Source organism: Nycticebus coucang, chromosome 10 (genome assembly GCF_027406575.1).
Source record: "Nycticebus coucang isolate mNycCou1 chromosome 10, mNycCou1.pri, whole genome shotgun sequence".
Classification (NCBI taxonomy): domain Eukaryota; kingdom Metazoa; phylum Chordata; class Mammalia; order Primates; family Lorisidae; genus Nycticebus; species Nycticebus coucang.
In genome coordinates, this window is record NC_069789.1 from 116,247,456 (window position 1) to 116,385,550 (window position 138,095).

General features: G+C 50.7%; 8 protein-coding genes across 16 annotated transcripts; 4 read left to right on the forward strand and 4 right to left on the reverse strand.

Moving 5' to 3' along the window:
* Positions 1-865: 865 nt before the first annotated feature.
* LOC128596757 (galactoside 2-alpha-L-fucosyltransferase SEC1-like) lies at positions 866-37,245 on the reverse strand. Of its 3 annotated transcripts, none has more exons than XM_053606449.1 (5): positions 37,106-37,245; positions 25,567-25,673; positions 15,657-15,778; positions 11,166-11,277; positions 866-2,796 (listed from the first exon to the last, which is right to left on the reverse strand). In XM_053606449.1, the coding sequence occupies exons 2-5, from the start codon at positions 25,625-25,627 to the stop codon at positions 1,772-1,774; spliced, it is 1,320 nt and encodes a 439-aa protein (XP_053462424.1). In that variant the 5' UTR covers positions 25,628-25,673; positions 37,106-37,245; the 3' UTR covers positions 866-1,771. The 3 variants fall into 3 exon arrangements, with proteins under 3 accessions (XP_053462424.1, XP_053462425.1, XP_053462423.1); XM_053606450.1 differs by lacking the exon at positions 37,106-37,245 and adding an exon at positions 26,120-26,175; XM_053606448.1 differs by lacking the exons at positions 25,567-25,673; positions 37,106-37,245 and adding an exon at positions 20,898-21,520.
* Positions 30,152-36,754, forward strand: CA11 (carbonic anhydrase 11). Its single transcript, XM_053606480.1, has 9 exons — positions 30,152-31,001; positions 31,091-31,165; positions 31,892-32,034; positions 34,640-34,825; positions 35,014-35,109; positions 35,262-35,334; positions 35,423-35,577; positions 35,797-35,962; positions 36,632-36,754. Exons 1-9 carry the CDS (start codon positions 30,935-30,937, stop codon positions 36,655-36,657), a joined length of 987 nt encoding a protein of 328 aa, XP_053462455.1. The 5' UTR covers positions 30,152-30,934; the 3' UTR covers positions 36,658-36,754.
* On the forward strand, positions 37,133-43,038 carry DBP (D-box binding PAR bZIP transcription factor). The gene is made up of 4 exons (XM_053606481.1): positions 37,133-37,904; positions 38,781-39,191; positions 40,982-41,193; positions 42,690-43,038. Exons 1-4 carry the CDS (start codon positions 37,775-37,777, stop codon positions 42,903-42,905), a joined length of 969 nt encoding a protein of 322 aa, XP_053462456.1. The 5' UTR covers positions 37,133-37,774; the 3' UTR covers positions 42,906-43,038.
* Positions 43,039-43,583: 545 nt separating this feature from the next.
* SPHK2 (sphingosine kinase 2) lies at positions 43,584-54,377 on the reverse strand. Of its 5 annotated transcripts, none has more exons than XM_053606445.1 (7): positions 54,243-54,377; positions 52,525-52,677; positions 48,243-48,714; positions 47,249-47,398; positions 47,041-47,135; positions 46,838-46,953; positions 43,584-45,341 (listed from the first exon to the last, which is right to left on the reverse strand). In XM_053606445.1, exons 2-7 carry the CDS (start codon positions 52,561-52,563, stop codon positions 44,249-44,251), a joined length of 1,965 nt encoding a protein of 654 aa, XP_053462420.1. In that variant the 5' UTR covers positions 52,564-52,677; positions 54,243-54,377; the 3' UTR covers positions 43,584-44,248. The 5 variants fall into 5 exon arrangements, with proteins under 5 accessions (XP_053462420.1, XP_053462419.1, XP_053462418.1 ...); XM_053606444.1 differs by having other exon boundaries at positions 48,243-48,783; XM_053606443.1 differs by lacking the exons at positions 52,525-52,677; positions 54,243-54,377 and adding an exon at positions 50,067-50,377.
* A 132-nt stretch (positions 54,378-54,509) lies between these two features.
* On the forward strand, positions 54,510-58,715 carry RPL18 (ribosomal protein L18). 2 transcript variants are annotated; one of them, XM_053606488.1, is made up of 7 exons: positions 54,510-54,650; positions 55,603-55,689; positions 56,035-56,142; positions 56,553-56,651; positions 57,749-57,872; positions 58,072-58,141; positions 58,602-58,715. In XM_053606488.1, the coding sequence occupies exons 1-7, from the start codon at positions 54,648-54,650 to the stop codon at positions 58,675-58,677; spliced, it is 567 nt and encodes a 188-aa protein (XP_053462463.1). In that variant the 5' UTR covers positions 54,510-54,647; the 3' UTR covers positions 58,678-58,715. The 2 variants fall into 2 exon arrangements, with proteins under 2 accessions (XP_053462463.1, XP_053462462.1); XM_053606487.1 differs by lacking the exon at positions 54,510-54,650 and adding an exon at positions 55,397-55,486.
* Positions 58,716-59,366: 651 nt separating this feature from the next.
* FAM83E (family with sequence similarity 83 member E) lies at positions 59,367-70,152 on the forward strand. 2 transcript variants are annotated; one of them, XM_053606459.1, is made up of 5 exons: positions 59,367-61,035; positions 62,039-62,206; positions 62,612-62,736; positions 66,805-67,246; positions 69,521-70,152. In XM_053606459.1, exons 1-5 carry the CDS (start codon positions 60,562-60,564, stop codon positions 69,650-69,652), a joined length of 1,341 nt encoding a protein of 446 aa, XP_053462434.1. In that variant the 5' UTR covers positions 59,367-60,561; the 3' UTR covers positions 69,653-70,152. The 2 variants fall into 2 exon arrangements, with proteins under 2 accessions (XP_053462434.1, XP_053462433.1); XM_053606458.1 differs by having other exon boundaries at positions 59,369-61,035; positions 69,081-69,663.
* Positions 63,006-65,170, reverse strand: SPACA4 (sperm acrosome associated 4). The gene has a single exon (XM_053606494.1). The coding sequence runs from the start codon at positions 65,060-65,062 to the stop codon at positions 64,679-64,681; it is 384 nt and encodes a 127-aa protein (XP_053462469.1). The 5' UTR covers positions 65,063-65,170; the 3' UTR covers positions 63,006-64,678.
* Positions 70,153-70,314: 162 nt separating the features above from the next.
* Positions 70,315-118,714, reverse strand: SULT2B1 (sulfotransferase family 2B member 1). Its single transcript, XM_053606479.1, has 7 exons — positions 118,531-118,714; positions 95,942-96,084; positions 82,742-82,950; positions 78,839-78,965; positions 77,097-77,191; positions 72,588-72,768; positions 70,315-70,569 (listed from the first exon to the last, which is right to left on the reverse strand). Exons 1-7 carry the CDS (start codon positions 118,599-118,601, stop codon positions 70,346-70,348), a joined length of 1,050 nt encoding a protein of 349 aa, XP_053462454.1. The 5' UTR covers positions 118,602-118,714; the 3' UTR covers positions 70,315-70,345.
* Positions 118,715-138,095: the final 19,381 nt, after the last annotated feature.

Sequence of the window (138,095 nt, forward strand, 5' to 3'; positions counted from 1 at the left end):
ATGTGATTTATACCAATAGATATTTAAGGAGAAGTTTATTGGACCACTTTAGGACAAATTACCAAAGTGACTGCAAAAAATATTGCTGTACAACAAAAATCTCTAAATTCTTAGCTTTAAATGGTTAACAATGCTTATTTTTATTGTTGGCTATTTTAAATTGCACACAAACTTTATGCACACCCTGTATAACAAATTGCTACAAGTCTACAACTAAATCCCAGAATATAGTAGCTCAACACTTATGGATAAATTAATTTTGTAACCTTGCCTTTCATATTTTGGCTTTTAATCTTATGTTGCCTAGGTTTTAAAGGGCTGCTGATTGCCTGTCCACCTTCAGCCCTGACCGGCCTAGGACATTTAATTGGCTCTGAGCCCTTTTTGGGTCCTAAGTTCCTTTGGCCCCAAGGGTCCCATGGGCCTAGGACTGGCAGCCATACCACCCTGGCAATGAGGGACAACATATAATTTGACAATGGATGCTGACTCTGCCAGATCTTGGCCAAAGGAAGGAATTATGAACTAAAATAAAATGTTGAGTCCTCCAGACAACCGAACAGGTATACATGGTGGCAGGCATCTATAGTCTCAGCTACTCGGGAGGTGTAGCTACTTGAGGTGGTCAAGCCTCCCGAGTAGCCGAGCCCAGGAGCTCAAGGCTATAGTGAGCTATGACTGTGCCACTGCACTCCAGCCTAGGCGACAGAGCAAGATGCTGTTTCTAAGAATTAAAAAAATAAGAATAATATAAATATATATATATATTTTTGGTTTGGGGCCGGGGCTAGGTTTGAACCTGCCAAACCTATATGGGACCAGCGCCCTACTCCTTGAGCCACAGGCGCCACCCCAAATATTTTAACATTTTAAAAATAATAAATAAAAATTCTGTTATCTCCATAGTTTAAAATACACTGGACTCAGGAAAACCAGCATTGCAATCACTTAATCCATGTGTTTGGGGTTTCTCAGAGCCATTAGGTCCTAGGGGCTTAGGCAGTGGCAGAGTGTGAGGTGTCTCTGTCAATCCCTATCCACACAGGGTGCTGACTGGTATGGCTGTGATCCAGTCTCCTGGCCCCTGGGGGTTAGGCTGCTGTTTCCATGCTCTGTGCTCTGTGCTCTGGCTGTATTTGTGCCACAGGCTGAGGCCTGCTGTTGCATCCTGCTGTCATATCCTGCTGTCAGGTTAGCATTGTCAATACCCCAGGGTGCTGCCCCTTTCCCTGTCTGTCACAGGAGAATCCCCTCCTCACCAAGAGCATCCTCTTCAGATGCAGCCTCTGAAATCTCTTTTCCCCCCAAAATCCAAAGCCTGAATTCCTAGCTGCCCCCAAAACCTAGTTCCTCTTTACTTCAGGGAAGAAATGGCTTCCTCGCCAAACCCTCCCAAAAGATGAGTGCAAAATGCCTGGACTATAACACCTGGTGCTGTAGGAGGGAGAGGGCTGAAACACACCTCCCTCCTAAAGCAACCCAACGTTAATAGCACACCACACACAGGTGGCTGCCAGTGCCTTCCCTGTGTTTCCTGGGCACCAGCTCTAAGTGAATTCATGAAGTTCTCATGAGTTGCTGCTGAGGTAAGTTCTGTAATATGTTCAGTTTGCAGTCAGCACACTAAGGCAGAGAGGTTAAGTCACTTGTCCCACGTCATGAAGTAGATCAACCTGGATTCAAACTGCACACAGATCCCAAGTCGACATCCTGCCCTGACATGTGCTGCCTCTTCACAAGCTCCAAGGATGAGGAACAGATGTGCACAGGGCTAGTGGCCACTTTGTAGGGCCTGTTTAAGGTTGGCAGCAATGCCCACCCACTGTGGCAGGAAGGCCGCTTGCGGCCTGAAGACCATGTGGAAGGGGGAGTCAGGCAGGGTGAAGTTAGCTAGGTAGACGGTGTTCCCGCCTGCCAGGTAGGCAGCCCAGATCCCAAAGGTGCCCACGGTGATGATGCTATGGTTACACTGCATGAGCAGTGCAAAGTCTTTGACTGGTGAGCCTTGAAGGCCATTGCCTGCAAACACCACATCCCCCAGGGAGCTATTGATGCTCTCCCGGCACCACGCCATGTCATCACTGGTGACCACAAAGACCGGGGTGCGGTAGCGGGCCCGGAACCAGTCCATGGCCTGCCGCAGGTAGCCCTGGTCAGCCAGCACACCCTTCCACACCTGTGGCATGACACGGACATAGTCCCCCCGGCGTACGTGGACCCCCACGAAGGTCGCCTGCCAGGCCCACTTGGTCTGCAGGGCCCGGAGGAATGTCTGGGCCTCCTCACGCACATGGTCATGCAGAGTGAACTCCTGGAGGATCTCATGGCGCAGGTGGTGGTAGAAGGTCCAGGAGCAGGGGTAGCCTGTGAGGCGCACGTAGTCGCCCCCTATGTGGCGGTACCGCTCCTCCATCCAGTCATTCAGGTGGTAGTTCTGCCATGAGATGCTGCGGGCCGTGGCTCCATGCAGCACAGGGAGGGTGATTCTGAAGATGGGGGCCAGCGTGCTGTGCATCCGGGGCAGGATAAAGGCGGGCCTCCCATTCATCTTGGCCAGGGCATACAGTGTGGCGTACTGGCCCATCTGGTTCCCCAGGCGGCCCTTGGAGTTAATGGTGAACAGCCCCTCCTGGGCAGGGTGTGCAGGGACCAGGACCACGCCGGCCGAGTATGCCCAGGGCACAGGCACTAGAGCCAAGCGCTGGTGGCAGTGGAAGATGACAGACACCATGAAGATGACAAAGAGGAAGTAGACAGTGGAGAGAGGAGGGCAGGTGGCCCAGAATCCCTTGATGGCTGCAGGAATGAAAGAGAGGCTACAGTTAGTAGGGGTGGCTGGGGGGATATGAGTGTCTTCACTCACCCCCACAAATCCATTCACTCACTCGCTCAATCCAACCAAATTTGCCTCGTGAATGCCACAGTGGCAACCCAGACCCTGGGATTTTTCCGCCTGGGTCTGAGTCTCAGCTCCCCTTCTTTTTTCTTTTGCAGTTTTTGGCCGGGGCTGGGTTTGAACCCGCCACCTCCGGCATTGGGGCCAGCGCCTTACTCCTTTGAGCCACAGGCACCGCCCTCAGCTCCACTTCTTAATAGTGCTGTGTGACTTTAGTCAAGTTACTAAATCTCTCTGAATATTAGTTTCCTCACTGTTTAAGTGGCAGTGATTAGGTGGAACCATCTTAAAGTGCCAAAATTCAATCATATTTGGCCTATATTTGCACCCATTTCAATGTTTCAGCCTAACATAACTACCTCCTGAGCTTGCATGAATTAAATGTGATAATTCTCTAATGTTCTTTGAATAATGTCTAGCGCACAGGAATCGCTCTTTAAGTGCTGTAAGAGAAATACTTCCAGAATGCCTCCGACATGCCAGGCATACACCAGAGGCAGGAAGCCAGAGGAGAACGAACCAGAGAAGTGGGCACCTTGTGGAGGTGACAGGCACAGACCCAGAGGCCAGGTGCTGGCTGGGCAGCCTTGGGCATGTTACTTAACTCCTTGTTTCCTCTTCTGAAAATGAAGTTAGCACAGTGCCTGCACTGTTAAGTGCTGGGCGTTTCCCGTCACTATTAGTGGGCGAGGCAGATTCAGGCTGACTACAGACTCTGGACTCTCTTTCTCTTGAATCTGGGTGGAACCGTGATGGCCTGAACAATCAAATACAGAGAAAATGACTCTGTGCTTGTTTCCGGCCCCAGGACTTAAGGGACTGGCAGTTCCCACTTCCTGCTTGGGAACATTCTTTCTTCACTAATGCATCAAACTGTATAGTTTTAGCTTTTGCATATAAGTCTGTGATGAGCCCATTTTGGAGGGCCAAACACTTTATTGAGATATAATTCATAAACAACACTATTCGCCCACTAAACATATGCAGTTTAATGGCTTTTCATATATTCACAGAGCTGTGCAATCATCATTCCAGAAAGAAATCTTATACTCTTTACCCATTTTCCCTGCAGTCTTCCCAGCCAATGTATCTTCTATCTCTATGGATTTACCTATTCTGGATTCCCTTTCCCTTTCCTTCCTTTCTTTTTTTTTGAGACAGAGTCTCATTACGTCACCCTTGGTAGAGTGTGGTGGCATCACAGCTCAAGCAACCCCAAACTCTTGGACTTAAGCGATTCCCTTGCCTCAGCCTCCCAAGTAGCTGGGACTACAGGCACCCACCACAACATCTGGCTACTTTTTTTTGTTTTTTTGCAGTTTTTGGCTGTGGCCAGGTTTGAACCCGCCACCTCCGGTATATGGGGCTGGGGCCCTACTCCTTTGAGCCACAGGTGCCGCCCACACCTGGCTATTATTTTGTTGCAGTTGTCATTGTGACGACCAGCTGGCCCAGGTTGGATTCGAACTGCCAGCCTCGGTGCATGTGGCCGGCGCAGTAACCACTGTGCTATGAGCGCTGAGCCTCTTTGTTTTTTTTTTTGAGACAGAGTCTCACTCGGTCGCCCTGGGTAGGGTGCCATGGTGACATCATAGCTCATGGCAACCTCAAACTCTTGGGCTCAAGGGATGCTTCTGCCTCAGCCTCCTGAGTAGCTAGGACTACAGGTGCCTGACACTGTAGGTACTTGGCTACAGTAGGCACCTAGCTGGTATGTCTGGCTAGTTTTTTTTTTTCCTTCTACTTTTAGTAGAGACAGGGTCTTGCTGTTTCTCAGGCTGGTCGAGAACTCTTGAACACAAGCAATCCACCCACCACAGCCTCCCAGAGTGCTAGGATTACAGGCATGAGCCACCATGCCCAGCCCATTCTGAACATTTCTTTCTTTTTTTTTTTTCTTAAGACAAAGTCTCAAGCTATTGCCCTGGATAGAGTGCTGTGGCATCACAGCTCACAGCAACCTCAGACTCTTGGGCTTAAGTGATTCTCTTGTCTCAGCCTCCCGAGGAGCTGGGACTACAGGCATCTGCCACAACGTCTGGCTACTTTTTTTGTTGTTTAGCAGGACCAGGCTGGGTTTTAACCTGCCATCCCTGGTGTATGTGGCCGGCGCTGTGCCGACTGAGCTACGAACACTGCTTGGATATTTTGTATAAATGGAATCAACCAGTATGTGGCCTTCTATGTCTGGTGCCTTTCCCTAAGTATGATGTTTTCAAGGTCCACCTGTATAGCAGCATGTATCAGAGCTTTGTTCCTTTTTACAGCCGAATGATACTCTATTGTCTGGACAGACCACATTTGGTTTATCTCTTCATCAGCTGATGGCACTTGGGCCATTTCCACGTTTTAGTTACAGTAAATAGTGCTGTGATAAACAGGCACATGCAGGGTCCTGCACAGACACATGCTTTCATTCTCTTGGGCATTCCCCCTAGGAGTGGAGTTGCCAGGTCACAGGGTAATTCTGCATTTAATTATTTTAAGAACTTCCAGGCTATTTTCCAAAGCAGCTGCCCCACTTTCTATTCCTGCCAGCAGTGCACCAGGGTCCCTATTCCTTAATATCCCCACCACTGCTCACCATTTCCTGTCTTTTTTTTTGCCTAGGCTGGAGCACTGTGGTGGCCAAGCAGAGGTAACTCACTGTGCAGCTACACCTCCGCTGGGCTGACTGTGACCGTCAAGGGCCACCCCCTGCCCCCCATCCTCATAACAGGATGGATGGTCCTTTCTTTGGGGGTTGCTTCCTTTTGAGTCAGCCTCTCCCCCAGCACTCACATGGGCTCACAGAAAGTCTTTTGCTCACCAGTCTCCACCATACCTGATCTGCTTTCTCTTCTCCTGGGTCCACTCCTCTGACCAACATCCTCTGGTTTCCTTGTACCCCCTCCTGGCTACAACTCAGTCATCATCCCCTGCACCCCTGCCCTTGCTGAAGCACTGGACTACACAGACCCACCCGCCAACTTTCTGGCTTTTGCTTCACACCCTCCCTACTCCCATCCCTCTCTCTTCGTCCTGGGCCTCTGCAGGCCACTTCAGTTCTTGTCCTCCTATATTCCAGAGCTCCTCACTTGATTAATGTGACCTTTTCAGGAAATCTGAACACTTTGGAAACCTCCTTGAATGTCCCACCTAGGTCCCCAGCGAGGTTAGGCGGCTCTTACCACATGGGACTAAGTGTGACATCAAACTCCCCCAACTAAAGCTAAGGAGAAATGCCTTCTTCACTACTTTAATTTCCAAAAAGCAAATGAAATCTACTTGAGCCCTTCTTTTCATTTAGCTGGTGAAAATTCTGTCCCAATCAACAAACAGGTCTGCCTACCCAACCCAAGTCCTGCCAGGTGGAGGAAAAGCCACATTCTTCAGCCCAGACAGATCCCAGGGCAAGTCACACAGCTAGGGTGGGCAAGCAGGAACAGGAACCTGGGTCACTGGGAAGAAGCCATCTCAGGACAAAGGTGCTCGCCACTTGGGTCAGCCTTCATGGGGTAGTCCCATGAGGCCGCAAGCTCAGACAAGTCCCCACACTTGATTTAATGCCCTGTTCTCACCACCTTAAAAAAAATTTTTTTTTTTGGGCGGTGCCTGTGGCTCAGTGAGTAGGGTGCCGGCCCCATATGCCGAGGGTGGTGGGTTCAAACCCAGCCCCGGCCAAACTGCAACCAAAAAATAGCCGGGTGTTGTGGCGGGCGCCTGTAGTCCCAGCTGCTTGGGAGGCTGAGGCAAGAGAATCGCCTAAGCCCAAGAGTTAGAGGTTGCTGTGAGCCGTGTGACGCCACGGCACTCTACCGGAGGGCGGTACAGTGAGACTCTGTCTCTACAAAAAAAAAAAAACTTTTTTTTTCTTTGAGACGAGAGTCTCAAGTTGTTGCCTAGGTAGAGTGCTGTGGCATCATAGCTCACAGCAACCTCCACCTTGGGCTCAAGCAATCCTCTTGCCTCAGTTTTTCTATTTTTTAGTAGAGATGAGTCTCACTTTTGCTCAGGCTGGTCTCGAACTCATGGCTCAAGCAATCTACCGCCTTGGCCTCCCAGAATGCTAGGATTATAAGTGTGAGTCACTGTGCCTGGCCTATCAGTTCTTTTTTTTTTTTTTTTTTTTTTTTGGTACAGACAGAGTCTCACTTTATTGCCCTCGGTAGAGCTGCTGACACAGCTTACAGCAACCTCCAAGTCCTGGGCTTAGGCAATTCTCTTGTGTCACCCTCCCAAGTAGCTGGGATTACAGGTGCCCGCCACAACGCCTCACTATTTTTTTTTTTGCAGTTTTTTTTTTTGGCTGGGGCTGGGTTTGAACCCACCACCTCCGGCATATGGGGCTGGCACCCTACTCCTTTGAGCCACAGGTGCCACCCTGGGGCTAGGTTTGAACCTGCCATCCTTGTTGTATATGGGGCCAGGTGCCCTACATACTGAGCACAGGCGCCACTCAAGTTCTTTTTTTTCTGAGAAAGAGTCTCACTTTGTTGCCCTTGGTAAAGTGCTGTGGCATCACAGCTCACAGCAACCTTAAACTCTTGGGCTGAAGTGATTCTCTTGCCTCAACCTCCCAAGTAGCTGGGACTACAGGTGCCTGCCACAACGCCCTGCTATTTTTAGAGGTGAGGTCTCACTGTGGCTCAGGCTGATTCCGAATCTGTGAGCTCAGGCAATCCACCCACCTTGGCCTCCTAGAGTGTTAGGATTACAGGCGTAAGCCACCTCGTCCAGCCTCACCTTAAAATTCTTTTTTCTTTTCTTTTTTTTTTTTTTTTTGAGAGTGCTGTTAAGTCACAGCTCACAGCAACCTCCAGCTCTTGGGCTTAAGCGATTCTCTTGCCTCAGCCTCCCAAGTTGCTGGGACGGCAGGTGCCCACCACAATGCCCGGCTGTTTTTATTTTTATTTTTTTTTTGTAGGCCACTTTATGGCCCTTGGTAGAGTGCCATGGCATCACACAGCTCACAGCAACCTCCAACTCCTGGGCTTAAGTGATTCCCTTGCCTCAGCCTCCCGAGTAGCTGGGACTACAGGCGCCCCCACAATGCCCAGCTATTTTTTGGTTGCAGTTCAGCCGGGGTCGGGTTTGAACCCGCCACCCTCGGTATATGGGGCCGGCGCCTTACCGACTGAGCCACAGGCGCTGCCCCTGTTTTTTTTTTTTTTTTGTAGAGACAGAGTCTCACTGTACCGCCCTCGGTAGAGTGCCGTGGCGTCACACGGCTCACAGCAACCTCTAACTCTTGGGCTTACGCGATTCTCTTGCCTCAGCCTCCCGAGCAGCTGGGACTACAGGCGCCCGCCACAACGCCCGGCTATTTTTCGGTTGCAGTTTGGCCGGGGCTGGGTTTGAACCCGCCACCCTCAGCATATGGGGCCGGCGCCTTACTCACTGAGCCATAGGCGCCGCCCTTTTTTTTTTTTTTTTAATTGGTTGCAGTTGTCATTGTTATTTTAGCTGGCCCAGGCCAGGTTTGAACACCCCAGCCTCGGTGTACGTGGCCAGCGGCAGTAACCACTGTGGTACAGGCGCTGAGCCTTAAAATTCTTAATAAATTCTGAACAAGGGTCGCTGTGTTTGCATTTTGCTCTGGGCTTTGCGTATCAACTGCAGGCGCTGTCTTCCATTTCCTGGGGTCTAAGGAGCTCCCTCTTGTGGTTGTTCATCAGGCTGGACAACCAAAAAGACAGAAAATGTGGATGGAAGCTGACAGGACTATGCTGCCGCTGCAGGCCAGGCCTGGGTCTCAGGGCTTACTATTCTGGTATTTAAAGAATACCGATTCTTTATTGGCCTTTTTCCTGTAGGTGGGTGGCAAACACCAACCTGAATTCAATTCGTTTGGGGACAACACCTGGCCTGAAGGGTCATGTGACTATTTGTAGGTGTCTCTTCTCTTAGTGTGAACCCCATGTACTTTGCTGAGACACAATATCATGTTTGAGGATGTGGCACAGTCCCCACGGTACCAGATAGTGTAGGTCTACATATCTGGCAAATGTGCAAAAATGCAGAAGGTTCAAAAAAAAAAAAAAAAAACATAGCTGGCCCAGACTGCCAGATAAGGGACTACTCGCAGGTCGAGGCTCATTTCCTCCTCATGACCCTTCCCCCAAGGAGGAAGGTACATTTTTTAATCCCATTTAACAGATGAGGAAACTAAGGCACAGAGAGGTTAAGAAGATTGTTTTAGGGCGGCGCCTGTGGCTCAAGGAGTAGGGCGCCGGTCCCATATGCCGGAGGTGGCGGGTTCAAACCCAGCCCTGGCCAAAAAACCACAAAAAAAAAAAAAAAAAAAAAAAAAAAGAAGATTGTTTTAGCCTGTAATCCTAGCACTTTGGGAGGCCAAGGCAGGAGGATCACTTGAGCTCAGGAGTTTGAGACAAGCCTGAGCAAGAGCAAGACCCCATCTCTAAAAAAATAAACAACAAAAAATAAAATAAAAACTTGCTTTAGGTCACACAGCTAGGAAGGAGAAGGAGCCTAGACTCGAACCCAGGCAATGTGGCTGGGGAGTCTGCGCTGTCAGTTACTATCCTGGCTCTTTAAAGCATGTCTCAGGGAAGAGCAGTCCCCTGCCAGCCCTCACTCTCTGCCCAGTTACCCAATGGATCTGACCTGCCCTGCCTCATGGGGTCGCTGTTCTTTCTGGGTCACTGAGGCAGGAATAAAAGGTCTATGGAAGCCCAGAGCTGTGGGTTGAAATGTACTATGCTGAGCCCCCCTCTGAGCTGTGCCTCTGCCCTCCCTGTACTTCCAGCTCTTGAGCAACTTCCCCTCACATAAAAAAATAAGAATAATAAAGTCTCCTTCCCAGCTTGGAGAACTGCTGTTGCTGTTCTATCCCCCTCTCCCTTCCCATCCCCTAAGGCACCCTCAGGGATGCTAATCCTCAATCCAGGCTCAGGTTATTAAGAACTGTGTGAGGGGGGCAGCGCCTGTAGCTCAGTGGGTAGGGTGCTGACCCCATATACTGAGGGTGGTGGGTTCAAACCCAGCCCTGGCCAAACTGCAACAAAAGCTCAGGTGAGTTAGGACCAGCAGGTGAGTTAGGGCCTGAATCTTCCAGTTCTCTACCCTGTGACTTATACACCCCTAGCCTTGCATCCAACATGCCTCCTTTGATATTGGGGTCCCTGGGCTCCCAATTCCTTTCTCGTGCAGCTAACTCCTTACAGCTTTTGGAATCTCTCCCTTCTTTCATTCTGACATTCCTGTCCCTGCAGGTTGGGCCCCTCTAACGTGGCACCTAAGAGTCGCCTGGAACCAGAATAGCACATGGCTTTGGCTACTCCCTCCCCTCCTCCCAGGGTAGGCAGGCACAAACCGCTATGGGGATCAGCCCTACACTCTGCCACATTAAATGTCGGGGGCACTCACAGCCACACAGCAGTAAAGGCTATGCCCCCACCTCCCAAGACCCTTGATGTCCTCAGCAGAAAGTGACAGAAAACATTTTTTCTAGTCAAACCCATTCCGATATGGAAGAGTTGGCAACAACAGCAACATCTGCATGAAAATTTCCCGATGAAAGCACTGAGGCCTTAGGGTGGTGCCCATGGCTCAGTGGGTAGGGCGCAGGCCCCATATACCGAGGGTGGTGGGTTCGAACCTGGACCCCAGCCAAACTGCAACAAAAAAATAGCCAGGTGTTGTGGTGGGTGCCTGTAGTCCCAGCTACTTGGGAGGCTGAGGCAAGAGAATCGCTTAAACCCAGGAGTTGGAGGTTGCTGTGAGCTGTGACACCACAGCACTCTACTGAGGGTGATAAAGTGAGACTGTCTCAAAGAAAAAGAAAGAAAAAAAGAAAGCACTAGGCCAGACACCAGTGCTGGGGAAGCTACCTTTGAGCCCTGCCCCCCTCACCCCCTGAGGCGCCAACTTTTTCTGTCCACTAGATTTGTTGAGGCCCAAGGTGATCTCAGCTCCTTCTGTGCCCTCCCCACCATCTTAGAAAGTGGCTGAGATTTTTGGGTTTCTCAAGGCAGATCTGATCAAAGGTGTGGATTTTTAGGGATGAAAACAACTGACCTTAACGCCCAGTTAACCCACAGATGATGGTAGGTTTGAGAGGGGAGGAGGAGGGGCTGGCTTGGTGTCACGCAGCTAGAAGCAGGAGACCCACCTCAGCACAAGCGGACCTGACCCACCACCTGCAGTGTCAGCTCCTCCCTGGATCTCCACCACCACACGGCAGAGCTGAGCCAGTGGGGTAGGGTCAGGTAGGAGTGGAGCAGGACCCCAGACCCAGGACCCACATGTTGCAGCCGTTTCCTCCTACCTGCTTTGAGCCTCCTAGGCCAGTCTGTTCCAGTCTGTTGGGCTGCAGGACTGCTGGGGGCGACAGCTCTGCCATCCAACACAGTCTCGGGTGGCCTGGCTGGCAGGGGTCCCTGTGGGGAGAGCAGGGATTGGGGCCGGGGGTGGGGGCGGGGGTGGTGTTGGATTCTGCGGGCTCTGAGCTCCCGCCCAGAACCCCCACTAGCCTGAGGCCTGAGAGCAGCCACTCGCCACTCCCTCCTGAGAGCCCACCACGGGCTGCCCTCCCAGCTCCTGTGGGAAGAGGAGCCTGCAGGGAATCGACTGCTGGACCAGGACGCTGTCTTCTTGGGTGCAGGTTTGGCCAACATCAGGGACCTAAGGGCTCAGGATCGGGGTTGGGGGGTGCTGCCAAGATGCGGGAAAAGGAAGCCTGGGTCTCAGATGGACCCTAGGCAAACAGCCTATCCATGGGTCTACTGGGAGACAGCTAGACTGTGCTCAAGAGGGTGGGGGTGGGTTCTCTGAGGGATAGGGGCTGGGGATCGGATGTCTGGGTCTTATAGGCAGGGGCCGCCTTCTGGATCCCCCAGGACCATGAGGGAACTCACAGCCTGATTCCCCAAGGTGCTAAGGGCCAGAAGGTGGTACCCCCAAACTATCCTGCTAGAGATCAGTGGGACATGGGGAGCCAGGTCCTTAGGGAGGTTGGAGAAGAGGCGCTAGGCAAACACCCAGCATACGAGTAAGCGCAAAATGGCGCCAGGCTCCTTGGGAGGGACAGAGGGGCATGCCCCTCATCTGGAGCAGGGGAGGCAGAGTCTGCATGTGGCAACAGCAGTGGGCACACAGGGGGCTGTGAAATCAGGCTGGGGGTGGGTGTGACCCATCCCCTAACCCCCAGGGAGCTCTACAGACTCCCAGCCCAGTGCAGGCCTGGGTGCAGATTTGGAGCAGGGGCCTGGGCAGGGATGCCCAGAAGGCTCCAAGGTTCCCAGTCCAGAGTGAGCTCCTCACAAGAGGCTGCCAGCTCTGAAAGAGGTGTGTGGGGGGGGCGGGGGGGGAGCATTTCAGAGCTGAGTCCTTCCTAGCTCTTGCTATCCCTGGTATCTGGAGTTTGGCCCCCTTGGGCACCTTGGCATCTGGCACCAGCCCTGTCCCTTCCTCCTGCTCTCTCCTCCTTCATTACCCACCACCCCCAGCATCTGTTCCCCCATCTGCTCTGGGGACCTTTGAATGGGTGGAGAATGTGGGGACTCTGATCCTCAGGCCCTGAGGCCTAGAATGGCAGGAGGGGGCTGAAATGACCCAAAAGTCCCTGATATCTGACTTGAGGTCCCCATATCCAAGTCCTAAAGGGAACCCCAGCATCTGCTTTCCCAACACCACAGGGATTCTGCTATCCTGCTCCCCAGCCACCCCTGCCTTTCCTAAGCTCAACCCTCCCGGCTTTGCACTCAGGGTGGGAAAGGGTTAAGAGTAGAGTGTTGAGGGTAGATGGGTGGCAGGGAGGCTGAGGTTGGAGGTTGTTTGGTGATAATCCCCCTCCGTGCCCAGGGTGTGGAAAACAAGGTTAGGGCTCCATGTGGGAAAGGGCCTCCTCCGCCTCTCTGATCCTGGTGGGCTAGGGTCTCAGCCTCTGCTTCTGATCCACCGCCGGCTCTCCCGTCCTCCCCCACCCTCCTCAGGGCCTGTGGGGGGGCTGCTGTTCTCAGGCCCTCCTGGGTGTCTCTGGGCTCACTTGCCTGCCTGTCCTAACCCCCAGACCCTGTGAGCTTTGGTCCCCTACTACCTGGGTCCCTGACCCCTTTCTGTTTCAGCTCCTGGCCTCTGCTGTGTTTGCCCCACTGTCTGTCAGGTTCCCTCTCTGGACTTGAACTTACCCTAGGCCTGAGCTCATCTCCCTCCTGGCTTTGCTGTCTCTGCCTCTTGTCTCTTCCTCCATTGCTTCACCACTGAGTCTTCATCCATCCCTCAGTCCCCCTAGGCCTGGCTAAGGCCTATTCTCTGTTTCGTCCCTCTCTAGATGTGCGCATCTGTTGGGCTTCTGCAAGACTTCTTGCCCACCCCCTCGCCTCTCCCCCAGGGACCCCGGCCCCTTCCACTTCCACACTGACGGATAACTCTGGGGTGTTAAGCTATGGATTAGTTCAGGCAAAATTCTCAATTTTGCTTGCGTTCTTTCCCCTTTGGGTTATGTAAACAGTAATTCTCCCCAGATGGAACTATTTTCCTCGCTTCCAAGCAGCCCGGAGGGGGCTTGGGCAGGGCTGGGTGGAATGCTAGCTCCACAGGGAGCGTGATGGAGGCTGACGGCTGCTGAGGTCCCCAGCCCCTGCTGAGGACACCTCCTCTCCTCTCCTCTCCAGGTGCTTGCCCTGCTGTGACCATGTCTGTGACTTTTGCTCTCTTGCTCCTCCTGAGCCAGGCCACGGCTGACCCATGCTATGATTCAGGGGGCCACCCTCGCTTCTGCCTCCCACCAGTGACCCAGCTGGCCAGCGTGGTAGCCTCCTGCCCTCAGGCCTGCGCCTTATCCCCAGGGAACAGCCCCAGCCCTGGAGGCACCTGCAATGGCAGCCTGACCCTGGCCCTGGGTGGCCCCTTCCTCCTGACATCTGTCAGCCTGCGCTTCTGTACTCCAGGACCCCCAGCCCTAGTCCTGTCTGCCGCCTGGGCTGCTGGGGGTCCCTGGAGGCTACTGTGGCGAAGATCTGCCTGGCCTGGAGTCTTGGGGGGCCCTGAAAGGGTGACCTTCCACTCCATGCCAGGCCCTAAGGCCAGTATGGCAGCCAGCCACCTTCGAGTGGAGTTTGGAGGCCCAGCAGAGCTAGCAGCAGCTGGGCTGAGAGGCCGCTGCCAGTGCCACGGACACGCAGCCCACTGCGCCGCCCGTGCCCGGCCCCCACGCTGCCGCTGCCGCCATCACACCACTGGCCCAGGCTGCGAGAGCTGCCGCCCATCCCATCGTGACTGGCCATGGCGGCCTGCCACACCTAGGCACCCCCATCCTTGCCTGCGTGAGTCCTTGGCCTCTCCCTAGCCTGCTCTCTCCACCCTCCCACACCACTGCAACTCTCTCATCCCTACAAGGGCAGGATGCTCCCTTCCCTCCCCAGAACTACATGGTCCTTGCCTCTCCCCACTCTGTTGCAGGTGAGGTCCTCTCGGTACACCCTCCGCATAGCCTCCCACCTGTACTCCCTGCCTGCCCACATCTCAGCCGTATATGGGCCTGCCTGCCCATCGGGGGCTCCAATCTCCCCTCAATATTCCCTGGCCTGTGTCAGTAGTAATGATGATGTAACTGACATTTCCTAAGCACCCAGCCCAGGGTCTTGCTGGTTATAGGTGCTCAGGTAATTTATTGAACAGTTGCAAGGGAACAGAGCAGCTGGACATTTCCTGACCCCTCACACCAACCACCCACGGAAAGTATTTAGTCATTAAACACATATTTATCAATCAGCTACTATGGTCATCAGGCCCATTCTACGGATAAGAATGAGGCTAAAGTTGGGAAGCCCGCTGCACAATAACTCATGGCAGGGCCAGAATCTGAGCTTGGGAAGCTGAGTTCTGGGTTCTTAGCTTGTCCCTGCCAACCTCTTGTTGGGTGCTGTCACATCGGGTGCTTCAGAGCAGACAGGAGAGCAGCAGACAAGAAGGAGAAGAGACTCAGTAGGCAGCTAGACTACCTGAACTCAGATACCACCTCCTCTGCTTCAGCTGTGTGACTTTGGGCAAGTTACTGAAACTCTCTGTGCCTTGGTTTCCTCCCCCTATCCTGTATAGGCTGTAGTGAAAATTCATTGAGTTTATATACATCAAGTTCTTAAAATAAAGCCTGATGCAGCACCTCACATGAAGGAAGGGCTCCCTGCCAATGTCATGATATTCTTGGGAGGTAAGACCTAAGAGGAAGTGTCATTTGCTCTAAGTCTCCCTGCCATCATGGGACTGGACTTGGGGAGCCAGGCCTTTGTAGATGCTATCCAGCTTAACAAGTACCTCCAGGCAGGTCCTGCTCAATAGTCTCACCCCTCTACTGCACTTCCAGACTAGCACTTCCTGGGGCCTCCCCACTTCCCTCCAGCAGCCCCTACTCAGGGGCAATGTCAGCTCCTCCCACCCTCCCACCTCTAGCCTGTGACCCTTGGTAAAGGGACTGAGTGTGTCAAAAAGTAACTCTACTCTATCAGTGGGCACAAAGATAGACACAGACACACACACCTTCATGCATGCACACTAGTTCCCTGGCCTTCCCTCTCCACGTCCTGCATTCCTCTTTCTTCGCACGTAAAGAACATCCTGGACTAACTTATAGACTGTATTACTGCCCTTACCTCCTTACTTTGGGCTCATCCCCATTTAGGACTTCCCCAGAGGCTACCACTGTCTAGGCTTTTTTTGTCCCCCCTACTAACTCAGGGTCATCACTCAGTCAGCCTGTTTCCACCAGCCAAATCTGAAGATCCTTCTCCTGTAGGGAAGACAGGGAGGGGAGACTCACCTGGCCCCAGGGTGGGGTGGGTTTCATCCGGGGCCTGGCCAGGCTATCCTTCTGGGGATCACCACACATCCCCAGGCTGCACTGGGCACTGCTCTCCAAACCTGGGTAGGAGACTGACGGTGCTGTGGTGGAAAAAGGTGGGGAGTGATGAATTTTTGTGGCTGGGCTTTCTAGACATGGTGGTCTGCATCATCCCTCCCCTATCTGAGCTTTTCAGAGGGAAAGCAAGGTGAAGTGGGTGACCCTTGGGTACGAAGATTCCAAAGACTAACTCTACCCACTGATAATCTCAATAGCACTACCAGTTCCTTTTTTTCTTTTTCTTTTTTTGAGACAGAGTCTCAAGTTGTTGCCCTGGCTAGAGTGCTGTAGTGTTGTAGCTCACAGCAACCTCCAACTGTTAGACTCAAGCGAGCCTCTTGCCTCAGTTTTTCTATTTTTTTTTTTTGGTAGAGACAGGGGTGTCACTCTTGCTTAGGCTGGTCTCCAACTCATGAGCTCAAGCAATCCACCCACATCGGCCTCCCAGAGTGCTAGGATTACAGGCGTGAGCCACCGCACCCAGCAGCACTGTCAGATCTAATGCCCACAAAAATCCTGGGAGAGAAGAGTCAAGATCCCCGCTAGACAGGGAGAAAAAGGCTCAGAAAGAAAGTCACGTTCCCAAGAACACACAGCTGTCTCAGATTCCTGATCACCCCATGACTCCTTTGGGGTCTCTGGAACCTGCCAATCCAGGCCTCTAAAACCTCTTAGAGTCAAAAATCCCTTAAATCCAGGTCTCTTCTAAGAGTGGCTCACAATCCCTCCAAGCCCCCTCCACCTGATAAGAGTACCTCACGCTGAGATGCTTGCAAGAAATACATATCCTGGCTCCAGCAGAAGCCCTGGGGGCTCAAGCCCTGGAATCTGTGTTGTTTTGCTAAAAAAAAAAAAAAAAAAAAAAAATTTCCTGGTAATTCTGATGAGTAGTAAGGTACAGCTTCTGAGAGGTGGGGAGAGAAGATTTCTTGAACTCAGGAGTCTGAGAACAGCCTGAACAAGAGACCCTGTCTCTAAAAATAGCTGGGTGGTGGTGTGGGTGCCTGTCATCCCAAATACTTGGGAGGCTGAGGCAAGAAGATCACTTGAGCCCAAGAGTTAGAGGTTGCTGTGAGCTATGACACCATGGTACTCTACCCAGGGCAACAAAGTGAGATCCTGTCTCAAAGAAAAAAGAAAAGGAGGGAGACAGAGAGAGAGAGAAGGAGAGGAAGGAAGGAGAAACCTGATAAATGCTCCCAGGAAAATGCTAAATAATCCTCATATAAGTTACTTGAGAATTACTAGAACAGTGGTTCTCAACCTTCCTAATGCTGCGGCCCTAATGTCGCGACCCACAGGTTGAGAACCTCTGTACTAGAGTGTGTTTGTGAAGAGCACAGACCCTGGGACCAGAAGTCCTGGGTTAAAATCTGACCTCTGGTGGGTCGGCGCCTATAGCTCAAGCGGCTAAGGTGCTGGCCACATACACCAGAGCTGGTGGGTTCGAATCCAGCCTGGGCCTGCCACACAACAATGACAACGACAACCAAAAAATAGCCAGGCGTTGTGGTGGGCACCTGTAGTCCTAGCTACTTGGGAGGCTGAGGCAAGAGAATCGCTTAAGCCCAGGAGTTGGAGGTTGCTGTGAGCTGTGACGCCATGGCACTCTACCCAGGGTGACAGCTTGAGGCTCTGTCTCAAAAAAAAAAAAGTCTGACCCCTAGTTGCACTACCTTGAGCAGGTGACTTCACCTCTCTGTGCCTTAGTTTACCCCATCTGTAAAGTAGGGATGATGAGAGTCCCAAACTCACAGAGCCACTGTGAAGGTGAAATGTCTCAAGCACCTGGCATGTGGAAGCACAAAACAGCTCTGGGCCAGACTCTGGGTTGAGCACTTTATATCTACTCTATTTCATTTAAGCCTCCTGAAGTAAACACTACACATACATGCCATTTTACAGTCAAATGAACTGAGCTACAGAAAGGAGAAATCACCTGCTGAAGGAACATAGAATGGTAGATGTGGGGGTCTGGCTCCACAGCCCATGCCCTACTCTTATTTAGGCACCCACAGTTTCAGAGAGACCTTTAGGAACTCACAAGTCCTATTGGGCTTATCCAGCTCCAGTATCCATTGACTTGGGAGCTAGATAAGCTTCATTCCAGATGAAAACAAAGATGTTCTGGGACCCAAGCTTACCCAAGAAGTCCCAGGCAGTTTCTTTCACGTTAAATTCTCCCTTTATTTCCTTTCATGAGGGCAGGGCAGTGGGGAGAAATTTGGGGACTGGGGAATAGAAAGCCTGGTCCTGACGTGCCCCGCCCATCTTGCTCCTAGCCTGCTCTTGCAACCAGCACTCTCGACGCTGCCGGTTCAACTCTGAGTTGTTCCGGCTGTCAGGTGGCCGGAGCGGGGGTGTTTGTGAGCGGTGCCGCCACCACACAGCTGGGCGGCACTGTCACTACTGCCAGCCAGGGTTCTGGAGGGATCCCACCCAGTCTATCACCAGCCGCAAGGCCTGCAGGGGTGAGTGTGGCCTAACACTTGGCCTAGGGATGAAGGAGGGACTCTAGACAAGTCCCTTGGCCTAGAGTCTGAGGGAGGTGGGGCTGGGGACCTGGATGCCTGGGTTTCAGGGAGGATTGGGCTGGGGAAGTGGATTCCTGGGTCTGAGGGAGGATGGGATGGGGACTTGGACTCTTAGCTTTGAGGGAAGAGGGTCTGGGGTTTATACACCCTGGATCTGAGAAAGAGGGGGTGGGGGCCTGGACCCCAGGGTCTGAGTGAGGAGGGGCTGTGGGCCCAGTCTCCTGGGCCTGAGAGGGGAGTTGGCTGCAGAATTGGGAGGGAGCATCTGGGACCCAGGCACCCTGTGCCCTAGCTCCTCTCCTCATGCAGCCTGCCAGTGCCACCCTATTGGGGCAACAGGAGGCAACTGCAACCAGACCAGTGGGCAGTGCTCCTGCAAGTTAGGGGTCACAGGTCTGACATGCAACCGCTGTGGTCCTGGCTACCAGCAGAGCCGCTCCCCCCGTATGCCCTGCCAGCGTGAGTCCTCAGGGGCAGGGTCTTAAGTCCTGAGGGCGGTGGGAAGGAGACATCCCAGGGAACAAGGGCTGTGAGGACTGGGGCCCAGGGAGATGGGACCCAGAGGCTGAAGACAGCAACTGAAATTCCAGACTTCTCAGTCTTGGGTAGAAGGGCTGGGGGCCTGTAATCCTAGAAGGAGGCAAAGTATTCTTGCACTTTTGGGTTTTAAGGGTCTTAACACTTAGGGTCTGGATGCCTGGATTCCTGGTGGTGGGGGTGACTAAGAGTTAAAATTTCTTCTTTGGTCTCACAGGAATTCCAGAGGTAACAACCACTCTTGCTACTACCCCTGGTGCTTACAGTTCAGGTAAGACAGGCTGGCAGCAAGAGGGATCAGGGGTGGGTTTGCTGTGTCATCAATCACATTGAATGGGATGCAAGGGTCACCCAGGGAGCCCAGTCTCAAGGGTTTGGGCACCCCAGATGGCCATCAACATGGATGCAGACATAGGTGGGGCAGTATGCTGTGGTCCAGGCCTCAGGAGCCCACTGCAGACAGCCTGACCCTCCCCAGATCCTCAGTGTCAAAACTACTGCAATATCTCGGACACCAGGGTACATATGAGCCTTCGGACTTACTGCCAGCAGGACTATGGTGAGTGCTTGGGGAGAAAAACAGCCAGAGGCTGCACAAATGATCTGGTGACTGCCTCCAGGTCTCTGGCCTCCAATTTTCTCATGTTAAATGGGAAAGAGTGTTGAATTCTAAATGCACTTCCTGATTGGAAGACAAATAGGGGAAGGACAGTGCAGAGGAGGCATTCACTACCTTCCATTATCTGCTCTTCCCCCATATTCTTGGACCTGTAGAGTTTCATTGCCTCCTTCAGCATGACATCTCTGAGGGATGGGAGGAGAGAGAGGGACTGGTTGAATGAAAGGGGCCCTTGCCCTGTCTTGCCCTTCCTGGACCCTTTCTGCCACCCTTCTTGGTCCCAGATTATTTGAGTCTTGGCCCCATGCCCCCACAAAGACTTGCCCCACAATTTCTAACTTGTCGGTCCACACCTGCCCAATGACTCTGGGGCCTATGACCTCATGTAACTTGACTCTCTGAGACATTCAGATGTCAGCTGAGCCCACAAATCTAGACAAGCCCCAGATACTTCTTTCAATATGTAAGTCCCCAGACTCTTTCTCAGGATGGTCATCTGGCCACTAGTGTACTAGGCCTTTGAAGGTAGAGTTTCCCTCCCATCTTCCACAGTGATCTGCCCTGCAGACTCAGTGTGCTGGCCAGAGTCCAGCCCCTAAATCTACCTGACCTCACCTCCTCAGAAAGTACATTTTTCTGGCTCAGCAACTGTAGCTCAGCAGGTAGGGCACCAGCCACATACACTGGAGCTGGCGGGTTTGAACCCAGCCCAGGCCTGCCAAACAGTAATGACAACTACAACTAAAAAATAGCTGGGCATTGTGGCAGGCGCCTGTAGTTCCAGCTACTTGGGAGGTTGAGGCAAGAGAATTGCTTAAGCCCAAGAGTTTGAGGTTGCTGTGAGCTGTGCACCACAGCACTCTACCCAGGGTGATATAGTGAGACTCCCTCTCAAAAAAAAAAAAAAAAGTACATTTTTCTGAATCAATACTAGTACGACCTCAACCCTCAGGTTCCAGGGACCAATTTCTACCTTCTGCTCTCTCCCCCAATTCATCCCTGAGCACCTCCCTTGAAAATAACTCTTAAGGGTTCCACTACTGACACGTTCTGACCCAGATGTATTAGAGACCCTGGACCTGCTTCTTTTGCCTTACTCCCACCCCTTTACCATAATTCCTCTATCTGTTGGTCCTAATACCACCAACAAATCCCAGGCTCCTTGGCTCCTCTCCCTATGTAGACCTTGCACCTCCGGAGGACAACGCATAGCCTTGCCTTTCCCAATCACAATCCTGGAACTCCACCTCACAAACTAAACCCGCCCTCCTAATCGTCCACCTCACCTAAACAGTGTCTGCCCCAGCAGGCCCCACCCCTCACGACTTAGATGCAAATCCTCAAAGATTCAAGATATCTCTCCTCCTTGACGCGATCCCCAATCCCAGGAGGCCACCTACAGGTTCTGGGCCCTTCCTCACCAAGAATGACCCCAGATTCCCGGTAGGCTCCCGACAGCCTAGGCCTTACATCTCCCCTCCCCGCAGTTCTCCGGGCGCATGTGCTGGCGTCCAAGGCGGGAGGCCAGGCGTGGCGGCAGCTGGCTGTGCGTGTGCTGGCCGTGTACAAGCAGCCGGCACGGCCTGTGCGCCGCGGCGACCAGGACGCCTGGGTGCCCCACGTCGACCTGGCCTGTGGCTGCCTGCGCCTGCAGCCGGGTACCGACTACCTGCTGCTGGGGAGCGCTATCCGCAGCCCAGACCCGGCGCGCCTCATTCTCAACCGCCACGGCCTTGCGCTGCCCTGGAGGCCGCGCTGGGACCGGCCGTTGCGGCAGCTGCAACAGAAGGAGCGTGCTGGAGGCTGCTACGACCTGAGGCCTCAGACACCAAGGCCAAGACCGGAGCTGGGGTCTGCCTTGAACGCCCACAAAGGAACTTGAAAGTGGCGGTGAGAGTAGCCTTCCACCTCCACAGAGCGTTGGTGGAGAGCCAATCAGACATCGCCGAGCCCCTGGCGTCACTGTACATGCGCCAACATCGCACAGGCGTGAGGGCCTTTTTACAAAAGGTGGCAAACTGAGAGTGGGACTTTTCATCTGCAGTCCTTCATTTGCCCTGTGGCCTATTCCCCGCCTCTGATCTACTCCCACAATAAAGTCTCAACTCTTGAGGAATTTCAGCTACAGACCCCTGATCGATGCTGGAACCCTCTCTAGGGACAAACGGAGGCGGCATTGAGTAAATATGCGGCGCCTGAAGTCATGACTACAACCCCGTGACAAAGTGGCCGAGCCAATGAGAGGCCCTATGACATCACTGGGTGCTGGTCAGATTTGTGTTGTCTGAGAATAAGACAAATGCCAGTGCAAGGGACATGCCTGGAAAAGGCAGGAAATCCAATGAAGGAAGGAATAGCAGTAACATATTTCCAGAAATTTCCAGACTTAGGAACTATTGGTTCCTGATGAGCCTCAGGATGGTCTCTGAGAAAGTAATAAAGGGACTTTGAGTGATTATCTGAAAAGCGCTCTGTAGGTTTACCTGGTCTTGAAGCACAGTGTAAACTCATTCCTGAGAAAATAGCCAATTGGGAGCCACAGAGTTGAATGACATCACTTAGTGCTAAGCAGACTTGTACCTCTGTTCAACAGCAGGGTACCTATAGGCCAGAGGAGTGGGGCTGAAAAGGCAGGAAGCTTTACATACTACGTATGGTACAGAAAGTTGTCACAACTCAGGACCGTCCTTGTCATCCTGACCTCTGCCCTTATATTCACAGCCAACACAATTTCAAATTGGGGTGATATTTTCAAGAGAGTCACGGAAGGGTTACATTAAAGAAGTCTTAGAAAAGGGATGTGATTTAAGGTCCTTTTGGACCTGAAGACCAACCCTGTTCTTACCCTGAGAGAAAACTGATGCTCTCAGCCAATGAGGAATCAGGGTGGGGCATTATGTCACAGGATGCTGAGCAGAGAGAAAGGTACCATCCAGCAAACATTCTGGGTTTGCTCTTGGTAAGACTGAATAAGAAACGGCATTACATCCAGAGGGTGAGCATTTGATCCTCTAGCCAACAATAAAATCTTGTATCTGGAGGAATTTGCCTTTAGCCTCCAACTGAGCCCAGGCCTGGGCTGGATTCGAACTTGCCAGCTTTGGTGTATGTGGCTGGCACCTTAGCCACTTAAGCTACAGGCGCTGAGCCCTTTTTATTTTTTTTTTTTTCAGTTTTTGCCTGGTTCTGAGTTTGAACCTGCCACCTCTGGCATATGGGGCTGGCGCCCTACTCCTTTGAGCCACAGACACTATCTGGTGCTGAGCCTTTTAAGTCTTTTTTTTTTTTTGAGGCAGAGTCTCAAGCTGTCGCTCTGGATAGAGTATTGTAGCATCACAGCTCACAGCAACCTCAAGCTCTTGGGATGAAGCGATTCTCCTGCCTCAGGCTCCCAAGTAGCTGGGACTACAGGCACCTGCCACAACACCTGGCTATTTTCTGGTTGTAGTCATCATTGTTGCTTGGCAGGCCCAGGCTGGATTTGAACCCGCTAGTTGCTATGTATGTGGCTTGTGCCCTAGCCGCTGAGCTACAGGTGCCGAGCCATTGAAAGCAATTCAATTTGGCCTTCATTCTCCCCTTGTTCCACTTTCATTTCCAAGCCATCAGTAAATCCCATCTACTCATACAAAATGTGTCCATAATAGAACCATTTCCCTCATCTCCATTGTTACCAACTTAGTCCAAGTCACCATCGCTGCTTGCCTAGATTATTGCAATTGTCTTCACACTGGTCTCTCCACCGTTTAGAGTCTTCTTGACACAGAAGCCAAGATAGTCACTTTAAAACCTATGTCAGATCATGTTACTACTATGCTCAAAACTCTGGAATGGCTTCCATCTCTCTCAGAATAAATTCCTAAAAGGTCCTTCATGATCTACCCACACAAAGTCACTGACTACATCTCCTATAGCTCTTTCTCATGAACGCCACTGCAGCTACCCTAACCACCCCTTCCTTTAAAAGCCCAAGCACACTCTGCCCCAGGGTCTTTGCACTTGCTGATCTCTCTTCATGAAACACACTTCCTTACATAAGAGCAAGCTAGTTTCCATATTTCCTTGAGGCCTTACACTAATTAGGCAGGTTAGGTTGGTTCTGTTGGCTTGACAAAACAAAAGTTTATTTCTTGCTTGTGTATGTGTCCCATGCACGTTCTTCCTAGAAAAGAGAACCCAGAAACCAGGGGGAGTTTGCTTGGCTCCAGGAGGTAGTGGGAGTTGAGAGCAGGGGGAGAAAGATGAGGAGGCCTAGAGGGACTGTGGGAACCACCAAGGCCTGAAAAGTCCTGGCCCGGCTGCCTCCCACTCTGGGGCTGGGGAGGTAGGAGATGAAAGTGTGGTGCCAAGTGAGCCCCATATGTTCCTTATGACCCAAACTTTGTTCCCAGCGCCCGAGACGAATAGGCGTGAAATCCACATCTGGGACGTACCTCCGGCCTGGCCATTCCCTCCCCCTCTGGGAACTGGGCCCAGTCTGTCTGTGCACTATAATGAAGGCAGCACAGGTGGTTTCCAGAGCTTAAAGGAGGCCCCTGCCCACCTCATTGCCGATGGCTTCCTCGAGGAGAGGACTACTGAAGTGTATAGAAGTTTGAGTAGGAATTTGCCCCACAGAGACAGGGGAAAAGGAGCCCCGTTAGTGGGAACAATTTAGGCAAAGGTCAGAGATCAAAGGGCCTGGTGTGGGGATTAACATTCACCAGGGCTTGTGGGGTCTTTAAGGCCAGACTGAAGACCTGGGACATTTTCCCAGGGGCATGGGACATGGTTTCATTCAGTCATGCTCAGTTTCTCTCCCAGGATCCCCATATGCCAGGCCCTGTGTGCAGTGAGGCTGGGGAGTCATGGAGGGTCTGTGAGCAGAGGAGTGGCAGGGTCAGCTTTATGCAAGAGGCACACAGTGTTAAAACAGGATGATATGAGGCCAGGTGCTGTGGCTCACACCTATAATCCTAGCTCTCTGGGAGGCCGAGGTGGGTGGATTGCTTGAGTTCACAAGTTCAAGACCAGCCTGAGCAAAAGTGAGACCCTGTCTCTACTAAAAACAGAAAAACTGAGGCAAGGGCGGTGCCTGTGGCTCAGTGGGTAGGGCGCTGGCCCCATATACCAAGGGTGGCGGGTTCAAACCCGGCCCCGGCCAAACTGCAACAAAAAAAATAGCCAGGCATTCTGGCAGGCACCTGTAGTCCCAACTCCTCGGGAGGCTGAGGCAAGAGAATCGCCTAAGCCCAGGAGTTGGAGGTTGCTGTGAGCTGTGTGATGCCACGGCACTCTACTGAGTGCTATAAAGTGAGACTCTATCTTTAAATTAAAAAAAAAAAAAAAAAGTAAAACTGAGGCAAAAGGATCACTTGAGCCTGAGTTGGAGGTTGGAAGTTGCTGTGAGCTATGATGCCACAGCTCTCTACCCAGGGTGATAGCTTGAGACTCTGTCTCAAAAACAACAACAACAAAAAAGAAAAACAGGATGATATGGGCAATGACCACCATCAAGTTTGCCCGGTTCACTGGGGGAGCCCAGAGGAGGCCCCAAACCCAGCCTTGAGGTCAGGAATCTTCTCTCAGAGGTACATCTTGCAGTTCAGAGAAAGAATTGGATAGTGACAAGAAAGGCTAAGGAGCGTGTAATTTATCCAGGCATCTCAGGGAGCCATGGACAAGGTAGGGTCAACTCTGGATATAAAAAGAACCCTCTGGGATCTGTAGGGGTAGACTATAGAGGGATGAAGACTAGAGGGGGAGAGGCTGGGAAGGAGGCTGAAGGGAGGATCCAGGTGGGAGAAGATGAGTTCTGAGCTGAGGTTGGGATTATGGGGACAAAAAGAGTCAGGAGATTAGATGTCACCTATACCAGGAACCCTTCCTCTTAAACCTCATGTAAAAAAATTCTTTTATCACCCATCCCTGAATGCCATAGTCTGTATATTTTTGCTTATTCACTTTTTCATTCATTCAACATATTCTCCTGAGATCTCCTAGAAAAATGCTGGTACTGAGGTTCAAGTCAGATATGGGACTTTCTCAATCTGAGTGACAGGATAGGCCAGAGACCTGGGTACAATCATGTTCAGTTATGTTCAGTGTGGTATGTGACAATGGAAGCAGTGCAGGGCACTATAGGATTCTAGAGAGGCACCTGTCCAAGCCTGGGCATTCAAGGAAGACTTCCTGGAGGAGGTGAGGCCCTCCATAGCCATTGCAGAAAATCCAAGTATCTTCTAGGCACACAGGACCAGGTGGACTCTAGGGAGAGACATCAGGGACATGGTTTCATTCAATCATGCCTGGTTTCTTTCCCAGGATCCCCATATGCCAGACCCTGTGTGCAGTGCGGCTGGGGACTCATAGGTGGGTTAGATTTAGGCCCTAAAGGGAGGACACTCAGGGACACAGTCCCACTGTAATGAGATCTATACTTTAATGGAGGTAGCATAGGACATTGTGAACATCCACAGCAGGCGCTGACCCAGCCCGGATGGTGAGGGAAGGCTTCTTGGAGGAGGAGAGCCTACTCTTTCTGCAGTACCAGTGGGCCCGTCTCTCTTTCCGCGTATCACTAGTTCCTTCGTTGTCAGTGCCTCTCACCATTTCCCTGTCTTTCTCCTTATTTCTCTCCACCCCTGAGTTGTAGGCCATAAGGAATTACCACAAATATGGTGGCTTATAACAACTGAAATTTATTGTCTTACAGTTATAGGAGCCAGAAGTCCAAATTCAAGATGTTGGCAGGACCATGCTCTCTCCAAAGACTCTAGGGGAGAACTTGTTTCATGCCTCTTCCAGCTTTTGTGGCTTCTGGCATTCCTTGGCTAGTGGCTGCATCATTCCAGTCCCTAACCCTATCTTCATGGCCTTCTCCTTGTTCTTAAATCTCCCTATGGCTTTGTTGTCTTTCTTTCTTTCTTTCTTTCTTTTTTTTTGAGACCGAGTTTCACTATGTTGCCCTCGGCAGAGGGCTGTAGGGTCACAGCTCACAGCAAACTCCAGCTCTTGGGCTTAGGCAATTCTCTTGCCTTAGCCTCCCGAGTAGCTGGGACTACAGGCACCCGCTACAGTGCCCAGCTATTTTTTGTTGCAGTTTGGCCAGGACCGGGCTCAAACTCGACACCCTTGGAATATGGGGCCAGCGCCCTACTCACTGAGCCACAGATGCTGCCCTCTTTTTCTTTTTTTTTTAATTTTGGGTTACTATGTGGGTATGTATAATTATGTTACATTGCTTGCGTTTGTTAGGTAGAGTCCAACATGTAGTTGTGCCCTTCACCTACAAGGTATGCCATAAACCCTTACATTGTGCCTTTTAGGTGACAGCACATCACTTTTATAAGGACATGTGTCATTGGACTTAGGGTCACCTAGATGGTGCACAATAATCTCATCTCAAGATCAATAACTTAATTACAGCCATGAAGAGCCTTTTACCAGATAAGGTCTTTCTTTCCTTTTTTTTTTTTTTTTTAAAGAGAGAATGCATTTTATTTTATTATTATTATTTTTTATTTTTGGAGGCGAAGTCTCACTACGTCATCCTGGATAGAGTGCTGTGGTGTCACAGCTCACAGCAACTTAAAACTCTCGGGCTTAAGTGATTCTGTTGCCTCAGCCTCCCAAGTAGCTGGGACTACAGGCACCTACCACAACGCCCTGACATTTATTTTGGGGGGGGGGGAACTCATGGATGGCCATGGAACTGGCTATTTTTTTGTTGCAGTTGTCATTGTTGATTTTAGCTGACCTGGGCTGGGTTCAAACCTGCGAGCCTCAGTGTATGTGGCCAGTGCCTACCCTGAGCTATGTTCGCCACCCGCCATATAAGGTCTTAATCACAGGTTCTAGGACTATGTATCTTTGTAGGTGGGTGGGGGGCTCATCATTCAATCCACTGCATCTTGGGGGAGTCACTTTCCTCTCTGAGCCTCAATCTTCTATTTGTAGAATGGGGCTGATACTAACCGCCACTCCATCAGCAGCTTTGAGGCCTGAAATTAAGCTACAGAGTGTGAGGCCAGCTCCAGTGCCAAGAAATTCTCAGTCTGGGGCACATGCCATTTTGCTGATTTATTTCTCCATCAGAGTTGGGTTTTTCTTTTTTTGTTTTTGTTTTGAGACAGTCTCACTATGTCGCCCTTGGTATAGTGCTGTAGCGTCACAGCTCACAGCAACCTCAAACTCTTGGGCTTAAGAGATTCTCTTGCCTCAGCCTCCCAAGTAGCTGGGACTACAGGTGTCCACCACAGTGCCCAGCTATTTTTCTGTTGTTGTAGCTGTCATTGTTGTTTGGCAGGCTGGGGCTGGGTTCGAACCTGCCAGCCCTAGTGTATGTGGCTGGCACCCTAACTGCTGAGCTATAGGCACCAAGCCAGAGCTGGGTTTTTCTGCTGGGTTTTTCTTGCCAGTTTCCCCACTTCTCAGCACATATGTCTCTGTCTTGTTTTCTCTATTTCTCTCTGCTGTGCCCTCCCTCCATTCCACCATTTCTTAACTGTATAACTCTGTTCTTCTCTTTCGAAGTCTCTTTCTTTGCACGAGTATCTCTGAGATTTGGTTTTCTCATCTGTCAAATGGGGTAATAACAGCCCTACATCACAGGACAGCTGTAAGGATGACATGAATGAGTACATAGGAAGTACTTGGAAATTTGACTGGTGTGTAGGAAGTGGTTTATTACTATAGCTATTATTAATACTGCTGTAGTTGTCCGAATTTTGTCTCTTCCCTGTCTCCATGGCTCCCTCTGTCTCTTCACATGTCTTCCTTTCTGTGTTTCTTTTTTTTTTTTTGTAGAGGCAGAGTCTCACTTTATGGCCCTCAGTAAAGTGCAGTGGCATCACAGCTCACAGCAACCTCTAACTCCTGGGCTTAAGCGATTCTCTTGCCTCAGCTTCCCAAGTAGCTGGGACTATAGGCGCCTGCCACAATGCCCGGCTATTTTTTAGTTGCAGTTCAGCCGGGGTCGGATTTGAACCCGCCACCCTCGGTATTTGGGGCTGGCACCTTACCGATTGAGCCACAGGCGCCGCCCCCTTTCTGTGTTTCTGAAGGAGTGCCTCAGTGACTGCTAAGCCTCCCAGGGCTTTAAGGGTCTGTGTCTCTCTCTCTTCTTTTTCCTACCTATAGTGGTGGGCTTTTTGTTTGTTTATTTTCTTGCTTTTTTTTTTTTTTTTTTTTTGAGACACTCTGTCAGCCTGGGTAGAGTGTTGTGTCATCATAGCTCACAGCAACCTCAAACTCTTGGCCTTGAGCAATCCTCTTGCCTCAGCCTCCTGAGTAGCTGGGACTACAGGCACCTGTAGTGATTTTAAAATAAGTCCCCAAATTCTCTGATACTCCTCCCTTCAAGGGAGGGAGCCTAATGTCCTTCATTCTGAGGATGAGTTAGACTTGGGGTTCATTTCTAATGAATGGCATTAAAAAAAAAAAGTGTGACTTCTGGAGATAAGGTCTTAGAAGGCTTCAGATGACTACAGCTTTGGTCCAACGGTTTCACTGTACTCTCCTGAGAGATCAGAGCCACCCATTTAGGCCACTCCTAAATTCCTAACCCTTGGACACTTGGAACAATACACTTTTTTTTTTTTTTAATTTGGCCGGGGCTGGGTTTGAACCCGCCACCTCCGGCATATGGGACCGGCGCCCTACCCGCTGAGCCATAGGCGCCACCCTTTTTTTTTGTTTTAAGCCACTAAGTTTTAGAGTAATTTGTTATGAAAAAGATAACTAATACATACCTTTCTGTGTGCTGTCTGTCTCTCTCCATTTCTGACTCTCTCTGGAAGTCTGTCTTTTTCCCTCTCTAGCCTTTGAATGTCCATTCTAACTCCTATCTCTGAATGCCTCTCTTTCTGATTCCTTTCTGGTCTCTCCCGTTATCTCAGTTGGTCTGTTTCTGGGCCTCTTTCCCTCTCTCCCAATCTCTATCTCTGTCCATCTGTTCCTTTCTGTTGAACTCTCTTTCTCTGCATGAGTGTCTCTATTTATAGATGGGTCCTTGTTTCTAACTCTGTGTGTGTTTATATCTATTTCTCTCTGCCTATATTGCTGTATGCGTGTCTCTTTCTACGTCTCTCTCTGTCTTTGGATGTCTTTCTCACCACCACCTCCCCTTTCGACTGGTAGGTCTCTCTCTGCTCGCGCTCTCTGATTCTCTCTTCCTCTAAGTACGTGTCTCTGTATCTGTCCGGCTGTGTGTTTCTGTATCTCTTCCTCTATCTTTACCTGTATCATTCATTCATTCTCTCTCTCTTCCCCACCCTTCTGCCTGGCATCTTGCTCTCCCATCTCTAACCTGCTGTGTCCCTCCGCCATGTCTCTCTCATCTATCTCAGGCCTTCTCTTCCCTTCCCCAGCCTCCGCAGATGGCGATTCTCACCTCTGGCTCTCGCCTCGGTTCTCCTGGGTCCCCCTCCCCGCCTCTCTCTCTCCCTCGCCAGGTCTCTGCCTCCCCCTCCCGGTCATCTGCCCGCACTGCACCCCAGCCTCCCCGGGGATTCCCCACCTCCCTGCCGAGTTAAGGCAGCTCCTGGCGGAGGACAGAGTGGGGATCTGGGCTGGGGCTGTAGGCGCTCTGGTAGCTCCAACCTGGGTCCCTGCGACCGGGGGAGCCCAGATGCTCCGAAGCCGGCCGCCCTAAACACAGAGACTGCCGAAGACTCTCCTGGCTCCACCTTAAGTGCCCCCCCTTCCTTTCTGCCGAGGACGGGAACACCCATTTCCCGGCCCCAGGTGTCCGGGCCACCCCCGCCCAGCCGCGGCCCCAGCGTGGCTGGAAGCTGCGGACCAGCCATCCTCCTTTCTCGCCATCCTGCCCCTAGCGCACCCCCACCACCAGGCCGAGGAGTTTGCGCTGCTGCGAGATCCCTTCCCCCTCCCCCTCAACAACACAACAAAATTAAAAAACACCAAGAGAGAGAAGAGGGAGGAGGAAGAGGGAGGAAGGGACCAGAGAGAAGGGAGAGACAGAGAAACTGAGAGAGGAGGCAGGAAAGGAGGAGGTGGAGAGAGCGCGAAGCTGGAGACCGACGGAGTGGGAGGGCGGGAGGAGGTGAAGAAGGAGAGAGAGGAGAACCAAGAGGCAGGAGCTGGGAAGGGCGAGAGGGAGGAGGAGGAGGAGGTGAGAGATGCAGGATGGAGACCTGGAGTTAGGTGGCTTGGGAGAGCTTAGTGAAAAGAGAACGAAGAGGGGAGTGTGGGTTAGAAACCAAGAGGTAGCCTTAGGGGAAGCAGAAGGCAGGGAGTAGGAAGATCAGGAGGTAGAGGGAGGCTGGAGGGTTCCGGGAAAGGAGGCGAGGAAAAGGGAAAAGCACGGAGAGAAGGGAGAGGAGAGAGGAGTGGGCTTGGAGGGGGTCTCAGTCCCCGCTGCCTTGGCATTGGAGAACTGGGACTCCCTGCGGGGAGGAGAGGAAGGCTAGAAGTCCTGGAGGGACAAGGTCCCAGGAAGAGGGGACAGAAGAGCTGAGGAAGGGGCACAGGGCTTTGGGAAGGGGTCCCTCGGAGGCCTCTTAGGGATGGGGGCTGCAGCTGGTCTGACCGCCCCTTCAGCGCTGGTACTCTGGGCCGCACTGGGGGCGGCAGGTAAGACCTGGGTTTCCGGGAAGGAGCACCTGAGGGAGGGGGTGAGGGTGGGGTGCCAAGGAGAAGGATTCAGGCTGCTGTCTTCCCAGCTCACATCGGACCAGCACCTGACCCGGAGGACTGGTGGAGCTACAAGGATAATCTCCAGGGAAACTTCGTGCCAGGTGCAGCCACGGCGGAGACCCAGCAGTCCGGCCCCCAGAAGCCCCCTTCAGACTTAGGAGTCTGGGTCCCCAGCCGCCTCCTCCTCTCAGGACCAAAAGTCCCAACCCCCTCCTCCCTCCCTCAGAAGTCGGGACAGCCTCTCAACCCCAGGGGCTCTCCATGGAACATTATACATGCGCATTTCAAGTAGTGAGTGGGAGTGAGTGGAAGGAAAGAAAGTATGGAGGTGGAGATTATGTGTGTGTGTGTGTATGTGCAGGGAGAGGCAGGTCCTGGCTCCTGCTGGGAACCAGAGCCTTGGTGGCCCAGTCCCCCACCTTGTCCAGCCCTCCCTTGCAACTCCTCCCCCCAATACATTCATTATCCAGCTGTGGGACAAGGAAGACTGAAAGAACTACAAATCCCATGGGGTGCTGGGGCTGGCAGGCAGTAGATAGGTAGTGCGGTAGCCCTGAAGCCTGCTGGGAGTTGTAGTTCTTTGCACAATGACTTAAGATGGGTGGTTGGATCAAAGAGGCTTGGAGATGTAGGAAGACTTAGGAAAATTATTCTAATATTATTATAGGACTCAGGATTCTAGATCCCAGCCCCCTCACCTCTTAGACCTTGGAATCCAGGTCTCCAGACCCTCCTCCCCTGGGATCTGGGAGTCCAGACCACAGCCCAACTCAACAGATCCCAGCATTGGGATCCAGTCCCTATTTCTGACTCACCCCTGCCCCCAGGGCCTCCCTTCTGGGGCCTGGTGAATGCAGCCTGGAGTCTGTGTGCCGTGGGGAAGCGCCAGAGCCCTGTGGATGTGGAGCTGAAACGGGTCCTTTATGACCCCTTTCTGCCCCCATTAAGACTCAGCACTGGAGGAGAGAAGGTAAGGGGCCTGAAGGGAGGAGTTGCTAAATCCACTAGGGGTGGATACTAGTGGGGTCAGGGCATGGGGTGCTGGGGTGGGAGGTCAGCCACGAGAAAGGAGGGGGATACCTATTGGGAGAGAAGTCTCCTTACATTCTAAAATGGATCACCTGTTCTTTCCTTCCCAAACATGGGTCTCTAGTATTCCCATTTCCCAGGCAGTTTTAAAAACCTGATAAGCCCTCTAATCCTCCTAACAACTCCACGGAATAGATACTATTATTATGCTTATTTTATGGCTGCAGAAACCAAGGCACAAAGAAATTAAGTCACTTGCCCGGATCACGTAGCTACAGTGCCAGTGCTGGGATTTAAACCCGGCAGGGTGGTCCCAGCAACATTCATGCTGGGACTCACTTTGCAATATTATTTCTTAAAGAGCTGGCAGCACCCTTCAGCCAAAAGCCTCTAAGCCATTCCCAGTCCCATCCCCTCCCTCACCGCCATTTCCTTACTGCTAAATTTTTTTTTTTTTGTAGAGACAGAGTCTCACTTTATGGCCCTCGGTAGAGTGCCATGGCATCACACAGCTCACAGCAACCTCCAACTCCTAGGCTTAAGCGATTTTCTTGCCTCAGCCTCCCGAGTAGCTGGGACCACAGGCGCCCGCCACAACGCCCAGCTATTTTTTGGTTGCAGTTCAGCCGGGGCCGGGTTTGAACCCGCCACCCTCGGTATATGGGGCTGGCGCCCTATCGACTGAGCCACAGGCGCCGCCCTCCTTACTGCTAAATGTTATTCAGAGCCTTTCACTTCTTACCCTTTCCACTGTCCCCACTCTCATCCATGCCACCATCATCTCCCACCTGGACTGGTGACATAGCCTCCTTGCTAATCTGCTTCTCTGCTTCCTGCAATCAGTTCTCCACCCCACAGCTATAGAGATGTTTAAAATACACACCAGAGCATATCACTCTCTTGCTCCAAATACTTCTGTTAGATTAAGTAATAATAGCTCTTAACTATGTGTTTGACACTCTGTCAAATGTGTTTTTTTTTTTTTTTTGGCCGGGGCTGGGTTTGAACCCACCACCTCCGGCATATGGGACCGGCGCCCTACTCCTTGAGCCACAGGCGCCGCCCGTGTTTTTATTTTTTTAGAGACAGTCTCACTTTGTCGCCCTCGGTAGAGTGCTGTAGCATCACAGCTCACAGCAACCTCCAGCTTTTGGGCTTAGGCAATTCTCTTGCCTCAGCCTCCTGAGTAGCTGAGACTACAGGCGACCGCCACAACACCTGGCTATTTTTTTGTTGCAGTTTGGCTGGGGGCAAGGTTTGAACCTGCCACCCTCAGTATATGGGGCCAGCACCCTACTCACTGAGTCACAGGTGCTGCCCTCAAATGTGGTGTTTATTTATTGCTTATTTAAATTTATTATTATTATTTTTTTTTGTAGAGACAGAGTCTCACTGTACCGCTCTCGGGTAGAGTGCCGTGGCGTCACACGGCTCACAGCAACCTCTAACTCTTGGGCTTACCCGATTCTCTTGCCTCAGCCTCCCGAGCAGCTGGGACTACAGACGCCCGCCACAACGCCCGGCTATTTTTTTGTTGCAGTTTGTCTGGGGCTGGGTTTGAACCCGCCACCCTCGGCATATGGGGCCGGCGCCCTACTCACTGAGCCACAGGAGCCGCCCATTTATTGCTTATTTAAATAAAAATTCAAAACAAGACCCTGTACTATCTGGCCCCCATTACCATTCTCTCCTTTCTTCACTGGACTCTGTTTTTTGCCACTTGCTTTTGCATTTGCTTTTCCTTCTTCCTGGAATACCCTTCTCCCAGTTCTTTTGCAACTAACCCCTGCTTATCCTTCAAGTCTCCATTCAAATGTCATCTCCTTAGAGAAGCTTTTCCTGACCCCCATCTAAACTGAGTTCCTTATTACACTTTCTCAGAGCTCCCAGTTCATCCCAGCATGAATGTAGGATGTAATTAATTAAGCAGGGTTTTTTGTTTGTTTGTTTGTTTTTGTAGAGACAGGGTCTCACTTTATCACCCTCAGTGCCATGGCAGTGGAGTGCCTTGGCATCACACAGCTTACAGCATCCTCCAACTCCTGGGCTTAGGCGATTCTCTTGCCTCAGCCTCCCGAGTGGCTGGGACCACAGGCGCCCACCACAAAGCCCCGCTATTTTTTGTTGCAGTTTGCCTGGGGCCGAGTTTGAACCCACCACACCCAGTATATGGGGCTAGTGCCCTATCCACTGAGCCACAGGCACCACCCAATTAAGCAGTTTCTTATGTGATTCCCTATTTATTGTCTATCTCTCCCCCATAATAACATAAGCTTCATGAGTTCCAGGATTTTTGTCTACATGTTTATTGCTTTATTTTTGCCATCTATGGGACATAGTAGCAGTTCAGTCGGTATTTGTTAATTAAATGGATTCCCCAATCTTGGGCACCTGTAATGAACCAGACTAGAGCCTGGAAAATGGTTGGTGCTGAAACTGTTCTAAATGAGTAAATGGCTGTTGGGACTCAGAAAATGTAATAGCAGGAAATGGAAGGGAAAGATCTTCACTGTGTGTCCCCTTGACAGCTCATGCCTCTTCCACAGCTGCGGGGAACCCTGTACAACACCGGCCGCCACGTCTCCTTCCTGCCTGCGCCCCGGCCTGTGGTCAATGTATCTGGCGGTCCCCTCCTTTATAGCCACCGACTCAGTGAACTGCGGCTGCTGTTTGGAGCTCGAGATGGAGCTGGCTCTGAACACCAGATCAACCACCATGGCTTCTCTGCTGAGGTGGTGGCGTCTACCCTGAGTCACCCCAATTCCTCCTACCTCATTCTCTTGATGCCTCACCCCATTCTCCCCCACAGAACTCGCCTCTCACCCTAAGAACTAATCCTCAACCTGCCTCGGCCCCTAAAACTAGTCATTCTCTCCTCCCCTTCTGCTGGAAGACTCCCATGCTCTGTGCTTCCCCCCAGGTGCAGCTCATTCACTTCAACCAGGAACTCTACGGGAATCTCAGTGCCGCCTCCAGGGGCCCCAATGGGCTGGCCATTCTCAGCCTCTTTGTTAATGTGAGCAGAGGCAAGATTCTGAGGGAGAGAGGAGCCCGGGGCCTGAGATTCAGGATCTGAAGGAAGAGAGGGGCTGGGAGGCCCAGACTCCTGGGTCCTGGGGGAGGAGGGGATTGAAGGCTCTTGCCTCCTCACCTCGCACCTTCACACAGGTGGCCGGTAGTTCAAACCCATTCCTCAGTCGACTCCTTAACCGTGACACTATCACTCGGATCTCCTACAAGAGTAAGTTCCTAGTGTGCTGGGGGAGGGGAACACATGAGGGGACTTAAAGAGGGACACCTCTCTTCACTCTGGCCTGATAATCCCACAGATGATGCCTACTTTCTTCAAGACCTGAGCCTGGAGCTCCTATTCCCCGAATCCTTTGGCTTCATCACCTATCAGGGTTCTCTCAGCACCCCGCCCTGCTCGGAGACTGTCACTTGGATCCTCATTGACCGGCCCCTTAATATCACCTCCCTCCAGGTGACCACCTGTCCACACTCCCCTCCTTCCAGGCCTGAGTACTTCATTCACCCTCTTCTCATTGACTAGGAACAGGGAGGCAAGAGAAACCGGCAACCCTTGGAGTGGGTGTGGCTGAAAACGGGCCCCGCCCACTTGCTCCCAAAGGCGGGATTATCTGCTTGACGTCACCAGGACCATTCACTATTCACTCCGAGTTTCCCACCCTTTCCCCCACAGATGCACTCCCTAAGACTCCTGAGCCAGAATCCTCCGTCCCAGATCTTCCAGAGCCTCAGCGGCAACGGTCGGCCTCTGCAGCCCTTGGCCCACAGGGCACTGAGGGGCAACAGGGACCCGCGGCACCCCGAAAGGCGCTGCCGAGGCCCTAACTACCGCCTGCATGGTATGGTCCAGTCTCCACACCCTCCACGTCTTGGTCTAACCTACTTCTGTGTGTCCCCATGGTGTCTCAATATAATACAGACCCACCCCGCTTTCTGTATTGTCTACAGAGCTCTCACTCCCTTCTTCTCCCTCTTCCTTACGTCTTAACATGGTACAGTTCACATCCGTGCCATAGACCTTTGCGGGTCCATGATTTGTCTTTCTTCCTAACTGCTTTGTAACTTGGTATATCACCACAACAACCTAGCTTCCTAGTGGTACAATTACCTACTAGTCTGTCCTTCAGAATGGTACAGTCTGGATACCCTCCCTGTTTCCCTGTGGTACGACCCTATGCTGTTCCACAGACTTTACCACAGCCGACCCCCCCTTACTAAGAATCTATAATCCGTTTCCCTCCCCTATTGCCTCCTGTGGTTCAGCCCAATGAGCCAACTGGCTTCTCAAGATGGTATAGTCCAGCAACCCCATTCCCATTCCACCCTCCGTTGCCTCTGGATGGTTCAGTCCATGCTGGTCCAGGATATGACTATTTCCTCCAGCTTCCCAATCTGGTACATTTGGGAATCCCCTTAACAAACACCCTGTCGCAGCTCAGCCCACACCCCTGCACGCTTTTTGCATGGTCCATTCTGTACTAACTCCCCTTACTCGTGTCCTCTTACAGTGGATGGTGCCCCCCATGGCCGCTGAGAGACCCCAACGAGGATTGTGCCCTTCCCTCCCAAGCCTCCCTGCAAAGGGCGGGCAGTCACCCCCAAAACAAAGCTATTAAAGGGACATGATACTTCTGTTTCTCAGTGGTCTGATTCTAGGCGCGGTGGGAACACACTTGGGTATTAAAGAACATCGGTCTTCTTCCAGCAACTAATTTCCCTCTTCCCTGTTTCCATCACCTATGATTTTTTTTTGCTTCCTGCTTCCCAAAACAATCATTTGGACAGCGGCTCCTTTAAGCCGCACTGCTCATTCCTACTCCCTACCCCCTCTGCAATAGGCAGCACGCGCAGGGCCATGTGCTTTCCCCTCCCGCCTGCCTCATTGGGCCGATCTGGGTCACGGTCCCGCCCCCAGCACCTCCTCCCATTGGGCCTATGTAGGTCAGTGTCCCGCCTCCCTCCAAAAGGCAAAGCAACTTCACCTGCTGAGCGACTCTAGAGCCCTCCCGGGTCTTGGCGGATCCAGGGTCTCCATTGGCTGAGCTTCTCAAGGGGTCAAGACACGATTGGCCCGTGCTTGCAGCCGGAGGGAGGCACGCGGCTGGGGTGCATGCCCCACCAGACGGGCGGGGCAGTGCGGGCACGGGCGGGGGTTGGGAGGAGGGGCGCGCGCTGTGGCGTCCGGTGTTTTGGTTTGGATTTTTTTTTTCCGCGAAATAAGTTTGCTTTGGCCACGCCTCAAGGCTCCTCCTGCCCCCTCCTCCCCTCCACACACACCTCTTGGTGCAGATTGCACAGCGCCTTTCCAGAGCTGCAGATTTTGCAAGAGCCAGGCTCGCCCACCTTGTAGAGGAAGCGCCTTGTGTCCCCTTGCATCTTCGGTTGCAAAGAGCCGGCCGCTTGATTTGGTCACCCCCTCGCCCAGACTGCATGATCTCCCGGGACCCTTGTGAGTTGTACGTTTCTGCACCGGAGACCGCAAATCCCCGTCGCTCTTAGGATTTGCAGCGTTCTGGATACTGGAGGCTTACAAGCTACGCTCGCCCGTCCCTGGGCAGACACTCGCTCAAATCACTGGAGTGCGCCGGTGACTGGCAGGCCAGACCTTCGCTTCTCCATGAGCCCGTGAGTCTGGGGGCAAGTGCCCGGCGATGGCGCGGCCTGTGAGCGACAGGACCTCGGCCCCCCTGCTGCTGGGCGGCCCGACTCCAGGCGGGGGAGCGCTGCTTGGGCTGCGAAGCCTTCTGCAGGGGACCAGCAAGCCCAAAGAGCCAGCCAGCTGTGAGTTCTAGCCCTCACTTCACCCAATACAGACATCCACTCCCTTAGAGATTCAAGTGCTTGGAGAGGGAGTCCACCTTCTCAACCTTTAGCTACTCAATTACTGAGGTGTTTAGGCCCTTAGATTCCTGAGCATCCAGAAAGCGTTGGGCCGCCTCTCAAGCCACAGTGCCAGCTCGCAAGCCCGTCTATCCCGAGGACCCAGGAACTCAAGGAACTCAAGTCCCCAGAGTCCTCCACCCTGAGGCTACGGGAACTAGGCCCTAGCCCCCTCTTCCTTTTGGCCTGAGAGTGTGGACCCCTGGGGTCCAGAGAGAAGGGAGGGGGTGTGTCAGATGCTCACACGGTGGTGACATGGGCTTGGGCGGGACCTCATGGGTCACGTGGAGTCTAAGGTTGAGGAATGTGCCCCAGGAAGAGCCCCTTACAGTTAGATGGTGGGGAGAAAGGGATGCAGTTGCGCAGGGGGCGGGGTGTGTGGTAATTACAGAGGAGTTACAGAGCTGTCATTTTTTTCTCTCACCTACCCAACCCTCCACCTACCCTGTCTCATGTTTCTGAACTTATGTTCCTGTTTCTCTGGGTCGCTATCTGTGTTTTTATACCTTCCCGGGCCTCTGTCCCCATCTCTGTGAATCTGTCCTCTTCTCTGAGTTTCTGTCCACTTGTCTCTGGCGCCCCCGTTTCCGTTCTTTCCCTCTGGGTCCCTTTCTCTCTCTCTCTGGGGTCTCTTCCCTCCAACCCCTGGCCCCTGTTTCCTCTTTCTCTGGATCTCCACCATATGGGTCTCTATGCCCCTTTCTCCCGTGACTCCGACTCGGGGTCTCTTCTCCGTCTCTATCTCCTCTACCCGACCCCGTCTTTCCCGGGCCGCAGGTCTCCTGAAGGAAAAGGAGCGCAAGGCGGCTCTGCCGGCAGCCACAGTCCCGGGGCCGGTCCTGGAGACCGTAGGCCCGACGGATGCCCCAGCTGGGGCAGTGGTGGGCGGCGGGTCCCCGCGGGGGCGCCCGGGGACTGTGCCTGGCTCGGGCCTGTTGGCGCCGCTGCTGTGGGAGCGCACGCTGCCGTTCGGCGACGTGGAGTACATGGACCTGGACGCCTTCCTCCTGGAACATGGGCTCCCGCCCAGCCCGCCGCCTCCCGGTGGCCAGTCGCCGGCGCCCTCGCCCGCGCGTACGCCCGCACCTTCCCCAGGGCCAGGCTCCTGCGACTCAGCTTCCCCCCGCTCTTCGCCTGGGCACGCCCCCGCCCGGGCTGCCCTCGGGGCCGCCAGCGGTCACCGCGCAGGTGCGGCGAAGAGGGCGGGGCGGGACCTCTGAGGGGCGGGGCTGTGCGATGCTAGGGGCCCGGGATGGTGGGATGCGGGCTGCTGGCCCTTGGCCCCAATTCCGAATCCCCTTGACCGATGTCTTGGGAGGGAGCTGGAGTCTTTGTCCTCTAATGGATCAGGGACTTGGTGCCCTGGATCCATAGAGGAGAGACTTGGAACCCCAAATTCTAGGAAGTCTGCCCAGTGAATATAAATTGTGTGGATTTTTCTGTGGGACGCGAGCACAAAGAAAGGGTCAGGATAACTAGTGGAGCCGGGACTGCAAACTAGAAAAAAGGGAGTTATTTACTGAGTGGATCGGGCTCTAGACTCTGAGGTGGAACTGGGATAGCCCCCAAATTCCTAGGCCCTTTACAGGGGCTAAGTCGAGGATTGGTCACAGACTTCTTGTTTACCCAGGACGAAGGGGACTGGCTGCACAAGTTAGGGTCCTCAAGTGTTAGGTGCTATAGCCCCAAGTCCCAGGATCTTGATGCTAGGTCCTGCAGTTGGGGCGAGGGCCACGATTCTTACATTCCTGGGAGAGGAGGGGCTTGAGATCCCAGAATCATGGCACCCTCGTGGCGAGGCGTTTGGGAGCCGAAACGAAGCTCACCGGAGAGCCCCAGGGGTCCTTTGGAGGTTGAGAGGTTGGAGCTAAGACACTGGAAGAAACAAGAGTAAGGGTCTTCCCCTTGGAGCACATTAGGATTTCCAGGGATGGACTAACAGGTCCGGGGTGCCTGGCCCACCTGCCCTTCTTGCGGCTTCAGGGCAGAATCAGGGCCCACCCCTTCCCATCTGCACATTCCCGCGCCACGTGAGTCATCCCTTCTCTCCTGCGCTTCGCGCACGCGCCGTCACGCGCGAGGGGGCGGGGCCTGGGGAACGTGAGGGCGCCCGTGGGGAGGAGGGGGAGGGCGGAAGAGGCGAGGAAAGCAGGCGTCGGCACGTGACTCAGCCATGAACCTGTGTCCTCAGCTGGCCCTTGCTAGCTGTCCCTTAAAGGCACAGGCTCCTCCTTTGGAACCAATCCTCTGGAACCTCAGAGCCCTTGCCGCTTCTCTTCCCTAACCCTTCGGATCCAGTACTCCTAAGAGTCTAACTTAAGATTTTTCAACGCGATGGATTATTATTATTATTTTTTTTTTGGTTTGTTTGTTTGTTTGTTTTTTTGGCCGGGGCTGGGTTTGAACTCGCCACCTCCAGCATATGGGACCGGCGCCCTACTCCTTGAGCCACAGAGTCTCACTGTACCGCCCTCGGTAGAGTGCCGTGGCGTCACATGGCTCACAGCAACCTCTAACTCTTGGGCTTACGCGATTCTCCTGCCTCAGCCTCCCGAGTAGCTGGGACTACAGGCGCCCGCCACAACGCCCGGCTATTTTTTTGTTGCAGTTTGGCCGGGGCTGGGTTTGAACCGGCCACCCTCGGCATATGGGGCCGGCGCCCTACTCACTGAGCCACAGGCGCCGCCCAACGCGATGGATTATTTTCTTTGAACAGCCTCGGGTCTGATTTATGTGTTGTGTAGAGAAAGTCAGTTATGACCGGACCTCAGTTTTCCTGTTTGTAAATGCCTCCATGATGTCTAAGCATCTTTATGGCTTAGGGAACCTTCATTTTGGAGGAGGTTAATCCCTCGTAGGCTTTATGTTAGGTTCTACAAGGACCATCCATAGGCAAATATGATACCTGGGCAGAGGATAGTTTCTGGGAGCCCTCTTCCCAAAATAAATACTCAACTTACATATTTTGTTTCCTCAAGGCTTAACCTCTCGGGACACACCCAGTCCTGTGGACCCAGACACGGTGGAGGTGCTGATGACCTTTGAACCCGACCCAGCAGATCTTGCCCTGTCAAGCATTCCTGGCCATGAGACCTTTGACCCTCGGAGACATCGCTTCTCAGAGGAGGAACTTAAGCCCCAGCCAATCATGAAGAAGGCAAGGAAAATCCAGGTGCCAGAGGAGCAGAAGGTGAGCACCACCAGATGTGGGATTCAGGCTTGGCCAGAGACAGGTTCCACAGCCAGGGATGTGCCTTTTTTCACAGTCAGGTCTGGGCTTCTCACTAGGATTAGCTCTTGGCCTCTCCTGACCTGCAGTCAAGGATTAGTCCTCATTGGCCACGGGGGAAGGGTTTTGGGCCTGAGATTTAGGAAACCAGGGTCATTTGGGATGCAGACTTAACCAGCCTGACTATGGTTGTACAGGCTTAGAGGTTCTCTTATCACTTGGACCCAGAACCCCAAATGGGGCACGCCTTAGGCTCCATGTCAGACTGTGGACTGTCTCCTTAGCAGCCAGTCGGGCTGTGCCTGGGCCTTTGATCTTGGACTTGGTTCATCTGTCTAGTGTTTGTATCTGCCTAGGATGCAGACTTTGCCAGCCTTGCTGGGCCTTGTTTCCTGGGCCTGGACTTCTCACTGGCAGAAGGCTTCATTCACCATTAGCAGTCAGTGCCACACTCTGAAATGAGACATTTTGGGCAATCACTGCATCTTTGTAGCATTCTGATTTTGCTGTTGCTGGAGTCTCCCCAAGCAAGAGATCCCTGAGCTTTTTTTGCAAGACTTTGCTGTGCCTTTGTGCAAGACACAAGAACTTGAAGCACCTAGGACTGGCCTGTAAGCAAAATCTAGATCAGTGGTTTTCTCTGCTAAAGGGCCCTGTTGCTAGGGATTGGATTTGCCCTAACAAGCAGGTACTAGGCTTGAATTAAATGTGGGAGAAAGAAGTGTCGCTGTGAGCTGGGTGATCCTTGTTACTAAGGAATAATCAAATTCCAGGATTGGAGGAATCCAGGTATAATCCTTTAGTGAGGTCTTGAGACAGTCCTCTTTGCTAAGAGACAACTCTTTTTTCAACCAGGTTCTGTTAGGGAGGAGGCACTTTTCTGGCCTCAGTTCAAGACCAAGCAGGTCAGAGACTGGCCACAGTCATTAGGACCACTTAGACTTCACTTTTGTTTGCTGAGGAAGGATGAGGTTGCCTTGGCAACCAGGTCAAAAGGGTCCCAGCTCTGGGAAGATTTTATGGGACATCAAACCCCATCACTTAGAGGATATAAGCTTTCCTTAGTAACTAGGATCTGGAAAGGTAATGATGCATAGGGCAGTGCTTTTCACTGGGAGAAGCTCTCAGACTGCGAAGGCCTTGTTACCAGGAAACAAGCATCCTTAGCAACCAGGAGCTAATTGCAGACCCTTTGTCAAATGCAGAAGGCTTGGGTCTGTTTTATACAGTGGAGACTTAAAGCCTAGTTGCTCGGAGAAGGGTTTATCTCATGCCTTTAGCTGTTTCGAGGGCCTGCAAGGGGAGACTTTGGGTACTCATACCAGCAGAGACCCATTATCCTTTAGGCCCCACTGCTGGGCAAGAAGCAGCCCTGAGGGTTTGTTAAAACTACTGTTCCCTTTCTCTCTTACTGGGGCCTGGTGGACCTCAGTGTCCTTCCACTTCTCCACCCCTAGGACGAGAAGTATTGGAGCCGGCGGTACAAGAACAATGAGGCAGCCAAGAGGTCCCGCGATGCCCGAAGGCTTAAGGAGAACCAGATATCGGTGCGGGCGGCCTTCCTGGAGAAGGAGAACGCCTTGCTGCGGCAAGAGGTGGTAGCTGTGCGCCAAGAGCTGTCCCACTACCGTGCTGTGTTGTCCCGATACCAGGCCCAGCACGGGGCCCTCTGAGGCTGACCCCCCCACTCTATCTGGTGGAGGTCTCCTCCACCTCTCTGACTAGTGCCCTGATACCCTGTTCCCTCTCTGCCCTGTGCCCCAGGGACGTGATGCAGATAAAATACATTTATATTTTTAAGAAAAAGCGAGCCTCCCCCCTCCCTCGTGGGGGTGGGGAGGGTATCTGTGTGTGCCCCCGGCATGTGGGGGTCCCCATCCTCCCAGGACTCCGTTAACACGTTAACGACCCTGAATAAATCTTGAGAACCCCGGAGCCAGTTGTTGTGGAGGCGGCGGCAGCTCCCTGGCCCCAGTTCAAGGCCAGCAGGTCTTTTTTTTTTGTAGAGACATAGAGTCTCACTGTACCGCCCTCGGATAGAGTGCCGTGGCGTTACATGGCTCACAGCAACCTCTAACTCTTGGGCTTACGCGATTCTCCTGCCTCAGCCTCCCGAGCAGCTGGGACTACAGGCGCCCGCCACAACGCCCGGCTATTTTTTTTTGTTGCAGTTTGGCCGGGGCTGGGTTTGAACCGGCCACCCTCGGTATATGGGGCCGGCGCCCTACTCACTGAGCCACAGGCGCCGCCCAGGCCAGCAGGTCTTACTGGCTATAGCCCGCGGGCAGATCTGGGCTGCTTCTGTGGAAGGCAGGAGCTGCCGTCGTGTGGAGGAAGGGCAGAAGGTCTGGGAGGAATGAAGCGACTGTCTTTATTGCATAGACCTTTTCAATTGCTTTTTAGATTGGGGAATTGAGGACGCACGTGAGACAGAACAGGGGATATGAATTTCCTAGCCCCCACTCGCAGAGGGAGGAACATTAGTGCAAATCCGAGCGGCGCCGGCCCCAGGGAACCTGCCCCTTCTGGGCTGATTGGCCAGTTAAGTGGAGGCACCGGAGTGAACAGGCCGAGACCCGGGCCCTGATTGGCCAATTAACTAAGGCCTACCCCTAGGCTCGTACATTCCAGGCACCGTCAATGGGCAACGCATAAGATAGGCTCCGCCCTCAGTCGCCCGAGCTTCCATCCAGCTGTTTGCTAGGGTCTGAATTAACTCCATCCACTAAGGGCGGCTAAAGCTTAGACGCCAGGGTCCACCCACTTGGTCAGGCGCTACTCTTGGGATGGACATTTACATCTAATCTTGATGACACCAACCCTTAGAATTCAGACCCCCCTCCAGCATCACGTCCAGTAACTTGAGAGCGGGCGCAATCCTGAGATAGGGCGTGAGCCCTTGCACAAGGGAACCACTATCCCCAATTTGGCAGCCTGGCCTAACCACCCCCCAGCTCAGACTCTGCCCACTTGGAATGTAGGCCCCGCCTCTGGCGGGCTCCAAGTTTGATTAGGTTCAGGGCTCCCTCTCAGGACAACCAGGAGGCCCAGTGAGCAGAGTACCAAGGCCAGGATGCATCTGCGCCTGCAGCGGCCCATATTCCACCTGCTCCCCGTCCACCGTAAGCACGCCGCGAGGAGTGAGCGGTTCGAGTCGGAAGGCACGGGCTGCAGCGTAGCCCAGCTGCGGACAGCCCAGGGTGAAGTGGCTACCACGCTCCATGGCCAGGAAAAGGCGCAGTAATGTGGCCCGTGAGATGCCACTTCGCACCCAACACAGATGCACCAGGCCATCGTCAAAACGCGCATGGGGCGCCGCTACCAGGTCTGCACCCAGGTGGCTGGGTGATATGGCCAGCAGGAGCACAAAGTCTCCTTCCAGAGTCACCCAGTCTGGGGGCAGTGGAGTGCCCAGTGGAGGCAGCAAGTGGTCAGGTGGGCCCCAGGTAGAGACTGTTATTGGAGCGTCAGGGTTGGGAGGCGGGAGGCCAGAAGATGGGGGGATTTCTGGGGGATCTTTGTTAATAGGTGAGAGTAGAGCTGCCTTGGGAGAACCTGGTGGTGAGGACAGCAGTGGATCTGGGGACAGTGGAGCATCCCCAGCCCCACCCCAGTCCCCAGCCAGCTCTGGGCCCCCACCATTGAGGGACAGGATGGGCAGGGGTTCAGGAGAGCCAGGGGAAGCTAGGGCAGGCTGGGGCAGGGGCAGGGGCAGGTCAGACACTGAGCGATGCAGGGGTGAGTGGGCCACAGGTGGGGCTGAATCTGGGGCCAGGGTCAGCTCTGACTTGGCTCGGGGCAGGCCATGGGTGGAGGTGGGTGAGGCAGGCTCCCCAGTGGCAGGGAGATAGGAGAGGCGTCCACGGTAAGTGTGCAGGGTGGCAAGGCCCAGCACTGTGCCAAGTGTGAAACGGGCACTGCCCAGGGCCCTGAAGCGCTCGCTTTGGATATCCACATCTGATATGAAGCCCCAGGCCACAGACAGGAAGGAGAAACAGCGGGAGCCTGAGGCCAGTGTCACGGAGAGCAGGTCCAGTGGGTGGCCACCACCTCGGCAGAGCAGCAGTGAGCAATTGAGCAGCAAGTCGAGACCCAGGGCTGGCTCAAACCTTGACAGCCAGAAAAGGATGGACACCATGGAAAAGAGCAGATGGGATTTGGTGAGAGGGGAACACAGGGCAGGAGAAAGACATAGACAGGCTGGGGAGCAGACTGGCTGAGACCAGGGAGGCCTGGGTCCTAAGCCTACCACAGCTGTATGGCCTCCTTCAGGTAGACTCTTTTTACTGGGTCAGAATCCCTGTCAGTTCTTTTTTTTTTTTTTTTTTTGAGACAGTCTCACTATGTTGCCCTCTGTAGAGTTCCATTGTATCATACCTCACAGCAACCTCAAACTCTTGTACTCAAGCGTTTCTCTTGCCTCAGCCTCCCAAGTAACTGGGACTACAGGCGTCTGCCACAACACCTGGATTTTGTTTTTTTTTTTTTTAGAGATGGAGTCTCACTTTGTCGCCCCCAGTAGAGTACTGTAGTGTCACAGCTCACAGCAACCTCCAACTCCTGGGCTTAGACAACTCTCCTGCCTTAGCCTCCTGAGTAGCTGGGACTACAGGCGCCTGCCGTAACACCCAGCTATTTCTTTGTTGCAGCTTGGCTGGGGCTGGGTTCGAACCTGCCACTCTCGGGTATATGGGGCTGGCGCCCTACTCACTGAGCCACAGGCACCACCCACACCTGGTTATTTTTAGAGACAAGGTCCCACTCTGGCTCAGGCTGGTCTCAAACCTGTGAGCTCAGGCAATCCACCTGCCTCGGCCTCCCAAAGTGCTATGATTATAGGCATGAGCCACTACACCTGGCCTCCCTGTTAGTTCTTTCATTCCATAAGCACTGAGTGCTTTCTGTATACTAGGCCCAGTTCTAGACTCTAGGGCAGTGATTTTTCTTTTTTCTTTTTTTTTTTTTTTTTTTGAGACAGAGCCTCAAGCTGTCACCCTGGGTAGAGTGCTATGGCATCACAGCTCACAGCAACCTCCAACTCCTGGGCTCAAGCGATTCGCCTGCCTCTGCCTCCCAAGTAGCTGGGACTACAGGCACCCTCCACACCGCCCGGCTATTTTTTGGTTGTAGTTGTCATTGTTGTTTGGTGAGCCCAGACTGGATTTGAATCCGCCAGCTCAAGTGTATGTGGCTGGCGCCTTAGCTGCTTGAGCCACAGGCGCAGAGCCTAGGGCAGTGATTTTCAACTGGTGTGCTGTGAAAATTGTTATAAAGATCATTAAGTAAATTATTTTTGAAAGAAGTTCAAAGCACAGTAAGTATATTCCTTTTGCTTTTTTTTGATTAACATAAATTAAGTGTGCCACGAAAGTTTAACTGTAGGTTCAAGTGTGCCATGACATAAAAAAGGTTGAAAAACACTGCTCTAGGGATATAGCGGAATACAAGCCTGCTAAAAATGCCCAGGAGCTGCGGGGGCATCCCACAGCCAAACTGGCTTACTTGACAGTGGCTTTGGCTGAGGGAGAGAGGTAGGAGGTCTCCAGGAGGGTTCACCCCTCCCTTGTAGTATCCTCAGCCTCCCCAGCAGGAACAGCCAACTTACCCCCCATGCTGGTTCACTGCTCCGGCCAGCGCATTGCCTGAGCCACAAGGGAGAATACCGACAGGCATCTTCACAGCCTCTTCCCAGTCGGGGCGATCTAGGAGCCCGTTCAGCACCTGAAGTGGTGAGAGACCAGATACCTGGGTCCTGGTCCCAGGCTGGACAGTCTTCCGGGGCTCACAGTTAGGGTTCTCCTGTTCTACCTCATAGAGCAGCCCATCTCCTGAGACCGTGACGATGCCGTCCCACTCACTCAGGCACAGTCCTTGGACCAGCTCCCGGGCGTGGTTCTGTCGTTCTAATGTGGGAAAGCAGGCAGTTAGGCATGCTGTCCCACCCACCACTTTGCTCTCCTCGGACTCAAGAGTCCTAACGCCAGCCCCTCGCCTCCCATCCTGACACAGCCCTTACCTGTCTGTATGAGGTTGAAAGATAGCCCAGCTTCAGAAATCATGGGCAGCACGTGGTTCTTACACCACTGCCAGGCCAGGCCCCGCCCCCCAGCAGGATTGACCAGCAGGAGCAATCGAGGTGGCCTCGGCAGAAGCTCAGGGGTGATCTCTGCAGAGAGAGAGTACAGTCTACATAGGCCGGAGACCTAGCCCCTCACCTTGGAAACAGTCCCTTCAAACAGCCCCTAATGGAATTGGTGGAGGGCTGGTATCTGGAGCCTACTGGGACTTTCCCTCTCGTAGCCCTCAGCTGGCTGGCCAGATCCAGGTATGCAGCCCCATCCCCCTCTCCCAGGTGCTAAGACAAAGGCAGAGCTTGGGTGTGAAACCAAATGCACTTTGGACCACGTGTGGGAGGAGGGCACAGAAACTGTGACTCCCACTTTCCTTGCCCAAACACCTGTTAGCCATCGTCAGGTTACTTTGGGGTGTGAGGTTCCCTTATTGTTACCATCTGTTAGGGGTCTGAGGAAGCCAGCAGGTCTTTGGAGTACCAAAGGGTTCTCTCTAGAGCCAATTGAGGATCCTGGAGGCAGAAGGCTCTATCTGAAAGCCTTCTCTGACCTTCCATAGGCTGGATTAGAGCCCCTGTAGGGTTCCTGAGATGACCTAGGAGACTCTGTTGTTCCTACCCCTCTGGGTGGGTGCATGATCATGTCTCAGCTTGCTGCTCTCATCAGCGTGGGAGCTGACTCACCTGTAGTCAAGACTCACAGAAAGGTGTAGGGGACAGGGACAGAAATCTAGTGAGAGCAGCAGATACAAATTATTTTCTCTGCCCGTGTTTTTGTTCCTTCTGTAGCCCATCCCTGTCTGTGTATTACTCTTTCATAGACCCAGAGGAACACATCACACAGACAGACACACAGGAAAATAGACAGATGTGCCCACAGAGGGAGTTCTGCAGAGATAGCAAGATGGCTCTAGGACAGAGCAGTTGCCCAGAACCTCACCCCCATCCCCAGGCAGCGGCAGTCCTCGGAGCAGACATGTGAGGGCAATGGCCCAGCGCTGGGCCTCAGCTCGATTCTCTTCATAAGTGGCTGCCCCGTCTGCCTGAAAGGTGCGGGTGGCTCTGCGCCGGCCCCCACGCCGGCCCCGAGGGTAGGTGTAGATGCAGAAGTAGGCTGCTGAGTCTGAGGGGCTGCGGCTTCGCAGGGTGCAGCAGCCTGAGACCTCAGCCAGTGGGACCAGGCCACCACGGGGCCGAGCTTCAGGTTTTGGACGCAGCCGCTGTATGTGCAGGGCCTGGGATGTGAGAGTGAGGGCGAAGCGTGGGCCACGGGCTGGGTAGGAGCCAAACTCGCCATGTAGGAGCGGAGTGCTGGCAGACAATGGTGGTGGTGGCGGGGCCATGGCCTCAGCCTTGTCCAAGGTGCTCCTAGGCCTGTGACCCCAGCTCCCAGTCAGCTCCTGGTCCGGCCTCTGTGGGAAGGGAGGAGGGCAGGGGTCAGAGTTCAGGACCCCCATGATGAGTGGAAGGAAGGGCAGGGCCTGTGGAGAGGAGACAATGAGGGGGTGGTGGCAGGTGAGACAGCAGCACTAGAGACAGACAGGCCCAGACAAGTGTGGGGGAGAACCTGACGATGCAGGGCAGGGATGAGCTGGGCATGAAGGCCAACATCCTGAAGGGCCCAGAGACCCAGGCACCTAAATGTTCATTTATTCTCCAAATAAGTATTTACTTCCCTCTATGTGCAATCATAATGCTAGTAGCCCTGCAAACACAGCAAGGAACAAAACAGACAATAATCCCTGCCTTCGTGGGGTTTATATTCAAATCAGAAAACAGAAAAACAAGATAAAGGAGTAAAATATATAGTGTGGTGAATGATGATAAGGGCTTTGGAGAAAATTAAGGGACAGGAGGAGGACTGGATGATGGAGATCCAAGCAGAAACAGACATGCAATCACTGAGACATCACATATGGAGTCACCTCCAGGTGCAGTAAACAGGTTACACACAAACAAAAGAGGGAAGGTCTGACAGCCAGAGCAACACTGGGAGAAGACAAACAGCTGGGATAAGAAGATACTTAAGAGAGTAAGAGTTTCTCACCCCAGAGAGAAAGGTAATAGAAGAACAAGGAGGAGAGGCAGGAGGTAGGGATGCGGACAGCTAGAGAGAACAGATGTGACACAGAGGGACTAAGGGGTCAGAGAGGAACCACATGCAAGCACCTGCAACGGATAGGATCCAAGAGCTGGTCCCTGAGCACTGACCTGGGTGTCTGGCCGCCTGCTCTCCAGGGAGGGGGTGGGAGCTGGGACTGAGGTCCCTTCCCCAAAGGCCCTCCCCTGCCCTCTGCCCAGCTTCCGCCTCCTCCTTTGGGCTCACCTTTGTCCTCACTGCCCCGCCCAGCCACCTACCACTCCTGCCCCTTACCTTCCCCTGGCCTAAAGCAGCCCAAACACACCCCCATCTGTGGACTGGCCCTCCAGAATTACCTCTGCCCCTGCCCCAGGCAGTTCCTGCAAGCCCAGGTGTCTGCTCCACCCCCTGACTTGCACTGGCTCCCTCAAATCAGGCTCCAGCACAGAGCCCTAGATGCCCTCCAGTTCTGGGTCTGGGTCTGTCCCTGGTACCCAAGGTCTGGGCCTGGGTCTCTATCCATTGGCCCCCAATCCAAAGGCCTGAGTCTTTGTGCCTGGGTCCCTCGGTCCCGAGCCTCCATTGCCACTCTATTTCCAGAACCCAGTCCCAGGCCCGAAATTCCATCCCTGGATCCCTCAATCCTAGTTCTCATTTTCCATTTCCATCTCCCACCCCTGGTACCCCAGCCCCAGGTCTGCGTCTCTGTTCCTCTCGGTTCCTTAGTCTTCCGACTCTGGTCTCTGCACCGACCCCCGCACCCTCCTCACACGCCAGGTCCTCCTCCACGCAGCCCCTCAAGTCCGCACCAACCGCCCCCATTAGACCCAGGGGTGGGGGGAGGGTGTGCATCCACTTAGCCAATGGCCGTGCGACCGGCCTGAGTCACACCAATAAGAGCACAAGGGGGCTGGGCCAGCCAAATCGGGAGCTTGGCGCAGGGGCCCTCGGCTGGAGAGCCGGCAACTGGGCGGGGCATCGCGCTGAGCGAGACTGGGCGCCATCGTAGGTAAGGGCAGACACGCAGCAGAGGCAGCGTCCCGACCGCAAGGGCAGCGTTATTTCCGCCATCTTTTTGGAGGGCACGTGGATCCGTCCCATCCATTGTGTTCAAAAAAGAAAAGAAGCGTGGGGGAGGAGGTCCTTAACTGCAGAGGCAGAGATCAGATCACAAAGGCCCAGAGACATGCAAGGGGACTAAAAGGTACAAATTAAAGCAGAGAGTTGGGGTCGGGGGAGACAGAGAGAAGTGTTTATTTTTCAGGCAGTTACAGAATCAGAAAGACACAGAGAAAAGAAGATATACAAAGAGACCAAAACAGTGGGATTGAGAATGTACAAGGGAAAGATACAGAAAACCCAGAAAATGACAGATATAGAGACAGATGGATACAGACACTTCTGGAATGAAAATAAGGAAGGAGAGACTCATTAATTCACAAGCTCAAACCATAGTGGAGGCAGCATGAGATAAACATCCCTCACATGACAAGTCTGAGACATAAAGAGAGAGAAAGAGAACAGACCTCTAGGTTAAACGTAAGAGAGGGAGAAAATGTTGGAAGCCCAGAGGTTGAGAGGAACTGAGACAAAGAGAAAGTGAAGATGTTGACAGATACACAGAGGCAAAGACACAGTGAAATTTAAAGAAAGTAAGGTAAATGGCTCCCAGCTACTTGGAAGGCTGAGGCAAAAGAATCGCTTAAACCCAAGAGTTTGAGGTTGCTGTGAGCTATGATGCCACGGCATTCTACCAAGGGCAACATAGAAAGTATGTTTTTTTCAAAAAAAGAAAAGTAAGGTAAAGATACATAAGGAAGGGCTCAGCGCCTGTGGCTCAAGCGGCTAAGGCGCCAGCCACATACACCTGAGCTGGCCGGTTCAAATCCAGCCTGGGCCAGCCAAACAACGATGGCTGCAACCAAAAAATAGCCTGGGATTGTGGTGGGGGCCTACTTGGGAGGCAGAGGCAGGAGAATCGCTTGAGCCTAGGAGTTGGAGGTTGCTGTGCACTATGATGCCACAGCATTCTACCCAGGGTGACAGCTTGAGGCTCTGTCTCAAAAAAAAAAAAAAAAAAAAAAAAAAAAATATATATATATATATATATATACACACACACACACATATATGTATATATACATATATATAAGGAAGGCCAGCTGCAGTGGCTCATGCCTGTAATCAGCACTTTGGGAGGCCGAGGCAGGTGGATTGCCTGAGCTCAGAAGTTCAAGACTACCCTAAGCAAGAGCAAGACCCCTGTCTCTAAAAAGTAGCCTGGTGTTGTGGTAGGTGGCTGTAGTCCCAGCTACTTGGGAGACTGAGGCAAGAGGATTGCTGGAGCTCAAGAGTTTGAAGTTGGTGTGGTGCTATAACTCCACGGCACTCTATCAAGAGTAACAAAGTAAGACTCGCCTGTGGCTCAGTGAGTAGGGCGCTGGCCCCATATGCCGAGGGTGGCGGGTTCGGACCCTGCCCTGGCCCAACTGCAACAGAAAAATAGTCGGGCGTTGTGGCGGGCACCTGTAGTCCCAGCTGCTCTGGAGGCTGAGGCAAGAGAATCGCGTAAGCCCAAGAGTTAGAGGTTGCTGTGAGCCGTGTGATGCCGCAGCACTCTACCGAGGGCGGTACGTGAGACTCTGTCTCTACAAAAAAAAAAAAAAAAAGATATATAAGGAAACCTAGAAACAAAATTGCAGAGAGAAAAGGAGATAAGAGATGGAGTCACTAGAGACAAATGCAGGAAGAAGTTCACTTATTACCAAAACAACGTAACTTGCATACAACCCACAGTAGCAACAGCCCCAGATAATAAGTGCCAAGGAATAATGCAGGGAAAAATGGGGACATGCCACCTGAACTTGGGACCCTGGAAGAAAAAAGGTAGAGACACTCACCAAAAAGGCTAAGCCTTAAACACAGAAACCAAATCAGAGATAAAGGAATTGGAGGGAGGAGGGAAAAAAAAGGGGACCTCTAGGCTAGAAAGACTCTCTGTGACCCTTGGGAAGCCCCTGAATTCTTCACCTCAGTTACCCTGTCTGCAAAATGGAGAGAGAAGTTCTGAGATCACAGATAGAAGGCCTCAGATGTGGTATTCCCACAGTATGATGATCTTGGCTTTCAAATGGACCCTTACCTGGTCCTGCTGTTCCTCTGCTTCAAGGTTTCCATTCATTTGTTGGCTCTCTGCTTTGCTACATCAGCAGGACTGTAGCCCCTGGGTCTTATGCCATAGAAGGGTGGTATAGGCAAGGAGTTAGGCCTCACTGTCTAGGCCTGGCCTTTGTCTCTGTGGAGGAGAGGTAAATGCATAAGAGCACTGAAAGCCAACTGCAGGAGACCCTGACAGGCTCAATGTGCCTGAGGATCAAGAGGCATGACCTCCCTGAGAAAGAAAAAGACAAACAAGTGAGCTACTTCACTGCCCCATCCAGTCCATCTGGTTGCACCCAATAAGTGCTTGTTTTTTTTTTTTTCTTCTGAGACAGTCACAGTCTGTTGCCCTGGTTAGAGTACTATGGCATCATAGCTCACAGCAACCTCAAACTCCTAGGCTCAAGCAATCCTCTAGCCTCAGTTTCCTGAGTAGCTGGGACTACAGGTGTATGCCACCACACCTGACTAATTTTTCTATTTTTAGTACAGACAGAGGCTCACTCTTGCTCCTGCTGGTCTGGAATTCCTGAGCTCAAGCAATCTACCTACCTCGGCTGCCCGGAGTGTTAGGATTACAGGTGTGAGCCACTGCAACTGGCCTCCAATAAGCGCTATTAACAAGAGTGAGGGCTAATTTTTATCAAGTACTTATTATGTGCAAAACACTGACCCAGGCATTTTTATTAACTTATATAATCCTGGAAAACACCCTATATGCCAGGCCTATTTTTTTTGGGAGACAGTCTTATTTTATCATTCAGCTAGAGTGCCACGGCCTCAGCCTAGCTCACAGCAACTTCAAACTCTTGGGCTCAAGCAATCCTTCTGCCTCAGCCTCTCAAGTAGCTGGGACTACGTACAGGCTCACACCAGCATGCCAGGATAATTTTTCTAATTTTAGTAGGAACGGGGTCTGCCTTTTCCCAGGCTGGTCTCAAACTCCTGGCTCAAGCAATCCTCCTGCTATAGCCTCCCAAAGTGCTAGGATTATAGGCATGAGCCACCAGCCTGGCTGCCAGACCTATTATTATCACCCTCTTTTTGTGGATAAGGAAAGGCCCAAGGTCACAGCATAGTTAAATAGCAGAGCCAGGATTTGAATATGGTTGCAGCCTTGCAAGACTATATCTTACTATCTTTCTATGTCTCTACTTCTACTCGGGTCTCCATCTCTCGCCTCTTTCTAAAGCTCCTTCCCACCTCCTGGGCCTCCATTTCCCCCATCTACTGGGTCTCCATTCTTCCTCCTCTCAGAAACTGTCTCTCTCCCTCTAGGTCTGCCTTCCCTTCTCTTTCAGGAGCTGTTTATCCATTCTCCCCTCTACTCCATCCCCCAAGGAGGGCTTCAGTGTGCCTTCTCTGAGCTACAGTACATCCCTCACACCAAAATTGCTGGGCTAGTTTAAACTCTCTGGCTGGAAAAGGCAGCCCACCGATGAAGAGGCTGAGGAGGGGCCAAGGAAGAGCCATCTAGGTACAGGAGAAAAAAACTGAACAAAAAAGGTGGAAGGAGCTATAAACTGAGCTGCAGCAAGTTGGTCTCGGGTTAGACCTCAAGAAGGACTTCCGAAGCCTGGGCTGCGCCTAGGAAGTGAAGCGCGAGATAAGGCAGAGATGAACCTGATAAGGAATCCCTCAAAGTGTGGGGTCAAAGGTATTCCCAGGCGTGGACTAGCCAGGCCAGCTCCGCCTCCTCACCTCCAATACTCGGCCAGCCGGGTCCTCCAGCAGCCACCGAGAGACTGTCGCTGTCGGGCAGAGAGTCACCCCGCGACGAGACCTCCTAGCTCCACGCATCTCTCTCGCTCCCAAATCCCTTTCTTCCGGAAAGCTATAGAGAATAGGCACTGGATAGGGCCAGAGAGGCCCCCGACGTACTGGCCCTTCCCTCCTCGCGCTTTTTCCTCTTTGGTGGTTTCTCCGCCTTATTCTGTTTTCGCCTATCTATCCAGTCCTCCAACTCACCACAGAGAAGCCCGGATAGTGGTAGAGCGCCGTGTCGCGCTCATGTGACGTCACGACAGCGTCCAGCTCTGTAGGTTTTCCCCGCCCATTTCAACCCATTTCTCTCTTTCCGGACCTGGCCGAGAGGGTGTCGCCATCATGGTGAGCTAGCTTTGTGGCTTTAGGGTCCTGGCCATCCGTCGCCATCCGCTGTGGTCTCGAGCTAGGGCCATGCCGGAAAGAGGCAGGGGTTTCGCAAATGTCCGAAAGAGGCGGCTCCCGAAGTGGGGGGCTACTGTGAGAGCCCAGAGACAGGATGGGTCCGAGTTAGCCTCTGGTTCCTCCTGTAATGCTACGTTAGTGGTCTGGGAAGCTGAGTGATACGCTTGGGGGTCACAAAGCCAGGAAGTTGCGGAGCCAGGATTCGTACCCAGGTGGCTGGCTTCGCAGCCATTCTTGACCACTTGCCTTTGCTGCCGGCGCTGAGATCTGTCACTTCTTAGTCTGGAAAGTTGGATTCTTGGGGGCATGGTCTACAGTTAAATACTCTGGGTTTTAGAGCCAGGCGGGGCTGTGAGTCTCAGATCTCCACCCACTTGCGGTGTAGCTTTCCAGGCCTGTGCTCCCGTGTTTTATAATTTCACGAAAAACGTAGTAATCTTCTCTTAGAGGTTTGTGAGCTTAGAAAAAAGTAACAGGAAGTACTCAGCTGTTAATACTAACACAATCTAAAAAACTTCAGTTACTCAGAAAATGAGGGTGGGAATCGTGGGCTTCTCAGCTTTAAAGTAGCGATAACAAGCTGTCTCATAGCTGTTAGATTCTAGTTGTATTGTTCAGTTCTAAATATTTGTTGCCATTATTTAATACAGCTACTTCACTGAAGTGTTTCAAGGTACTTTGTGCCATGTGCAGAAAGCTTTGCATGGATCCCACCTTTTATGGATGGATCATTTGTGGTTCAAGGTCTCCCAGTGATGGACCTGGGATTAGAGCTGGTGTGTCAAGAGTTTGGGGCCCAGCTCAGTCTTGGAGATAAGTAATAATTGTGACCATTTGTCGGGTAATTGGCCTAATTCAAAACTGGATCCCTGGTTGCCTTTTCACCTTACAGGGAGTCGATATTCGCCACAACAAGGACCGAAAGGTTCGTCGCAAGGAGCCCAAGAGCCAGGACATTTACCTAAGGCTGTTGGTCAAGGTGAGTTTGGGGCTTGAGGTGTTTAGATGGGCTCACCCCAGATCTATGACACAGATTCTCCATTCAGTGTTGGTAACAGTCTTAGGGGCCTGCAGGGCAGGCTCCCACATCTGGTCTGTCCCAGAGTGCCAGTGTTTTTAGCTTCTAGGCTATCTGCAAATGGGGAGGGGGTTTCTAGTCCTTTGCTAGGAAGGACCTGGCCCACTTCTCTCTCTTGAGTTCCTTGGGATGCAGAGAAAGAGATAAAAAACCTTGTGGTCCCCAAACCGTGTTTGCCCTTCAACTACAAAGTTGTGAGGGGAATGGGCTGTCCCAGGTTCTCCTTACTTTTCCCTTCCTTTCCAGCTGTACAGGTTTCTAGCCAGACGAACCAATTCTACCTTCAACCAGGTTGTGCTAAAGAGGTTGTTTATGAGTCGTACCAATCGGCCACCACTGTCTCTTTCCCGGATGGTAAGTGGCAGGTGCAGGCAGCATAGGAGGATCTGGGAAGCCACTGGGCATTCTCTGTCTGGGAGGGAGGGAATAGACTTAGAGCACTGCAGTAGCAATCTGCGTGTCTGCTGGATTCTGGGCCAGGAGGTGGGGGTGGTCACAGTGGCTTCATGAGACTGCTTTAAGGCTTCAAAGCATGCAACAGGAGTTTTACATGTTAAAAGCTTTTTATAGGAAATATATGTTGAACAGCTTGTGTTTGCATTTTGTAATCTGGAGGTTTTCTCAAGCTAGACCTGAGATGAGGCCTGTTGTAGTTTGAGGGATGTGAGTGGGTTTAGCCTATTTAGGAGGTACAACTGTCTTGGTTTGGGGGCACTTATGTGCATCCTCCTCTCCCTCCCTCCCACCCCCCCACCCCCACCAAGATCCGGAAGATGAAACTTCCTGGCCGGGAAAACAAAACAGCTGTGGTTGTGGGGACCATAACAGATGATGTGCGGGTTCAGGAAGTGCCCAAACTGAAGGTGAGTGGAGTGGGGGCTAGGATACTCTTAGGGGTGAGTCAAGGGCACAGGCCATGGAGTAGAGTCCTACAGATTCGATTTAGACTTTGCTCTGCTGTAGCACCTCCATTCTCATTATCTGTCACTTGCTGGTGAGGTTAACATCATGTATGTCCAGGTGGCATTTAGAATTGGGTGCAGGTCATCATGGGCATAGTTAGTGTGAGGACCCTATTGTAATCTGTTGACAGCATTAGCTCTTGAGCCTGACAGCCTGTGCTCAGATAAAGATTTGTCCACTCTTGAATGTGTCCTTAATCTTTTATTGCCTGAGTTAATGACACATAGGGTTGTGGTCTTAAAGGAGTTTCTAGATCTGTGAAGGGTTAAGAGCAGCTGCCATTGGCTCGGCGCCTGTGGCTCAAGCGGCTCAGGCACCAGCCACATACACCTGAGCTGGCGGGTTCGAATCCAGCCTGGGCCCGCCAAACAACAATGATGGCTGCAACCAAAAAAATAAAATAGCCCGGCGTTGTGGCGGGCACCTGTAGTCCTAGCTACTTGGGAGGCTGAGGCAGGAGAATCACTTGAGCCCAGGAGTTGGAGGTTGCTGTGAGCTGTGATGCTATGGCCCTCTACCCAGGGTGACAGCTTGAGGCTCTGTCTCAAAAAAAAAAAAAAAAAAAAGAACAGCTGCTATTAACCAGGGAGCTTCTGGTAATAAGTAACGGTGGTGTCCTACCCAGTAAGCAGCTGGGACTCTGCTGGGTTTGGCAGTGGGTAGTCCCAGCAGCCTCTCCGTGGCCCTGAAGGGATATATTTTTTTTTTTTTTTGGTAGAGACAGAGTCTCACTTTATGGCCCTCGGTAGAGCGCCGTGGCCTCACACAGCTCACAGCAACCTCCAACTCCTGGGCTTAAGCGATTCTCTTGCCTCAGTCTCCCAAGTAGCTGGGACTACAGGCGCCCGCCACAACGCCCGGCTATTTTTTGGTTGCAGTTTGGCTGGGGCCAGGTTTGAACCCGCCACCCTCCGTATATGGGGCTGGCGCCTTACCGACTGAGCCACAGGTGCCGCCTCTGCAGGGATTCTTAACCCCATCTGCTACATCCCTCTAGGTGTGTGCTTTGCGCGTGAGCAGCCGGGCCCGCACCCGTATCCTCAAGGCTGGGGGCAAGATCCTCACCTTCGACCAGTTGGCCCTGGACTCCCCCAAAGGCCGTGGCACTGTCCTGCTTTCCGGTGAGTGATGCTTAGTGATTCTCAGGTGGGGGTCAGAAGGAGCTGTGTGGCTACTGGCAGACCTTTACCCTCCCATGTCTAGGTCATACACCCATCTCCCACCCCAAATCATTCTCAGCTCTGTAAGGGCCAGTTGGAGAGTGGCTTCATGCAGGAGCTGAAGGCCAGGTCCCGTCTGATCCAATTCTCCCTTCTGCAGGTCCTCGCAAGGGCCGGGAGGTGTACCGGCATTTTGGCAAGGCCCCAGGAACCCCGCACAGTCATACCAAGTGAGTATTGGGACCCCATCCTGCAGGTCCAGCCTCAGCCACCCTTCCACCTGCTTCTCTTCCTCATGCCAGTCAGCCTCAGGCTCTTTATAACTGCTTTCCACATCATCTTGCCCAATTTTTCCTTCAACTCAAGAGTGGTATTGGTCTCTCTGGGCAGGTAGTGTTAAAATGTAGGCTCTCAGGCCTGAGTGGGCATCTCCTTGGGGGAGCCCGGGGCCTCGATTTTACCCAGCCCTTGCAGTGCTCAGGTTGGGGCTTTCCAGGTCTTGGGAGGCACTTTATCTGTCCTTCTGTGCATCTTGGTTCCCTACACTGCCAAGCTTTTGCAGCAGCCTACAGCTTTCTCAAGCTGAGCAAGGTGCCTTTTGGGGGTCTTTGCACTACTTCATTAGCCCAAGCATTGCTGCCTACCACTGTATGATGGGTACCCTCTGACCTAATGGCCTTTTCCCCACAGACCCTATGTCCGTTCCAAGGGCCGGAAGTTCGAGCGTGCCAGAGGCCGACGGGCCAGCCGAGGCTACAAAAACTAACCCTGAAACCTACTGTTCTATTAAAAAGATTTTGGATGCGGATGGCCTTCTGTGTGCTTTTTGGGCAATGGGTTGGGGGATTGGCTTCTGTGGGTGAGAATGCATTTGATTTGGGGACTGCTGGCAGCACCAGAGATGACCGACCTCTGGGAACAGCTGTGCTGCCCTGCCTCCCAGGAGCTGAAATCACCCTCTGGTAAGTTTGTGGGGGAAGCTGGCCCTCACCACCCCTGTTAGACTCTTCTTGACTCCTAGCATCAAAACTTGGGCTCCTCCCTTAGAGCCAGGTGTCAGGTGTTTACTACTTGGTCCTACCTCCTCCCTTAAAAGACTGCACCCTTCCCTGGTGCTAGAGAAGGTGGGCAGGGCATGGACAAGGAAGTATGGGTGGGGCGGGTGGTAGACGCCTGGGTGAGTGCCCAGTAGATATGTGTTCCAGGGAGCCGCGCCCCCTCCCTGCCAGAGTCCTGGGTTGGTCCTCCTGTGTTTACACAAGGGGCTGAGTTCTCCGGATCCCAGGCTGCTTGCAGAAATGATCAGTGAGGCGAGAGGGCCTTCCAGAAGAGCCAGAGAAGTAAAAGGTTTCCAGTGCCTGGTAGTCGTTGTCCTCTGGAAAGGCAAGAGAAGGAAGAACCTTCTGAAAAGGCAAGAGAAGGATGAATGGAGATGGAGACCCAGACAGAGCAGCTGGTGTGTGGATGGGGCCCGCAGCCACCGGCCTGGCCTTAACTCTTTCCTTTTTGCAGGTCCTGCTGTGGTCTGGAAGGAGGCAGCTGCCTGGATTGCTGAGATTAGGAGGAGCTGCTGGTGGTTTGCAGGGACCCAGAGTCCCCGAGGTCGGGTCAGGAGCCTCAAAGGGGCAGCTGGGACTTGGGAGGGAGACAGGACAGGATATAGAATGGCCCACTGTCCAAAAAGTGGACAGGCGGCTGGCAGGAGATAGGATTTGGGCAGAAATCCAGGCTAGGGTCAGCTTGGGCAGGGCTGAGCACAGATTAGCAGACAACCCCAAACAGTTCCAAAGGCTAGGACATAGGTGGTGGGGCAGCCGACCTGGGGACAGTGTCTGGTTAGTGCCTTCAAATCAAATGGGCTGTCAAGATGACAAGTCAGACCTGTAGTAATGAAAACCCCCGTGGAGCTCGTCACTTTCCATTGCAGCAGCCCAAGGGAGGCCAGTGGGTCCTGGGAGCAGGGTTCCTGATTGATGGGAGAGACTTGAGGCTGGAGCTCCTTCCTCCAAGGCAGGCATTGTGGAGGGTCAGCCAGTGAGAGCTAGTGAGCCTTGCGAGACGCTGCCACAAAAACTTGCAGGCAAACAAATTCAGGAGACAGCTGGACACTCCATCAGGCAGGTAGATAGGTAGAAGTAACTGGTGTTGCTATCGGCAAGGGGCAAACAGCCAGCCTCTTGTTAGGGGACATTTGAGTGGTTGAAGACAGCCAGTCTGTTGCCTGGAAATGATCAGTCATCTGGGTCTTCAGCCTGAGCAGGGAGGTAGTCAGCCTGACCAAGTTCAGGACAGTGGAAGGCGTGGGGACACTTCATGATCAGCAAGCTGGAATGATCACAGTTGAAGACTGTCAGGAGGTCAGCCTGACCAGCAGGGCCAGCTGACAGAAAGGTCAAAACTGGCCAGCCAGGCATGGTGTTAGCTGGAGACAGCAGGGAGTTAGCCTGAGCCTGAGCTATCAGGTGGTCAGTCCTGTGGGTAGTCTGATTATCAGGACAGTGAAGTCAGGGACAGCCACAGGGAGCCATTTGGACTTCTACAGGGCTACCCTGGAGGCCTCTGATGGCCACATAAGAATCTTCCTGTCAGGAGACCCCAGATGGTCAGTCACCCAAAGACAGACCCTCAGGGAACCACCTGAGTGGCTCCAATGGCAGCCTCCCAGCTGGCTGTGCTGGAAGGAGTGGAGTCTGGGTCTGGGGTGCTGCCTCTAACTGAGGCCAACCCTAGTTGGCTATATTCTGAGGGCCAGCGGCTGGCACTAGAGGCTCTGCTGAGCGAGGGTGCAGAGGCATTCCAGGCATGTGTGCAGCGCGAGGAACTGCGGCCCTTCCTGAGTGAGGATGAAGTCCAGGGCTTGGCAGTGGCAGCTGAAGACTGGACAGTAGCCAAGCAGGAGCCAATTTGGGCAGCAGAGGGTGCCACCATCACTGAGGAGGATGTGGGCAGCCTGACCTACTGGCCTAGGCAGTCGGAGCAGCCAGCACCCATCCTGCGCCTGGGCTGGCCAGTGGACTCAGCCTGGAAGGGCATCACCCGGGCGCAGCTTTATACCCAACCCCCTGCAGAGGGCCACCCACCCATCAAGGGACTGGTGCGCCAGGAAATCCAGGCTGCCCATAAGGTGGGTGCCCTGGAGTTTGGTGTCCATTCCCTAGACCTGGAACAGGGACCCTGGCGTTTTCTCCTTTACCCTCTTGAGACTTATAAGTACCCTCAGGACCCGAGTTCATGTCTTCCAAGACATAGGCCCCTGTCACCTGGGAGTCCACACTTTCCAGCTCCCCAGGACCAAATGTCCACAGCCCAGACCTCATCCTTCCCTCTCAAGTCTGGGTGCCCCTAGCTGTCCCGGCCCCTTGAACTTAATTATGGCCTCCTCCCTCAGTGTCAATCATCCACTTTATCTTTCACACCAGGCTGGGGTCTCCATATCCCTGCAGTCCTGGTTCTTATGTTCCCAGTCTCAGTGACAATGGATGTGCGTAATGCCCAAAGACCTTGGGAGGGAGGGACTTTTAGGCCACTGAGACGATGGAGAAACTGAGGCAAGGCATGGTTAAATTTATTGCCTGTAAGTGTCCGGAGGGGATTTGAACCCAGGCCATCTGGCTAGTGAGTCAGGGTTTGTCACCACTACTTAATCTGTGTGCAAGATCTGGGTTCTCAGCACCTCTGGGTCCCCAAAGCTTGCCTCAGTGGCCTGGCAGGTCAACCCTCCCACCCCCAGCAACCAGGTCATTCCAGACAACCTAGAAGTGCAGTCGCTTACCCACAGTGCCCTGCAAGGGTATCCAGCCTCTGACCCTAGAGTCAGGCTGCCATGAACATTTGGGGACCACAGTGCCTCAGGTGGACACCATTCCCCAATGTAGATGTGTTGTACAATGACGATTTTCGAGAAGTCAGGGACTGGGGGTTTCGAGGAGGAGTCCCTCTTCCTCATCCAAGCACAGGCACTGTCTCCCCTTCGCCCCTCAAACAACCCAGGGAGTTCAGGCCCTTAAACTCTCAGACCCTCAAAGCATCACAACCCAGTCCCTAATGTCAGCCCTCCCCCAGACCCCTGCTTGTCCCCAAACCCCAGGCTCTGTCTACATGTCCACATCCCCTCTCCCCACTCTCAGCTTGTGGCTGTGGTCATGGATGTCTTCACTGACCCAGACCTGTTTTTGGACTTGGTGGATGCTGCCACACGCCGTTGGGTACCTGTCTACCTGCTCCTGGACCGCCAGCAGCTGGCTGCTTTCCTGGCCTTGGCCCAGCAGCTGGGGCTGAATCCCTGGGCCACAGAGGTAGGGTCAGGCAGGAGGGCCCCGTAAGTCCCCTGGCATAGGGATGAGCCCTCCCCAAGGGGTCCTCAATCATAGAGATGGATATCAGCCTAGACAGTGCCCGAGATCTGAAGTCCATGCCCGTGGGGGTGGTCGGTCATTCCCATGGAGTCTTGAGCCACTGAGTTCGGGGTATCTTTTTTTTGGCCAGGGCTGGGTTTGAACTTGCCACCTCTGGCATATGGGGCCAGCGCCCTACTTCTTTGAGCCACAGGCACTGCCCTGAGTTCAGGGTATCTTTAAGAGATACCTGAGGCTCTGGGGAAGCTGGGACAGATACTTCTTTAGAATCTTTGGTCATGGAGTTAGAACCAGCCTGGAAAGACCCTGAGCAAAGATGTGCCCTCCTCACCCACTCCTCATCAGAACCTGGATATCCGCATCGTTGGGGGCTGTAGTTTCCAGAGCCGCTGGCGACGGCAGGTGAGAGGCAACATGCGGGAGAAGTTTGTGCTGCTTGATGGTGACAGGGTCATCTCAGGATCCTACAGGTATGGCCCCCTCTGCTGCCCAGTGTTCTGTACCCAGCTCCCCCTCGATGTGCTCAGAGAACAGTTGCCACTCTCTTTCCTAGCCTCTCTTTACTCATCTGTAAAATGGGTCCAAAACACCCTTCTCTAGAGAAGAGGCACTATGAGGCAGAGTGGACTTGAGGTGGGAGTCAGGCTTGCTGCTGACCAACTTAAGAAAGTGGTGGCCTTAAGAAAGTCTTTTTCTCTCTGACCTTGTGTTTCCTCATCTGGAAAACTGGGGCCACAGTTTGGCGGTGGGGGAATTCAAAACTAGATGGATATCAGCCTACACGATATCCACCCACCTCGGCCTCCCTGAATTGGAGTCAGAGTTCTGCCTGTGTTAGTAACTTTACCTCTCTGAGAGTCTGTAAAAAAGTAAGAACCAGTGTGCAAATGGCCTGGCCCACAGATGGGCTCACATCACTTCTTTCCTTGAAGTCCAATTGACCCCAAACCCTGGCTCAGCCACTTCTAAGCCCTCTGATGCTGAGCTGGTTCCTCCCTCACTCTCAGTTTCAGTTTCCCCCTCTGGAAAGTGCAATTAATAACATCATCTACCTCATTGGGTCACAGCACTATGGGGAGTTGGGGGCATAGACTCTGGGGCCAGATGGCCTGGATTCAGATCCTTGCTCCGCCAGTTACTGTGTGACTTTGGGCAACGTACTTCACCTCTCTGTGCCCAGAGAATGGGCTGATTTGGTTAGTGCCTCTAGGACAAGATTTCTCAACAGACATTTTGGACTGAATGTTTGTTTGTTATGGGGGCCACTGTATGCACAGTGGGACAGTGAATACAGTGAGGCTGAATACAGCCTCGACCTACCAGGTGGTTGCATCACATCCCCCATCTGCCACCACCCTCTCTGCCAATTATGACAATCCCAAAAGTCTCCAGACATTGCCAGATGTGTCCTGGAGAGCAGAGGTAGCCAGCTGAGAGCATTGCTCGAGCCCAGTGAAGTGCTTGAACACTTCAACCTCAAGTGTGCATCAGAACTGCCAGGGGACTTGTTAGAACACAGCTGTGGGGCCTCACGCCCATTCATTGGGTCCATTTGTCGAGAGTTCCCAAGTGATGCTGATACTGCCAGTCTGAGGACCATACTCTGAGAACTGCTAGTGGTAAGACTGGATTATTTGGGGGAGTTTTTTTGTTTTTTGAGACAGAGTCTCACTCTGTTGCGCTGGGTAGAGTGCTGTGGCATCATAACTCACAGCAACCTCAAACTCTTGGGCTTGAGCAATCCTTCTGCCTCAGTCTCTCAAGTAGCTGGGACTACAGGCACCCTCCATGATGCCTGCTAGTTTTTTTCCCATTTTTAGTAGAGACAAGGTCTCACTCTTGCTCAGGCTGGTCTTGAATTCCTGAGATCAAGCAATCCACCCACCTCGGCCTCCCAGAGTACTAGGATTACAAGCATGAGCTACCGAGCCCCGCCGAGACTGGAATATTTTGAAGAGTAGCTACCTTCCCAGCTTCCCGTGAGGATCGGTGCGATGATAGTGCCTGGCACATAACATAAGAAGTGCTCCATAAATGTCTCAGCTGTCATTTATTATAATTATTATCGTATAGATTTTTTTTTGTTGTTGTTTGTTTTTTACCATATTTCATCAACTCTAAGGTACAACCTGTGGAAAGAAACATCCTGATCAAAATGTGGAAAGCTCTGCATCTAAGAACTAATGAAATACAGTAGTGTGATCAAACCCACAGACTGTGTCCCCCATTGTTAAGTCAGGCCTGAGTATGCTTCACCAAGCACTGGGCTCCTGGTGGACAGCCCCAGAATGGATGAAGCTAGGGCCACAAGAGGTTGTCCAGGGCCTCTGGCCATTTAATGGGGGAAGGAGGTAGGGGCACAGGGAACAGCGGAGCTGAGAGACCAGTCCCAGGCCCTGCCCTCCCTGTTGGTCACAGCAAATGTTGAGGAAGCAGCAAGCCCAGCCCCAGCGCCAGACCGAAGGCAGTCCCTGCTGTCCGACTGCCTGCAGGGCCAGGGGCATTGTTACACAGGTTGCCGGTGCAGCAGGTGGAGGCCAGGGTGTAGGTGACGCCCTTGTAGGTGACGGGTTCCTCCCGGCCACATTTAGTGGCGTGCACACAGCCCTTGCTGATGATTGGGCCAGTGCCTGGGGCAATCCCACGGCCTATGAAACAGTCCTCATCGTCGCCACAGCGCATGCGGGTGCCAGGACAGTGCTGGGAGTCGGTCGGCTCACAGTAGATGCAGTCCTTGATACCCATCGTGCCTGGGGGCAGAGCCATCACCAGAAGTAGTAGCCAGCCAAGGACCATGGTGGCCTGGCGGCAGAGATGGTACCTGAGCCAGGCCGTGGGCTTCCTGGACCTCCCGGAACTGCTGAATGAGTGACTTCCTGGAACTCCCCCAGCCACACAACTTTTGCCCCGTATTCTGGCCTCCCAAGGTCAGCACGTGGAATGTCCTCAGTTCCCAATGCTCTGTGTCCTTTTTGGAGTCCTTGAGGTGGAGTTAAGCCAGCAGCCACTGCCAACAAGTCTTGTAGAGTGGAATGAGGTGACCTCACAGATCCTTCAGGGTTCCCACTGGCCACTCTTGGGATGAGGTCATAGGTGGGAGGAGGGGTGTCATAATCCAGACGACTCTGCCACCCTGCCAAGATAAAGATGCTCTGAACAACACCGACGATGCTGGCTGAGAGCTTGCACACTCTTGCGTGCCTCCCTTCTGAGGGCTTGACTTCAGCCTCACGCTTTCCATGGCAACCCTGTTTTCCAGATGGGCAAACTGAGGCTCACGAAGGGAGAGTGATGTGTCTGAAGTCCTTGAGCCAGGATTAGGGCTTAGGTACATTCAATCCCAAAGAAGCTGGGAGAGAATGGAACATTTATTGAGCACTTGCCAAAGATGTATGAGCTAAAATCTATGCTCTATGCTTTAAATCACAGTGGTAACAGGGACAGGCAAGGCAAAGCTTGCGGCTCTCAGTGCTGGCTACATGCAGGGAGCTTGATCCCATTCGAATCTTCTTGTGTTTTAGCTCCATATCACAGATGAGAAAACTGAGGCACCAAGTGGGAATGGCCAGAATTTGGCACACAGCAAATGCTTAATAAATGGCAGTCATTGTAGGAAACAGCAGAATCTACCCCCACCCCAAAAGTCTGAGGATAGCAGAGTCTTAGTTACTATGGCTGTCAGGAAACTAACCCCTCTCTTTCCAGAGAAGGAAACTAAGGTACTGAGGCAAGCCTTGGTGAGGACTGGGCAGAACCCAGGTCTGAATTGTAGTCTGATTCCAGATGATGACATAAGTATTTTTTTGGGGGGGTGGACAGAGGGGGGGACAGGGTCTTTTTTTTTTTTTGTAGAGACAGAGTCTCACTTTATGGCCCTCGGTAGAGTGCCGTGGCCTCACACAGCTCACAGCAACCTCCAACTCCTGGGCTTAAGCGATTCTCTTGCCTCAGCCTCCCGAGTAGCTGGGACTACAGGCGCCCGCCACAACGCCCGGCTATTTTTTGGTTGCAGTTTGGCCGGGGCTGGGTTTGAACCCGCCACCCTCGGTATATGGGGCCGGCGCCTTACTGACTGAGCCACAGGCGCCGCCCAGGACAGAGTCTTACTCTGTCACCCTGGGTCACAGCAACCTCAAACTGTTGGGCTCCAATGATCCTCCTGCCTCAGCTTCCCAAGTAGGTGGGACTACAGGTGCCTCCCCAAATGCCTGGTTAGTTTTGCTATTCTTTGTAGAGATGAGGGTCTCTTGCTCAGGCTAACTCCTGAGCTCAAGCGATCCAGGTGCCTTGGCCTCCCATAGTTCTACCATTAGAGGCGTGAACCATCACACCCAGCTGATAAAAGTATCTTAAATCATGTTGTCCTTACATCAACTCTCCGGGGAAGGTACTTCTGTTGTTCCCATTTCACTGAGGGAGAAGCTGAGACTGAAGAGGTCAGGACTTGCCTGAGGTCAGGCAGCCTGCCCCAGGGGACTAGGTTGGGCCTTTGGGGCTTCGCAGAGACTCTGACCTCCCCCCCACTCTGTGGCCACCAGCTTCACATGGAGCGATGCACGCCTTCACCGAGGCCTGGTGACTCTGCTGACTGGTGAAATCGTCGATGCCTTCAGCCTTGAGTTCCGGACTCTGTATGCAGCCTCTTGGCCTCTCCCACCTGCATCCACTCCGGGCCCCTTGGGCAGCATTGTGGGGGGCCTGCAGCTGCCCCGCAGCCCACATCATGTGTCCCGCCGCCGCTCTGTGGCCCCCGCATCACCTCCACCACCTGATGGCCCTCTGGCCCATCGCCTGGCTGCCTGCCGCATCTTCAAAGGAGACAGGAAGGAGTCCCCCGCACCTCCAGGCCCAGCACTCAGTGACATCTTAAGGAGCATCCAACGTGCCCGGCCCACCAGTGGCCCTGCAGCCCGGCCCAGCCGCTCCCTATGGGACCTGAGCTGCCTGTCCCAGCTGTCCGGCTCCAGCGATGATGACAAGGTAAGATCTGGTGGCTGATGCCAGAAGAAAATGGAGGCAGCTGAGGCCCAGAAAGGGGAAGGCACTTGCCCATAGTCATACAGTGGGGCTCCCAGAGGGGCTCTGCTCTCCACCACGAGAGAGAGAGAGAGAGTAGGCAGCTGAGGGCCTGCTTTCCAAAAGTCACAGCTGTACCTCCGCTTCCTGTACCTCCGCTGTGTGCTGGGCAGGCAGGCGAGGGGTCGGGTGAGGGATGGCATGGGGCTGAGGTCTGTTCAGTCTCAGTTTGGTTAGGAGAAGGAATTCCATGAGAATAAGTGAAAGAAAATGATCATATAATAAATTCCCCTCGTGGAATTTATTTTTTTTTTTATTTTTTATTTTTGTAGAGACAGAGTCTCACTTTCTGGCCCTCAGTAGAGTGCCGTGGCCTCACACAGCTCACAGCAACCTCCAACTCCTGGGCTTAAGCGATTCTCTTGCCTCAGCCTCCCCAGTAGCTGGGACTACAGGTGCCTGCCACAACGCCCGGCTAAGAATTTATTTTAATTTATTTCATCACATCCTCATACCGGGTTAGGAGGCCACATTCTTATCATGCCCATGTTTATGGGTAGGAAAGTGGAGGGAGGCTTAAAGAGGCCAAGTAACGTTCCCAAGGTGGAGACAGTGATCTCTTGTAGGCACTTTGCAACGGGGCAGGCCCCAACTCAAGCACTTGCACAGAGGGGGTTAAATTTAACCTTTGCCATAGCCCTATGAAGTAGGTGTTATTGCAGTCCTCCACCCACCCATTTCACAGATTGGGAAACTGAAATGTCAGAGAGTGATTGGAACTCCACCCTGGCTGCATTTAAATGCCCTGCTGCCCAGATTTGAGTGCCATGAAGGTGTTGCGGAGATGGAGAGGATTAGGGGGGCACAGTGGTATCTCCCATGCCCACTTCGCCATCTTTTTAGAGGATGGGTTCTGGCAGAGCCTGCTCCAGTTCACTGGGTGGTGGGGGGTGTCCCTGGTAGGTTGACTTTTTCTCTCCTAGCCTCAGTTTCATCAGTTGTAAAGTGGGCTGCTGCAAGGGCAAGAGCAGAGCCATGTGGGGGAAACAGGTGGACTTGCCAGGATGCAGGCCAACTAGGGGACAGTCCTCTGTGAGCTGTGGCCCCCAGCAGCCTCAGTCTCCCCATAGCTAAGTAGCACTCATCCTGAGGGCAAGTGAGAAATTTCAGGGAACTGCCTTCCTGGTCCCAGGCAGGGAAGACACCAGCTCCCAGGGGAGGGGGATGGGCAGGGGCAAGGTCCTTGCTTGCACCTGCTCCTGAGCCACCTTCATCTGGCTTCCCCTCCCTGGGCAAATATTTGCTCCCCCCAGCTAGCTGCCAGCTGCTTCCGGTTCCTCCCAGCTACAGGTGGGAACCTGGATCCTCCCTGCCTCTGTAGGTTTGGGGGTCTTAGGCCACCTCTCTCACTTCCCTCCAGGTTCTGAAGGCTCAGGTTCTCATCTCCTTTCAGAGTTTTCTGGCCCCATTCTCCTCCCCTGCCTCCCTCCTCTGAATCTCTCCTCTCATCTCACCTCTTCCCTACCTTTCCTCCTCCCTCCCCTTTCACCTCCTCTCTTCTCTCATCTCCCTCCTCTCCCCTCTTCCCTCCCACCTCATTTCCTTGCATCTAACCTCCTCCCTCACCTCTGCCATCTCTCACCCCCTTACCTCCCTCTGCTCTCTTGTCTCCCTTCTGTCTTCCATCCTTTCTCTCCAGCTTTCTTGCCCACTCCATCACTCTATGTGCTTTCAACCCACACTCCCAGCCCTGAGCGCCCAGAGGACTCTCCTCTCACCTCCCACTTTCCTTCCACAGCTCCAGAAGTCTTGGGGCTCCAAGGACACCCCAGCCAAGGCCCTGATGAGGCAGCGGGGCACTGGAGGGGGCCCCTGGGCTGAGGCTGACTCCCGTCCACTGCCGCTGGCCTGGTCCCAGCCCTGGGGTGGTCCTCTGCCCTTCATCCCTGCCCGCCACTTCTGCTATCTGTCCCCAGCCCAAAGGAGGTTTGGTGAAGATGCTGCATCCAAACTCCCAGAGGCCAGAGGCATCCAGCAGCCAGACTGGGCTTCCCTCGCAGGACCTGGGGGGCAACCCCGATAGGAGCTCAAGCCAAATCTGGCTGCCTACCAGAGGAGAGCTGGATGAGGATGATGAGTCAGCTCAGTGTCCCCAGCTTTGGCCTTATTGTAGGGCCTTGAGCAAGGACTCTGGCCTCTTTATCTGGGAAATGGAAGGGTTTTTCCCATTTGTTCTAGAACTTGGGCAACCCCAGTGCCCAGCCTGGACCTCAGTGTCACAGTCCAGAAAATGGAAAATGGGCAGGAAGTCTCCTCCAGCTGTGGATCCCAAACAGCCCATGTTCTACTGTGGGAGCAGGACTTCTCTGAGGAGAGGCCTGGTCAAGTGCCCACCCTCCACTGGAATCTTGTGCAGTTATAATGTGGAACCCTGGGACAAAAGGGGAAACTTGTGGTGCCCACCATGCCCAGGAGCTGGGTAAACTGAGTCAAGGGGCTTACTTAACAGAGGGGCTGGAAAAATGTGGGGACATAGCTGGTGGGGGATGAGCCATGGAGTAGGGACTGGGTGGCCAGTGGAACTTTTTGTGGGTGCTAAGAGGGTGAGCCTGCAGGAGTTTCTCTTTCCCTCTTAGAATAAAACTGCTTTATGCCAAAAGTGTGCATTTTGGCATGAAAATGACCAGCCTGACCAACAAACCAAAAGTTTGGGGACCCCAGCCCCTCCCCTGTCCCTGACCTGGGAGTCCTCGGCCCCACTACCCCTGGACCCAGGTGTCCTAGCCCCTCCTCCCTTGGACTGCATGGGTCCCAGCACCACCTCCCTCAGACCTGGGAGTTGGCTTAGCCTCCTCGCTAGGAATCGGATGCCCAGGGCCAGGCTCCCACAGCACCTTTGTCTCTGGATGGGGATCCTGAGTCCCCAGCTGTGGTGCCCCATCAGAAAGAGGTCCCCCGTGAGACTATGGGGTCCCCACCCCAGCTCCTATACCCCCTGGCCCCAATGCCACCTCCACAGAGCATCAAGGAGCCAGGGCAGGAACAAAGTGTTTATTCTCAGGGTCACTGGTGGGAAGACTCGGAGGCCTGGTCAGACTTGGAGCTGGGCTTGGGGCTGGACTCGGGCTCGGGCTCGGGCTCGGGCTCCGGGTCCTGGCTGTTCTCATTGTCGTTGGGGTCCTTGTCCCAGGGGAAGGTTGGCATCCCCTGCATCTTCTCACGGTAGACCCGATTGAAGGCTTCGTTCTGCGCTACCGTGAAGTGGTTCCTCCAGTCGCCAGAGACCCCTGAAGAGGGGAGGGACATGGGGTGAGCATCATCCCCACCCAGCATCCCTCTTCCTTGCCAGAAGCACCTGCATCCTGCCGCCCTCTCCCTCCACCTCCATTTCGCCCTCTTTGCCACCTGTGATGACTCCACCTTGACCTGGCCTGAGTCCTGGCACCATTCTCACCCCTTCCCACCCATGACTCCCTCTTCACCCCCAAGCAAACCTCTTTTTTTTATTTTTGTTTGAGACAGAGTCTCACTTTGTTGCCCTCAGTAGAGTGCTGTGGCATCAGCCTAGCTCACAGCAACATAAAACTCCTGGACTCAAGAGATCCTCTTGCCTCAGCCTCTGGAGTAGCTGGGACTACCCGCCACAATGCCCAGCTAGTTTTTTTTTTTTTAAGATGGGGTCTTGCTCTTGCTCAGGCTGGTCTCAAACCCCTGAGCTCAAGCAATCCACCCACCTCGGCTTCCCCAGAGTGCCAGGATAACTGGCGTGAACTACCGCGCCTGGCTCCAGCAGACCTCTTGCCAGTGTTCCTCTTATCCTCCACTGCTTCATTCCCTCAGCATTTTTCTCAGGTCACCTTCTCTGTGACCAGTCCCCCCTAGCCCTGCTAGGACAGGGCTTCCTCAGTTAGGGCTCCCACACTCCTTGCACTGCCTCCATGACTGGTCTCCCCACAGGTCCTGGGTGCAAGGCTGCATGCTACCCTCATGCCAGTGAGCTAGTTCCCAAATGTGTGCCCTGGGCGAGCATAGGGATCCTCCCAGCCCCAGTCTTATCACTCAGCAGCCATCTGGGGCATCATCACCTGGAAACTTGGGGCCACTGGTACTTAACAAGTGCTCATGCCAGATACTACGTGACACTCTCAGGGAAGTCCTGGGGAGGGGCTCCCGGTGGTGGGCTGAGTATCAAGCCCCTCTGCTTCCACATGCTAATTCCAGAGCCTGTGAATGTGTGACCTGACGTGGCCAAAAGGATTTAGCAGATTAAGATTTAGCATGATTAAGCTAAAGATCTTTTAGAGGAGGAGGTTGGCCTGGATTGTCCAGACCCAGTGACATCACAGGGGGAGGCAGGAGAACCAGTGTCAGGGATTAGAAGATGCTTTGCAGACCGAGGAAGAGGCCTCAGGCCCTGGACTCCAGGTGGGTCAGAAACTGAAAATGCAGGTCCAGAGTGTCTCCTCTAGCTTCTGGAAGGAAAATGTTCCTTTTGACACCTTAATTTTAACCCATTGAGACTGATTTCCAACTTTTGACCTCTAGAAGTGTAAGAAAATAAATGTGGTGTTTTGAGCCACAGTGTTTGTGGCTTTTTGGTGTTTTTTTTGTAGAGTTAGGGTCTCACTATCTTGCTCAGGGTAGTCTCAAATTCCTGGGCTCAAGTGATACTCCCACCTTGGCCTCCCAAAGCCTGGGGATTACAGACATGAGCCACTGCACCCAGAACTGTGGCACTTTTTTTTTTGCAGTTTTTGGCCGGTACCGGGTTTGAATCTGCCACCTCCGGTATATGGGGCTGTTGCCCTACTCCTTTGAGCCACGAGCACCACCACTTTTTTTTTTTTTTTTGAGATGGAGACTCACTCTACCCAGACCCTGGGTAGAGTGCCAGGGCATCATCATAGCTCACAGCAACCTCAAACTCCTGGGCCCAAGTGATCATCCTTTGAGTAGCTGGGACTACAGGAACAAGCCACCATGCTTGGCTAATTTTTCTATTTTTAGTGGAGACAGGATATCACTCTTGCTTAAGCTGGTCTCAAACTCCTGAGCTCAAGTGATCCTCCAGCCTTGGCCTCCCAAAGTGCTAGGATTACAGGTGCGAGCTCTCTGGATGGACAAGGAAAACATTAAATGGCAGGTATGTGTGCCCGGCTGCTGCTAAGCCCTGTATGTGGAGTGAACCCTGAGTCCACAGGGCCCTTGTTCGCCCCCACGTTATAGTTGGAGACACTGAGGCCCACCAAGGTTAAGTAACCGGCCCTAGTCACACAGCCAGGTAGTGACCTAGTGGGCTCCACACCTTTCCGAAGGAAGGCCCCATGGCGGTGGTCCAGCAGGCTGGGGGGCAGCAGCGTATAGTTGGACATGGTGTTGGCCTTCATGACGCGGAAGGTTGAGTGTGCCACAACGGAGTCCAGTGCCTCCTCACTCAGTGGCCGGCCCAGGAATTCACAGATGCGCTGCACGGAGCTTCGAAAGTCCTGGGTGGGGGGGTAGGGTAGAGGCATCAGCAAGGGGAGGGCACCTGACCCAGGAAGGAGCACAGGACCCACAGTCTGAATGTCCTTGTCCCAATCCAGGGTTGGCTGGGGGACTCTGCCTCTTCCTTTATTTTCCCATCTCCAAGCTGAGAGGCTACATTACAGCTCAAGGATTTTCAGAGGGTTCCGTGGGTGGGAGGGCAAGGGTAGGGTGGGGACAGAGGCCAGTTTGGCACCTTGTTCAAGTTAGAAACAGACATTGGCTGGTCAGTGCCTCAAACCTCCTGCTCCCTGGGGCTCTGTCTCAAGGTGTCCCACTGATTCATCCATTCACAGGGCCAGACTCCTGGGCTTGGCTTCCCTGGTCGTTGTTCCCCTCACCCAAGCCTCCGCCCCTGTCATCAGTCCTGGCCCTTCTGTCCTTAACTCCCTCCCTGCCACAACTCCTCCTCTGTGTCCCCACAGCCCTAGCACTGGCTCAGGCTGCGTCCTCTCCTTCTTGGAACCTCAGCCTATTCTCCTCCCCAACCTCTCTGCCTCCAATCTCCTTCCTCATTGAACTCATCCTGCATACCCACACCAACCCTGCTCTCCCAGCTCTCAATTCTTCCATGGCTCCCCAGTGCCCCGGGATAGAGTCCCAGCTCTCAGGCCTGACTGTCAGGGACAGGGATGATCTGGTCTTTCATGGGTTTGTCAGAAAGGCCCTTTGGCATTGCTACAGCTCAAATATTAACTTCCACATGATAGTGATGGTTCAAGTCACTATAGACTGAGTGCCCACTGTATACCAAGCTCTGCTCCAGGCCCTGCATAGAGATTTGTGCCTATCCTGCCATTAGCTTTTCAAGGGAAGTATCATTATCCCAACAGGTAAGTGGAGGCCCAGAGAGGGAAAGACACTTGTCCAAGGCCACACAGCTAGGGAGTAGGTCAGGTTCAGGTCGTAAAGCCCACAGTCCTCCCCTCCACCTCACTGCCTTATGATGCACAGCACCCCACAGTCAACTCTCCGGTCAGTGTCATCAACCCTGCAGCCCTGATTTTACAGGTCATTCTTGGTTTCATAACCTCCCATCCCTGTATCCTCTTGAACCACTGATGTGTCCCAGAAATTCTAACGTGGGCGGCGCCTCACACCCAGGGGCTGCCCAGAAGCTCTGTTAGGCTATGTGGCCCAGTTTTTGGTTTAGAGAAGAAAGCTTGCTGGGAAATGGGGGTGGGGGGGTTGGCAGGGAGTGGTGCGGAAATCTTTTCCGGAACTTTTCATCAAAAGACATTTACCAGGGTAGAAAAAAATAACCATGGAGTTGGCATTGAAGAGCTGTGTGCCTTGGGCAAATTAACAACCTTAAGTTACAAACCCTGTTTCCTCTTCTATAACATAGGGGTAATAATGTTAAGGAGAACCATATAAAATTGCCATTTTGCAAATCATAATTGGTCGAATATTGGCATTTCATGTGGTTTAATTTTGTATGTGCTTCACCTGTGTAGACTTTGTGAGGGTGAAATAAGGTAATTCATGCTCAGCGTTTGCTGTCATTGCTAATCAGATAGGCCCCGACTCAGAATCGAATCAGTCTCACTTTACACAGCATGCTAACACAGTGATGTCTCTTATCAGTTGGTTACAACATGCCAGTGCCAGGTACTGTGCTCCTCACAATTCTGTGTTGCTTTTTTCCCTTCCACCTACTTTAAGGATGAGACCTCTGGGGGTCCCCAGAGGTTTTCTTTGTTGTTGTTAGAGACAGAGTCTCACTTTATTACCCTTAGTAGAGTGCTGTGGCATCACAGCTCACAGCAACCTCCAACTCCTGGGCTTAGGCGATTCTCTTGCCTCAGCCTCCCAAGTAGCTGGGACTACAGGTGGCCTGCCACAACACCCGGCTATTTCTTGTCATTGTTGTTGCAATTTTGGCCAGGGCTGGGTTTGAACCCGCCACCCTCAGTATATGGGGCCGGCGCCCTACCCACTGAGCCACAGGCGCCGCCCTCCCCCAGAGGCTTTAAGAGAATTTTTTTTTTTTTTTTTTTGAGACAGAGTCTCACTATGTTGCCCTGGGTGGAATGCTGTGGCATCACAGCTCACAGCAACCTCCAACTCCTGGGCTTAGGCGATTCTCATGCCTCAGCCTCCCAAGTAGCTGGGACTACAGGCGCCCGGCACAACACCCGGCTTTTTTTTTTTTTTTTCTAAGACAGAGTCTCACTCAGTTGCCCAGGCTAGAGTGCTCTGTCGTCAGCCTAGCTCATAGCAACCTCAAACTCCTGGGTTCAAGAGATCTTCCTGCCTCAGCCTCTCAAGTAGCTGAGACTACAGGTGCCCACCACTGTGCCTGACTAGTTTTTCTATTTTTAGCAGAGATAGGATCTCACTCTTGCTCAGGCTGTTTTTGAACATCTAATCTCAAGTAATCCTCCCTTCTTGGCCTCCCAGAATGCTAGAATTACAGGTATGAGCCACTGTGCCAGATGGGTTATTTAAGAGAATTTTAATAGCTTTGACACCAGAGTCCTGACTCTACTGAAAAAAGTACTGACAAGAAAGAAAAAAGTACTGACAGAAAGAATACAAAAAATATGTGAAACACATAAGAAAGGACTGTGGCCAGGTGCAGTGGTTCATGCCTGTAAACCCAGTACTCTGGGAGGCCTAGTTGGGAGGATTGCCTGAGCTCAGGAGTCAAGACTAACCTAGGCAATGTCGTGAAACCCTGTCTGTAAAAATGGGCATTGGCTCGGTGCCCGTAGCTCAGTGAGTGGGTACCGGCCACATACACCGAGGCTGGCGGGCTCGAGCCTGGCCTGGGCTAGCTAACCAACAAGGACAACTGCAACCAAAAAATAGCCAGGCGTTGTGGCGGGCACCTATAGTCCCAGCTACTTGGGAGGCTGAGGCAAGAGAATCTCTTAAGCCCAAGAGTTTGAGGTTGCTGTGAGCTGTGACACCACAGCATTCTATCAAGGCAACATAGTGAGACCTGCCTCAATAAAAAAAAAGGGCATCGGTGGCACATACCTGTAGTCTTAGCCACTTGGGAGGCTGAGGTGGGAGGATCGCTTGAGCCCAGAAGTTCAAGTTTGTAGTGAAATATGATTGTACCACTGCACTCGAATCTGGGCGACTGGTGAAGGGAACTTATTGGAAGCCTCTCTGGCTCCCAGCCTCTCAGAACAGATCTTGGTTAAGAACCTAGAATGGGGGCAGCGCCTGTGGCTCAGTTGGTAGGGCGCCGGCCCCATATACCGAGGGTGGTGGGTTCAAACCTGGGCCCGGCCAAACTGCAACCAAAAAATAGCCGGGTGTTGTGGCGGGCGCCTGTAGTCCCAGCTACTCGGGAGGCTGAGGCAAGAGAATCGCTTAAGCCCAGGAGTTGGAGGTTGCTGTGAGCTGTGTGAGGCCACGGCACTCTACCGAGGGCCAGAAAGTGAGACTCTGTCTCTACAAAATAAATAAATAAATAAAATAAATAAATAAAAAAAAAAAAGAACCTAGAATGGGTGGGCATGTTGACCATGGATGGTTCCTTCTAGAAGCCCAACATCCTTTTTGTAGCCGAGTAAAGCTGTGGCCATTGCAAGGTTCCTTGTTCCAAAGACCCTTCCCTGATGGTCCCAGGGAGAAAGAGTCTCCCTCATGCCTGCCCGAGGACATTCGGTGGAGTCCAGTGAGGATCCCAGTCTGAACTCCAAGGGCTGTTTTCTTCCACTGTTTCCCTCTGCTTTTCAAGTCATATGACCATCACAGGCTCATTTCCCATGTGCCACCAATAGGACACAGGCTCCCATCTGCTCAGAGCAAAGCCAGAGTCTTCACAGCTCCCCAGTCCTTCTCTGCCCTCCTCTCCCAGCCCTCCCCTCCCCTCACTTGGCTCTGGCCACACCAGTGTCGTCACCGTCCCTGGGATACATAAGGAAAAAAGCCACTGCAGGACCACTGCACTGTCTGTTCCCGCTTCCTGGGACACTTCCCCCAGATATCTCCATGGCTCCCTTTCTCTCTCCTTTGGATCTTTGTCCAAGTGTCACCTTTTCCACGAGGCCTCCCCTGACACCCTATTTGAAATCATTACACATGTTCCTTGGCTTCCCTCCCTGCTTGCCTTTCCCCTCAGTGCTTCTCACCAGCGGCCTGCTGTGCATTTTATGGATCTGTCCACAGTCCGCCTCCCACTCATGGATTCAGGGACTCTGTTCCCTGCTGTATCCCCAGTACCTGGAGCACCAGGAAGCCAGGTGGTCTTAGGCCCATAGGAATGGAAGAGGGTAGAAGTGAGCAGGAGTCTGTGGGATGCTGGGTTGAGGTGGAGGTGGGGACTCACCCGCTGTAGCTCCTCGTAGGTGATGAACAGAAAGTTCTCTTTGCCCTGCATCCGAATCCAGCCCTTAATGTGGTCGAACCAGGAACCAAACTGCACTGCAGGAGGAGGGGCAGGTGCTGTATGAGGTCCTCCAGAGGGCCACCCCCACCCACTGGGCTAGTGGGGTCTAATTAGCCCCCTAACATCCCCATGTTTGGCCCTCAGAACTGACATCCTCTCCCAAGTCTCCCACGTCCCTGCCAAGTTCAAGGTCTCTCCCAACCTGCCCCTTCCCTTGTTGACCATCTTCGGCAGCCTTTGTCTGTCTGTCCATCCATCAGCAGTCTGGTTACACCCCCCCACACACACACACAAACACACTTGAATTACCCCTCAAAGTCAGGGTCTCTGACAGGAGCAGAGGTCCCCAACATGTAGCTTCTTGGTATCTGGTGCCCCCTGTCCCTGCCTTGTCTTTCCCTGTCTTTCTCTCAGTCCATCTCTGATTCTGTCTCCCTGTCTCTGTCCTTTTTTTTTTTTTTTTTTTGAGACAGAGCTTCAAGCTGTCGCCCTGGGTAGAGTGCTGTGGCATCACAGCTCACAGCAACCTCCAACTCCTGGACTCAAGTGATTCTCCTGCCTCTGCCTCCCAAGTAGCTGGGACTACAGGCACCCGCCACAACGCCCAGCTATTTTTTTGTAGCCATCATTTTGTTTGGCGGGCCTGGGCTGGATTCGAACCCACCAGCTCAGGTGTACGTGGCTGGCACCTTTGCCGCTTGAGCCATAGGCGCCGAGCCTTTTTTTTTGAGACATAGTCTTACTATGTCACCCTTGGTAGAGTCCTGTGGCATCACAGCTCACAGCAATCTCAAACTCTTGGGCTCAAGCGATTCTCTTGCCTCAGCTTCCCAAGTAGCTGGGACTACAGGCACCTGCCACAACGCCCAGCTATTTTTTGGTTGTAGCCATCATTTTGTTTGGCGGGCCTGGGCTGGATTCGAACCCACCAGCTCAGGTGTACGTGGCTGGCACCTTTGCCGCTTGAGCCATAGGCGCCGAGCCTTTTTTTTTTTTTTTTTTGAGACATAGTCTTACTATGTCACCCTTGGTAGAGTCCTGTGGCATCACAGCTCACAGCAATCTCAAACTCTTGGGCTCAAGCGATTCTCTTGCCTCAGCTTCCCAAGTAGCTGGGACTACAGGCGCCTGCCACAACGCCTGGCTACTTTAAGAGACGGGGTCTCAACCTTGCTCAGGCTGGTCTCAAACCTGTGAGCTCAGGCAATGCACCTGCCTCGGCCTCCCAGAATGCTGGGATTACAGGCGTGAGCCACCGCACCTAGTTCTCTGTCTCTTGCTTACTTGTGTCTCTCATGCTCTCTGTCCCCATGTCTGTATCTCTCATGTCTTTCATTTTGTCTCTCAGTCTCTTGGTCTCCATTTCTCCCTCCTTCTCTCTTTCTCTTTGTCTTGCTGTCCCCATTACTCTTTTTTTGCTTTGCAGAGACAGAGTCTCATTATGTTGCCCAGACTGGCCTTGAACTCTTGGGCTCAAGCAATCTTCCAGCCTTGGCCTCCCAAGTAGCTGGGACTACAGGAGCAAGCCACTGGGACCAGCTCCATCACTCACTATGGCGCCCTTTCTCTCTGCCTCTCTCCTCCCTCCTCTGTTGTTCTGCATCCAAGTCCTCTGGGGGTTCCTTTTCCTAGGGCTTGGCTTGCACCCTGCCCCTCCCACCTTACTTTGTCCTAGTCCTCACCTTCCCCTTTGAGGAAGTTCTGTAGGAACTGGTCGGGCGTGCCAGGGTCCTTCAAATGCCCAGCAATCTTGGAATAATGATAGAGGGAGACCACAACATCTCGGGGGTCCCGGCCCAGGTAAATCACCTGTGTACGGATGTTGGGGAAAGGGAAAAGATGTTAGGCGCAGTTAGGACCCTGCCCCAGAAGATGCCTGCCCTGCCTCCCCCTCTTCTAACCCTGCGGCAGGAAGGACTTGGGGCAGATTTCCCGGAGAACCTCCCAGCTGATGGTGGCTTAGCTCAGCCCAGCTCATCTCATGCCAGAGGACATGGAGAGCTTAGCCACATTTGAGGAGGGAGGGACTGTTTCTGGGCCAGATGGAGGGACAGTTCAGTTTCAGGGAACTAAGAGTAGAAGAGGAAGACGGGATTCAGGATGGGAGTCAGGGGGAGAGATGTTGACCAAGAAGAGGGAAGCTGGCCTCTCCTTTCCATTCCTACAGCTGAAGCCCCAGCCTCTTCCTCAACCTCCCAACCTCCACATGGCTCCAGATGGTCTTTCTTTCTTTTTTTTTTTTTTGGCCGGGGCTAGGTTTGAACCCACCACCTCCGGCATATGGGACCGGCACCCTACTCCTTGAGCCACAGGCGCCACCCTAGATGGTCTTTCTACAACCTGGCCCTCCTTGCTTACAGCCCTCTGTGGCTCCCCAGTGCCCCTGGACAGAGTCCTATGCCCTGGGCCTGGCATTCAAGGCCCTGATAACCTGATTATTGGCCGCAATCTCGCCTCCCCTTCCACCTGCCCTCAGACAGGTCCTTTCCCAGAACACTGTCTCCTGCTCTAAGGCCCAGCGCTAACAACTGCTCCTGACCACTCCAGGTCTCCCGGAGACTCCTTTGCTGGGACCTCTGAGCCCTCAGCTACCTCTACCTGTGCGCATCATCATTTCATGATCTGTTTACTGCCTGTGTCTCTGCTCAAAGGGTTGGGAGCCTCTTGAGGACAGTGTGGGCTCTTACTCATCTCAGAGCCCTGCACACAGAAGGCTCTGGAAATTATTATTTTTTTTAGAGACAGAGTCTTACTTTGTCGCCCTCGGTAGAGTGCCATGGTGTCACAGCTCACAGCAACCTCCAGCTCTTGGGCGTAGGCGATTCTCTTGTTTTAGCCTCCCTAGTAGCTGGGACTACAGGCACCCGCCACAATGCTTGGCTATTAGCTCTGGAAATTCTTTTAGGGAATGCAAAGGCCTAAAGGGAAGAAGGGTGGGCAGGCACAGAAAGACTCAGACCGAAGTGGCTTCTGACATCAGCCCTTGTAATGTTGGTGTATCCCAGGGCTCCACCCTGGTCCCTATGCAGTGAAGATTTACCTTGCCCAACAAAAAGTGTGGCCCTTGCTCCTATATCCTGGGACGTATAAGCCCATGGGACATCCTGCTTTGTGGGAGGGTCTACTTATTTGGGACCTGGGGCCTTGGGCCATGCCAGAGAGTTTGGACTAACACTGTGATTTGTGTTTGGGGGCCTTGAGCCACGTGGTATTAGCTTGGCCTCTGGAGGGACTGAAAACTAAAGACAGCCACATGGTGGTCAGCCATGTCTATAGGACCAGCCCCAGTAAAGGCTCTGGACACTCTCAAGAGGCTGAGGTAGGAGGAGCACTTGAGCCCAGGAGTTGGAGGCTGCAGTGAGCTGTGATTGCACTACTGCACTCCAGCCTGGACAACAGAGTGAGTCCATCTCTATAACAAAAAATAAATACGAAATAAATAAATAAACAAAATAAAAACTCTAGTCACCAAGGCTTGGGAAGGCGTCCCTGGTTGGCAACCCTCCTAGAATGCTGTTACTCATCATTATAGGGAGAAATAAGTGCTGTCCATGTGGCTGTGCTCACTCCCAGTGTCTTCAGGTCCTGTCCCATGTGCCCCTTCCCTGAGCTAATTTTCATCTGTATTTTTTCACTGTAATACGGCATGCCTGTGAGGATAACAGCTTTGCTGAGCTGTGAGTCCTTTTAGCAAGTCATGAGTCTGAAAGTGGTCCTGGGGACCACCTGATCGCAGGCCCCTCTCTGCTGTGTCTATACACACTTCCTTGGCAGTCCCACCCAGTCTCCTGGCTTTAATTAGCACAGAATGTATACAGAGGAATCACAAATGGATAAGGCAGCCCAGGTTCCTCCCCTCCGACCCAGAGCTGTGCATCTCTGAAACCAGGCAGCTTCTACCCGGAAGTCTCAGGGGCCAATGCAGAGTCTCCATCTTCCTCCCAAGCCCATGCCTCCCCCTCCTCTCAGTCTCAGGTGATGGCAGCCCAATCCTGCCACTGGCTTCTGCCACAGCCTTGCAGGGGTCCTCAAACTTTTTAAACAGGGGGCCAATTCACAGTCCCTCAGACCGTTGGAGGGCCAGACTATAGTTTAAAAAAAAACTATGAACAAATTCCTATGCACACTGCACATATCTTATTTTGAACTAAAAAAAACAAAACGGGAACGAATACAATCACACCACCTCATGTGGCCCGCGGGCCATAGTTTGAGGACCCCTGCAAGTCCCCCTCGACTCATCCCTTTCTCTCACACCCGCATCCAATCTGTCAGAAAATCCTAGTCTACCTGCAAATGTATCCCAGTCCCTGCCCTTTCCCCTCAACCCGGTCCAGCCACTGCCACCTTCTCCCTGGACTGTGGCAGGTGCCTCCTCCCTGCTTCTGCTCTCAACCTGCCAGGCTGTCCCCTGTGTGGCAGCTCTGGGGACCTGAGAAACCTGAGTGGGCTCTGTCCCTCCTCCACTCAGAGCCCTCCTGAGGCTTCCAGCTCAGTCAAGCGAAAGCTAAAGTCCTCACTGTGGCCCAGGTGGCTCTGACATTTGACCCCTACCCCCCCACCTCATCGCCACTCCTCTGTTCCTATTTCACATGTGTCCAGTCACATTGGCCTCCCTGCTGCTGTCAGACACATCACACTAACCCCAGGCCCTTTGCATTGTTCTTTTCCTCTAGCTGGAATGCTCTTCCCCAGACACCTCATGGTCTTTACTCACTGGGGTCTCCTTTGGCCACCCTATGTATAATAGCAACTTCCCTCCCCAACTCTATCCCTAATCTTCTCCTCCCTCCTGATGTAAAAAAAAAATTTTTTTTTTTTTGAGACAGAGCCTCAAGCTGTGGCCCTGAGTAGAGTGCCATGGCATCACAGCTCACAGCAACCTCCAACTCCTGGGCTTAAGCGATTCTCCTGCCTCTGCCTTCCAAGTAGCTGGGACTACAGGTGCCCGCCACAATGCCTGGCTATTTTTTGATTGCAGCCATCATTGTTGTTTGACAGGCCTGGGCTGAATTTGAACCTGCCAGCTCAGGTGTATGTGGCTGGCGCCTTAGCTGCTTGAGCCACAGGCACCGAGCCAATTTTTTTTTTTTTTTTTTTTGTAGAGACAGAGTCTCACTTTATCGCCCATGGGAGAGTGCTGTGGCATCACACAGCTCACAGCAACCTCCAACTCCTGGGCTTAGGCGATTCTCTTGCCTCAGCCTCCCAAGTAGCTGGGACTACAGGTGCCCGCCATACCGCCCGGCTATTTCTTTGTTGCAGTCTGGCCGGGGCTGGGTTTGCCTGCCACCCTCAGTATATGGAGGCAGCACCCTACCCACTGAGCCACAGGTGCCTCCCGCTCCTGATGTAAATTTATCCCATCAGACATACTAAAGAGTTTTCTTATCTATTCCTTCTATACCTACCTGGTCCCCTTTAGAATATGGGCTCACAAGAATGGGTGTTTCTGTGCTAGATCAGGGTCAGACACCTAGTAGGTGTCCAATAGCCAGGTCCCGAATGAATTAGTTATGCTCCCTCTCTCCATAACCCCACCCAAGCAGACAGACAGACACACACACATTCCCCGTCTTCCGCACCTTGGCCTTGGAGCTGAAGAATGCCTTCGTGAAGATCTGGATCGGAAGATGGGAGCTCATGAGGCGGGGGCTGGCCTGGTCTGGAAGGCTGAAGGCACCCATGATGGTCTCACACCAGGGTGCCCGCTCCCAGATGGGCACTGAGCGGATCCAGGACGGATCCCCGTCTTTCAGGATTAAGCAGAGGATCTCGATCATCCAGGTAGTGCCTGTTGGGGGACATCAGGTAGATTAATCAGGAGTGGGAAGGGCCAAATAAGGTCAATATGATCTGATTAATAATGACAGTATTTACTGAGCAATTTGCCACCTATTTTTATCATGCTGATTCTTCACAGCCAGAGTTGATTAACCTCATTTTCAGAGCAGAAAACTGAACCTGAAAGAAACAAAGTCACTCATCCAAGGGGACAAAGCTGGGAAGTGGCACAGGGCAGAGACTAGCTAGCTGTCCATACAATCCCATTCATTTTTCTGCAGGGAATATGGCAGAGCTACTTTTTCTTTTCTCCCCTGAAGCTCCATGCAGGGCCATGAGACTGAGTCTAGCCAAGAAGTATAGACAGTGGTAAAGATGTGCAGTATTTCCAGGCCTGGCCTACAAACTTATCCTACGTGACTCTCCACTCCCTTTTCTGCTGACCTGGCTGTAGCAGAGAGCCCAGGGCTCCCAGGGATGGCAAAACTGTAAGATGGAAGGGGCCAAATGTCTGGAACTGTGTGGATTTTCCCCCACTTCCCTCCACCTTTCCCACACTTGCTGGAGTGTACAGGCACTAGAAATAAACTATTGGGTTCAGTGCTAAAATTCTGATGTTTATTAGATCAGCTATCACTCTTTTTCTTTTCTTTTTTTTTTTTTTAGAGACAGAGTCTCACTTTATGACCCTCGGTAGAGTGCCGTGGCCTCACACAGCTCACAGCAACCTCCAGCTCTTGGGCTTAAGCGATTCTCTTGCCTCAGCCTCCCGAGCAGCTGGGACTACAGGCGCCCGCCACAACGCCCGGCTATTTTTTGGTTGCAGTTTGGCCGGGGCCGGGTTTGAACCCACCACCCTCGGTATATGGGGCCGGCACCTTACCGACTGAGCCACAGTCGCCGCCCCCTTTTTTTTTTTTTTGAGACAGAGTCTCACTTTGTTGCCCTCAGTCAAGTACCCTGGCATTGTAGCTCACAGCAACCTCAAACTCTTGGGCTCAAGCAATTCTCTTACCTCAGCCTCCTGAGTAGCTGAGACAGGTGCCCACCACAATGCCCAGCTATTTTTGGAGATGGGGTCTTGCTCTTGCTCAAGGTGATCTTAAACCTGTGAGCTCAGTCAATCCATTTGCCTCAGCATCCCAGAGTTCTAGGATTACAGGTGTGAACCACTGCATCTGGCCAACACTCCTTTACTACTCGGAGGAAGCTGGAATTGAATCCAGGTGTTTGGACAAAAACTATCAGCTCTTTTCATTGTCCCCCCGCCCCCTTTTTATTTTTTGAGAGTCTCATTTTGTCACCTTTTGGTAGAGTGCGGTGGCTTCACAGCTCACAGCAACCTCAAACTGTTGGGCTTAACGATTCTCTTGCCTCAGCCCCCCGAGTAGCTTCACCGTCCCCTTTTGAGGATCACTGTTTCATTTCTGTAGGGAGCCACAGAATGTCTGTGGCTGTAGGGAGCCAGAGAAAGGGACCTCATCAATTACCCAGTTCACAGGTTTGGATTCCAGGAGAGCACAGCCAGGTCAGACGAGAAATAATAATAATGCTCACACTATTTTATTATTAGTATTCATTGCATTGCATTCTAACAACTACCTTGTGCCAGTTAGCAATTTATAGCTTCTCAGCTCCAAATTCACTTCTTTTCCCTGTTTTGTGAATTTGGAGCTGGACTCTATAAACATTTCTCCTTCACCAGTTGGCGCAACATTAAGCTTGGTCAGTAGAGGGCGCGAGAGGAACACTGAATGGGACCAGGTTTCTCTCTTCCTGGTTCTCATAGGACCTCTCAGCCCGGTGGACATCAGGCCAACCCATTCTTGGACACCCTGAGAAACTTACCTCTCCTCCCAGCAAATTTCAGCAGCCTGTAGCACCTGGGTGACATTCTCAGTCATCCAGGGCACCATGGCTATACCTCTACAGTGAAATCCTAACTTAGCATGGGGTTGGAGGTGCGATAAGGGAGTCCCACTTGCAAATTTATTCCTTCTTTGAGATCTGCTTCAGCCCTAGGCAAAGCGACTACTCCTTATATTAGCTATTTCTATGTTCTTTGGAGTTCTTTGCCTCTTGGTAGTTTAAACTCCTTCTAATAATTAACAAACCCTGTGTGTGTGTTAAAATAAGTGTAACATAGGCTCAGTGCTTGTAGCACAGTGGTTATGGCGCCAGCCACACATACCGAGGCTGGCAGGTTCCAGCCTGACACAGGCTAGCTGAACAACAATGACAACTGCAATAAAAAAATAGCTGGGCATTGTGGCAGGCGCCTGTAGTCCCAGCTACTTGGGAGGCTGAGGCAAGAGGATGGCTTGGGCCCAAGAGTTGGAGGTTGCTGTGAGCTGTGACACTATGGCACTCTATGGAGGGTGACATAGTGAGACTCTGTCTAAAAAAAAAGTGTAGCATAAAACCTACCATTTTAAGCTTTTTTTGTTGATGTTGAGACAGAATCTCACTACGTCACCCTTAGTAGAGGGCCATGGTGTCACAGCTCACAGCAACCTCAAACTCTTGGGCTCAAGCGATTCTTTTGCCTTAGCCCCCCAAGTAGCCACAACACCCAGCTATTTTTTGTTGCAGTTGTCATTGTTGTTTAGTTAGCTTGGGCTGGGTTCAAACCCACCACCCTCAGTGTATGTGGCTGGCATCGTAACCAGTGGGCTATGGGCGCCGAGCCATTTTAAGTATTTTTTTTTTTTTGAGACAGAGCCTCAAGTTATCGCCCTGGGTAGAGTGTTGTGGCGTCACAGCTCACAGCAACCTCCAACCCCTGGAGTCAAGCGATCTCCTGCCTCTGCCTTCCAAGTAACTAGGACTACAGGCGCCCGCCACAACACTGGGCTATTTTTTGGTTGCAGCCGTCATTGTTGTTTGGCGGGCCCGGGCTGGATTCAAACCCACCAGCTCAGGTGTATGTGGCTGGCGCCTTAGCCGCTTGAGCCACAGGCACTGAGTCCATTTTAAGCTTTTTTAAGTGTGCACTTTAGTAGCATTATGTACATACATTCACACTGTTGCACAACACTCACAATCCATCTCCAAAACTTTTTCATCTTCCCAAGCTGAAATTCTACCTGCCAACAATTCCTCCTCATTTCTCACCTCTTCCAGCCCCCAGTAACCACTATCCTACTTTCTCTATGAATCTGGCTATTCTAGCTATTTCATACAGTATTTGTCCTTTTGTGTCTGGCTTATTCAATTAGCATAATGTCTTCAAGGTTCACCATGTTGTAGCCTGTATCAGTATTTCCTTCCTTTTTAAGGCTGAATAATATTCTATCATATGGAGATAGCACAATTTGTTTATCCATTTATTTGTCAGTGAATGTTTAGATTGTCTTCACCTTTTGGCCACTGTGAACAATTTAGCTATGAATTTTGGTGTATAAACATCTGTCTGAATCCCTACTTTCATTTCCTTTGGGTGTGTACCCAGAAGTAGAATTGTTGGGTTATATGGTAATTTTATATAGTAATGCTATGTTTACTTTTTTGAGGAACTGTCAAACTATTTTCCATAGCAACTATCTTTTTACATTCCCATCAACAGTCCGCATGAGTTCCAGTTTCTCCACATCCTTGCCAACACTAGTCATTTTCTAAATGATAGTTACTTAATGGGTGCAAGTAATTCTTTACATTAAACTCTCCTATACAAATTACTGTGTAGTTTCAGTCTCCTGTCTGGTCCTGACTGAGACGGCCCCCATGAGGTGGTTTAGTAGAGATGCCCTTCACAATCTCTCCCCCTCTTCTGCTTGGTATGGGAACCCTTAATGTTTACCTGGGTGCACTGACATCCAGGTGGAGACTACATCTCCCAGACTCCTTAGCAGCTGATGAGATCATATGGCTGAGTTCTGGCCTATGAGAGATGTGAGTGGAAGTGAATGGGGCCTGCTTGCCCTCCAGCAGTTCTTTTCCCTTCACTGCTGGCAGGATTACATAGTTGGTGTTATTAAAGGGAGCAACACTGTTCTAGATGCCAGTAAGCCGCAAGGACATTGCATTAATCCCAGCTGCTTGGAATCGAACCCCCTGCATGACCCACCTATATAGAAACTGTTATGAGAGAGAAAAATAAGCTTATTTCTTAAGGTTTCTTTTCTACAGCAGCTTAACTTATACCTAACAAATATAGGTAGGAACTGTTGTCATCCTAGAGGAAATTAAGGAAATTAGAGAAATTAAGGGCTTGGAGATATTCTAGGGTCTTTTCACATTTCCAAAGGGGGCTGCAAGAATTAAGAGTCCAGCTAGGAATAACCAAGGAGATAAGTGTTTCACAGTGAAATACTGCCTGGATAGCCCTTAAGCATCGCAAAATATTGGGTCAGGCACTGATGTCCCCAGTGATCATAGTCTACCCTACTAAAACTACAATCAGAATGAAGAGTCCAGAGATCTCAAAGAAGTCAACCAGAAAAGACAAATACATTTGATTACATAATTTTAAAAAATATTCATGGAAAAAATTATGAACAAAGTAAAAAAGACAAAGTATAAAAGCATTGGGGAAAATATATTTGTATCACAATGAAAGGTTAAGTTCACTAATATATAATGATCCCCCCCTCTTTTTTTTGCAATTCTAGGCTGGAGTGCCCTGCTGTCAGCCTAGTTCACAGCAACCTCACACTCCTGAGCTTATGTGATCCTCCTGCCTCAGCCTCCCAAGTACCTGGGACTACCCACAATGCCTGGCTACTTTTTCTATTTTTAGTAGAGATGGAGTCTCGCTCTTGTTCAAACTCCTGAGTTCAAGGAGTCCTCCTGCCTCGGCCTCCCAGAGTGCTAGGATTACAGGTGTGAGCCACTGTGACAAACCACAAAAGACTGGAAATTACTAAAAATTAATAAGGAACTAGTTAAACAAGAATTATTGCACATATTGCATATTCAATGTCATGAAATACTATGGAAGTACGGTTTAAAAAAAAAAAACTAGGAAGCCCTTCGCTTACAGTTCTAAGATGGTACGATATCAAGGTATAAGGGAAAAGAAAGCATAAGCAAAACCAGGATGCAGACTGCCATGTTTACATGTTAACTGCTGAGGGAAAAAAATGTTTTTAAAAATTTTATGTGTGTTTTTTCTTGTACATGCAAATTCTGGAAGGATACACAGGCACTATTGGTGTAGAGGAGAGAAATCTTTCATTGTAAATCTTTCATACCTCTTGAATTTTAACTATGAATGCTTTTTAAGCAAGAAATTAATATATTTTACATTTTATTTATTTATTTATTTATTTATTTTTGGCCGGGGCTGGGTTTGAACCCACCACCTCCGGCATATGGGACCGGCGCCCTACTCCTTGAGCCACAGGCCCCGCCCATATTTTACATTTTAAAGAAAAGATGGAATAATTTGAGATCCATATGCAAACAAAAAGAACTAGGATCTATTCTTAATACCATATTTAAAAACTAGCTTAAAATAGATTATAGATTTAAATGTAAAATCTAAAATTATAAAGCTTCCAGAAGAAAATGTGTAGGACATCCAGGGGTTAAGCAAAGATTTCTTTCTTTTTTTTTTTTTTTAGAGACAGAATCTCATTTTATCTATCATCCTCTGAAGAGTGCTGTGGCGTCACAGCAACCTTCAACTCCTGGACTTAGGCGATTCTCTTGGCTCAGCCTCCCGAGTAGCTGGGGCTAAAGGTGCCTGCTACAATGTCTGGCTATTTGTTGCAGTTTGGCCCTGGCCGGACTCGAACCCGCCCACTCTTGGTATATGGGGCCGGCGCCCTACCCACTGAGTCACAGGTGCCGCCCAAGCAAAGATTTCTTAGATACAGCATCAGAGCATGATCCATAAAAGAAGAAATTAAGAAGCCAGCCATGCTGACTCACACTTGTAATCTAGGCACTCTGGGAGGCCAAGGTAGAGGATCACTTGAGCTCAGGAGTTCAAGAGCAGCCTGAGCAAAGAGTGAGACCCTGTCCCGACCAAAAATAGAAAAACTAGCTGGGCCTGGTGGCAGACACCTGTAGTCTAAGCTACTTGGAAGGCTGAGGGAGAGGATTGTTTGAGCCCAAGATTTCGAGGTTACTGTGAGCCTTGACACCACTGTACTCTAGTTCTGGTGACAGAGTGAGACTGTGTCTCGGAAAAAAAAAAAAAAGAATAAATTGACAAATTGGATTTCATCCATGATAAGAGAACTTAAGATCTGAGAAGATACTGATAAGAGAATAAAAAGACAAAAAAAAAAAGAAAGAAAAGAAAAAAGAAAGAATGAAAAGACAAATCACACTGGCCAGGCGCGGTGGTTCATGCCTGTAATTCTAGCACTTGGGAGGCCACGGCAGGTGGATTGCCTGAGCTCAGGGGTTCAAGACCAGCCTGAGCCAGAGCAAGACCTTGTCTCTAAAAAATAGCTGGGCATTGTGGTGGGCGCTTGTAGTCCCAGCTATTTGGGAGGCTGAGACAAAAGAATTGTTTGAGCCCAAGTTTGAGGTTGCTGTGAGCTGTGAAGCCACAGCACTCTACCGAGGGCAAAAAAAAAAAAAAAAAGAAAGAAAGAAATAGAAAAGACAAATCACAGACTGGAAGAAAATATTTGCTAAATAAATATCTGATCAAGGTTTTGTAGTTGGATTATAAAGCACTTTCAAGGGCTCAGCACCTGTAGCTCAGTGGCTGGGGCACTGACCACGTTCACCGGAGCTGGAGGGTTCAAACCCAGCCTGGACCTGCCATATAACAATGACAACTACAACCAAAAATATAGCTGGGTGTTGTGGCAGGTGCCTATAGTCCCAGCCACTTGGGAGGCTGAGGCAAGAGAATCTCTTAAGCCCAAGAGTTGGAGGTTGCCATGAGCTGTGACACCATAGCACTCTGCCTAGGGTGACATAGTGAATCTCAAATAAATAAATAAATGAATAAAGCACTTTAGATCTTCTTGTTTTTTTTTTGGCCAGGGCTGGGTTTGAACCCACCACCTCCAGCATATGGGACCGGCACCCTACTCCTTGAGCCACCAGCGCCACCCAGCACTTTAGATCTTCAATGAGAAGAAAACAAATAAGCCAATTAAAAAGAGGAAGAAAGGCCAAGCATGGTGACACGTGTCTGTAGTCCCAACCTTATAGTCCCTCCAGGAGATGGAGGAAGGAAGATTGCTTGAGGCTAGGAGTTTGAGATCAACCTGGGCAGCATACTGAGACCTCATCTTTATTTAACAAAAGAAAAGGAAAAGTATTTGAACAGTTTACCAAAGTATATATATGATGGCTGATGAACACATGAAAAACTCAACAGCGTTAGCTATTAGAGAAATGCAAATTGAAACCACAGTGAAGTACCAGCATTCACCTATCAAAATAGCTTTTAAAAAAAAACTCTTACAGCTGGGTATGGTGGCTCACATCTGCAATCCCAGCACTCTGGGAGGCCTAGGTGGGGTGGATTGCCTGAGCTCATGGGTTCAAGACCATCCTGACCATCCTCATCTCTAAAACTAGGTGGGCGGGCGCCTATAGTCCCAGTTACTTGGGAGGCTAAGGCAAGAGAATCTTGCTTGAGCCCAGGAGTTTGAGGTTGCTGTGAGCTATGATGCTACAGCACTCTACCAACAGCAGCAAAGTGAGACCCCATGTCAAAAACAAACAAACAAACAAAAAAAAAAACCCCAAACCCCCTGACAAAAACCTCCCCTCCTCGGGAGGATGTGGGACTCACCTATGCTGTTGGTGAGAAAGTAAAATGGTAATATCACTTTGGAAAACAGTTTGGCAGTTTCTTATAAGTTTCAATATACACACTTACCAGAGACTCTACAATTACATTTTTTTGAGTCAGAATCTCAATATGTTACCCTGGTGTCATAGCTCACAGCAACTTCAAACTCTTGGGCACAAATGATCCTCTTGCCTCAGCCTCTTAAGTATCTGGGACCCAGGCACCAGCTACAATGCCCAGCTATTTATTTTATTTTATAGACCAGGTCTCACTCTTTTGTTTGTTTGTTTGTTTTTGAGGCAGAGTCTCACTATGTTGCCCTTGGTAGAGTGCTGTAGCATCACAGCTGACAGCAACCTCAAACTCTTGGGCTTAAGTGATTATCTTGCCTCAGCCTCCCAAGTTGCTAAGACTACAAGTGTCTGCCACAATGCCACTCAGGTCTCACTCTTGCTCAGGCTGGATGCACCAGACTTGGCCTCCCACAGTGCTAGGATTACAGGCATGAGCCACTGCATCTGGCTTACAATTGCACTTTTAAGTATTTACTCAAGGTAAATGTAAAACGTATTTCCATGCATAGACTTGTGCAAAAAGCTTAAGAGCAGCTGAATTCATACTCACTCTGCAACAAGCAACTCAAACTAGAAACAACACAAATGTCTTTCAATAGATAAACAAACTGTGCGTGCATATAATGCAATACCACTTAGTGGTACAAAATACGTGCAGTAACTCAGATAAACCCAAAGCACATTATACTGAGTGAAAGAAATCTGTTCCCAAAGCTATATACAGTGTGAGTTCATTTATGTGACAGTCAGGAAAAACTATAGGGGCAGCGCCCAGATCCCTGATTGCAAGGGGCTGGAGTTGAGAGTGGAGTTAATGTTAACAGGTTATGAGGAAATTCAGGGATGGGTGGGTGGGTGAAGGAGCTGTTCTATATCTTAATTGTGATGGAGGTAACATTTCTATACAGGTGGAAACTCATAGGACTGCAAGGGAATGGAGACATTTGTCAAAGCTGAGCAAGGTGGCAGGTGCTTGTAGTCCCAGCTACTTGGGAGGCGGAGGCAGGAGGATTCCTTGAGCCCAGGAGTTGGAAGCTGCAGTAGCACTATGATGGAACCACAAGACCCTACCTCCAAAAAACAGGAGACAGGCCAGGCATGGTGGTTTATGCCTGTAATCCTAGCACTCTGAGAGGCCGAAGCAGGTGGATTGCTTACTCTTGAGTTCAAGCCTGAGCAAGACCATCTCTAAAATTAGCCAGGTGGGCTTGGCGCCCATAGCACAATGGTTACAGCACCGGCCACATACACCAAGGGTGGCGGGTTTGAACTCAGCCTGGGCCAGCTAAACGACAACTGCAACAGCAACAACAAAAAAAAAGCCAGGTGTTGTGGCGGGCGCCTGTAGTCCCAGCTACTTGGGAGGCTGAGGCAAGAGAATCACTTAAGCCCAAGAGTTTGAGGTTGCTGTGAGCTGTCTCTATCGAGGGTGACACAGTGAGACTGTCTCAAAAAATAAAAGAAAACATCTAGGTGTGTCCACATAACTTGTAGGTGAATGTTCTTAGCAGCTTTATTCATAATAGCTCCAAAGTAGAAACTACCCAATGTCTAACTGATGAGTAAATAAACAAAATACAGCCTATCCATACATACTGTGGATTATTATTGGCCTATAAAAAGGAATGAAACTCTGATGTATCCTACAAAACAGATGAATATTGAAAACACCATGCTAAATGAAAGAAGCCAGACACAAAAGGCCACCTACAGTATGATTCCACCGCACGAAATGTGCAGAATAGTCAAAGTCATAGAGTCAGAAAGTAGAGTAGTGGTTGCCAGAGCTGGGGCAGGGGAGTGAGCATGGGGAGGCGATGGCTTACAGAGGTGCGGGTTTCTTATTGGAATGATGAAAATATTTGAAAATTAGTTGTGGCTGGATGAGGTGGCTCATGCCTATAATCCCAGCACTCTGGGAGGCCAATGCAGGCAGATCACCTGAGATCATGAGTTTGAGACTAGCCCAAGCTAGAGCGAGACCCCATCTATACTAAAAATAGAAAAACTAGCCAGGTGTTGTGGCGCCTGTAGTCCCAACTACTCACGAGGCTGAGGCAAGAGAATCACTTGAGCCCAGGAGTCTGAGGTTGCTTTGAGCTATGACGCCACAGCACTCTACCAGGAGCAACAAAGTGAGACTCTGTCTCCAAAAAAAACAAAAAAAATTAATCATGATGATGGATGCCACTGAATTATATACACTTTAAATAGGTGAGTATGGTACATGAATTACATGTGGTATCTAAAAACTGTTACCCCTTAAAAAAAAATCCCTCATAGTTGGGAGGTACCTGTGGCTCAGCAAGTAGGATGCTGGCCCCATATACTGAGGGTGGCGGGTTCAAACCTGGCCCTGGCCAAACTGCAACAACAACAACAGCAACAAAAAAAATCCCTCATAGAATTCTAAGCTAAAAGGAGTGAATGAATATTTTGAAAATTCTCAAAAATATTTTGAAAAAATATAAAGAAGTCAGCTTGGCGCCCGTAGCACAGTGGTTATGGTGCCAGCTATATACATCAAGGGTAGCAGGTTCGAACCCAGCACAGGCATGCTAAACAACAATGACAGCTGCAACAAAAAATAGCTGGACATTGTGGTGGGTGTCTGGGCCCAGCTACTTGGGAGGCTGAGACAAGAGAATCGCTTAAGCTCAAGTGTTTGAGGTTGCTGTGAGCTGTGACGCCACAGCACTCTACCAAGGGTGACATAGTGAGACTCTGTCTCAAAAAACCCCATATATATATATATGTATAAACCCCATTTATATATATATAAAGAAGTCAGTCAGATTCAGCCAATCATTTTTATTTATTTATTTATTTTCAAGAAGAGCCTCCAGTCGTCGCCCTGGGTAGAGTTCTGTGGCATCACAGTTCACAACAACCTCCAACTCCTGGGCTCAAGTGATTCTACTGCCTCAGCCTCCCGAGTAGCTGGGACTATAGATGCCCGCCACAATGCCCAGCTATTTTTTGGCAGTCGTCATCGTTGTTTGGCGGGCCTGGATTTGAAACCGCCAGATCAGGTGTATGTGGCTGGCACCTCAGCTGCTTGAGTCACAGGTGTCAAGCCATTATTTTTTTATTTTGAGATATAGTCTCACTCTGTCACACTGGGTTGAGTGCCATGGCCATCATAAGTCACAGCAACATCAAATTCTTGGGCTCAAGTGATCCTCTTGCTTCACCTACTGGGGAGATAGACTATAGGCAGCGCCTGCCACCACGCGCAGCTAGCTTTTCCATTTTTAGTAGAGACAGGGTCTTGCTCTTGCTCAGGCAGGTCTCCGACTCCTGAGCTCAAGCAATCCACCCACCTTGGCCTTTCAGAGTGCATTGCAGGCGTGAGCCATCTCACTCGGCCAACCCAATCATTTTAGAAAAGGGAAAGCTTAAGTCCATCTTTTTTTTCACTGAAAATTTCCGGAGGGTTCTCTCTGCTCTTTGAATAAAGTCACTGCAGATCCTCATCTTGGCTTAAAAGTGATGTTTCCCCTCTGGCCTCATCCCCACCCTTCTAATTGCTCCCTCCATCCCAGCTCACTGGCCTTCTTTTGCTTCTGCAAACTCACCATGCCCCTCCCACCTCAGGACCTTTGCACATGCTGCCCCTTTGTCTAGGGCAACTGTCCTCCCCCATCATCACTCAAACCCCTCTGTGTTCTTGGGTCTCAAAAATCTCCTCCCCAGGGAGGCTCCATCTTGTCAGGTACTGTCAACCTGTCCTGTTTGTGTCCTTGTTGGGACTCACCTTGACTCTAGTTGTATAGTAATATTGGTGATTGCATGTTTAACACATTAACTGTTATGGAACTATATTCAACTCAGGCTTGTTTTGAGCCCAGGGCCCCATGAAGCATATATAACTCACCTGCCTCTTTACCGTGGGTACCTTAGGAGCCAAGGAGAACCCCAAGAGGAAAAGAATTTTTTTTTTTTTTTTTTTTTGTGGTTTTCGGCCGGGGCTAGGTTTGAACCCGCCACCTCCGGCATATGGGACCGGCACCCTACTCCTTGAGCCACAGGCGCCGCCCAAGAAAAATTTTTTAAATTGAGACAGAGTCTCACTATGTCGCCCTCGACAGAGTGCTGTGGTGTCACAGCTTACAGCAACCTCCAGCTCTTGGGCTTAAGCGATTCTCTCAGCCTCCCAAATAGCTGGGACTACAGGTGCCCGCCACAATGCCCAGCTATTAAAAATTTTTTTTTAGTGTGCAGTCAATGTGTTAAATAAGGCCTGTTTACTGCAAAGAATTGACAGACTGTTGCTCTTGGTCACAGACCATCAATAAGTAGCATTTAAATGCCTGAATGGGGAAAATGAAGATCCTTCCTTCCTCCCTCCTTCCTTTTTTCCTTTCCTGCCTTCCTTCCTTGCCCCTCCTTCCTTTTCTCCTCTCCAGCTGCATTATTCCCTCCTTCCCTTCCACAAATATATATTAAATATTTATTATGGCCCAGGCATTGTTCTAGGCTCAAAGAATATAGCAGCTCTCCAGACAGACTGAAATATCTGCTCTTGTGGGGCTGATATTCTAGTGGGGAAAACCAGGGAACACATCAACAAATAAAAATATGATACAGTGGCTGAAAGCAATAAATGCTATGATGTAAAGTAGAAGACGGGGCCAAGCATGGGATCTCAGGCCTGTAATCCCAGCACTCCGGGTGGCCAAGGTGGGTGCATCACTTGAGCTCAGGAGTTTAAGACCAGCCTGAGCAAGAGTGAGACCCTGTCTCTAATGAAAATAGAAAAACTAGCTGGGTGTGGTGGCACATGCCTGTAGTCCCAGCTTCTCGGGAGGCTGAGGCAAGAGGATCACCTGAGCCCAAGAGGCTGAGGTTGCTGTGAGCTATGATGATGCCAAGGCACTCTACCCAGGGACACAGAGTAAGACTGTCTCAAACAAAAAAGGAAGAAAAGGAAAGTAGAGGGTGAAGGGGACAGGGAGGAACAGGATGAGGGCAATTCTCAGCCAGGGAGGTCAGAGAAGGTGGAAGTGCTGTGAGACCCCACGGGAGGACGGCATGGAGTGAGCCAGGCAGTATCTGGAGAAGGTGCTCATGGCAGTGGCACTGGCCAGTGCAAAGGCCAAGTTCACCTGGGTTCTGAACACTCCCAGGACCCCCTTCTTTTCCCCTGTTTCCTCAGAGTGTCCTTCTCTTCTCATCATCTGTTCTCCCGTACCCCCCATCCCCAATCCAGCAGGTACCTGACTTGGGGTAGGTGATAATGAAAATGTCGTCATCTCGCACATCCGGGGCGTTCTCCGCGAAGCTGACACTCTCGGGTGAGTACAGGCCGACAGGGAAGAGGATGCCTTTGTACATGAAGTATTCTCCTGGCAACTTCTGGCTGTAAGAGGGTGAGGGAGATGCCATGAGGGACAGCAGGGAGGTGGGCGAGGGGTCCTCACTCAGGCCATGCCGCTCAAGCCCTGGCAAAGGACTTCCTCCCTCTGAGCCTCAGGTCCTCATCTGCAAAGTAGGGATGCTCGCTAGGAAGTGGTGGTTATTATTACCCCAATTTTATGGATGAAGAAAGCGAGGCACAGAGAGTTTGAGTGACTTGCTCCATGCCATGCAGGGGGTGAGCATTGAGCACTTTGTACCTGCAGAATGGGGCTTGCTCTGCACCTTCCCTCCATTTACTCTTCACCCCAGCCCTCAAGGGGGATGCTATGTCACCACCCATTTTACAAAAAGTCTGGTGCCCTGGCCACACCTGCGAAGCTACAGAGCAGCCGAGCCCACGCACAAAACCCAGACTCCCAGATTCCGAGTGACCGTGATTGTGAAGCTGAGCCCCTCACCTGAGCTGTCTTTCCAAAGCCCTGCAATGTGTTCACATAGCCAGGTGAGTAAAAATTTCCAAAGCAATTGGTTACATTTGTGGTCTCTTTCCACCCCAACCTCCCCTGGGATCCTGTCTGTGGCATAGGAAAGGGACAAGGATTTGGGGGACTTGGCTAAGGGGAAGCAAAGTTGGGGATACCTTTTGCTGGGCTTTTGTGGGCTACTTCTGAGGCCTGCAGTCACTTCTGTATACAGTTAAGCTACCAGGAGTCAGCTGTGTTCAGGAAATGCTTCCAGGAACATTTGTGGGACATAGGGACACCAATTTGGGGACATACCCAGCCCAACACCTCATCAAGTACACAGTGGAAAAGGAGACATAGTTTTGAGGTGGGTGCAGCCAAAACTAGTTTGTTATTTTTTCTGAGATGTTTGGAGGTATTTGTCAGCTTTCAAAATGAAACAATTTGCTGTGATTTCTTTCCTGTTTGAAATAAACATTCCTTGTATCTAATGTTGCAGTCCTAGGAAATGAGTCTTTTTGCAAGGAGAGCTCCCTCCAAATGTTATAAGCCTTAGCCTCACAAATTGCAGATCACTGGTCTTTTCCACTATGCTGTGCTACTTTCCTTTTGTGTCCCTTTATGGCACACTTAGGACGATACACTGAACTTAAAAAAATATTGTGGGTAAGTAGGTTATATTGTCTATGAAATTTCATTTCAGGACAGTTGAGAGGATGCTACAAACATTTGTTATATAAAGGAGGTTTGGGTCAGACCATACAGATGAAACTCAGAAACATGATGTTGGTGGGAGATGCAGGACACAGGAGTCTTCACAATAGGATTCCCACTATGAGAAATTCAAAAACAGGACAAAGTTATCTGTGGCATTGGAGGGCAGGAGGGTGGTTATCTTTGTCAGTGGGGATGGCTGAGGGGGCAGATGGGGGACTGTTATACAAAGTTCCCACTGCAAAATTCACTGAACTATTGACTAAGCTCTGTGCATGGCGCTCATGTGAGTTTTACTTGGATAAAGCATTCAATGGGCCAGGCAAGGTGGCTCATGCCTCTAATATTAGCACTTTGGGAGGCTTGGGTGGGAGGATTGTGTGAGCTCAGGAGTTCAAGTCCAGCCTGACCACCAGTCTGGCCAGCCCGTTTTTGTTTTATTTTGTTTTTGAGACAGAGTTTTACTCTGTTGCCCAGGCTAAAGTATTGGGTGTCAGCCTAGCTCACAGCCATCTCCAACGCCTAAGTTTAAGCAATCCTCCTGCCTCAGCCTCCTGATTAGCTGGGACTACAGGTGCCCACTATGATGTCCAGCTGATTTTTCTATTTTAAGTAGAGATAGGGTCTCGCTTTTCCTCAAGCTGGTCTTGAACTCCTGACCTCAAGAGATCCTCCTGCCTTAGCCTCCCAAAGTGCTAGGATTTCAGGTATGAGCAACTATGCCTGGCCTTTTAAAAATTTTTTTTGAGACAGGATCTTGCTCTGTTTCCCTGAGTAGAGTGCAGTAGTATCATCATAGCTTACAGGACTCAAGTTCTCCTCCTGCCTCAGCCTCCCCAAAATGCTGAGATTACAGGTATAAGACAAAGAACAGTGCAGCCAGTACAAAGGCACCACCCCCAAATTGCTTTTAATAAAAAGGATGTACATATGTTGGGTCCAATGAGGTTGAAAACCCCGTTGGGTTACAGAGACCTTTTGTGTTAACTCCTTCCCATCTGCCCCCTTGACAGATGAGGAAACCAAAGCCCAAGGAGGGCTCCCAGTTGCGCAAGGGGTTGTGGTGTCCTTCCTGAAGACCTCCACCAGTGTTGGAGACTCAGGGATGGGGAGTTTCCCCTGACACCTGGGACTAGGTTAAGGCTTGGAGCAAAAGGATATAAGCTGCAGACCTGTGTCCTCCGCCTGGGTCACATGAGGACTCTGGGGACGTGGATGGAGCTCAGCCCAGCCAGCCAGGGTTTCCAAAGGGAGCAGCTCCAGGGGACCAGGAGGGGGCCTGTGGGGGACAATGGCATGTGGCCTGTGCCCTGATGGTGACAGGTCCCTTTGTCCCTGGCTGGGGGCTGCTTCCCAGTGGACAGACGGATTAGTCTCCTCATAGGTGTGCGGTTGGGGATTTTGCCAATCTCAATTCTAAGCATTCAAAGTGGTTCACGTATAAACTCGGGTCTGGAGCTGGACAGCATGGGTTCAGAGACTGGCTTTGCCACTTTCTAGCTAAGCTGAGGCCAGGTGCTAAAAAAAAAAAATCTCTCTGTGCCTCAGTTTCCTCAGTAGTAAACAGGGTTAAGAGAAGTAGCATAGTACTTTGATTAATGGCATAAACTCTGGAGGCAGACTATGGGGGGTTGAATTCTACATCCCACCAGCTGTGTGGCTTTGGGCAAGTCACTCAGCCTCTCTGTTCTGTAGGGGTCTTTTTCACCCATAAAATGGGGACAATAATAATCATCACCTCATAGAGTTACTGTGAGCACATAAAATTCTTAGAACCATGCCTGGCATGGAGTAAGCATTATGTAAGTAAATTTTTTAAAATAGGGCTTGCACCTGTAGTCCCAGCTACTTGGGAGGCTGAGGCAAGAGAATTGCGTAAGCCCAGGAGTTAGAGGTTGCTGTGAGCTGTGTGATGCCGTGGCACTCTACCAAGGGCGATAGAGACTCTGTCTCTACAAAAAAAAAAAAAATAAATAAATAAAATAGGGATTGCAAGAGGATAAGAATAGTTAAAATAGAGCCTAGCCCATAGTCTGCATTCAATTTATCTGAGCTAAAATTATTATCATTATTATACACAGTAATAGAGGCTGAGCCCTCTGTGAGCTCAGAGGAGGTGCTGGTTGCCTAGCCCAGGGTTCGGCACATAGTAGGCCTTCAATAAGTTGCAATTGATTTGTTCAGTGATGTCATCAGTTATCCCATAGATTGAGCATGGGCATGGATTCATGATGTTAGCGGTTACCAGGCAGATTTAGCCCAGTGGGCAGGAACTGTGAGGTCATAAGTTTCCAGGCAGATTAACAGCTGAGTGTCTGCTTCGGGCGTTGGCTCTGCTTCCACAGGTCACATTTGTTCTTCCTATGCCCTCAACAGCTGATCTCACTTCTTTGAGCCTCGGTTCCCTCATCTGTCACATGAGGATAACAGCCATCATTGTCTCAAGGTTTTAATCCCACTTGAGGATTAAAAGGGGTGATGTATTTGAGTAGCCTGGCTCCTGATAAATGCTTAGGAAACTGAAGCTCTATTTAGCATTACTTTAGTCTTTGATTTGAGGGAGAAATCGCCCTTCCAGTTTACAGAAGGGAAAAACTGAGATGCCAAAAGGGAAAAGATCCAGTGCCAGTCGGGCGTCCCTGAAATAGTCTCTGAATACAAATGAATGAGTGGGCGGGCGTCCTGCTCATTCCCCTCAGCATTTACAATCCCCAAATCAGGGGTCCAAGCACCAACCCAGGAGGTCAGGGTGGAACCCACAGTGCTGGGGGTCAACCAGTATTTGATTGAATCAATGAATCAATGAATTTGAATGAATGAAGGAGGTTACCAGGACAAAAGGAGAGAAAAACCCAAGAGCACAGGTTACTGTGTATATTCTTTCACCTGCCTCAGTGGTTCTCAGCCCTAAGTGCTGGGTGGGGACATTATGGGCTCCAAAACTTGGCTCTACCCCAGGACAATAGTGTCCAAACCTTACACTGCACGCTGCTACTGAGCCCAAGGCAACCAGCAGCTCTATCAATAATTGTTGTAGCACCAATCAGGCAGAGTTGGGCTTTCTCTGCAGGTTTTGATGCTACAGATGAGACTAGGGAGGTTCAGGGTGGGGGTAGCGATGTAGCCAAGGCCACACAGCAAGCATAGAACAGAGCTGGATTTGAACCTGCTGCCATGGCCCCTTATCTCTGTACACAGCTTCTTTACCAGTACCTCCTTCCCCATGTACCCCACACTCCAGCCAAGGCCCCCAAATGCACGGAGCATTAGTCACCGCCACCACGGCCTTTGTAGCTGCAGTTCCCTGGTGGGCATGAGCACAGAGGTAGCCAAGGAAGCCCCAACCAGTACCCCTGCCCCCCACTGAATTCTCACTGCATATCCCACAACAGATGCCTTGTGCCTTCTCTCCCCACCTTGTACATCAGATCTAGCCTCAGGGTGACTTTTCCTCTGCCTGGGTCACAGGCCCACTTTGTTCTCACAAAACACACACGCCCAGGGTCTGGCATGCAGCTATCGCTTGATTTGAGCGGTGGAATGAAGGTGACAACTGAGCCAAGGAGAGACGGACAGCAGGAACAGCAGGTAGAGCTCTGGCGGGGCCACCCTGGTGGGCAATCAGGTAGGGATCAACTTGGCCTTCTAAAAGTTGACTGGTTGCTCTGCCTGGTAGACCCCAGGACATGTGACTCTAAAAGGCCCAAACTCCCAACCCTCCTGCCTACCACCTCCACAGTCCACCAGGCCCTGGCCCTTCTTCATCCCCACTTTCCCGGCCAGCTCAGGACTTCTCCTCTCCATGCTACCCCCAATCCTCAACCCAGCCTCCTCTCCATCCCCTGCCTTTAGTATCTCTCTCTGGCCTATACCCCACGGAGCCCCAGAGGGTCTTTCTATATTCAGCACTGCCCCTGTCCCTCTCCTTGTTCCTCAGTGTCCTCAGGACATAGCTTGCACCTGCTCACACCTCTACCCGCCTTCCTGTGGACACCAACTATAGTCATGCCACTCTTCTGTTTTTTCTAAGCATTTTCACACTTCTGAGCGTTTGCATATGCTGTTCCCTTGCCAAGAATGCCTTTCCCACCTCTCCACAAGTCAGATGTCACCTCCTAAACACAGACTTCTTTGATCAAAAGCCCCCTTTCCCCAGGAGACAGGGCCACAGCCTACTTGGATCTCAAAAGACAGTGTCTGACCTTCCTTTGTCTCCCAGGAAAGGGCGTGGCTACATCAGGGGAGGAGGGGCAGGGGAGCCACCCTCATGGAAACTCTATGCCAAGCCTAGTAGCAAGGCTTCTCCTAGAACCCAGGAGGTAGATAGCGAGAGTATCACTTTCTGCCAGAAGTGGAGGCCCAGAGAGGTTAATATAGTTCTCCAAGATCACACAGCAGGCATCATAAGAAGTTTCATTAAATAGCTGTCCATGCGCCTCTCTCCTTCTCTCTGCCACTGGGATAAAATGTGTCTTTCTCATTCTATGTTTTATCTGCAGAGCCAGACACACAACAAGTGAACCCTAAAAAAACATGTCCTTAGTTTAGAGCTCCTCGTGCTGGAGGCTCAGTCACCACCTACTAGCTGCATGACTGTGAAAACAAGGCTTACCTTCTCTATGGCCTCAATTTCCTCAACTGGAGAAGGAGGAAAGGAAGGACATTTGTAAAAATTAAAAGCCACCATAGCCTCTTGCCAGATTACTGCAGCCACCTCCTTGGAAGTCTCCCTGCTGCCACCCTGCAGTCAATTCTCTCCACATGGCAGCCAGAGGGATCGGCTAGAACCTGGGTCAGCTCCTGTCTCTCTGATGCTCAGGTGCTTCTGTGGCTCCTCCTCAGTCAAAGTCCTCATGATGACCCACAAGGCCTCTCACCATCTCTCTCCTGTGTCCTTTCTGCCTTCAGGTCCTGCCCTCTCTTCCTTACTCACCTGGCTACAGCCACACCGGCCTCTGCACATTCCATTTCTGGCACGGTGCTACTCCAGGGCCTTTGTATTGGCTGCACTGTTCTTTGTCTTCCATTCAACCCTCTGACTCATCCTCACCTCTTTGCTCCAATACCATCCCTTGTCATGAGGCACCCCTCAACCGTCCTGTTTGCAATGAGACCCACCCACTCCCTAACTCTGCCCTGCTTTCCCATCTCTCTGCCATCCCCCGATTTGCTCTACAATTAACATATCATACCGCCTGTCCTTTCTGTTTGCACGTACACGCCATGAGCCCAGGGATTTTTTTTAAAAAATGCTTTTAGGTCAGGCATGGTGGCTCACTTCTGTAATCCCAGCACTTTGTTAAACTGAGGCAAGAGGATCACTTAAGGCCAGGTGCAGTGACTCATGCCTGTAATCTTAGCATGCTGGGTGGCCAAAGCAGTTTGGTTGCCTGAGCCGACAAGTTCAAGACCAGCCTGAGCAAGAGCAAGACCGTGTCTCTACTAAAAATAGAAAAACTAGCCAGGCTTTGTGGCAGGCACCTGTAGGCTGAGGCAGGAGGATTGCGTGAACCCAGGAGTTTGAGGTTGCTGTGAGCTATGACACCACTACACTCTTCCCAGGGCAACAGAGTGAGACTGTCTTAGAAAAAAAAAGGATCACTGAGGCCAGGAGTTTGAAGCCAGCCAGTACAACATACCACTGGGAAGGATCTCAAAGGCAACATAGTAACATAGCAGGGCAACACAGCAAGACCCTGTCTTTAAAACAAATAGAGCTGTAATCCCAGCTACTCAGGAGGCTGAGGCAGGAGGAGGAATCTGAGGTTACAGTGGGCTATACTGCTCCACTGCACTCTAGCCTGGACAACAAAGCAAGACCTGTTTCAAAAAAAAAAGAAGCTGTATTTTTTTCAAATCTTTTTGCCAGTGCATCCACAGTACTCCCAGCAGAGCCTGGCACTGGCACCAAGAAGGCCCTTGATTTACAGTTGTTGAAGGAATAAAAGTACAGTTGACTCACTCTCACAGTCCTCCCCAGAAAGTACGTGCCTTAAACTCATTTATTCTCTCAACAACCCTGTGAGGGTGGTGGTATTACTGTCCACATTTTACAGACAGGGAAATGGAGGCACAGAGAAGGAAAGTCACTTGGCTGATGCCACACAGCTGCAGAGGGCAGAGCTGCCATTGGAACCTGGGCAGTGTAGCCCCAAATTTGCACCCTTAACTGCTCAGTGCCATGGCGTGGTATCTACGACAAGCCCCTTCCTTGGATTCTTCCCAGGTGCACTTCTTCTGGGCAGGGGCTGTGGCTGGCTGAGGGTAGGCAGGAAGACCCGGATTTGACCTCGGGCAACTCATATAAACCCCTGTGTCTCCAACACCACCACACCCACCCCTGGTGACATGTGAATAGTTAACTCCCAGGGGCATATTACTGTTTTATTATATATTAATATACTTCAAGGGAATGTCTTAATATAATCAAAGCTTTTAAAACAAAGTCACTCTCCCTCCGGGGTGTTTAGTCAAGATAAAAGAAATCCTATATGTTTATAGCTGCTCTGTTCATAATTGCCAAAGTCTGGGAGCAGGCCAAATGTCCTTTAGCCAGTGAGGAGATAAAGTAATCTGGCCAGGAGGCTGAGGTGGGAGGATCTCTTGAAGCTAGGAGTTCACGTTCAGTCTAGCCATCTCCCCTTAAAAATGGCATTGCCGGCTTGGCGCCTGTAGCTCAGCAGCTAGGGCAACAGCCACATATAGCAGATGGTGGGTTCGAACCCAGCCTGGGCCTGCCAAACAACAATGACAACTACAACCAAAAAAAAAAGACATTGCATCCACACCATGCAATATCCTTGAGCAGCAAAAAAAAGAACAAACTACTGGGAAGGATCTCAAAAGCATCATGCTGAGGGAAAGATGCAGCACTCAAAATGTTGTGGTCTGTGTGATTCCATTCTTAAGGCTGTGGGGGGCTGAATCACGGCCCTGCAATCATGCCCACATCCTAACGCCTGGAACCTGTGACTATGCTCCATTGCATGGCCAAAGGGACTTTGCAATGGAGCAGGGATGTGATTATGTGATTATGTGATTACGTTAAAGATCTTGAGATAGGAAGAGGATTGTGATCATCCGGATTGGCCCTTAGTGTTATCACAAGGGTTCCCCTTTAGAAGAGGGCAGCAGGCGGCGCCCATAGCTCAGTGGGTAGGGCACCAGCCACATACATGGTGGCTGGCGGGTTCGAATCCGGCCCAGGCCAGCTAAAGCAACAATGACAACTGCAACAGAAAAATAGCTGAGCATTGTGGCAGGCGCCTGTAGTCCCAGCTACACAGGAGGCTGAGGCAAGAGAATCGCTTAAGCCCAAGAGTTTGAGGTTGCTGTGAGCTGTGATGCCAGGGTGACAGTTTGAGACTCTGTCTCAAAAAAAAAAAAAAGAGGGCAGCAGAGTTAGGGCTCGAGAAATAACGGAAGCAGAGGTCAGAGAGGGAGAGGTCAGGAGATGCCATGTGCATTGCTGATGGAGGAAGGATCCTGCAGAGGCTGGAAAAGGCAAGGACAGGGCTTCTCCCCAGAAGACTGACGCTACTTTTAGCTCAGACTGGGAAAGAGCACACTGGTGCTGGTTGGTTTGGTGTTGTTTTTTTTTGCAGTTTTTGGCCAGGGCTGGGCTTGAACCTGCCACCTCTGACATATAGGGCCGGTGCCCTACTCCTTTGAGCCACAGGCGCCACCCTGGTTTGGTTTTCTTTTTTTCTTTTTTTGACACAGAGATCTCTGTCACCCAGGCTAGTGTGCAGTGGCATCAACGGGGGGCTACAACAGTGAATGCAACAGGCAGAGATCCCCACTGAGCCTGCGAGTCAGTGAAGGATAAAGTTAGCACCTAATGTTTGAAATGTAGTACCTCAGAAGGTGACAGCATAAAACGGAAACCTGTGAAGGATAGGATTGTGCCAGGGGGGCTGCAATTTTGTTTTGTTTCTTCATAGACAGGGTCTTGCTCTATCACCAGGCTGGAGTGTAGTGGCACAATCACAGCTCATTGTAACCTTAATGCCTGGGCTTAAGTGATCCTCTTGCCTCTCAAGTAGCTGGAACTGCAGGCATGCGACCCCATACCCAGTTAATAAAAAAAAAAAATTGTAGTGAAAGGTCTTGCTGTGTTGCCCAGGCTGGTCTCAAATTAATAGCCTCAAGGGATCCTTCCTCCTTGGCCTCCCCAAATGCTGGGATTATGGGCATGAACCACTGCACCTGGCCCACAATTTTAGATAAATGGAGTCAGGTAGGCCCCCTTGAGGAAGTGACATAGAGCAAAACGATGTGGAGGAAGCGAGGGGAGGAGCAGTGAGTGTGTGTCACAGGGAACAGTGTATGCAAAGGAGGCAGAAGGGGGACCCCAGAATTCAGGGACCTGCGGGGGCTGGAGCTGGGAGCCCTGGGCTCCTGTGAGCACCACCCTTCCAGGAATGCGACAGGGCACATGATGTGTTTCTCTGCAGCCCCGCAGCCCTGCTTTCCTGCTGACTCACCAGCCCACAGGCGCCTGTGGACAGCTCACAGATGCCTGTGCCAACACTTCCCCAGCAGCCTGTATCAGGAGCAGCGACCTCACTCCCAGAACACTCTGTGTGGTAGCCGGCCACCCTGCCTTGGACAGGCAGTGCTCTCAGCCAGGAGTGCCCTTCCTCTTCTCCCTATCAGCCTCCACTTGAAGCCCATCTGGACAAGCGTCCCCAGCTCAACCTCAGCAAGATGAATCACCCTTGGCCCAAGCACAGAGAAACTCAGTTGGTGGCGTGTCAGTGGCAAAGCCTCTTTGGGAGAGCAATTGGCAACACTAAAATTGTGCATGGCTGGCTCCTTTTTCCTCTTCAGAGCTTGGGTCTTCCCAGACCACCTTGGCTGACACAAGTGACCTCCCATTCCCACATGCATGATTGTCCTTCTAACCATCTGCTTTCTTCTTGTGGGTCCTCTTAATACTCAGTAACTATCTTCTTTGTTGCCTTCTTTCTTTCTTTATTTTTTTTGAGACAGGGTCTTGCTGTGTCACCCAGGTTAGAGTGCAGTGGCATCCTCATAGCTCATTGCAACCTCAAACTCCCAGGTTCAGGCAATCCTCCTGTCTCAGCCTCCTGAGTTGCTGGGACCACATGCTCACACAACTGGGCCCGTCTAATTTTAAAAACTATTCTTGTAAGGACAAGGTCTCATTATATTGCCCAGGTTGGTCTTGAACTCCTGGACTCAAGCAATCCTCCTGCCTTGGCCTTACGAAGTGCTGGGGATTACAGGTGTGGGCCACTGCACCTGGCCTATTGTCTTCTTTTAATCTGTCCACCCCAGTAGTAGGGAAGCTGGGAGGGAACAGATGTACCGTGACCCACCTCAGAGAACCAGCCTCTGACACAAAGACAACACTGCATTATAATTGTGAGGGTGGCGCCTATGGCTCAGTGGGTAGGGCACCGGCCCCATATACCAAGAGTGGTAGGTTCAAACCCGGCCCCAGCCAAACTGCAACCAAAAATAGGTTGGGGTTGTGGTGAACGCCTGTAGCACCAGCTACTTGGGAGGCAGAGGCAATAGAATCACAAGCCCACGAGATTGAGGTTGCTGTGAGCTGTGATGCCACAGCACTCTATCCAGGGTAGAGTCTCAAAAAACAAAAAACTGTCAGGTGAAAAGATGCAGATGATGCCCTAGAAATGTGTGGACTAGAATGGATGCCCCTGAGGAAGTGCTTAGTGAAACAGACAACAGGATGTTCAATGCAATATTGTTGGAAGATGGGCCAGGAACAACAGAGCATTGGGTAAATAAAAGGAGGTGTTTATATGCAGGTAGGGATCGGGGTTACATGTACATTTCTCAAAATTGGCACGCTTTAGATTTATGCAGTTGACTGTGTATAAACTTCTATTTTAAAAAAACTATAAACAGGGCGGCGCCTGTGGCTCAGTCGGTAAGGCGCCGGCCCCATATACCGAGGGTGGCGGGTTCAAACCCGGCCCCGGCCAAACTGCAACCAAAAAATAGCCAGGCGTTGTGGCGGGCGCCTGTAGTCCCAGCTACTCGGGAGGCTGAGGCAAGAGAATCGCCTAAGCCCAGGAGTTGGAGGTTGCTGTGAGCTGTGTGAGGCCATGGCACTCTACCGAGGGCCATAAAGTGAGACTCTGTCTCTACAAAAAAAAAAAAAGAAAAAAAAAACAAAACTATAAACAAATATTGAACTCTGGTTAATGATAGGCAGCCTGGAATGTTTAGAGTGAAATATTGTAATGTCTGCATCTTACTTTGCCTAAGAAATGAGGATTGATTGGATAGAGGGGTAATAAAATCTTATAGTGGTATAGGCATGCTTACTGGTCATTCTTCCAACATTCTTTTTTTGTTGTTGAGAGAGTCGCCCCCATGCCATGAGCAGAGTGCAATGGCATCCTAGCTCACTGCAACCTCAAACTCTGGGCTGTGGGCATCCTGCTACCTCAGCCTCTGGAAGCCACTGGGATATCAGGCACTCGGCATAGCGCCCGGCTGGGTTTTTCCATTTTTTTCATGAGTTGTGGTCTCACTCTCACTCAGGCGAGTCTCAAACTCCTGAGCTCAAGCAATTCTCCCTCCTCAACCTCTCACAGTGCTGGGATTACAGTCGTGAACCACTGTGCCCGGCTCCTCCAACGTTCTTTTATGCTTTGAAAACTTCATAGTAAAAGGCTGGTGGGGAGGAAGTGGCATTTATTTGGCCAGATATCTGAGATACAGAGATGTATTACAGAAAGTGAAAAGGCAAGGGACAGAGCCAGGTACAGAGTAGTCTCTTAGCTCCGTAAAAATAAGTAAATAAATAATAAGACAAGATATACACAGAAATTTTCTGGCAGGTAGTAATAAAAGCAGTTACCTCCAGGGATGGGTGTGGATGTTTGGGGGAACTTTAATTTTCCACTTTCGGTCTTTCTGGGTGTCATAGAATTTGAATTGTACACACAAGGGCAGCAACTGTGTGTGCTCACCCTTCGAGCCTTTGCCTGGAGGGACCAGAGGAGACTCCAGGACACACAGGAGCCAGCAGGAGGGAGATGGCAGAACAGGGACAAACCCCCACTCCCACCCCCCACTCCCGTCACCTGAGTAGGAGAGCCCAAGGGTGGGGGTGAGGAGTGTCAGGGTGTGAGCCTGTGATGAACTTCTGGTAAGTCCCTGAAATATTTGTTATTTGTTATTGTTTGGATATTTGTTACATTGGCAGACTTGCCATCAATGCGGTGTGTGTTACACATTTTTCTTTGTTCTAGGACGTCTAATTGGGAAAATAAATCTTGATCACATCTCTGTATCTATTGATCATCTAAGCTTATTAATAACTTAATATTCATGGCTCAGTGCCTATAGCCCAGTGGTTATGGCAGGTTTGAATCCGGCCCGGGCCAGTTAAACCACAATGACAAAAAATAGCCAGGTGTTGTGGTGGGTGCCTGTAGTCCCAGCTATTTGGGAGCCTGAGGCAAGAGAATCGCTTAAGACAAAGAGTTTGAGGTTGCTGTGAGCTGTGATGCCATAGCACTCTACTAAAGGTGACATAGTGAGACTCTGTCTCAAAAACAAAGCTTAATATTTAGGCTGGGCACAGTGGCTCATGGCTATAATCCCAGCACTCTGGAAGGCCAAGGTAGGTAGATCACTTGAGCTCAGGAGTTTGAGACAACCCTGAGTAAGATGGAGACCCCGTCTCTACTAAAAATAGAAAAACTGGCCAGGTATTATCACAGGTGCCTGTAGTCCCAGCTACTGAGGAAGCTAAGGGAGGAGGATCACTTGAGCCCAAGAGTTTGAGGTTGCTGTGAGCTATGACAACGCCACAGCACTCTACCCAGGGCAACAAAAACAACAAAAAAAGTTGGCTCAGAGGCCGAGTGCAGTGCTTAGGGTGCTGGCCACATAGACAGAGGCAGGTGGGTTCAAACCTGGCCCAGGCCAGCTAAACAACAATGACAACTGCAACAACAACAAAAAAATAGCCAGGCTTTGTGGTGTCCAGCTACTTGGGAGGCTGAGGCAAGAGAATCGCTTACACCGACTAGTTTGAGGTTGCCATGAGCTGTGACGCCATAGCACTCTACCAAGGGCGACATAGTGAGACTCTGTCTCAAAAAACAAACAAAAAAAAAGTTAATATTTGGCCACAAGTGTGGGGGCTAACGCCCATAATTCTAGTACCCTGGAAGGCTGAAGTGGGAGGATTCCTGGAGCTCAGGAGTTCAAGACCAGTCTGACCAAGAGCAAGAGCCCCCTCTCTACTAAAAATACTAAAATTAGCCAGGTATGCTGTGGGCACCTGTAGTCCCAGCTACTGAGGAGACGGAGCCAGTAGAGTTGAGGTAGCTGTGAGGTAGGCTCACACTACAGTACTCTAGCCTGGGGCAACAGAGTGAGACTCTGTCTTAAAGAAAAAAATAATAATAGTGTCTCTCAACCCTGCCATGCCAGCCTCCGAGGATCTAAGCAGTACCAGTTTGGTATGTAATCTCTTGGTGCTTCTGGACGCTCATGTGAGCTCTTAGGTTCCTCCCTTCTGCCTCCTCCTCCCCCCCCTCCTCTTCCTTCTAAACAACACTGATAGTATGCCTTACATACCTTCCTCTCCTACCTGCCTGTTTTTCAGTGAGTATATCATGACAACATTTCCAGGTCAATCTGCAGTCATCTCAATTCTTACAAAGATAGCTAGAAAATATCCCTCTTCTATCCTTTAAAAGTTATTTTCCCTTTGAGGAGAGGCATACATCAAAGTGAATTTTTTTTTATCAAAAGTGAATTTAGAGGCTAGGCACAGTGGCTCACACCTGTAATCCCAGCACTCTGGGAGGCTGAGATGGGTGGATTGCTTGAGCTCAGGAGTTCAAGACCAGCCTGAGCAAGAGTGAGACCCCATCTCTACTAAAAATGGAAGAGTTATCTGGTTTTATGGCAAGCACCTGTTGTCTCAGCTATTCAGGAGGCTGAGGCAAGAGGATTGCTTGAGCTTAAAAGTTTGAGGTTGCTGTGAGCTCTGATGCCACAGCACTCTACCCAGGGTGACAGAGTGAAACTCAAAAAACAAAACAAAACAGAACAAAACAAACAAAACCAAGTGAATTTTGACAAACACTTGCCATCCAGCTCCTGTTAGATACAGAGGGGTCCATCCTCCCAGACTCTTTTCTTGTGTCGGTCCCAATCAGTCCTCACCCCATCCACAGAGGCCACTGGTTTTCTGAGGTTTTCTGACAGTCTTGGACATTAGAACTGTCCGCTTGTAGAATATGCTCTTGGGTGTCTGGCTTTTTCTGCTCAGCATAACATTCTTGACATTTTCCGTGTTTGTGTATATATTAGAGTCTGGTCCTGCCTGAATTCCACTGCGTGAATAAATCACAGTGCTTATCTATTTCTCTGCTGTGGACACCTGGCTGTGTCAGGCTTTTACTCCCAAAGCTGCTACAGCCATTCCTGTCTCAGCGTGAATGTCTGTCATTGTTTCTCTTGGGCAATGACTAGGAATAGAATTCCTGCATTTTAGGGTGGGTGTCACTGTGTTTGAATTGTAGGGACTGTAAAGATGGTTTTAAGATCTGACAGTGCGAGTTCCCCCTCACCATTCTTCCCCCACCCCCCGCCCCCCACCGTCGAATCTTTTTTTTTTTTTGAGATAGACTCTTAGTATGTCACCCTCGGTAGAGTGATGTGGCATCACAGCTCACAGCAACCTCAAACTCTGGGGCTTAAGCAATTCTCTTGCCTCAGCCTGCCAGGTAGCTAGGACCACAGGCACCTGCCACAATGCTCAGCTATTTTTTGGTTGCAGTTGTCATTTTTGTTTAGCAGTCCCAGGCCGGGCTCTAACTGACCAGCCCCAGTGCATGTGGCCGGAGCCCTAACCACTGAACTATGGGCGCCAAGCCTTTTAAAAATCTTTTCTTTGAAACAGAGTCTTACTCTGTTTCCTGGGCTAGAGTGCTGAGGCATCCCCCTAGTTCACAACAAGCTCAAACTCCTGGGCTCAAGTGATTCTCTTGCTTCAGCCTCCCAAGTAGCTGAGACTACAGACACCTGCCATAGCACCTAGCTAATTTTTCTATTTTTAGTAGAGACAGGGCCTCACTCTAGCTCAGGCTGCTCTTGATCTCCTGAGCTCAAGTGATCCTCCTGCCTCAGCCTCCCAGATTGCTAGGATTACAGGCATGAGCCACCATGCATGACCTCCCTGTACATTTAAAATCTACATAAATATTACAAACAGTTGCAATATGCCATTTTGATGTAATTCCTTTTAGAATGCTAATAACAGAGGAAAATCTAGTTAAAGAACTGAATTTCTCTCTCTTCAAGTTCTCCAGGTTTTTCGCACTGGACATTTGTCATTTATCTGTGAGTTTGCCAGGCTGTGAGCTCCTTTAGAGCAAGGACTTGTGGTTTTAAGAAGAGAATTGTTTTACCTAAAGGAGGTGATGGGCGGCTCCTTAACTCATGTATGCAACCAGCTAAGGGCTCCATCGTAGGCCCAATTTTGGGAGGGAGAGACAGGCTCTGGGAGGCAGAGAGTCTCACCCGCATCCACCAGATGGGAGACACACCTTTCGTTTGAGGACCGTGGATCTGTCCCTTGAAGCCTGGATCTGGCACTGTGGGGCCTCCTCTATGGCTCCCACTGGGCAGCCAGTGTTCCGTTCTCACTGTCAAGTTCTTCTCGTTCCCTGAATGCTCCATGCTCCACCGCACCACGGAACCTCTGCAGGTGCAGCGCCTTTGCCTGAGGCTCTTTTCTACTTTTCTCTCCTTTTCTCTAACTTTCTCTCTCCCCACCACCACAATACATTTATTAAGATCCTACTGTGTGCCTCTCTCCACCCTGGGGTACTCACAGACTGGAGTTGAGCCATCAGAACTTTTTGCAAAGACAGAAACTTCCACTGGGCAGCAAATGGCCGCAGGTGGCTGCTGGGTGCTTGAAATGTGGCCAGTGTGATGGAGGAACTGAATTTTTAATTTTGTTTCATTGTTACTGATTTAACTTTTAAACACTGATACTCAATTTGGACCTTGGGAGAACTTTTTTAAGCAGGTTAGGTTGGGAACAACTAGGGCCTAGGGGGTCGATTTTTTTCAGCCATTGAGTTGGTGGGATGTGAATGTGAATTGGATATTTCAGATGGAAAGTTAATGTCTGAATTGAGAGAACACACACTCAAGTTCAAAGGCTTAGTATAAAAAACAAGAAGGTAGGCCGCTATGGTGGCTCGCGCCTATAATCCTAGCACTCTGGGAGGCTGAGGCAGATGGATTGCCTGAGCTCACAGGTTTGAGACCAGCCTGAGCAAGAGCAAGAACCTGTCTCTAAGAAACAGCCAGGCGTTGTGGAGGGCGCCTGTAGTCCCAGCCACTTGGGAGGCTGAGGCAAGAGAATTGCTTGAGCCCAAGTGTTTGAGGTTTCTGTGAGCTATGATGCCAGGGCACTCTACCAAGGTTGACAAGTGAGACTCTGTCTCAAAAAAAAAAAAAAAAAAGAGAGAAAGGTAAATAATCTCACGGACAAATTTTTACCTTGATCACATGTGGAAATGATATTTCAGATACACATATATCATAATATATAAAACACAGAATTAAAATTCATCTCACCTGTCTCTTTTATTTATTTATTTTTTTAATGATGTAGCTACTAGAAAATGTTTACCTTTGGGGCTTACATTATGTATCTATAGAGGGTGGCCAGACTCATCCACCCTGCAGGGGGTGACATGTCCCTCTGTGAGGAAATGGCCATCAAGAGACTGCCTCTTCCTATCAGTTCCAAGCCCCTGTCTGTTCCCGTTCTCTAGCATGAAGCTTGAGTGGGGTCTCTGACATAATCCCAGATGTCTGAGTCATCTCTGGGCCTCGGTTTTCCTATCTGTAAAATGGGAACCTTAACATTGGCTGCCTCACAGGGCTGGACTGAGGCTCCAACAAGCACACAAAACTCTCAGAATGGGGCCTAGCTCGGAACGAATGCTCAAGAAGGGTGTACTTATTATCTCTCTTTATTCTGTCCCCACACTTCCTTGAGCTTGAGTTCCTGCTCCAGGAAGGGTCACAGAAATTCCAGAAGGAGGAGGAAAGAAAACAGCACAAACAGGGACTCAGCAGAGAGCTGGGGTTGCCTGGTCTCCCCTGGGCATCATCCAACTCACATATGCTTGGCTGCAAGAGCAGCCTTGGCTGCCAGGCAGTCTCAGCTCACCAGCAATGGGGCAGGATTTGAGCCCAGATTGCCTTTATGAAAGTATTCCTGTCTGCAGTGGCAGGATCTCCAATTTCCCTGAACCTTGGGGCCCTGAACCCCACAGGAGTCGCTGGCCACACCTCTCTTGTGGCCTCCAGTTCAAGCCTCCCAGCAACTTCAGGTGGAGTTTGGTATCATGGACAGTCCACTGGGTCCCACTCTCCGCTGCTCGGAACTTTCCTGATGGGTTTGGATAGTCCTGCTTTCCAAAAGCCTTTGCCTCTCAGGAACACCAGGCATAACACCCTCACCCCATTCCCCCAGAGAGCCAGTAGCAACAGACAGGCAGAAAAGCTCCTGCCCTCTGCTCCCCAAGCCAGGATCCCTTGCAGGTGAGTGGGGATGCTGTGAGCATCCTTTTCTAAGTCTGACCAAGGCCCTGTATCTACTAGTGAGGGCCCCAAAGCCCCTTTCTCCAGTCTGCCTGCCCAAACCCCACCCAGACAGTGATGCCTAATGACTTAATATTTCTTTATTGTTTAAAACCTCCTTATACAGCTCTGCGACTGGCAGGGCAGTGGCAGTAAAATCATTCAAGTGGTTCAGCCCTCCCCAAGGAAGGAGGAGTCAGGGTTGTAAAACCCGACCTGGCATCTCCTCCCCTCCTGGCCATAAAGAGGCAGAGATCAGAAAAGTGACCACACCAGGACTTGAGATCAGAGGATTTGGGGGTGGGTGGGGAGACGAGGCAACCACAGCTATTCTGAGTTACCAAGGCCACCCCAGTTCCAAAAGCTAGCCTGGCTTCTCTGGCTTTGACCCTCCCCAGTGGTGGGGCTAGTGGTGGTTCAACCCTGTGAGCAGAAAATGCAAGGAAATTCTGAGCACCCACTGCGTCTCCCGGTTCAGCAGGGTCTACTGCCCCTTCTTGCTCTTTCCTGATCTTGCTCATCCCCAGATTCTCCTCCAGGGAGTGATACAGTCAACTCTTCCTGGTTCAAACCTTGGCTATGTCCCACTTGGCAGCTGTGTGACCTTGGGCAAGTCATTCAACCTCTCTGAGACTCAGATTTGAAATGGGATTACAATAATCATTCTAGTGGTTAATCTCAGATGGTTGTGAGGATTAGGCGAGGTGACACAGCCAGCACTCAGCTCAGTGAGCCCTTGGAGATGCCTTGAAGATTACCCCAGGCTTGTCTCTCCACCTTGGCTCTGCCGCCTGTCCTGCCTATTTCCTGTGCCTGACTTTTTGCTCTTAAAATGTTTATTTTGCCCTTTTTTTTTTTTTGTAGAGACAGAGTCTCACTTTACTGCCCTTGGTAGAGTGCCGTGGCGTCACACGGCTCACAGCAACCTCCAGCTCTTGGGCTTATGTGATTCTCTTGCCTCAGCCTCCCGAGCAGCTGAGACTACAGGCGCCCGCCACAACGCCCGGCTATTTTTTTGTTGCAGTTTGGCCGGGGCTGGGTTTGAACCCGCCACCCTCGGCATATGGGGCCGGTGCCCTACTCACTGAGCCACAGGAGCCGCCCTATTTTGCCCTTGTTATTCTTCTTAGTCCACTGGATACATTCAAGGCTCTGTGGTACACATACCGGATTTATAAAGTATACTTTGTAACAAGCCCCCAAGCTAAAGCAATCCAAGCAATGCATCTTTCTGGTATTATTGGGCTCCTCCCGTCAGCTGTGATCCTAAATTAAATCCTGGCCATTTCCCTTGTTTCTTTGTTTGAGATATATATACCTATGTATTAATTATACTTGTATATGCCTGTGTTTTGAAGACACTATATGGTTTAGCTTTTCTCGGTTCTGGGGACTTGGAGAAATGGACTCCAGCCAGAGGTAGTCTCTTTCACCCAGCTGTGGGAGCCACACTGGTCTCTGCAGGATGGTCCTCTGTAGGGAGTTTCCACTGCTAGCTCCCTGCCCCTCTGATACAGGCTGCCTGGTATTTTCCAGAAGCAGTCTTTGTCCCTTTGCCCCTGCCATCTCCTCCCCAGCACACCCTGACCTCCTCTCCAGCTCCTAACCCTGATATACTTTGCAAGCTCCAGCTGGCAAGTTGCCCAATCTCATCTCCATTCATTCATTTCTTGATATCCTTTTTACAGATTTCTCATATCCAGTGCCTAGTCATGAACAGGCCAACATTTTAGTCTCACTCTGTTGCCCAGATTAGAGGGCAGTGGCCTCAACCTAGCTCACAGAAACCTTAAACTCCTGGGTTCAAGCAATCCTCTTGCCTCCCAAGTGGCTGGGACTACAGGTGCCCACTACCACACCTGGTTAATGTTTCTATTTTTAATAGAGACGGGGTCTCCATCTTGCTCAGGCTGGTCTTGAACTCCTGAGCTCAAGGAATCCTCCTGCCTCAGCCTCTCAGAGTGCTAGGATTACAGGCGTGAGTCACCTCATCCAGCTCAGGACAAGATCTGAAGACAGACCAGCATGACCCAGGACCTGGGGATGGGCTCATCTTGTCTACTGCTCCCTGGCCAAAAGTTTTAGATTACCCACATTGAATCTTAAAGCCTGAAAAGGAGTTTGGCAAATTAAGGTGAGAGGGCAGAGGTCACCCCTGGCAAAGGAAACTACAGGTGTGGAGGCCCGAAGGTAGATGAGATCCAGGCTGCTTTCTAGACCTATTTCTAGGTGAGGTTGGGGAAACAACGGGAAAGGTGAGGACTGTGGAAAGGCCACACTAGGGTCTCAAATTGTCACTGGAGCCACGTTCACCAAGAGAGTGGATGTGGGTGTGTGTGAAGCAGATGAGGGGGACAAGAGGGGACCCTGGAGCCCAGCCCACTCTCCCATTTCAAATTGGAGCAGCTCTCTCTTGATCTCTATTGTGTGTTTCAGCTGGGAACAAGAACTTCTCTTGGAGGAAGGAAATCTGAGCCTTAAAAAGGTCTTGGAAACCATCACTGTGTGTGCTGATGAGATACAGAAGGGCCTTGAGCTGGAGAGGGCCAGGGATATATTTGGGGATAAGAAAAGATCTCTCTGAAATCTCTGGGGAAAGGGTCGAATGTGCAAAGGCACTGGGGCAGGGAATAGTGAGGTAGGGCCAGGGCATCTGGTATAATAGCATGGATGGAATGCAGACTAGGGAGATTGGCTTGGGGCTGGGGGGTGAAGGTCACAGCATCAGGGTCTGGAGGGACTGGATGCTGAGGAATTCCCAGGATGGCCGAGAGGGCAGAAGGGGCAGCTCTGGGACCTGGAGTATGGGACAAGACTCCAGGGGGAGATGGTGAGGCCTGAGCTGGGGCCCTGAGAACTTGGGGCTTGGGGACTGTCAGGCTAGGGGGCAGAGAGCAAAGTAGGGGTAAATATGAGGCCTGCAGGCATGACCCAGTAATAGTTGGGGCAACCTTGACATGGGCATCTCTGGAGCCACAGGCATTCTGGGGATGCTTTGCACTTGAGAGGCCTGGGAGGGGTACCCAGGGGAACAAGCCCCAGGAGAGAAGACTAAGGCTCCTGAAAGGTTCACTTAGGTCTAGGGGGCTCCAGAAGCTCAAGGAAGTGTGAGATCCTAAGGGCTCCAGGGGGCTGTGAACAGCATTTTAAGGACTATTTGTCCCCATGTCTCAGATGAGGAAACTGAGGTTCAGAGAGGGCAAATGACTAAATCCAGTCCACATACTTAGCAAGGTCACTTGGGGAATTTTACGGCCAAGTGCTGGGCAGTAGGAGATAAAGAGGCTTCCTGGATTGGAGTGGGGGTAAGACCTTCCCAGAGAGGGGGAACTCTGAGGCCAGCTGATTTATCTCTGGCAGAAACTGTAGAACCAGAAAGCCTGGACAAAAGAATGTGGAATAGAGGATGCTTGGACATCCCTCAGGCAGAATTGGGGTCTGCATGGTGGCTACTCTCAGCTTGAAAGGCCCAGAGACCCTAGGAAGCTTGTCTAAGTCACACAGTATTCAGGATTCAACTGCTCCTATGTCTGGAGTCCTGAGCACAGGAAGGCCTCTCCACACCCCAGCTGGGGGAGAGGAGAGGACCACAAACAGTATGATGGAGTGAGGTCCCTGGGGTGGGGACAGGGCTGGGTTGTCTCCTTCTTCATAGCCAAGACTGGCTGGAGGGCCTGGGCACCAGGAGAATGTTGTTTGGCAAGAGCACAAGATAACGGTGTTGGAGAACATGTCAGCCGCTCACTGTATGCTCATAGGCAGGCTGCCTGCCCTCTCTGGGCCTCTTCTTGCTCATCTGAAAGACGGAGCCTTGGGGAGGGGCATAACAGGAGTATCACCAAGAAGATAAAGAAAGAAACCACAGATTCTGGGGTCAGACAGACTGGCTTCAAATTTGCTTTGTAATTGTCATGTTCAGGTCACATCCCCTCCCAGCCTCAGTTTCCCCATCTGGAAAGCAGGTACTGTTAGTACCTGACTCATCCCCAGCAACGGAGGAGTCACATCGTGCCCAGAGAGGTGGGAAACGCTCTGCCCTAACCACTCCTATGAAGGTAAAGAGTGCAGAGCCCACCCTCTTGGCCCTCAAGACCCTGGGACACAACTTCTCCCTCTGGACTCAGATGCAACCCCACCCTCCCACCTCTGCTCTCCATCCTCCCTAACATCTGTAAAATTCTGAGCAGGTGTAATATTCTGAGCTCCCGCGAGAGAAACACCCCCATTATTCACAAGCTTGCTTGGGATGTCCTGTGGAAAAGCAGGGAACAATGGGTCCTGACATTTCCTGAACAACTATTGTGCACCAAGCTGCCTGTTCTCATCCAGCCCTCTCATAGGGAGACCAGGGGCTTATGGACCCCTTTGACAGATAGAAAAACTGAGATCCTGAGAGGAACAGGGTACCTCAGGCATCTCAGCTGGTGACTCAGCACAGCCAGGTCCCCATTCTCCCTCCACAGGAGGGACCTATACCCCAAGGGGGCCAGGCTGGGCCAGCTCAGCATAGCCAGCCAAGTCCAGGGTGAGTCTGAAGCTGCACGAGGCCAGAGGCGACTGTTACCGCAGCTCTTGGCTTCTCCTGCAGGCCACCTCTTCCATGGGGGTTTCCTGCTCCTGGACAGGTCTGGCCTTACCTGATTTCCGAGATGTCCTTCTCATAGGTGTCCCACAGAGCAGAAATCTGGGAGTCAGACGGCCCGTCCATGGCAGATGGGCTTGGGCAGGGAGGGGAGGACCAGGAGGGAGCAGGCGGCAGGGGGCCAGGTGTCTGCGCTGTCTGCTACCCGGGGAGCCCGCCAGGTGCCTACCTCTAAGCCCAGCCCAAGGGGAGGGGCAGCATTCAGCCGGTTCTCCCAGCTGCAACCCACGCCTCCGACAGTGGGAGAGGCCAGAGGGAGCCACCCTGCTCCGAGGGCGGGGAGGAGCCGTGATGGGCATGCCCCAGCATCAAGTGGCTAGGGGCAGAGTACAGGGGGTCAGCGCCAAGCCCACATAGGAACCTTCTGGCCGGCTGCTCCAGGCGTGTATGTACCCACCTGGAGCCTCAGTTAGCTTAGTTGATGAATGGAGCTGAGCCCACCTATCTCAGGGAGTTCATTCATTCAGGAAATTCGCAGGGGCCCTCAAAACTTTTTAAACAGGGGGCCAGTTCACTGTCCCTCAGACCTTTGGAGGGCCGGACTATAGTTTAAAAAAAACAAAACAAAACTATGAACAAATTCCTATGCACACTGCACATATCTTATTTTATTATTATTATTATTATTTGCAGTTTTTGGCCGGGGCTAGGTTTGAACCCGCCACCTCCGGCATATGGGGCCAGCACCCTACTCTGTTGAGCCACAGGCGCCGCCCTCACATATCTTATTTTGAAATAAAAAAACAAAACAGGAACAAATACAATCACACCGCTGCATGTGGCCTGCGGGCCGTAGTTTGGGGACCCCTGAGCCAGGCGCAGTGGCTCACACGTGTAATCCCAGCACTCTGAGAGGCTGAGGCAGGTGGATTGCTTGAGCTTACAAGTTCAAGACCAGCCCGAGGAAGAGCGAGACACCATCTCTAAAAATAGCTGGGTGTTGTGGTGGGCACCTATAGTCCCAGTTACTCTGGAGGCTGAGGCAAGTGAATCGCTTGCACTCAGGAATTTGAGTTGCTGTGAGCTATGATGCCAGGGCATACTACCCAGGGCAACAAAGTGAAACTCTGTCTCAAAAAAGAAAAAAATAAATATTTATCTCCTATGGGTCAGGCACTGCTTTAAGTGTGGGGACATTGCCAGGAACAAGATAGACAGCAACTCTGTCCTTGTGGCTGACACTATGGAAACAGACACACACAGAAGCACTCAGGGCACTGCAGTGCAGACAAGGCAGGAGCAGGAGACAGGGAGGGAGAGAGGGTCAGAGATGTGAGAGACACTGTCTCTCTCACAGCAAGAGACAAAGAGAGACACAGAGGGGACAGAGACACACAGAGAGAACTGGAGATAGCGAGAGACAAGGAGAGACACAGAAATACAACCGTAACCACTAGACATGGTCAGGCATGGGAGTGCCAAGGGCACGGCTCTAGTTTGATTTCCAGCTCCAGCACCTCCAGCTGTGGGGCCTGGAGCCAGGCTCATTGACCCTTGTGTGCCTTGGTTTCCCAACCTGTAAATGGTACCCACTTCATCGAGTGGTTGTGAGGGCCAAGTGAGACATTCCTCAGTGCTGGCAGGGACTTTGGCACATGGTGGGCTTTTGATCTATCCCCACCCTGATCCTCCCCACCTGCTGGTCTCCTGGCATCGGGCTTGGAACCCTAACCTCTCCACAGGAAATGACTTATTTTTATAGGACAAAAGGAATATGTGTACCTTGTTTTTTTAAAAAAACCTAAACCAGCCAACTTCTGAGTAGATAAACCTAGAAAGGAAATAAAAGTCCCTATGACCCTCCTCCAACCTAGTGAGATAACCACAACACATATTTTGGTAGACTCTTTCTAGAAATTTCTCTTCATTTTCTGGTATGTGCCAGAGAAATTTTGGTTAATTGAATAAACACAAAAATAACATCACTTAAAACTATATTTACTGACCGCTTACTGGTGTATGGGTGTGGAGCATGGGAGATGTCAGAATCACCTAACAGATACAGAAAGGGGGTCCCAGAGAGGTAGTGAGACTTGGCCACACAACATTGCCCACCCTCACCCTGAAGCTGGACAGAAGACAAACATCCTGGGGCGCCGCATCCCTGCAGTTCCCATGGCTAAGATGGTGAGCTGTGAGAGTGCCCCCATCCCTGCTCCTGGTCACATGACCGACTCCACATCTGCACATCCTCAGGTTTTGGGCACTAAACCTTGAAGCTCCCACCTGTGAAAAGGGCTCCCTTGCAGGGCTAGTGGGAGAGCAACAGGGCCAGGCATCCTCATCCAGGCCTGAGTGTACACCCCTGATGTCTGGTGGGCTAAGCCTGGACACCCTGCCTGGACACTTCTCCAGCTGTTCATTCCTCTACCCACGTAGGCATCCATCCATTCACCAATCCATCCCTACATCCATTTATCCAACCAACCATCTACCCAATCATGCACCTATCCAGCCATTCAATCATATATCCATTATCCCTCCATCCATCAATCCCTCCATCCATTCATGCAGCCACCTCTCCATTCCTCACTCATCCATTCATCCAACTACTTGTCTAATCATCCATCCATTCATCCATCCAACCATTCATCCACTCAGCCACCCCTCCATTCATCATCCATCCAACCAACCACATACATCCATACATCCTCTGTCCATGCATCCATCCATCCATCCATCCGTCTATCCATCTATCCTCTATCCATTCATTCATCTAGCCATTTTCCTAGCTAATATCTGGAGAGGCCTCCTCTGGTTCAATCTCTGGCACTGTGTCTATAAATGAGACAGGTAAATAAACACGGCTCAGAGCTGTGCTGTCCAACTCAGGAGTCACCAGCTGCAGGTGCTATTTAGCACCAGAAATGTGTCACATGTGACTGAGGAAGTAAAATTTTTCAATTTTATTTCATTTTAATTAATTTAATTTTAACTTTGAAAACAGAGAAACATATAAAATACTTTCCCCTTAAACATGACATTAATGCATTGGTAAGACCCCCATATGAATTTAACAGCTGGTAGTTGAACATGTGGATTGAATCACAAAGCAAATAAAACATCTCATGAGTGATTTATATTGATTACATTGAAATGATGGTATTTTGGATATATCCCTACAATCATTTAACTTCTTTTTTTGTTTTTTTTTTTTTGCAGTTTTTGGCTGGGGCTGGGTTTGCACCCACCCCTTTTGGCATATGGGGCCGGCACCCTACTCCTTTGAGCCACAGGCACTGCCCCTTAACTTTTTTTTTTTTTCTGGTGAGACAAGGTATTGTTCTGTCTCCTGGGCTAGAATGCAGTGGTATCCTCACTTCTCACTACAACCACCAACTCCCAGACTCAAGCGATCCTCCTGCCTCAACCTCTTGAGTATCTGGGATTATAGGTACCCACCACCACACCTGGCTAACATTTTTTTTTTAATTTATTTGTAGAGATATGGTCTCAATTGTATCACCCAGATGGGTCTCAAATTTCTGGGTTCACTCGGTCCTCCTGCCTTATCCTCCTAAAGTGTTGGGATTATAGGCATGAGCCACTGCACCCAGCCCCTCACTCGTTTCTTTTTACTTTTCAAAAAGTATGGCAACTAGGGTGGTGCCTGTGGCTCAGTGAGTAGGGCGCCAGCCCCATACATCGAGGGTGGCAGGTTCAAACCCAACCCCAGCCAAACTGCAACAAGAAAATAGCCATGCATTGTGGCAGGCGCTGTAGTCCCAGCTACTCAGGAGGCTGAGGCAAGAGAATCACCTAAGCCCAGGAGTTGGAGGTTGCCACAGCACTCTACCAGGGGCGATAAAGTGAGACTCTGTCTCTACAAAAAAAAAAAAAAAAAATATATATATATATGTATATATATGGCAACTAGAAAGTTTAAAATGCTATTATGTGTCAAAAATAAAATAAAATAAACCTATATTAAATGCTATTACGTGTCTTGTGAACTATCTGTATTGACCTGTCGGCTTGGTATCCTGCCTGTGGCAGCCAGGGCCTCCTTAGGAAGTCAGGAATGGCTTTCCAAAGCAAAGGACACCCCAGTAGGGAAAACCAAGGGAAGAGAGTAAAGCTCAGGTGAGTAAGCTGGACCTGAGTGGAAAAGGCAAAAGTCTGGCAGGCAAAGACCTAGCGGCTGGACAGACACTAGGAGGTGCTTCCTCCAGGCCAAAGAAGGGGAACCTGGGGATAGGGAGGTAGTACTGGGTCCCTGGGTGTGGGCCAACTGTGTAGGCAGCCAAGGTCACTCACACCCATCCCTGGGGGCTTAAGGGTGGCAGGGAGAACAGCCAGGTGGAGATGGACTGGGCCAGGTCAGGATGGGCGCGCTAACCCTCCAACCCTAAGAGCACCCAGAAGCTGGACATGTCACCTACATGTGCCATCAGCCACAGGGAGGGCTCCCACCCACCCCAGACTCCTTGCCAAAGGGAGGCTGGGAGGTCTCCCTGCTGAGCTCAGTGTAGCAGAGTGTGGTGAACAAGGAGCTGGAGGGTTCTCAAGCCTGCCTCCCTTGTACCCCATGGGAATGCCCTAGCCTCTCCTGACGGCCCCTTTTTGCCCCCTCCCTAAGCTCTAAGATATGCCATTTTTGCTCTTGGAGCTCTGACCTGGCTACAGGGAGGTCACTAGGTCATGAGGTCATGTTTCCACAGAATTGAGGCCATTGTCACCTCCAGAGTCAGATCTTTCCATTAGAAGCTAGTAAGTGCCAGGAATTCTGGGAGAGCCAGGACAGCCAGACCTGGATTCCCCAGAGGGCAGAGTGGGGGTGGGGTGGGGAGCAGAGCACCTGGATCCCAATGTCAGGAAGGAGCAGAGCAGAAGCCTGAACAGGGGGGTGGGATGGGCACAGTTCAGGGCTGGGGGCCTGGATTCCTGGGTGACCCAGACAGACAAAAATGGGACATTTAGATGCCTGAACCTTGGGAAGGAGTAGGGGAAGAGGGGATTAGGGGTGGCTAGGGACACCCCTGTCCCTAAGGCTACTCAGGGCCCCTTGAAGGAGGAAGCCTCAGCTGGGTGGGGTGGGAGGAGGGAAGTTGACACCTCACAGCTGCACTGGTTCCCCCGCACCCCCAGTCTCCCCTTTAATCAGTGGGGACATCTTGGTATGTGCAGCGTTGCAGAAACCTCCGTCTCTGCCCTCCACCCCGATTACTCCATTCCCAAGGATGAGCCTGCCCCAGGGCCGATACCACCGCCTGCCCGGCCTCACCCCACACACTCACACCACCCTGCCTGCCCTGGTCCTGGGCTGGGCTGAGCTGGAGGGCTCATGGGGGCTGCCCCACACCCACGCCTGTAGTGTCCTTCCCAGGAGGAGATGACTGAGAGCCCTGACTCCTGGGTCCCAGAGGGAACAGAGACAGGTGGGAAGCCTGCGAGTGGGCCCTTGGGAACCTGGGTCCTTACCAGCTGCCTGATCACAACAAGAGAAATGGGAGGGGAGGGAGGCAGTGTACACAGAGCAGGGGCCCCAAGAGGTCAAGATCAGTGGTGATGATGTGTAAGGAGCCAGAAGGTGAAGACCCAGACTCTTGAGCCTGAGGGTGGAGGGGCTGGGGGTCAGGGAAGTTACCCAACCTGGTCCTGGGGGACTGGGACAGACTGAGCCAAGTGAGGCTCCTGGGGTGGGGGTGTGTGCATGGGGTCTGGGGGTCTGCAGGAGTGGACCAGTGAGCAAAGAGGACGCTCCAGATTCCATCTTCCGGGCCTCAGGGGCGCTCCCAGCACCATCCTCACCCGTCCCTGGCTCTCTCCTCTGCCAAATGCTGGGACCAGCCAAACCTGCCATGCCAGTTGGGCATCCCTACAGACCCCCCCCCCACTCCCTCCCCTCCCTGCAAGCTTCAGGGAGGCCTGGGCCCAGCCCAAGTAGAGAACAGGTGGGCGGGAGGCGGGCCAAGTGGGAGAACAGGATGCCCTGATCCCCCAATCACTGCTTCATCTTTCTGCCGATCATCCTGTTCCTCCATGCTCTCTGTTCTCCTCCTGCCAAGGGCTGGGCTGGGGCGCTGCCCCACTTCCTCCAGGTTCCTGGCTTCCTCCTGGCCCTCAATCCCAAAAAACCTGCTCTGCCACACATGTGCCCTGCTTCCCATCCTTGTGAGTTCATTCATTCGGCAGTGCCTGCTGCGCGCCTGTTGTGTGCCAGGCACCAGAGACATGATGGTCAGCAAAAAAGGAGAATGGACTTGTGGTGGGCAGAATAATGTCCCTTAGAGACATTCACGTCCTGATCCCGGAACCTGTGAACATGTGACCTGCCATTGCAAAAGGGATTTTGCAGGAACAATCAAATTAAGGATCTTGAGATGCCCTAACTGTTACTACAAGGCTCCTTAATAGGTGGAAAAAGAGAGACAGGAGGCTCTGAGCCAGAGAGAGATTGGAAGATGTTGCCGCTGGCTCTGAAGGTGGGGGGAGAGGGCCTCCAGCCGAGGATGCGGGCTGCCTCCAGCAGCTGAGGTTGGGACACAGACTCTTCCCTAGAGCTCCCGGAAGGAATGCAGCCCTCCCCATATCTCAATTTGAGCCTAGTAAGCACCATTTGGACTTCTACCCTCCAGAACTGTAAGATAACAAACTTGTGTCATGTTTAAACCGGTATGTTCGTGGTCACTGTTACAGCAGCAATAGGAAACTAATAGAGCAATGAAGGAGAAAGAAGGCAAAGAAATAAAAATCACATAAAATGACAGGAGTGACAAATAGTAAAAATCCTCAGACAGGTGAAGGGGCTGGAATGTGAACCAGGGGCTGTTTTGGAGGTGGGCACTCAGGGCAGGACTCTCTGTCAGCAGGAGACCCGACCTTGATGAGGTGACAAACTGGATGGGTATCAGTTGAGATATAATGTTGCAGAGTTGAGAGCAGCCAGTGTAAAAGGCCCTGGGGTTGGCTGGTGCCTGGTGTGAGGAAGGACGGTGGAAGAGACCAGTACTGCCAGAGCAGGGGGCCCAGGGGAAGAGCTGATGGTCTATATAGCACCTTTATGTCAATTAGAAAATGAATTTTTAAAAATACGGGTATATAGGGTGGCGCCTATGGCTCAGTGAGTAGGGCACCGTCGCCATATGCCAGGGGTGGCAGGTTCAAATCCGGCCCCAGCCAAACTGCAACAACAAAAAAATAGCAGGGTGCTGTAGCGGGCACCTGCAATCCCAGCTACTTGGGAGGCTGAGGCAAGAGAATCACCTAAGCCCAAGAACTGGAGGTTGCTGTGAGCTGTGATGCCACAGCACTCTACCAAGGGCAACGAAGTGAAACTCTGTCTCAAAAAAAAAAAAAATGGTATATAACACACAGCCTTAATAATGGTATGAAAGTGCCCTACAGGAAGAGCTTTCCAGGTAAATGTGTAAATGTAGTGCCATTGAGTAAGTAAGACAGGTGAAAGATTGAGGGATAGAGGTGTGGGGAGGGACCTGAGGTGTTGACATCTAAGCAAGCATTTGAAGGAGGTGCGGGAAGGAGAGAACATTCAGGGGAAAGCAGACAGCACAGGTAAAGGTCTACATCAGCTGTTCTCAACCTGTGGGTCGCAATCCACAGGAACTGTATTGAAGAGCCTTGGCATTAGGAAGGTTGAGAACCACTGGTCTAGAGGCAGGGCTGTGCCTCAGTTTTCCTCTGTGCCTGGGGATTGGCTCTTCACGCTGCTTCCTCCCATGCAGGCTCTTTCCCCGCCAAGGGAAACCAGCTTGCCTTGCCAATGCATAGACACCATTACACAACCAGAGACACCTTTGTCACGCCAAGATACACAGTCACAGTTTTATTGTATTTGTCAAACACTTAGGTAGTGCATACTTGGTGCTTGGCACGAGGCCAAGAGATCTGCACAGCTACTTAGTTAAGCCTCATGATGACATTATGAGTAGGCACTATTATTATCCCCATTCTACACGGCAGGAAACTGAGACACAGAGGCTGTCGTCACCAAGCTGTGGTGAGTCAAGGGCAGTCCTGGGACTTGAACCCAGCCCCTCCAAGCTGCTGCTGCCCTGGCATGAACTGGGCCCAATGAAAAACTCTTTGTACCTTTCTTGGCTCACAATACATGTGCTTAATTAACACATTTATCACCTGGATCACTAGTCCTCACCAAGGCTGCCCATCAGAATCCCCCGAGCAGCTTTTAGAAGCCAGTCCCATACTGGGTACTGTGGCTGACACCTGTATTCCCAGCAATCTGGGAGGCTGAGGTGGGTGGATCACCTGAGCTCAGGAGTTCGAGACCAGCTTGAGCCTAAGCAAGATCTCATCTCTGCTAAAAATAGGAAAACTAGCCAGATATTGTGGCAGCCGCCTGTAGTCTCAACTACTCAGGCGGTTGAGGCAAGAGGATTGCTTGAGCCCAGGAGTTTGAGGTTGTGTGAGCTATGATGTCCCAGCGCCCTACCCAAGGAGACAGAGTGAAAGTCTGTCTCAAGAGAATTGAAAAAAAAAAAAGACTAGTCCCCAGGATGAGGAAATCAGAAGCTTCAGGGGGGTCCACGTGCAACCGTCTCCCCTGTTGGTTTGGAGTCTCAGGAGGAAGCTTTTGTCCACTCCCCTCACCACCACACATCTATAGCTCTCTGAACATCCTGGCGAGAATTCATGTCACAAATGTTGAGCCCAGATCTAACCAAACCTCATTTAGCAAGTGACCCCTTCTTCACTAGGGACATTTGGCAAAGTTGTTGCAACTGGGGAGGAGATGCCACTGGCTAATCCAGGAGTGCGGCTCAGCCTCCTGCAGTGCACAGGGCAGCCCCCCCCCAGTGGGAAAACCATCCAGTCCCACATGTCAGCAGTGCCAAGGGTCGGAACGCTGAGCTAGACTCACCTTCCAGTTTGTGTGAAACAGAGAAACAAAGAGTCCAAAAAGGAAAGAGACAAATCCAGAAGGCCAGATCTTCCCATTTGGGACACTAATCCGGAATTTTCAACTCCTCAGATAAGGAACAACAAAAGGGAAGGAATACACGGTTATGTGTTTCTTAAGACTCACAGATTTAAGATCCCGGCATTATATCCATTACATCACTTGTAAATTTCACTCCACTAAAAAAAATACAGTTGTGAACAAACACTGAACTCCAGTCAATAGTATCCTTGTTTTGTTTGTTTGAGAAAGAGTCTTACTCTCTCTTTTTTTTTTGTAGAGACAGAGTCTCACTGTACCGCCCTCGGGTAGAGTGCCATGACGTCACACGGCTCACAGCAACCTCTAACTCTTGGGCTTCCGCGATTCTCTTGCCTCAGCCTCCCAAGCAGCTGGGACTACAGGCGCCCGCCACCATGCCCGGCTATTTTTTTTGTTGCAGTTTAGCCGGGGCTGGGTTTGAACCCGCCACCCTCGGTATATGGGGCCGGCGCCCTGCTCACTGAGCCACAGGCACCGCCCGAGTCTTACTCTCTTGCCCCTGGCTGGAGTGCCCTGGTGTCAGCTTAGCTCACGGCAACCTCAAATTCTGGCTCAAGTGATCCTTCTGCCTCAGCCTTCCAAGTAGCTGGTATTACAGCTGCTTGCAATGACCTGATTAGTTAGTTTTTTTTTTTTTTTTTTTCCTTGAGACATAGTCTCACTCTGTCGGCTGGGCTAGAGCACTGTGGCATCAGCCTAATTTATAGCAAACTCAAACTCTTGGGTTTGAGCAATCCTCTTGCCTCAGCCTCCTTGGGCTGCGCTTTAGGGAGGGTGCTGGGACTACAGGCATACTCCACCACACTTGGCTAGTTTTTTCTATTTTTAGTAGAGAGGGGGTCTCACTCACTCTTACTCAAGATGATCTTGAACTCCTGAGCTCAGGCAATCCACCCGCTTTGGCCTCCCAGATTGTGCTAGGATTACAGGCATGACCCACCGTGCCGGGCCAACGATATCCTTGTTGAAAGGCTTTAAAGTGAAGGAGCTGCTCTTTGCAGCTTACTTCAATATGCATTAAAAATTAGATGCATACCCACTAGAATGGCTAAATTTAAAGACTCCGTGAGGCTGGGTGTGCTGGCTCACAACTGTAATCCTAGCTCTGTGGAAGGTGGAGGTGGGAGGATTGCTTGAGGTCAGGAATTCAAGACCAGCCCCAGCAAAAGTGAAATCCCCTTCTGTACAAAAAATAAAAAAAATTATAATAGCCAGGTGTTGCGGTGAGCACCTATAGTCCAGCTACTGGGGAGGCTGAGGCAGGAGGAGCGCTTGAGCCCAGGAATTTGAGGTTGCTGTGAGCTAGGCTAATACCACAGCACTCTAGCCCAGGCATCAGAGTGAGTCTCTGTCTCAAAAAGAAAATGGTTTTTCTTTTTGTCTTCGGCTTATCCATAGTTTCCAAATTCTCTGCACAAACATGGGTGTGATATTTGGGTAAAAGGCAAAGAAATAAAATCATCTTCAGAAGGAAGCTTTTCTCTCTCCAAAACATAGAGCACCAGAGGCACAAGGCACAAGTTTAATTACCCCAGGGAGCACTAGCAAAAGAACAAGCTGCCCTCCAGTAGGGCACTAGAGGAGTGGACTATAGTTCCCAAAAAAACCTTAGGCAGGCATTAAAAATTACATTCCCAAAGAGCTTAAAGCACCATGGCAAATGCCTACTTGTGTATTAAATCGTGTGTAAATCAGCAACATAGAAAATGATCTGCAGTCATTGGTGTCCATAGGGTGTTGGTTCCAGGATCCCTAGAGAAACCAAAATCTGAGAATGCTCACGTCACTGCACTGGCCCCAAGAAATGTACAGTTTGTTATATGCTAGTTACACCACCTTAAATCTGTGAGTGAAAACAAACTATTTGAACTGTGTGCTTTAAAAGGGTGAATTTTATGATATGGAATTATGGAATTACAGTACGATTATATATAAATTATACCTCAATCGACTTCACTTTAAAAACAAGATGGAGGGCTGGGCACAGTGGCTCACACCGTGGGACGCCAAGGCAAGTGGATTGCCCTGAGAGCACAGTTTCGAGACCAGCCTAACCAAGAGCAAGACTCTGTCTCTAAAAATAGCTGGGCATTGTGGCTGGCGCCTGTGCCCAGCTACTCGGGAGACTGAGGCAAGAGAATCTCCTGAGCCCAAGAGTTGAAGGTTGCTGTGAGCTGTGATGCCAGGGCACTCTACCAAGGTTGACAAAGTGAGACTCTGTCTCAAAAAAAACCAAACAAAAACAGCCTTTGTCAGACCTGTTGTCACAGTAACTCCACTTCTGAGAATCTATTAAGAAGTAGTTAGAAATGTATGTATGTGTGTTCTATATATAATATTATATAACATAGTTATTATACATTACATGTTAAAATATTCTCTGTTATAAGATTCTAAAAAAAAAACAAACAAAAAACAAATAAAAACAAGATGGATACATAGATATGCCATAAAGCAAATAGAGTATCAGGGGTGTCCAACTTTTATTCTTCTCTGCTCTATGTTGGAAGTATAAGAGTTGTCTTGGGTCACACATTAAATATAAAAACACTAAAATAAAAAAAAGAAAAAATAGAAAAACACTAACAGAAGCTGATTAGCAAAGAAAAGGTGTCCATATGTACTTTTCTAGATATTAGACACCACAGATAAGCAAAACAGTTCTCAAATAAACTGTATGCAGCCCTCAGGCCTGCAGGTTGGACACCCCTGGATCATTCTAGAATGAAACTTGTGGTGGGTCTATATATATATATGTATTTGCGTATGTATATTCATTTCTCATACTTCAGGGTAGCTGGGGGTGGTGGCAGGCACCTATAGTCCCAGCTACTAGGGAGCCTGAGGTAGAAGGATCGCTTAAACCCAGGAGTTTGAGGTTGCTGTGAACTAGGCCCAGGCCACAGCTCTCTAGCCTGGGAGACAGAGCAAGACTCTATTCCAAAAGAAAAAAGAAACTGAGGCTGGGCACAGTGTCTCATGCCCTTAATCCCAGCACTCTGAGAGGCCGAGGCAGGTGGATTGCTTGAGCTCAGGAGTTCCAGATCAGCCTGATTGAGAGTGAAACCTGGTCTCTAAAACTAGCTGAGTGGAGGGCACCTGTAGTCCCAGCTACTCGGGACTGAGGACTGAGGCAAAAGAATCGCTTGAGCCCAGGAGTTTGAGGTTGCTCTGAGCTATGACAGCACAAAAAAAAACAAACAACCAAAAAACAAAAACAAACCAAAAAAGAAAAGAAAGAAACTGTGTCTGTACCAAACAGGCACAGACATTTTTCTTATCATTATTCTCTAAACAATGCACCTTAATAACTGCTTATATAGTGATTGCATTGTATTCGATATAGTAAGTCATCTGGAGACAATTTAAAGCACACAGGAAGACGTGGGTAGGTCATACAAATACATTTTACATCAGAGACAGGAGCATTCTCAGATTTTGGTTTCTCTAGGGATCCTGGAACCAACACCCTATGGACACCAATGACTGCAGATCATTTTCTGTGTTGCTGATTTACACACGATTTAATACACAAGTAGGCATTTGCCATGGTGCTTTAAGCTCTTTGGGAATGTAATTTTTAATGCCTGCCTAAGGTTTTTTTGGGAACTATAGTCCACTCCTCTAGTGCCCTACTGGAGGGCAGCTTGTTCTTTTGCTAGTGCTCCCTGGGGTAATTAAACTTGTGCCTTGTGCCTCTGGTGCTCTATGTTTTGGAGAGAGAAAAGCTTCCTTCTGAAGATGATTTTATTTCTTTGCCTTTTACCCAAATATCACACCCATGTTTGTGCAGAGAATTTGGAAACTCTGGATAAGCCGAAGACAAAAAGAAAAACCATTGGCAGTTCTATCTCCTTTATCTGCTATTTATCCTTCCAATAATTTTAAAGTTACAAATAGGTTTCCTCTGTTTCCTGCTGAGCACACATTATATTCAACACCTGTGTATCCTGCTTATTTATTTATTTATTTTTAGAGACAGTCTCAAGTTTGTCGTCCTCGGTAGAGTGTCATGGCATTACAACTCACAGCCAACTCCAGCTCCTGGGCTTAGGCGATTCTCCTGCCTCAGCCTCCTGAGTAGCTGGGACCACAGGCGCCCGCCACAACGCCCGGCTATTTTTTGGTTGCAGTTGTTTAGCTGTCCCAGGTCGGATTCAAACCTGCCACCCTTGGTGTATGTGGCTGATGCCATAACCACTGAACTATGGGCACTGAGCCATCTTTTACCCATTTTTTATTGGCATATCAATTGCACACTTTCTATTTCTTTACCCATTTATCACATCTATGGCAGAAACGATGAGCATCACTTATTGAACATCTGCTCTGTGACAACTACTTGGACAGAGATGCTTTATTCTTTTTATGTCAAGTAGTTCTGCCCAGTAGGTATTATCTTTATTTCACAGATGTACAAATGGAGGGTCAGAGAGGTTAAGTAACTTTCCCAAAGCCGCATGCCTTGGTGGCACAACTGGAATTCAAATGCAGACAATCCAGGCACTTCACCACTAGAAATTCTGTTTCTAAAAAGTCTGTGACTCTAGTTAGTTACCTTACTTGATTGTTTGCTTTCCTGGCAATGATATATTTTTTTTCAGTTTGTATTGGGCTACACTGCATATGCATATGCGAACATTTCAGAAGTATGCAACTTGATGAATTCATGCCAAGTGAACACATCAATTACCAAACAACCAGATTTTAAAAAGAATAAGAACATTTTCAGGTCCCCAGAAATCTGGGTCCTTGTCCCCACCCTCTGCCCTCACCCCCAAGGTAATCATGCCCTGAATTCTTAAATCTGGTAATCAGACTTTACCTGCCAGCTCTGATTATGAAAGGTATACTTATAGGATGCCTTTGTCAAACCAAAGGAGGATTTTTAGCATGCATGCCGTTCTTTTCCCTTTGTAAAAAAGGTATAAAAAACCCCACAACTCTTTGTTCTCTGTATTCAAAGAATGTGAAGATCTCTGTCTCATTTAAATTAACAGCAGACCTGCAAACACACAAGCACAAAGGCAAAAGGCGACATTGGGACAACCAGATGGATGCATAAAGGGCGGCCAGGTCACATGGAACAGCACAGTGTGTTCCCCCACTCTATCCCCCAGGGCCCTAGGAATACCAACGCTCAGCAAAGAACATTTCAACCACAGTTTTGAAAGATAAGTTAGAGTGTCCCAGACAATCAGGGCTGGATGATATTCAGTTCTCCCAACTCCCTTGTAATATCAGCCCCGGATTGCAACAGTCAGCCTCCAGGATGACCCCCACTAATCCCCACTGTGTGGTAGTCACATCTTTGTATAGTTTCTTCCCTATGGAATCAGGGCAGACCTATTGGACCAAAAGAATATAGCAGAAGTGGCAGTGACTTCTGGGACTTGGTCATAAAAGGCATTGCAACTTCCATTATGGTTTCTTGGACCACTTACTTTGGAGGAAGCCAGCTTCCATGTTCTGAGGACTCTCAAACAGCTCTGTGGAGAGGAACTAACTTGCCAACTTCATCATGGCAGCATGAACAAGCCAGCTTGGCAAATCATTCCAGTCTCAACGAAGCCTTCAGATGACTGCAGCCCCTGTCAACATCTGACTGCAACCACTGGAAATTCTCTGAGCCAGATCTGTGCAAGAGAGCTGCTAATGAACTCCTGATCCATAAAAATCATGAAATAATACATAATGATTGTTTGAAGTTTGAGGATGATTTGTTATGCAGCAGTAGGTAACTAACACACAGCTGTTTCCTATTGTTCATCCACCTATTCAGGCGACAGTTTTGGCTTTCTGAGGCAATATCCCAGGGAAAAGCAGAATGCAGACAACAAAGAAGTCAGGTTTTATACCTTTAATTTCAAAAGCCCTTGATGGGGTATAGAGAAGAGATTTAGAAGAAGAGGTTCCAGAGAGACTGGAGAGGCTGAAGGAACATTAGGAATGGGGAAACCATTGGTGCTGAGGCAAGAAACACAGATCTGAAGAGACTCCTTTGGATAAGAGGAGAGTCAACACATAAAGCCCCCTTCTGAATCTTGCTGGAGGGGAATCAGCCTGTTACCAGCGCGGGGAGACTGTGGAAGCTGCGCTGAGGCCCATACCACCTAGTCTGCATCTGCGTGAGCACCAGGCATTACCTAGGCTGAGGAGCTATGTAGACTCAAGGGGAAGTTGCTCAAAATAGGTAAAGATGGGTGGCACCTGTGGCTCAAAGGAGTAGGGCACTGGCCCTATATGCCGGGATTGGCAGGTTCAAACCCAGCCCTGGCCAAAAACTGCAAAAAAAAAAAAAAAAAAAAAAAAAGGTAAAGGTGCTCATACAGCAGGTGGAAATTCAAGGCAGGGATTCTTAATCTCTTTTTGCTCCATGTGGTCTCAATAAACCACACCTCTAGATGTTTATACCCTGTGGAGTTTCCTTCACGGGAATAGTGGGCTTGGCCAATGGGTCATTATCAATCAGGATGCAAGCAGAAACTTGAAAAATACTTGTATGTGTGGGAACACTTTGAGTGTTCTCTCTCAGAACACTCCCTCTTGAGATCCAAGCAGCCATGAGAGGGGATCATATGGAGAGAGACCCTTGCCAGCCTCCCAGCCACCTCACCAAGACACTAAATGTACAAAAAAAGCCATCTTGGATGTTCCAGTCCCAGCCCCTACCTGACTCCATCTTTACCAGAGATTCCAAGTGAAATGAGATGAGCAGAAGAACCGCCTAGCTGAGCTCATTCAGCACACAGTATCACAAAAAAACAACGTCATTGTTGTTTTGGGGGAGACTTGTTGTGCAGTAATGGATAACTGAAACAGACATCTTTGACAGGTTGTAGTCTGTGTGAAGAAAGATTAAACTTTGGAGATAAGGCAAACAGTGTGTACTTTCAACGTTATTCTATGTCAGTGCTGCCCAAGAAAACTCTTTGCAATAATACAAAATGTTCTGGACCTGGATTCTGCAAAAGCCACTAGCCAAATGTTGCTTTTGGTTTTTTGAGACAAAGTCTCACTCTGTTGCCCTGGGTAAAGACCAGTGACATCATTATAGCTCACAGCAATCTCAAACTCCTGGGTTTTAGTGATCTTCTTGCCTCAGCCTCCCAAGAAGCTGGGACTATAGGCACCATGCCTGGCTAGTTTTTCTATTTCTAGTAGACATGAGGTCTTGCTCTTGCTCTTGCTCAGGCCGATCTTGAACTCCTGAGCTCAAGTGATCCTCCAGCCTTGGCCTCTCAAAGTGCTAGGATTATAGGTTTGAACCACCTTGCCCAAATTTTGCTATTAAGTGCTTAAAATATGGAGAGTGTAACTGAGAAACTGAATTTCTCAGTTAAATTAATTATTTATTTATTTAGAGACAGGGTCTTATTCTGTTGCCCAGGCTGGAGTACAGTGGTATGATTATAGCTCTCTGAAATCTCAACTCCCAGGCTCAAGTAATCATCCTGGCTCAGCTTCCTGAGCAGCTAAGACTATAGGTGGGCACCTTTGCACCAGCTTTTAAAATTTTTTTGTAGAGGTCTTGCTATGTTGCCCTGGCTGGTCTTGAATGTCTCGGATCAAGCAATCCTCCCATGTTGGCCTCCTGACTCATAAAGTACTATAATTACAGCCTTAACTCATCACATTCATCCCTCATTTTAATGAAATTTAAATAGTTAAAAGATCAATGGCTACCATCATGGACAATATAGCTCTAGGGCACAGCTGTTCTTAACTTGTGGGTCACAATCAATGAAAATACATCCTGCATATCAGTACTTACATTACAATTCATAACAGTAGCAAAATTACGGCTATGAAGTAGCAACAAAAATAATTTTATGGTTGGGCGTCACCACAACATGAGGAACTGTATTAAAGAGTCATGGCATTAGGAAAGTTGAGAAGCACTTCTCTAGGGCATTATCTAACAAGACCACCTAAGCAATATCTGACACTTTCTGTATGGGGAGGCAAATTTTTTCTATAAAGGGATGAATAAATATTTTAGGTTTTGCAGTCACATAGTGTCTCAACTAATTCAACTCTGCTGTTGTGTTGCAAAAAGCACTATAGATGATACATACATGAATGTGTGTGACTATGTTCCTGTAAAACTTTATTTACAAAAAACAGCAAGATTTGACCTGAGGGCCATAATTTGCCACCCCCTGCTTTAAGGTTTGACTTTCTATTGATTAAAGGTCTCAACTCTGTAAAGTTAGATGTTAACTTGTTCAAATCTACACATTGTTTTTCTAGTAGAAAGGCAATCTGAAAGTTGTTATCATGAAAGTCATTAACTGTTTTTGCCTTTAAATTCATCATCACATTCTGAAATTCTCCTTTTCGCCAGGCGAGGTGGCTCAAGCCTGTAATCCTAGCATTCTGGGAGGCCGAGGCAGGTGGATTTGCCTGAGCTCACAGGTTCGAGACCGGCCTGAGCCATAGGGAGCCCTCATCTCTAAAACATACCCAGGAGTTGTGGCAGGCGCCTGTAGTCCCAGCTACTTGGGAGCCTGAGGCAAGGGAATTGCTTGAGCCCAAGAGTTTGAGGTTATTGTGAGCTATGATGCCATGGCACTCTACCTGGGGGACAAAGTGAGACTCTATCTCAAAGAAAAAAAAAAAGAAAGAAATTCTCCTTTTCCTACTGAACAAGTTTCTGCTGATGCTTGTTCAAAAAAAAAAAAAAAAAAAAAGGGCGGTGCCTGTGGCTCAAAAGAGTAGGGCACCAGCCCCATAGACTGGAGGTGGCAGGTACAAACCCAGCCCCGGCCAAAAACTGCAAAAAAAAAAAAAAAAGAAAAAGAAATTCTCCTTTTCCATTCACTATATACCTCTCAGTCTTTTATATCCTCCCTTCAACAAGTCTGTTGTTGTTTTGTTCTGTCATTAATGTGCTAAGTAAATCCTTGATGCATGCTTACTATATATCTGCATGAATCATGTTTTTTTTTTTCCTGAGACAGAGTCTCATTCTGCTGCCTGGGCTAGAGTGCTGTGGCGAGTCAGCCTAGCTCACGCAACCTCAAATTCCTGGGCTCAAGCGATCCTCTTATCTTAGCCTCCCTAGTAGCTGGAAGTACAGGTGCCTACCACCACACCTGGTTGATTTTTTTTTTATTTTTAGTTGAGATTGGGGTCTCACTCTTGCTCAGGCTGGTCTTGAATTCCTGAGCTCAAGCAATCCAACCACCTCAGCCTCCCAAAGTGGTAAGATCACAGGCGTGAGCCACCACGCCCAGCTCTGAATCATGTTTTTGTTTTTTTAAAAATTATACTTTGACAATACCCTCTCAAAAATGTCTTTAAACACATAAAAGAAAATCCATAGAATTACAAAAGAAACCAACTACAACACTCTTTTCAAAATATTTTAAATATACATTTTTATATAACATATGCACTTCTTTATTAACATTAAGTAAAAAGATCTAGCAGATCTAACAGTAGGTCTAATAACTATTGTTATTTCAAAATAGTGAGGAAGTTAAACAGTATTTCAAATATCTGCAATAACCATACGTGATTTGGAAATACCTATGATTTGTGTTGCTAGAATAATAGACTCCAGAATAAACCAAATCATGGGTATTGCTAATACAATATACTACTGTGACTTCTTATCTATGTTTGTAATTATGTAAGTTAGTGCCTTAAAACAATATTTTGCTTGTGGATCTGCAATTTGGGTGGAGCTCAGTAGAGCTCAGTGAAGATAGCTCATCTCTGATCCATGAGGCAACAAGTGAGGTAACTTCTGGGAGCTGGGGAGCCCAATTTCAAAATGGTTCATTCACATGGCTGGGAAGTTGGTAGTGGGTGTTACTGGCCAGTCTGCAGGGACTGAGGGCTGAAGTCTTCTGCTACTCTCCATGTGGGCTTCTTCATGGACTCTTCAACTTCCTTACAACATGGAGGCTGAGTTCTAAGAGTGGTGTTAGCTGTTGGCTAATAGTCCAGATGATGCTGGGGGTTGGGGGCTTCTGTTCTCTCCTTGTAGAATTCCCCACAGACTCTTGGGCTTCCTTATAGGATGGAAACTGAATTGTAAGAGTGTATGTCCCAAGAGAATAAGACATGGCATTTTTATAATCTAGCTTTAGAAGTCACATAGAAACATTTCCTGGGCGGTGCCTGTGGCTCAAAGTGGTAGGGCGCCGGTCCCATATGCCGAAGGCGGCAGGTTCAAACCCAGCCCCGGCCAAAACCCACAAAAAAAAAAAAAAAGAAGCCACATAGAAACATTTCCTTTGAACCTTACTGCTCGAGATAGTCTCCCCAGTTCAAGGTGTAGAGACATATACTTCATCTCCTAATGAGAAAGTGACAAGGTCTTGAAGAGCATATAGAATGGGAGATAATGTCGAGGCCATCTTTGGGAAATAAAACCTGCCATAAAAACTGAAATATTAGATATCAGAGCATAGTGAAAAAAAGAATGTGATTTTTTTCTTTTTGTATTTGTTAATTGTTTACTTATCAAGAGAAAGTGCTGGGCATGGTGGCTCATGCTTGTAATCCTAGCACTTAGGGAGTCTGAGTCAAGAGGATTGCTTGAGATCAGGAGTTCAAGACCAGCCTGAACAATATAATGAGACACCTGCCTCTACAAAAATTAAGACATTAGTAAGAACCTGTCT

Excerpts from the sequence above, each read along its gene's own strand:
- CA11 (XM_053606480.1), top strand. The coding sequence starts at position 30,935 with ATGGGGGCTGCAGCTGGTCTGACCGCCCCTTCAGCGCTGGTACTCTGG. Across the intron at positions 32,035-34,639 it reads TCAGCACTGGAGGAGAGAAG|CTGCGGGGAACCCTGTACAA; the intron begins GTAAGGGGCCTG and ends CCTCTTCCACAG. Across the intron at positions 35,963-36,631 it reads CCCTAACTACCGCCTGCATG|TGGATGGTGCCCCCCATGGC; the intron begins GTATGGTCCAGT and ends GTCCTCTTACAG.
- SPACA4 (XM_053606494.1), bottom strand. The coding sequence starts at position 65,062 with ATGGTCCTTGGCTGGCTACTACTTCTGGTGATGGCTCTGCCCCCAGGC.
- SULT2B1 (XM_053606479.1), bottom strand. The coding sequence starts at position 118,601 with ATGGACGGGCCGTCTGACTCCCAGATTTCTGCTCTGTGGGACACCTAT. Across the intron at positions 96,085-118,530 it reads AAGGACATCTCGGAAATCAG|CCAGAAGTTGCCAGGAGAAT; the intron begins GTAAGGCCAGAC and ends ACCCTCTTACAG. Across the intron at positions 78,966-82,741 it reads TCTTCAGCTCCAAGGCCAAG|GTGATTTACCTGGGCCGGGA; the intron begins GTGCGGAAGACG and ends ATCCGTACACAG.
- LOC128596757 (XM_053606448.1), bottom strand. The coding sequence starts at position 21,465 with ATGAAAAGTCCCACTCTCAGTTTGCCACCTTTTGTAAAAAGGCCCTCA. Across the intron at positions 15,779-20,897 it reads GAACTGCGGGGAGGGGAGAT|CACCGTCAGTCTCCTACCCA; the intron begins GTAAGGCCTAGG and ends TTTCCACCACAG. Across the intron at positions 11,278-15,656 it reads CCACCCCACCCTGGGGCCAG|GGACCCCTGCCAGCCAGGCC; the intron begins GTGAGTCTCCCC and ends CTCTCCCCACAG.
- RPL18 (XM_053606487.1), top strand. The coding sequence starts at position 55,430 with ATGGATGGATCATTTGTGGTTCAAGGTCTCCCAGTGATGGACCTGGGA. Across the intron at positions 56,652-57,748 it reads AGGAAGTGCCCAAACTGAAG|GTGTGTGCTTTGCGCGTGAG; the intron begins GTGAGTGGAGTG and ends ACATCCCTCTAG. Across the intron at positions 58,142-58,601 it reads ACCCCGCACAGTCATACCAA|ACCCTATGTCCGTTCCAAGG; the intron begins GTGAGTATTGGG and ends TTTTCCCCACAG.
- FAM83E (XM_053606458.1), top strand. The coding sequence starts at position 60,562 with ATGGCAGCCTCCCAGCTGGCTGTGCTGGAAGGAGTGGAGTCTGGGTCT. Across the intron at positions 62,207-62,611 it reads TGAATCCCTGGGCCACAGAG|AACCTGGATATCCGCATCGT; the intron begins GTAGGGTCAGGC and ends ACTCCTCATCAG. Across the intron at positions 62,737-66,804 it reads GTCATCTCAGGATCCTACAG|CTTCACATGGAGCGATGCAC; the intron begins GTATGGCCCCCT and ends TGTGGCCACCAG.
- DBP (XM_053606481.1), top strand. The coding sequence starts at position 37,775 with ATGGCGCGGCCTGTGAGCGACAGGACCTCGGCCCCCCTGCTGCTGGGC. Across the intron at positions 37,905-38,780 it reads GCCCAAAGAGCCAGCCAGCT|GTCTCCTGAAGGAAAAGGAG; the intron begins GTGAGTTCTAGC and ends CCCGGGCCGCAG. Across the intron at positions 39,192-40,981 it reads CGCCAGCGGTCACCGCGCAG|GCTTAACCTCTCGGGACACA; the intron begins GTGCGGCGAAGA and ends TGTTTCCTCAAG.
- SPHK2 (XM_053606443.1), bottom strand. The coding sequence starts at position 50,234 with ATGCACACCCTCCCCCCACCCCTGGGTCTAATGGGGGCGGTTGGTGCG. Across the intron at positions 47,136-47,248 it reads TTTCAACCTCATACAGACAG|AACGACAGAACCACGCCCGG; the intron begins GTAAGGGCTGTG and ends TTCCCACATTAG. Across the intron at positions 45,342-46,837 it reads GCAGTGAACCAGCATGGGGG|GTTTGAGCCAGCCCTGGGTC; the intron begins GTAAGTTGGCTG and ends CTGGCTGTCAAG.